The sequence below is a fragment of the Cupressus sempervirens genome, chromosome 10 (assembly GCF_028749045.1).
Source record: "Cupressus sempervirens isolate cs-2001-9-10 chromosome 10, ASM2874904v1, whole genome shotgun sequence".
Lineage (NCBI taxonomy): Eukaryota > Viridiplantae > Streptophyta > Pinopsida > Cupressales > Cupressaceae > Cupressus > Cupressus sempervirens.
The window spans coordinates 856,138,455-856,282,633 of NC_143127.1; the positions used below are offsets into that span (position 1 = coordinate 856,138,455).

Genomic DNA, 144,179 nt, shown 5'->3' on the forward strand with positions numbered 1-144,179 from the left:
TTGGATACATAGAAGAAGGAGAATCATCCAAGCAAGGAGCTCAATGGAATCAAAAACCTACTTGCAATCACTGTGGTAAGATAGGTCATATATCAAATAAATGTTGGAGCAATGGAAAAACAAAATTCAATAGAAAGTGCTACAATTGCAATCAGCATGTTCATAAGGCTAATGAATGCAAAGAGAAACCAATATGTGAAGGCAAATGCCACAATTGTAAGAAACATGGACACAAGTCATCATAATGCAAAACCAAGATATTGAATCTAGCTAAACAAATTGTGAAAACAATAATTGGTTGGGACTACAACACCTGGTATAGATGTCATTATTGTGGAGAATTTGGACACATTGAAATGAATTGTGTAAAACATCATATGAAGAAAATAGATACTACTAAAATATGTTTCATTTGTATAGAACTTGGTCATCTTGCCAAGAACTACATGAATACTAGTAGAATAGAAGATAAAAAGAAGGAAAAAGTTGATAACATCCGAAAATAGATGAGGCAGCAATGGGTTCCAAAGTCTACCAAGAATACAAGTCTAAGTAATGGTGATCATGTCACTTAAGAATTAGGTGACTCTACCATTTTTACTTAAGTTCTCAAAGGGAGAATTGGAACTAGGCTATCAAAGAAGACATCCAAAATAGTTCTAGATGGAAAGAGCAAAATGATCCATATCTCTATTCAAGATACTTAACCTCTCTACCAAGTGAGGTTTGATCACAAACCTTACCGAGTAAGGTTGGGAATAAGTAAATTCTATATGGTTACCAAATGATAGAAGACTCTACCGAGCGAGGTCAGGAGTAATAAAGAATCATATGGTTATTGACTCATGAAGACATCTCCGAGTGTTCAATGCAAAGAAGTGGATGATAGTCTATCAACATGGTTTCAATCAAACTACCTTTCACGCTAAGCATTTATGAAAAAACTTTGACAAAAAGGATGGAATTAAAGTCATTCTTACTGTGAAATTTTGAGAACTATTGTGAAGTGTGATCTTTAGAGCATCCAAGCAATTTGAGAAAAAATTTAGCAAAAAAATTGAATTTTCATAAAACCCTACCGAGTGAAGATGACATCCGATAGCAACAAGATATTTGAGGATCTAACAGGTTGGTTCATGGAATGGAATGGAAGGCACCTGATTTCAAGCTCACCCTGCAATCGTTGAAACCTTAGATCCGAGTGGAGCACAATTGCAAAGCCCTCCAAAGGTACTTTTGATCAATGATATTCACAATCATTTCAAATGTGTTATTCAAGAGATTGGTACATTAGAAATGGATGATGCCCTAGGCTAACTATGTGTAAATGGAGTTTTGAAACCCAAGCATCAACACCTGGAAACCAAAGGGTTAACTCACATCCCTTACATTCCCCATGAATTTCAAGTTAAATGGATTAGGTTTATCCTCAGTCAGGTGCATAATGGGCAGATGTGGTTGGAGCAACTAGTGTTGATCACAAAGAAGATGATTTATCGAATCACTAATCTCCCAATGCTAGCCAAAGCCAAAATGACAAAAATACTAGGTCGAGCTGAACTTGAAAAGAAAACCCTAGCAAAATGGGTTGACAGAGAAATAAAAATTAGTAGTGTTTCAAATATAGAGTTGAAGTTTGGTATTCACATCATTGTGCATAATATTTATAGCTCTAGTAGGTTGAATAGTGTTTCATGTGAAGTTGTGGACTTGGCATACAAGGTGGTAAAGAACAATTTATCTTTTGACCTTGCTGAGCTACTATTGAAATAGTTCAACAAGAATATGGAAAGCATAAGGACATCAAAGAATAACCCATGTAAGTTTGGTTCCTTGTTAACTTGTCTATTCTTTTATGTTCAGAAATTCTTCCCTTCAAAAGGCACTATTGTTTGCAGAAAAGATGTCCTTGTACTATATCAAATAAATGAATTTATTGTTGAAATGGGTGAAAACTACAATAGTATTATGGATAATTATTTTCATGTATTCAAGGAGAAAATGAATAATAGATACCGAATCTCCAAGAAATTTGTTGAAGATTATAAGGATGATGTATGTTTCATGGTGGATAGTGACAAAGTCTACATTCAAGTAGTTAAGCCTATAATAGCATGGGTGAAACTTGTAACACACCACAAACAAAAATAAAACTAAGCTATGAACAAACATAAAGAACCTTGGAATTTTTTTATATTTAATCATCAAATTGCAAGATCTAGTACAAAGATTGAATCATTCTGAGAAATGTAAACCTCAACACAAAAGAATATATCATCAAAATATATTTCCATAAAGATGTCTATACATAATGAGTTCAACATAATATTGATGAACAGTATCATTCAAAGATGCCTAGGTCCAACAAATGAAATTTTACAAGTATCAAATTCAGTTTCATGAAGTAACTTCAACAGTCTTCCTTCAAACTAGATATTCAACTTGAACACCTGAAAATAACACAAACATACAACACAACACATAGAGGGCTCAGTATACACTGAGTTAAAAAGATTAGTCCACCTGCATACATGTCAGAATTAACATATATATTTAAAACCTTAAAGCAAATATCCAACTACATAACATAGTGCAATTCTAATATTACTATGCAAGAAGTAACACCTTCTAAACAATGCAAAATTAAACTCGCACTAAGAATAACTAGTTAATGAACCATATATATACTGAGGTGTCATAACTATGGTGCTAAGATACCACATCCATATATGGTAAGCCCTTAGATAACACATAATGGGGTTCTCTATAATACTCGTGAAATGATGCGATAGAGACCTGCCTTGTTCTCCGTACTTAACCTTACTGGTTAAAGTCATAGGTAAGGCCAATTATCTTTTATTTATAATTAACCCTCCCAATTCATTTTAAAATTATCACTAAATTCAATTAACTGAATAGAATAAATCGATATTCAGCCACCTCGATATACGTTCACTATAGCTATCCTTAACATACACATCAAACAAATATTCTAAGAATGCACATGTAACTAATAACAAGTCAGTTTTCTCATGATATTACATTCTTCATCTTTTAAAACTTTCATCTTCTACTTCAATTTGAAAGTAAACTTAGGTTATTATAATAACAGAAGTAAATACTACAATATTACAATCTTGTAAATATCACTAAACTGCTATATCAGTTGAATGATATTTACCAGTCGCAGTATTGTACTACTTATCTCTACTATTATAAAAAAGCTAAGTGTATCCTTTGAATTGACCAAGATAATAAACAATACACCTATGATAATCTTACTTCAATTGACAAATCTTCAAACGTATATCATAAATTTGCTTCACAAAATGAAATAACTTACATTTCAATCACAAACTAAAATATATCAGTATGTAAAGAATTTTGTTTCAAACACTTAATCTCTAAACAATCCCTAAATTCTATAAGGTACTTCATAGCCTAAACTAAACACAATTGAATCCAAATGCAGCTAAAAAATTCCTTGCAATATCTTAGGATATTCAAATGTCTATATAAATTTCATCGCTATTTAATAATAAAATTCCACCTAGTTTTAATTACAATCAGCAATTATTAGAAAATAAAATATAATATCTGAGATTAATTCAAAATACACTTCAACAATATGCAAAGTAATTTACATCATACTAATAGCCAGAAGTAATTAGGATGTAAATCCCTAAGCTAATAGAAGCACACAATCTCTTCTCATAATGATCTCGTCGATATAACAACACCTATCTATATCTATGCTTTTGAAAAGAATGCCTTATTCATTTGCAACTAATTCCACAACAATAGATATTTAACACTCAATTTCCATTAAAAATTATGGAATAATTTATGCTATCACAGCATTTCCAGTTCGAAACAAGTTTCCTTTTTAAAACATTTGACAAAATGTCATTTCCAAAACCATTAACAAATGTTTTTGATAAGATAAACAAGTTTTAAGGGATCTTGAAACCCATAAGTTTTATAGAAACAAAGTTGATAATCAGCCAAAGAGGCCTAGCCAAAATAGAGGTCCAATAGCTGATAAAAAAGCTCAGAGGCCCAACCCAAAACAAAGGTCCACAGAACAGCTAGAAAACAAACAAACTAGAACAAACTAAAAAAAGCATGTCAAAAAGCCAAAAGCTAGGAAGACGAAAAGACAAAAGAAAAAAAAATTAGTCTTTAGTTATCTCCTCCATTTCTTGCATAGTCTGAGCTGCCTCGACTATCTTTTGGTGCTCCTTAGCCATTTGATCCTGGAACTTCTCCATGCTCTAATCCATACTAGTGAGAGTGCTAATTGTGGCCTTGTCATCATCTAGCTTGGCCTTATCCTTGTTCTGTCCTCCTCCTCCACCAGCAAGCCCCTTTCCTTAAGTTTTCTAGCAAGGGATTGGATGTTGTCATTAATCAAACTCGGGAGAGAAATCATCTGACTTGCTAGGTTGTGGTTGTAGTTTTCAAGATTTCTTAATCTCCTTTCATTTAAGCTTTCTTTGTTATCCTGGTCCTCCTGGCTGTCATTACCTGTCTTATTCTTTATACTCTCCATCTCGGATACCCTTTCTCTAACTTCCTCCAGCTCATGGAAGATCCATTTGATTGATCTGAAGTTGTCAATCATACTATTGCGAGCATTATTCAGAAGGTTCATTCCAGTCTCCCTTGCATTGTTTGAGATGGCTAGGATAGTTGGGTCTATAAGTTCATTGAGCCTAGGCTGCTGCAGGTTGTCCACCAGGATCTGAGGGTTCATAGCTTCCCTAAAAATCCCCATTATAGTAGTCCTCACATTGAATTTTTTCTAGGCCTTTATCCTATTTTTGACCTACACTTCCCCCTCGTTCTCACCAATGATGACATTCACTTTTTCCTCTGAAGGAGGCTGAGAGTGGACAGGGGAGAGGGGAAGAGGAATAGCATCCGTCCTTTGATTTCTAGTCTCCTCAACTCTCACTACCTCCCTCTTCAATTTTTTCCTATGTTTCTCCTCTTCCAACTCCTCCTCTGACACTTTGTCAAAATCTTCCGTGTCCATTTCCTCCTCCTCCTCCTCCTCCTTAGCATAACCCTCTTTTCCTTGGGCTTGGCCGTGATGCCTAGGAATTTTCCTGCTGGGAGTTGTAGCAGTTGACAGTTTCTTGGCTTGACCTTTTTTCTTCTTTCCTGAGGAAACATTCTCCTCCTTCGAGCTAACGCTCTCAATGTCATCAGAGTTAGAGGAAAAGCTAGAGCTACCTTCATCAACATCCTTAACTTGAGGAGGGTTCTTGCATATAGATTGAGCTTTGAAATGCTCATGGATGAGGAGCAATAAGCCCCCATGCAAAGTAGGGTTAGCGGTGGCTTTCTTCTTGAAGCTAGAAATTTTCTTGTTCATAGAAGTGAGAAGGTAAAAGGGAATGGAAATTCTTTTCTTATGGTGATATGCAAAAAATAATTTAAAATCACAAAATGGTGAGTTCTGACCCGATCAAACCTTGGGTCCAGGGTAACATAATCAATGAGGGCATATAAAACATACCTCCAGAACTTCTTTATAGTCTCCATCACATAGAAGGACTCTTTCTTTTCCAGCTTGTTCATCTCTGCAACATTTTTCATGAGCTCCTTGACTGCATTGGACGAGAGTTTCTTGTCCTTATAGAATTTGAAACCCTCCATAGGGATACCAGTGACCTCCACAACCACCTCCTCTATGATTTGGAAAGAAACCCCGTTCACCTTGAACTTGCCATTGTTCCATGAGTTCACCATGCTGTTGGTGACCCCAGGGTCAAAACCATGGAGTTTCTCAAAAAAATTCACAACCCCACCCTTTTCCAATTTTTTTCAGACTTTTCCTATATTCTTCAACTTCTCCACTTCACCCACCAGCTCCTTTTTGCTCCTTTCTCCAGTCATGGCATCCATTTTTTCTTCAACAATTCTCATGAGCCTCAATCTCTGTAAATTTTTTCCAGTCAAGATTTTGGCTCTATTTCTATTGTTGGGTTCATGATCATTTGTCTCTCTAGTGCAATAGCGGGTAAAAATAATGATGATCCTCCAAACGTGTCGAAAAGATGAAGAAAATCCCTTGAGATTACAAAAACCAAGAAACAAATTATTTCTCATACCAACCTTCATTCTTTCTTTATTAAACATAATTACAATTAGATTGACCTATACTTTCATGGATTTTCTCTAGTTTGATTAGTGACTTAGCTTCCATCAGAATATCTTTTCTAGAGTACCTGATCATCTCTTTGTCTGCTCCCACCCCTTGGTTAGCGAACCAGTCAGCAACTAGGTTTGCCTCTCTAAACGCATGAGTGACATGGACCTTCTCAAATTTTGTGAGGGCAGCACGTGTCTCATCGATTATATTTGCAATTGACCATGAGGGAGGGGAGATACCATTAATATTGTTAATTATGTTTTTGGAGTCCCCTTCAAGCCAAAGTTTGGTAACTCTAGCTTCAAAAGCTAGCTTTACCACACTACACGTGGCTCTAGCTTTGGCCAAATGGTTGGTTTGGGTTCCAAGCGAGAGAGAAAAAGCCGCAATCCCCTCCCTAAAACTATTTCTAATAATTCCACTGCTTCTAGAGGGGCTAGGGTTGCCCTTAGAAGCACCATCGAAGTTGCCTTTTGACCATCCTTCCGAGGGTAGAATCCATCTAGCATCCTATCTTTTGGGATCCTTGTCTTTTTCTTTAACTGTCTTCCTATCCCCTATATCAACTTCCCCCTCCACTTGGAGGTTTTCTTTTATGTTTTTCAAAATCTTCCTTCCCAAAATTATTATCAGCTCCTCTCTATCCCTAAAAATTCTATTGTTCCTTTCCTTCCAGATACTCCAGAAGAAGTGAGGCAAAAACTAGGCATAGTTATCCTGTCGGCCAGCAATTTTATAGAGGCTTTTCCAATGACTGGAAAAGTCAATAAGGTTATCCGGCCAGCACTAGAGAATCTCCATATCCTAATTAAGAGAATTCCACACCTCCCTAGCATAGCTACATTAAATGAAGATATGATTTCCTAACTTAGATTAGTTTTTACAGAGCAGGCATGTGCTGGGCATAACATGGCCTCTCTTCTTGAGGTTATCTTGTGTTAGGATTTTGTTCTAAAGGGCCAACCAATAAAATATGTTGATATTAGGAGTGAGGCCCATGAGCCAAGGATCTACCCAAGGGGATTTCTCCTTTAAACCCCAGAGAGAGTTGTAGCTAGAAGCAACAGAATAACTTCCATTGGGATTATCCCTCTAGACCAGCTCATCCTTATTATTACTAGGGATCAAAGCATTAAGCATAGTCATTATTTGTTTCAAGTCCTCGAAAATGAGGGAAAGGTCTCTCCATTCCTGACCAACCCAATAATTTCTTACTTTAGACCCATATAACTTCATGATTTCTTGCTCCCATCTCTCAAAAACTAGGTTGCTAGAAAGTGGGCCTTGACATAACCACCTGTCAGACCAAAACTAAATATCCTATCCATTTCCAAGTTTCTAAGAGACCCTTGCCTTAGCCAAGTCCCTGGCCTTCAGTATACCATTCCAAATTTTTGACCCTTTAGGGATGTCCTCACTAAATAAAGTAAAATGAAGAGAGGGACTTCTAAGGTATTTATTTTCCAGAATGTCTCTCCATTCACTAGTGTTATTGAAGATACACTAGATTTGTTTCGCAAGAAGTGCCTTATTGAGATGGGTAAGCTTTTTGATGCCCAAATCTCCATACCTCTTGGGGAGGCAGACCTTCTCCTAGGAAACAAGCGGGTACCTTTTCTTTCCTTCAAGTTTGGTCCATAAAAAGTCTCTTTGAATTTTCTCCATTTTCTCTGCAAATTTCACAGGAATTCCAAAAAGGCTCAGAGCATAGATGAGAAGGTTCTAAAGAGTGGATTTGACCAGCAGACATTTCCCAGCCTGGATGTGAGAGGCACCCTTCCATCCAACCATCTTCTTGTTGAATCTGTCTAGAATACCATTCTAGAAAAAGTCAGTGGGAGAAGAGCCAAAGGGGAGACCTAGATAGGATGAAGGGAGAGAGCCCACCCCACAACCAAGGATTCTGACAATTTTCCTTTGTCTTACTTCAGGGGTGTTAACAAAGAAGGTCGAGCTTTTGTTCCAGTTAATTAGCTAACCAGTCCCTCTGGAGTAAGTATCAAGAACCTCTTTCAATGTCTTAGCTTCTTTCACAGAAGCTTCCCCCCCATTATAGTGTCATCCACAAATTGTTGGTGAGTGAAGGGGTCATTTCTCAAAGAAGGCTTAATCCCAATAATACTTCCATCGAACTTTTTCCATTCAATAAGCCTCCCAATGCAGTCAGCTAAAATAATGAAGAGGATAGGTGATAGGGGGTCTCCCTACCTGAGACCTCTAGAAGGTTTAAAGAACTCAGAGGGGGCTCCATTAATTAAGATAGCAAGAGAGGAGGTAGACACCAATTGAGAAATGAGTTTACACGCTTTATTGTCAAAACCAAAGGTCTGAAGGACCTTTCTAAGAAAGGACCAGTCCACCCGATCATAGGCTTTTGAAAGATCTAGTTTGAGAAACATACCTTCCTGCTCGAAAGCTTCTAAAGAATGAATAACCTCATGAACCATCAGCACCAAGTCGAAGATTTGTCTCCCAAGAACAAAGTCCGATTATTGTTGCAAAATAATTAGATGCAGGATTTTAAGCATTTTGGAAGTGAGAACTTTAGAGATGATCTTGTAAAAAGAGTTGCACAAACTAATGGGCCTAAATTGGTCTAATGAGTCAACCCCTGGGGATTTAGGAATGAGAACCAAGAAGGTTGAATTAATCTCTTTAAGAATACTCCTAGCTCTAAAGAACTCCTGAACTGCCTTAACCACATCCCCCATGACCACCGACTAGTACATTTAGAAGAAAAAAGTGGGAAACCCATCCAAACTAGGTGATTTGTCACCAAGTAGGGAGAAAAGAGCCTCTCTAACTTCCAGAGCATTAGGAATAGCGTAGAGAGGTTTGTTATGGTGGGGTTGAATAATATGAGGAATACAAGAGATGATATCCTCTTGATCCACCTTAGAAAGTAGGGGGTCCATGGAGAGAAGATAAGAGAAGAAGGAAATTGCTTCAGCCAAGATAACTGGATCTTCAAACAACAACACCTTCCCCTTCCTAATTCCAAAGATCCTATTGTTAGCCCTATGTTTTAGGGTAGAGAGATGAAATAAATTTGTGTTTCGATCTCCATCCTTAAGCCAAGAGATTCAATATTTTTGCTTCTAGAATTTTTCCTCCCTATTGATGATGTTATGAAGATTAGACAGGATCAACAGCTCAGCCTCCCTATTACTCTCATTATATCCTTCCTTCTAAATACAATCTTGGATGATAGTTAGATTGTCTGACAACTCCTCCTTGTCATGGAAAATATGGCCAAAATCAAACTTGTTCCAAATTTTTACCATCCTCTTCACATTTCTTAGCTTTTTGGTGACTCTGAACATGGCTAAGCCATCAACACCAATCCCCCACCATCTTTTGACATTATCCAATAGGTCAAGGTGAGTGGTCCACATTTTCTCGAACCTAAAAGGGCAATTTCTCATGGGCTCAAGAGGGGAGACCAAAAGAGAAATGGGAGAGTGGTCAAAACCAACTCTAAGAAGCAGAGATAATCTACAGCTAAAAGAGTGTAAAAATTCCTAGGAGATTAAAGCTTTGTCCAATCTGACCTGAATGCAGTCCTGAAGCGCTCTCTTGTTAGACTAGGTAAAGGTACCCCCTAAGAGCTCCAAATCCATTAGGTCCAGGTCATTGATGAAATTGGAAAGATCCAGCTTGCTTTCCCAATCCGGGGGCAATCATACCATCTTCTCCTTGTCCTCCAGCGGAGAGTTGAAGTCTCCTAAGATAATGCCTTTTTTAATGTTATTGGCTTGCACCAACTTTCCAACTTTGACCCAGTAATTTTTTCTACCTCTCTTGTTGTTAGGAGCATAAATATTCACTAAAAACTAGCATTCATTAGTTTGCAAATGTTGTACACTACAAAAAATGATGTTATCCTCATCATACTCGGGCACAATATTGAAATGTCTATTATTGAATAATAGCAACACGCCTCCAGATGCTCCTTCTGAGTTTGAGGCAATTCCATTCATGTTTCTGTTGAATCTAATATTTTCCAGATTTTCTTTCTTCATTTTCATTTCCTGAATGAGAAATATATCGAGCCTATGATCCCTTATCATATTCCTTACAATTTCTTGCTTGTGGATTCCATTGAGTCCACGAATATTCCATGAGATGATCTTCATGCTTTAATTGATGAGCAGGCTTCCTGGATGGTGCACTGCATTCCATCCATGATGTTTCTTCTTGCTTCCTCCTTCCTGATTTCATTCTTGTTTTTCCTTCCCATTGGGTTGGTTTTATGACCAAGATCTGCCTTGGCCTTGCTTCTTGTTGAAGCAGGAGAGGCAAGAGAGATGTCTTGGCTATTCTTCTTCTTTCTTCTTCTAACTTCTATCCAGGGTGACTCTTCATCTTCTTTACATAAATCAAACAAAGCATCTAGCTTGGCCAGTTGTTTCAATGCTGAAGCAAATAGCTGTTCTAAGATTCTATTCACTATTAAAGGGGGGTCCCTATTCACTGGGTTTGTGGAGTTTTGAGATAATGGTTCCCCTTCCTTTTGTTCCTCCATAGAGTTCAGGATAGAGGAAAGTTTCGGATCAACCTCCTCAGAACTCTCAGGGATTTGAGATTCTAGAATACTTGCCTCTTCAAGATTATCCTTGGATCCCTTCATTTGGGAAGGGTTGGTATTGTCCTCAATTGTCTCATTCCCTTCTCCTTCCAGTGCTTCCACTACAGCCTGGAGGTCTCGAGGTTCAGCTTGGAGGTTAGGGACAGAATCATTAGCTTTTTCTTCAACCTCTCCATTTTTCTTGACTTGCGTTTCTTTCTTCTTCCAAGTCTTTTTGGGAACATGAGCAGCTTTCTTCCCACCATGAGGGTGGGCCTTTCCCCCCATTCCCTTTCCTTTAAAAAGAGGGTAGAATCTAGCCTTGTGGTCTGCCTTCTTACAATGGAAGCATGCAAAAGGCACACTTTCATAGTCAATCTTTTGGATTCTGCTTCCCAATCAAGATTGAAATTCAATAACTTGAGGAATATCCTATCCTTCAGTCACTCCTACACATATCCTTACATAGGTGAGTCTCTTCTTTGCTGTTGTAACAGGATCTATGGAAAGAATCTCTCCAAAATACCTGGCAATGCCATCAAAGATGTCCTCATGCCAGTATTCCATGGGCAATTCTGGGAGTCTAATCCATACTAAAGCCTGGGATAGGAAATCATTATTCAAGTCCAGATTGGAAGACCATTTTTGCAAGATTAAAATAGATCTCCCCAGAGACCAGTTCCCTGCGCACAAGATTCTGGAAAAGTCTTCCGAGCATGAAAACTCAAAATTCATGAAACCTTCTTCCATTGCTGTCACCTCTACATGCCCCTTTAAATCCCATTTGTTTCTGGTAAAAACCCTCACAACATCAATGTTGGGCCTTGGCCCTACAAATTTTTCCACCAGGGTATTCGCCATACTGAGGATATTGTGGTCTATAATTTCTTGAGGAACTTCCAGAGCAAAGATACCCTTCTCCTTGTCTGATTTATGAATGACTTCCAGGAATGTTGACTTACCTAATGGTTTGACTCCAAAAAGGTTCGACCAATGTCCCTAGGCCCTAGGCAGCCCACCACCCGAGTGAAGGGGAGGAATCTTCTCACCTGGGTGAGGAAGCAACTCTTGTGGGTCCCCATCCTTTGAGGCATCTACATCATTCACCTCCGATTCCTATCCTTAAAAAATGTTAACTAAGTTACTATTTTCAATATATAATTTAATCATATTATCAGATTCGACATTCTTCTAAAGAAAAATAATGACAAAACCCTCGAATTACTCATCAATATCATAATACAAGATAACTGTCATAAGAAATTCAAAATACAATGTTCAGAGTATATAATTGACCATGATTCATGAAGAAATTTCAAACATTTTGTTACCCATAAAATGTTATGCAAGTTAACAGAACAATTTTAACATTGCTATGGTTTCACGCAAACCATTTGACAAAATGTCTCTGCCCTCAACAGCAGACACGAGCCTGGTTTAAAAAATTCTCAAGTCTGAGGCTGAGCCTCTTGAATTTTTATTTATTTATTACCATGTAAGCTGGAGGTATGGGTTCTCACAAGCTCATACCAATGAAAGCACAAACTTGCTCACTATTACACAACAACCGACATGCTCACTGCCGCAACCATATGTTTCTCACAAAACTCAACTTGGTGGGAAACATATGCTTGGGGTAAATCTGTATAAACATTTATGAAGCAATTTCCAAACATATCTCACCACAACTTCCACATTCAAAGGTGAATACATGCAGAACTTTGCATAGCACGCAGTGAACATACTCATCTTTGAATGTAAAATTTCACAATATGCAAATCTGATAACTTTTACATTATGCAAAATGAAAGTAACATGGTATTCACAAACAAAATGAAAGAGTAGGGTAAGAAATTGCCCCCTACTTGAACAACTAAATATGGAAGATTGTTCCTCAAACCAACTTGATGCCAAAACCCCAAAAACTGAATCCAAAACTGGTGAGCAAACTCCACAATGTCAACACACACAATTCGCAGAAGACTTCACAATGGAGTGAAGCAGAAACTCCATAAACAACAATAGCCAAACTCTAAGAAATAACTCCATCGAGTTAAACCAAATATGGACATTAACCTTCCAACCAAAAAACTAAAAACTAGTTTTACCCTTTTGTTAACCAAGGGAAAAGGTGAGGATGAGGAAGCAGAGGATGAGGAAGTAGAGGATGAGGCAAAATCTAAGGAAGAAGAACCATTAAGGAAAAAGGGCAAGGTGATTATCACCAAGCCACAAAAGCCATCCATTGTAATTTTCACAAGAAGATCCTCCAAGAAAAAATCTGACAAGGAAGGAGGAGACATTATATTTAGAAAACCTCCACCCACCTTCCAAGATAGATTCAAAGATCTAGAAGTAGGATCTTGGAAGATAGATTCAAAGATAGAAGCAGATTGAAGATCTAGTGATGGATAAGATGGGTAAATGGAAGTACTCACATGATCAGATTGCCTCTTAGATTTCTAATGATTTGTTGGAGAAAATCAAGCCACGATGAGATTTTTCCATGCAAACTATGAAAGACATCTATGGGAAAACCTTGAGGTAGCTTATACCTAGCATATTAGATGTAGAGGTAAAAGATTCATTGAATAAAAATGAAGAAAATTCGACTCTAAAGTTCAATACTTGCTTGGACTTGATGAAAGGCATTGAACATGTTGTAAGGAATGCAAAAAATACTTGGAAAAATATTTATCTTTTACATAAACCAAGTGATTTTCTAGTTGATGTTAAAGATGATGATGATGATGAGGAATATAAGGAGAAATATGAAGAAGAAAACATTGAAGAAGGAACTCATTTTTGACAATAAAGAAGATGAAGAGGAAAAAGGACAAGAGGCTACCAAGGAAGAAAAGAAAGATGATGAGGAAACTAATCCAGTTAAGATAGTTGCAACAATTATTACCTCACTTCCTCACTCTCCAAGCCAACCAGTGACAACATAAAGTGTAGAGATAGCCCCAACAAGATTGATTGTGACCACCAATGACAACTCAAGTGTCCAATCACTCTTTTCTCCTACCCAACTCAACACATCACTAACTGAAGTGACCTCCACTTCATCTACCGAGCTGCAGACTATCACCTCTTCTGTCAAGTTGGCTACTTCAATATTGAGTACACCAATTTTGGATTCTTTAGGTATTTCTATTAATATTCCTTATATAAGTGCAGTATCAGTTTTTGCAACTAGTCCTAGTATATCTACAATTATTTCTTTTCTAGGTACACTAGCATTAAGTGTATGGATAGTTGAGCCCAAGGTTCCACCGAGCACAAAATTTTTGGGTAAAGGAAAAGAGATGGAGGAAGAAATTGATTTAGATGAAGAAATTTTTATCCTAAATTGGAACATTTCCAAGCTTACTCTAGACCAAATGTAGTCATTTGGTAAACTCTTTCAAAAGAAGGCTAAGCAACAAAGCCTAAGAGAGGAAATAGATAAGGAATTCAAGATTATTGAAGCTCGAAAGAACTTTTTGTTAGAGGCCATAGGTATTGAGGTTGAATCTTCAAAACCAATTTTGTACTAGCTAGTAGAGGTAGTACAGAAGTTTAATGAAGATACTGATGTGTAGAATAAGCTAGTACGGAAGGTAGAAAAGAAGTTTGATAATAAAGTGTTGGAGCATATTGCTCAATAGATAAATATTTATCAAGTAGAATTTTCTACAATTTTGGGATCTTTGGAAGCATCTTGTGCAAATGTGTCATCACTTTTTGGAAAGCTATGTAATATTTCTGAGTTTACCAAGGAAATAAAGGACAAATTGTGTAAAATTGGTGAAGATCTTAAAGCTAGTGCCTAGAAGTTGCAACTTGACCCTAGTTTAAGCTCTGCACATTTCTAGAAGATAAAAATTTTGATAGGTATACAAGCAGAATTGCTCAGAGAAGAAGCAAGGATCAGATCTACATTGGTAGATATACAAAATATGATTCTTCCCATCATGGATGCACTGTAGAAACACATTGTACATTCAAAAACTCTCAACCATGACAAGAAATTCTTAATTGTAGACCATATGATAGAATTGTTAGTAGAGTCCAAATTACACTTCACACATGTAAGGTCCTGCAAGATAATTGAGATAAAACTTTGGCAATCATTCTTAAGGTACATTTAGATTTTTTATCTCATTTTAGTGTTACTATGTAAATAGAATAAATCTTTGGCATTAATGTCAAAAAAAGGGGAGAAAGACATATGTTATGGAGGAGAAAATGTAATAAGTTGTAAAAAAAATGCGGGAGAAATGTACAGAAAGATATGTTGTATATAGCAGCAAGATGTATAGTATACTATATGAAAGAACTTTACCATGTATAGATATACATCCTACAAAATTAATTTTGAAAAATCTCAAAAGTAGAATACTCTATTGAGCTAGTATCACATCGTAATGGATAAAAGGTATTCATGAAACTTTTTGAATTTAGTTGTGGCTGATAAGTGTTTTTGTCACTAATGCCAAAGGGGGAGATTGTTGACATATCAGTCAAGTTTGTTATTAGTGAAACACAGTTACTCAAATTATATATAGATAGTAAGATTATTGTATAGTTCACGATGTTTTCTAAGCATTTTAGTTGTTTCCAAGTTCTACAGTTGCTACTGAGTCCTTTGGACAAATCCCAGTGGTTACCAAGTAGTTGTAGTTATAGTGAACATCAACATTGTAAACTGTCCATCTTAGTGTATGTTGAGTTTACCAATGCAAACCAAGCTATGCAGTGTTTATCGAGTTTGCAATTTATGTGATGAGAATCTAGTGTTAACCAAGCTACTTAGTGTTGACCAAGTGATATAGTTTATACTGAGCTTGAGGTGATAGTGTTTATCAAATCTTTCCATGGTAAATAAGTGATTTAGTTTATATGACAAGTTTCATAGTATCTACCAAGTCACCAATGCAAACCAAGTTCAAGACTACTTGGAAGTGATCAGTATGGACTAAGCTTTTATCTTTACTGAGTGCATGATGATGTTGAGCATTGACAGTGGATGTTGAGTATCAAAACTTCACTGAGTTAGTCTTTAGAACCTGAGTGCCTTCATTTGAGATAACTTTGTAATATTTGTGTAAACTTGTATTGTGGCTGACTTTATAATTTGTATAATTGTATTGATATATATATGTAATGTATTATATCATATCAAATGTGTATGAATGTGTGTAATATTAATGTAATCATCAGAGTAGAGCATGAAGAGTGAATTGCAAAGGCTACAACAGTATAAGGAGCAACAAAGACATATCTATCATAGTAAGGTGATCAGTACATAAGGGAATCTCATTCAACAAACCAAGTTGCAGATCATAGATTAGCTACTACTTCATCCTAATAGGTGGATCAGTCAAATCTTTTAAAAAGGTAGACCTAATAGTCATTTGTAAATCTCTTTACTGAGTGCATACTTCATTGTATGTTTGTAAACCCTTTCACAAGGTGGACCTAGCAGTCCTCATTGGTCCTAATAAGGTAGATCATTGAAAGTGCTCAATGTAAGCCTTAATAGGAAAACTTTATGTTGTAGTACTAAATCTTATGGGTATCATCCCCACCCCAGTTTTACTTTCTATTTGGAAGGTTTATGGGTCACCAAATCTTTGTGTCACAGTGTTTTGAATGCTTTCATGTTTTCAATTTCTTATGCATGCAATTAGATCATATTATATGTGATGGATTAAATGCTAGTTGGATTATTAGATTAAGAGTTGAAATTGTAAAAGTTTTAGAAGTTACTAATTCACCCCTCCCCTCTCAGTAACTTAGCATAATCTATAATATTTCCAACATATGCATCATTCTTATGATTATTATTATTATATTCTTAGTATTGATATCTAAAGTTTAGAAAAAAAGAAAAATAAAATTATTTTGTGTGCAAGAAAAAAATATTATTTTGTGTGCAAAATAAAAAAACTAAACTTCCAAACTCATGACTATAGCACACATAGGCCAATCAAATTGCATAAAAAAAGGTTTCACTAAATTTGCAAAAAATATAAAAAAGAAGATATGTCTATAGTGAAAAAAAGATGAAAAAAATAAATGCCCTTGATTGGACAAACTAAAAGATCATTCGCTTTTAAACAATAGATTTGGACAAGCTTCCATAAATAGATTTCACTTGTATAAATCAAATCTAAATAATAGATTTGGACAAGCTTCCATTAATAGATTTAATGTAAATATAATGATCACATAAAATAATACAACTACAACACAATATGTTGTAAACAATAGATTTGGACAAGATTCCATTAATAGATTCCATGTAAATATGATGATAAAAAAAAATAATACAACTAGAACAAAATATAATCTAAAAGAAAAAGAATAGAAAAATTCCAAACATAGCTTGTACTTTAGTAGGAAGAGACGAAAGCCTTTAGAAATGTAAATTAAAAACAATCAACCAATGCTATAAATAGGGAAAAAACAATTCTAGAGGATTCCATAATCAATGCTCACAAAGGACAAATGTTGACCTCAAAATAATTTATAAGCCACAACTATAAAGAGAAATATCCACTCATATCTATTCCAAGCAAACTTATACAACACAACAACCATAAAGGACAAGAAAGGTCATCTCTAATTGCTTATCATGTTGAGAGCAATGTTTCTGGATTAGATTGTGTGAGGTTTTTTTAGCATCAACATTTCAGATCATACTACATGATCCATCATCAGGATCAGAGAACATCAGAATATGAAATGTGCAAACTAGGAAACCACAAGCAGTCCTAAAGGAGAGGGAAGGAAGGGCACAAAAACCAAGAAGACCAAAAATAAAGACACAACCACAAAGAGAAAAGGTAAAGAATAAACAATAAGAAAATGGCAAAAGCAAAACCATTAAAATTAAGTTAAAGAGTAAAAAAGGTTCAATTGGAAACTAGAGAAGGTAAAGAATTATTAAAATATTAAAGATCAACGAGAAAAAGATTGAACCCACAAATAAGAAAATAAATATATAAATAGAAATATATATCAGAGTATATGTATATACATACATATAAATAAATAAACCAATGTACTTATATATATATATATATATAGATAGAGCGAGAGAGAGAGAGAGAGAGAGAGAGAGAGAGAGAGAGAGAGAGAGAGAGAGAGAGAGAGAGAGAGGAATGTATTAATAATAAAAATAAATAATTAAGGAACAGTGTGAAAAAGGAATGAACACACAATTATGAAAATAAATAAATATATAAATATATAAAAAAGAGGTTAAAAATCCACAAATATAAAAAATAAAAATAAAAATAATAAAAATAAAAATAAAAATTGAAATTAAAAAAATTAAAAAATAATAAAAATAATAATAAAAAAAAATAAAATAGACCTATGCACTTATATATATATAAATAAATAAATAAATAAATAAATAAATATATATATATATATATATATATATATATGTACAAAAAAATAAATAACCATATAGAAATATCAATATATATGTATGTATATACAACTATAAATATAAAATTGAAAAAATCAAAGGAAAATGACCCCAAGAGAAATTAAAAAAAAAAAAAAATAGAAGCAATAGAAATGACCCTAATACCAAAATGAAGAAGCCAAAAACAAAAATAAATCAAAAAAGAAAATAAGCTAAGGAGCAAAAAGCTCTAAATAAATAAATAGAACCTAAAAAATATAAAAGCTAATATAAGAAAATGCGTATATATGCCATATATCCGAAAAAGACACAAAACTAGATACCAACCACAAATAAAGAAAACAAGTACAAAGAGATAAAAAATTAAAAATAAAAATAAAAAACATGAAATCAAAAGGAAAACCCAAGGCTTAAACCAAAGGCACAGGAAAGAACTCGAGGGTTAGAGCGACACAAAGGGCTAAGAAGAAACGAAAAAAGAGAGAGAGACAACAAGAAACAAACTGAAAAAAGAACAAAGAGAACATGAGGAGGGAGGAGCTCAGAATGAGAACAAAAGGTGGGGCCAAGCGACTAAAGACGAAGGAGGGCTCCTCCAAAAACTGAAAAGGCCAAAATGGAAGAGGGACAAGGAAAGACCTGGGAACACACCAGGGGGGGCAGAAAAGCACGAGAAGCATCAAGGATGATGTTGGGTATTAAGCAAGCCTAGAAGAGGTTGCCAAGAAAAGCTAATGGACCATCCATCATCTCGATTGAGGTTGATGGGATGATAGTTGATTTCAATAGCTTCCTTAAGTTTTCTTTTGAAGAAGTTATCCTCCTTGGAAAGAATTTTGGTGTTCTCTAGACAAATGTGATGCTTAGTGGCTGAGGAATGCTCTGCAAGGGCAGATTTATGGACTTTGTCATGTCTAATATCCGCACCATGCTCACAAATTTTGGTACGAAAAGAATGGCCTGTTTCCCCTATGTAAGGGGCCCCATAAGAGCACTCAATCTTGTAGACTCCTAAGTCGAGGAAAGAGTCTTTGGTGTCTTTAAGGGGAGGAACTCGATGACGTAACTGCGAAAGGGATTTGAAAGCAGAATGAAGACCCTTTTTAGATAAGATCTTGGCCAACTTCTGAGAGATGCCATCGACAAAAGGAAGGGTGGCAAACTGGGGAGGCGAGTTGGGTGGAGGAATGAGGGTACACCTAGAAAGAAAGCGGGACTTTTCTTGGTGGATAGCCTTGGAGATTTGTTTGTGAGAATATCCATTTAACATGAATACATGACGAAGATGAGTGAGCTCTTCATGCAAGTTATTGTCATCATAGATTCTAAAAGCTCTAAGGATGAGGGTCTTAAGGAAGCCAACCTTTTGGTTGGGTGATGGTGGGAGGACGCATACAAGTACAAGTCAGTGTGGGTGGTCTTACGGTGAACCTTGCGATCGAATGACCCATCAACCTTTTGGATAAGAAGGACATCAAGGAAAGGCAACTGATGGTTTGACTTGAGATATTTGGTGAAGGAAATGTTGGTGACCAAACTATTGATTTGAGAGTGAAATAGTTCAAGGTTCTCATGCCCATGTGGCCAACAAACATTAGTGTCATCAATGTATCATTTCCACCATTTGGGTTTGAGGGGAAAGGAATGGATAGCCATCTCCTCAAAATGCTCCATGAAGAGGTTAGCAATGATAGGGGAGAGGGTTTAGGGGTGAACCCATGGCTACTCCATCAACTTTCTCATAGAAGAAATTTTGGAAAGAGAAGAAGGTCGATCTTAAACAAAGCTCAACCAACTCTACGATCTAATCCCTGACCTTGTGTTTGACAAGATGGATGGAATCAAGAATGAGGACCTTAGTGAAGAGGGAAACCACATCAAAACTAACCAAGATATCGCTAGGTTCCAACTTGGTGTCCTGAATGAATTGGACAAAATGGTTGGAGTCTTTGATGAAAGAGTCAGACTTTCCTAGCAGAGGTGAGATGATCATGGCAAGGTGGGAGGCCAACAAGTACGTGGGAGAGCCAATGGTATCAACAATAGGCTCTCCCACGTACTTGTTGGCCTCCCACCTTGCCAAGATCATCTTGCCTTTGCTAGGAAAGTCTGACTCTTTCATCAAAGACTCCAACCATTTTGTCCAATTCATTCAGGACACCAAGTTGGAACCTAGCAATATCTTGGTTAGTTTTGATGTGGTTTCCCTCTTCACCAAGGTCCCCATTCCTGATTCCATCCATCTTGTCAAATGCAAGGTCGAGGATAAGATCGCAGAGCTGGTTGAGCTTTGTTTAAGATTGACCTTCTTCTCTTTCCAAAATGTCTTCTATGAGCAAGTTGATGGAGTAGCCATGGGTTTTCCCCTCTCCCCTGTCATTGCTAACCTCTTCATGGAGCATTTTGAGGAGATGGCTATCCATTCCTTTCCCCTCAAACCCAAATGGTGGAAATGATATGTTGATGACACTAATGTTTGTTGGCCACATGGGCATGAGAACCTTGAACTATTTCACTCTCACGTCAACAGTTTGGTCACCAACATTTCCTTCACCAAAGAGCTCGAGTTAGACCATCAGTTGCCTTTCCTTGATTTCCTTCTTATCTGAAAGGTTGATGGGTCATTTGGTTGCAAGTTTCACTATAAGACCACCCACACTGACTTATACTTGCACGCATCCTCCCACCATCACCCCAGCCAAAAGGTTGGCATCCTTAAGACCCTCGCCCTTAAAGCTTTTAGAATCTGTGATGATGATAACTTGCATGAAGAGCTCACTTATCTTTGTCATGTATTCATGTTAAACGGATATTCTCACAAACAAATCTCCAAGGCTATCCACCAAGCCAAGTCCTTTCTTTCTAGGTGTACCCTCATTCCTCTAGCCAACCCACCTCCCCGGTTCGCCACCCTTCCTTTTGTCGATGACATCTCTCAAAAGTTGGCCAAGATCTTATCTAAAAAGGGTCTTTGTTCTGCTTTCAAACCCCTTTTGCAGTTACGTCATCAAGTTCCTCCCCTTAAAGACACCAAAGACTCTTTCCTTGACTTGGGAGTCTACAAGATTGAGTTCTCTTGTGGGGCCCCTTACATAGGGGAAACGGGCCGTTCTTTTCATACCAAAATTTGTGAGCATGGTGCAGATATTAGACATGATAGAGTCCATAAATTTGCCCTTGCAGAGCATTCCTCGGCCACTAAGCATCACATTTGTCTGGAGAACACCAAAATTCTTTCCAAGGAGGATAACTTCTTCAAAAGAAAACTTAAGGAAGCTATTGAAATCAACTATCATCCCATCAACCTCAATTGAGATGATGGATGGTCCATTAGCTTGTCTTGGCAACCTCTTCTAGGCTCGCTTAATACCCAACATCACCCTTGATGCTTCTCGTGCTTTTCTGCCCCCCCTAGTGTGTTTCCAGGTCTTTCCTTGTCCCTCCTCCATTTTGGCCTTTTTGGTTTTTGGGGGAGCCCTCCTTCGTCTTTTGTCTCTTGGCCCCACCTTTTGTTCTCATTTTGAGCTCCTCCCTCCTAATGTTCTCTGTGTACTTTTTTTAGTTTGTTTCTTGTTGTCTCTCTCTTTTTTTTTTGTTTCTTCTTAGCCCTCTGTGTCGCTCTAACCCTCGAGCTCTTTCCTGTGCCTTTGGTTTCAGCCTTGGGTTTTCCTTTTGATTTCATGATTTTTATTTTTATTATTATCATCTTCATTTATTTATTTATTATAAATATTTTTAAATTTTTTATCTCTTTGTACTTGTTTTCTTTATTTGTGGTTGGTATCTAGCTTTGTGTCTTTTTCGAATATATGGCATATATACGCATTTTCTTATATTAGCTTTTATATTTTTTAGGTTCTATTTATTTATTTAGAGCTTTTTGCTCCTTAGCTTATTTTCTTTTTTGATTTATTTTTGTTTTTGGCTTCTTCGTTTTGGTATTAGGGTCCTTTTTGTTGCTTCTATTTTATTTTTTTTAAATTTCTCTTGGGGTCATTTTCCTTTGATTTTTTCAATTTTATATTTATAGTTGTATATACATACATATATATTGATATTTCTATATGGTTATTTATTTTTTGTACACACACACACACACACACACACACACACACACACACACACACACACACATATATATAAGTGCATAGGTCTATTTTATTTTTTATTATTATTTTTTTTATTATTTTTATTTTTATTTTTTTATATTTGTGGATTTTTAACCTCTTTTTATATATTTATATATTTATTTATTTTCATAATTGTGTGTTCATTCCTTTTTCACACTGTTCCTTAATTATTTATTTTTATTATGAATACATTCTTCTCTCTCTCTCTCTCTCTCTATATATATATATATATATATATATATAAGTACATTGGTTTATTTATTTATATGTATGTATATACATATACTCTGATATATATTTCTATTTATATATTTATTTTCTTATTTGTGGGTTCAATCTTTTTCTCGTTGATCTTTAATATTTTAATAATTCTTCACCTTCTCTAGTTTCCAATTGAACCTTTTTTACTCTTTAACTTAATTTTAATGGTTTTGCTTTTGCCATTTTCTTATTGTTTATTCTTTACCTTTTCTCTTTGTGGTTGTGTCTTTATTTTTGGTCTTCTTGGTTTTTGTGCCCTTCCTTCCCTCTCCTTTTAGGACTGCTTGTGGTTTCCTGGTCTGCACATTTCATATTCTAATGTTCTCTCATCTTGATGATGGATCATGTAGTATGATCCGAAACGTTGATGCTAAAAAAACCTTACACAATCTAATCCAGAAATATTGCTCTCATTATTAATAGATTGTGGAAATTTGATAATGTTAATTGCTTATCATGTTGTCTTATTTTTTTTGTTTGTTAGAATCAATTTTGTTGTAAAATAATTGAGATTTTTTTTCAAAATTTGAGATTAATTTTTCAAAATTTGAGATCTGATCTATTGTATAGAATCGATCTTGTTGTAAAAGAATTGAGTTTTTTTTTTTTACAAGATCTCTTCATATATTTTAGATTACATTATTTTTGTGCATAGATAAAATTTAGAACAATATAATGTGCTTGATAGATGGCTTCTGATTATTATGGAAAACTATATTAGAAATTTGAGTATGATTTGTGATTTAGGGTTTTTGATGTTTAGTGTTGTTTGTGTAAATGTGTTGTCTTTGTGTTGTTTGTGTAAATGTGTCTCTAGGTGTTTAACTCCATTTATAGGATGTAGATCCAACATAACCCACTTCACCTTTGAATATGAGAGATTTTTCAAGATACAAGCCCATCCACCTTTGAGTCTTTCTCTGTAAAGTGAAGGAATCTTGTTCTCCCAGTGGTCTCAAAGCTTGTGAGCTCTTCTAAATATTGCTCCACAAGGTCTACATACTTGTGCAGAATATGTTCCCTCTCTTACGCAAGATTATTCACATTCCTCTTAACCTACATACCATATAATCATATAAGACACAACATTTGAATCCATCCCTGCATGTATATTCACTATACCTAAAGACTATCATCACAATTGAAAACAAACAAATCATCCAGTGTTTAATAGATAAATCCATTGTTGAACAACTACTACCGAGCTTGAAAAACACACAAGACAAATCAAAGTCCGTCTTTATCCTCTAAGATTTCACTATGAAAGGTTGGTTCACACTGAACCACAAAAATGCCATCAATCATGTCGTGAAAAATGGAGATTGAATAATTTCTCACAGCAAAAGGTATATATGACTAGTCACAAATTAGCAATTATTCAAAATATGACAATCAAGTTATTATGAGACATTATTACAATATACTAACATGCACAAAATAGAATTGCGGGTATCATGGATAGCTATAATGGCATATCAAGTTATAATTAATGCTAGTTACAAAAGATACCAATTAGTATAAAATAAGACATATAATCAAATAATGTATATGCATGAGTCTCATATCCAAGTACACTCTTTGTGTCATATATGTATAATGAAATAATGTATATGCATTGATATTCTATGAGACATACTCTTGCTCTATCAAGTTGTATAACATGATTGAGTAGATGCTTTGCTAATATAAATTATTATTGAAATACAATGGGAAATTGCATCACATGTTTTATCCTATTGCATACCCAATGTATAAAACACTATCTAAATTGCTACTTGTCATATGCAAAAACTATACTTAGGTAGGAAATTTGACACTTTGTGTCCTTGTTAAATAACAATGTCAATGAGACCCACTTTAAAGATAATATTCATAGTGGAGAATCCTACTTGATTATTAAATTTTTATTTAGGATTCCACTATGATTTAGAAATGAATATTTTGGATCCACCATGTTCCCACCTTGATTAAAGAATGATTTTAGAGATATTTGAATATAATATTGATTTATGAGGATAAATACCCATTTTAATTTCTTTAAAATTGATTTTCATGTGTAAATTTCAAATGTGTTCAAATAATTAATTTATTTGATTTAATTCAAATTTGATCAAGGAACAAATCAATGAGGATTAAGGTCAAAATAAGATGAATTTTGAAGAATTGAAGATAAATAATTAAAAATCAAAGATATTTGGATTCTTGTGTAATTGATTTTAAACAATTGATTACTTAGTTTCCAATATCTTTTTAAAAAAAAAATTTAAATTGAATTAAATCAAATAAATCACCTATTTGAACTCATTTGAAATTTACACATGAAATTCAATTTCAAAGAAAATAGAATAGGTATTTATCCACATAATCAATTTTATATTCAAATATCTCCGAAATCATTCTTTAATCAAGGTGAGATCATGAAGATCATATTTTAATAAAGGTGGATCCAAAATATTCATAGTCAATTAAGATTCTTGATATAAATATTTTATTCAAAGTGGGTCATGTGGATATTGTTATTTAACAAGGATGCAAAGTGTCAAAGTTCTTTCCTAAGTATAGTTTTTGCATATGACAAATAGCAATTTAGATAGTGCTTTATACATTGAATATGCAATAGGATAAAGCATGTGATGCAATTTTTCATTGTATTTCAATAATAGTTTACATTAGCAAAGCATTTACTCAATCATGTTATACAACTTGATAGAGAAAAATTATGTCTCATAGTATATCAATGCATATACATTATTTCATTACACGTCTTACTTTATACTATTTAGTATCATTTGTAACTAGCATTAATTATAGCTTGATATGCCATTATAGCTATCCATGATATCAACAAATTTCATTTTGTGCATGTTAGTATATTGTAATTATGTCTCATAATAACTTTCTTTTCATATTTTGAATAACAACTAATTTGTGACTAGCCATATTTACCTTTTGTTGTGAGTAATTGTTCAATCTCCATTTGTCATGACATGATTGATGGCATTGTTCTGGTTTAGTGTGAATTGACCTTTCACAGTGAAATCTTGGAGGATAAAAATGACCTTTGATTTGTCTTGTGTGTAGTCCTTAAATTTTATGTCTTTCAAGCTTGGTAGTAGTTGTTCAACAATGGACTTGTCTATTGAACACTGGATGATTTGTTTGTTTTCAGTTGTGATGATAGTATTTAGGTGTAGTGAATATACATATGCAACCTTTTGATTCCATCTATTGCAATGAGTTGTTTTGTCTTCTAGCATTCCATAATCCTCAAATTTTAAGTTACATTGGGAAAAAAATGCATGAAATAGATTTGAGAATGAGCTGGCTACTTTCAGAACCCCATCAACCTACAAGATATGTTTTGATATTAATGTAGCTTCTATATGAATTAATTAGTAGTTGGCATGTTGAATCATTTGATTTTGATTACCTTTAGTGCTGTTTGTAGCAATGCATTCAAGACATCCAATGTTCTCTTGTCTTTTAATGTACAGATGTATGTAGCAACCCCTGTGCAAAATGTTTTGTCCATGTCATTCTATCATAAAATGTTTCTAAAAAACATTGCAAGACTCTCACCTCTTTGCAATCAGATTGTTATTTTCACGGATTCTTCTTGGAATGCGAAGTTGATTTGGAGCTAGTCATTGATAAGAGATTTTTATTTTCTACTTTTAGAACTCTATAGTCAATAAAAATGTGACTACTATACATGTTTCATAGAAATAAGGGGTGTTTAGTGTACTTTTTACTTGTACTTTGTCATCAACATTGTTTTCATCTTTTATGTCAACAACATATTGGGAGTCTATTGTCCTACAACTACTAGTGCACCTATTGTACTAATGGAATATGTACTTATGCTTGTGGGTAGTTGTTTGATTGTGGTGCTTTGTATGTATTTATATTCTTGGCAAAGTCATGGTATAGTTTCAATTGTGTTTGAATCTTGGAGCATCAAGATGCAATTAGAATCTCTATGGTCATAGGTTATTTTGTGTCCTATTTGAAACCCTGATACTATAATGGATGTTCCCAAAACTATCTTGTTTTTTTACTCTTGTACAAGATTCCCTGTCACATTTAGAGTTATTTTCATTTCTCCTTTAAAGTCTATCAAGTCTACACATAGCACCTCTCGTGTTTTGTTGTCTCTATCCAATGTTGCTATATATTTGACAAGTATGTCTCCTTCAAAAGTGTTTCCTACTTTTCTTGCGTTCAAGTCCTCAATTGATATTGCATTGGGGTTTCCTAGTTTAGACCTACACAAAGTATTATGATGTTAGTTTAATATTGTAGTGGGTTGATATTTAACATTTCTTCAAATAATAGAAATGTTCATGTATTGGTTGATCATTTTTCATGTGAGAATTCATGTTATTGGAGATGAGAAAAGCTTGGTACCTTTTTTTTGTTTTCTCTTGCTTGACATGTGTTCCCTTTCCTATTCTTTTTCTTGCTTCCATTTTTACGTTGAAAAAAATGTAGAACATTGAAATATATACTATTGAATTAGAGTTATTGTTTTTTATACATAAAAACTCTTAGGTGTAAGATGTATTTACATTACTATATGTGTTGTTTTTATTTACATTTTGTTTTTGGTTGTCTATGTTTTAGCAATCTAGAGTGGAGTATGGAACCTTATGAATGTAGCAAGGTGGTTAATCTAATATGCTTCCACTTTGTAAAAACAACATATATTACTTGAGTTTGTTAGATGTGATCAATTGATGGGTTGTATAGATTTTGTGTTTTTTCTATGATGTAATTCATGTTGTGGTCTTGCATATACTTTTCAAGGTTTTCTTTCCATGCATTTATTTTTGACATATCAATGTTGAAATCACCTATAATGTATAGATTACTCATTGGTTTGGCATATGTAGTTACTTGTTGAACAATAGTGGCATATTCTTGAAAGGGTGTGTTAGGTCTTTCATAAAGATTACATATATTTAGTTCATTTCTTTTGATCAAAGTTATTATTGTAATAGATTCTATATCTATTGTGTTTTATTTCTTTATCTTTGAAATGACTAGGTTTTTGTTGGCTAGTGTCATTATACCATGTATGTAGTAGGCATTGAAGTTGTTGGAATGTTGGAATTTGGTCATTTATTTTAGGGATTTTTATGTGTACTTATTGAATGTAGATGATGCCAAATGACATTATATCATAGTCATTAGTTATGTCATTTATGTGAGGCTTTAAACTATGTGTGTTTAATGCACATAATAGCATGAATGGTGTGTTATGAAAACATGTATCATCATTCTTGAATTTCCATTTTTCACTTGATTATAGGCAAGACATTTCAAGATGTATTCTCTCTTTGATTTTAAAAATTTATTGGTGTTAGAGGTTTTAACAAGAATAATGAGTCAATTGTTTTAGTTCGTGAAAGTGTTGTGTATGTTAATCCATGTTGTCTCATGCCTATGGGATCAAAAGCCATTGCCTCCATTACAAGCCCTTGTGACCTGTGTATTGTTCTTGCACATGCTATCTGTATAGAGAATTGTCTCTGTACAATTATTTTATTTCTGACTAATTCTTTTTGGATAGGTTGAATAATACATAGTATCGATACCTAGTCATTTTCAATTTTTTCTGTATAGTAGTGTATGAGTTTCTTGCATTGTTGCTATCTAATTGCACTATAGTTAAATCTTATCCAAACTATACCAAACTCATTATATTTTGTGTATGTTTTGAATATGCCATATGATCCATTTACTAGACCATCTTTTGTGTTGTAGTTTCCTACATATAGTTATACCAGAATATTTGGTTTGAGATGTATTTGATATGGGAGTGAAATTGTTCATGTGTGTAGGCATAATGCACTATTATTTTTGCCATGTTTGTCAATGGCATTAAGGATAGTCATTTCACTAGGAACTATTTCAAGCATTTTTGTATTATAAGCATCGATATCAATTCTTCTATAGAAAAAGAATGGTAGTGTTGGGTCCAATGGTGGTTTCCTCACGCATTTTCTGTTGATATAGTGTAGATTTTTATTTGCTTGCATGCCTATTCATATTTTTTTGAGAACATTAATGAATTTTTCATCCTTTTTCCTTACTATGATAAGTTACATGTACTTATCATTGATGAGATATCATTAGTTGGTTCCACATTCCTACGTTACATTGACAAACGATTGTGTGAAATAATGAAAATACCCACTGTATTCTTTGGAAACATTGATATAATTTTCTACAGAGACTTGTACCAAGAACAAGCAATACTTGACACTATCATATTTGAAAATAAAGTGACTATTTCAAAATTGATGCCTTACAATTTCTAGAGAGACAATGTTAAAAGTTATTTGTTAACACACATAGTAAGGCAAAAGAATGAAACATTTGAATTTTTCATCCTTTTTCCTTACTATATGTGTTAATGAATAAATTTTAACATTGTCTATCTAGAAATCGTAAGGCATCAATTTTGACATAGTTGTATTATTTTCAAATACAACAACATCAAGTATTGGTTGTGCTTGGTACAAGTCTTCGCAGAAAATTATATCAACATTTCCAAAGTATACATTGGGCATTTACATTATTTCATGCAATTTTTTGTCAATGTAATGTAGGAATGTGGAGCCAACTAATGATATCTCATCAATGAGAAGTACACATAACTAATCATAGTGCTTTGACTTTGCATCTAGTATGTCGCTATTGAGTGGCAAGAAGTCAGATGTGATAAAAGCTATGTGGAATGTTTAATGTAATGTGACTCCACCTACATTGTATGCTTCTTTTCCTATGTAAGTAGTTATTAGGCCTTTTGGTTTGTTGGGATCACTATCAATATACTTATTGTAGATCCAAATGAGAGATTGGTATATAGCTTTTGCAGTGAAAGTCTTTCTAGTTCTTACTCCACCTATCAAGAACAGATGCAATGGGTTGTCATTGTTTTTAATATTTTTTTAACAATTTCTTTGACAATTGCTTGTTGTTCTCTATTTGGCATTTGCCTCAATTTTTAGTACTCATTGTTGTCCATAATTTTTGGATGGTGGCTGATTTCAAATGTGTTATAATGTATGTCGCTTTTATCTTGTGTACCTTGTGTTGGATGTCTTTTTATATGTCATATTGCTCAATTTGCTTGTGTTTTTTGACTATGAGGGTTTGGCCATCCATGCCATCATTTTCAGTATCTAGATCCTTGACTTATTTTCCCATGTCACCCAATGCAAGAGTTGTGTTATGATTAAACTATGATTGATTCATTATGATTGTTTGTTGATAGTATAAGTGTGCTTGTTCCCATTATGCAAAACATTATTTCAATGTGCTCTAATTGACTGTAAATGGTGCATAGAGTATGAGTTATTCTTTACAATAGTTTTCTAGGTCCATGTGTTTGTTGAAGTTGATAAATCTTATTATACCCGATTGTGATTTACATTTGTAATTTGTGACCTTTTTGTTATACTTAGAAACACATTTTGCAAGGTATATGTTTTGAAGGATTGGAGGTTGAGTTAAGTAGTAGTCCACTGAGGATTTAGAGAGGACTTTTTTGACTCATTAGGTTCTTTAAGTAATTATTTATTATGCTTGAATATAAATGTACAATTGTGATCATCTCTTGTGTCTATGAATATGCATATTCTTGAGCTATGATTTAGTGGTAGTGATAGAACTATGTATGTTGCTTGTTGTGATGACATTTTTTGTAAATTTAGTAGTACATTTCCTAGCTTTGTTATCATTCACATTACATCAATACTATCTTTTTGGTGGTCATTGAATATTATTTTAAATGTATTTGTCATTTTTTTGTCCACTTTTATCATGTATGAGCTACAATGCATTTCTACATCATATACATTCAGTACAAATTGTGCATCGGTATTAGGTTTACATAGTTATGGAATTTTCTTCACAAAGCTATTGTTCCAACTTTTGGATGGCTTTCATTGCAAGAAGAGGGTTGATCATTGTAGAGTTGATCTTAGATCCAAGATATATTCTTATTTACTAATTCCAACTTCATCTAAGAACATTTGAAATTTGTATGACAAGTCATAGTTTGCCTTTTCTAATTTTGCAAAGATACTTGTTGCTTTTGAACTTACTGCTTCATTCTTCTTAGACAATGGTTCAAGTATTATTGTCCTTTGGAGGGGTGAAAAGGGGAAATTGTATCTATAATCAATATTTCTTAGTCTTTTACATCACTTTGTGTTATTTACTGATTCCAACTTCATCTAAGAACATTTGAAATGTGTATGACAAGTCATAGTTTGCCTTTTCTAATTTTGCAAAGATACTTGTTGCTTTTGAACTTACTGCTTCATTCTTCTCAGATAATGGTTCAAGTATTATTGTCCTTTGGAGGGGTGAAAAGGGAAAATTGTATCTGTATGAAATATTTCTTAGTCTTTTACATCACTTTGTGTGGTGGTCCTTGTGAACTGTATGAAGACTAGGCTCTATATGTTTGGTTGTACAAGTAATGTACTTGTCAATAAAGTCTGTGATGGATGTATTACTACCCATTCCATATATTGGTGCATTTTTTTACCCTAATTAAGAAATGATCAAGTTCATTTCCTTGATTCTAGAATTTAGTTACTAAGAAGTAATCTACAACATTTCCAAAAAATGATTCATCAGTTAAAATTAATTTCTTCATTGCATCTATTTCATGTCTATAGTATTGTGCACAAGTGACTGGATCTTTCTTTATTAGATTGAATTTGTCATATTTTGTTTCATACCCTTGTGCTTGTTGAATTTTTGACTAATGCACATTGTGCAACTATTTGAGTGCACTTAATAGAGGATCCCAATTTTGTTCTGCATTAGTAAAAGTAATAAAAAAAGTTGCAAGCCCTAGTTGGTGTATCATCACAAAAACATTCTTCTTAAGTTGGTGTACATAGTCTCGAGATATTCTTATTCTTTTGAAGTCAACATATCCAATGTTTGATTTGAGAATTCTTTCCAAGTTGGGTTTTTTCTTAACATCTTTTGCTTGCAATTTGTGTCCTTTCAATTATCCCTTTCGTATTCTTATCCAAATTGTGGAAGGTATCTCTTGCACCAATATCTTGATAGTCTTGAAGAAGATATTTTTCGTATGGTATATAAAGTACCTTTTTGATTGCAAGAGTTCCCATCATGCAATCTTTTGGTAAGAAAATCTTTGAACAATGTCTTTGACACATGGTTTTCCAAAGAATAATGTGGGAAAATTCATTTCCTCAACATATTTATTTGTGAATATTCTAATTGGGTGGTGCTCTTGTGTAGGTTCAATGTCAATTATCTTGTCCTACATTTTATGTATGGATCTAGATTTAATGAATTCATGTACCAAAGTTTCTGAAGGTTCATTATATTCTTTGTCATCATCTAAATGTGTTGCATTTTGACTGACTAGAGAGGATGTTTCATCTTCACAATTTGCATATGTCATTTCATTATAAACATTAAACTCAAGAGCTTCTTTCCAATCATATTTTATTTTATCATTTTCCATTATTTATAGTGGTGTACTTATGAGTTTTGAGAGCACTTGCATCACTACATTTGGCTGCACCATTCCTATTTGAAATGCATTTTTGTATTCTAGGCACCTTTTGAGAGGAACAACAATAGTTGTTGTGCTATTGGTTGCTTGTGGTAGTGCATTTGTTATGATGTTCATGTTTATAGGAAAATTGATAATAGAGCTTGTCAGTCCCACCTGTGATCTTTTGTATCCCAGTTCCCATATTTGAGCAAATGTAATTCTCACTGAAAGTAGTCATTCTTCCAGTTGTGACATGATTTGTACATCTTTTATTGGTTCTTTAATTCTAATATTGTGTACTATATGTTGGGAGCTTGAATTTTTTCGATGCAAACAAGCATGTTTGACAGATGAAATTATTTTGTGCTTCATATTTTAGTTACATTAGAGTATAGTAGTTGTTCTTTTTATTTTGTTTCACTGGTTTAATGTCTTTCCTAAAACACAATAGTTGACAAATTGAGCATGTGTGTTTTGGTCTATCCTGGATTATTGTTTCAAATATCTCTATTGGTGATAGTCCATTTTTTTTTTTAGTAGACAATGTTGTCCCGCCTCTTTTTTTTGCTCTTTGGATTCCACATGTGCATGTTGACTTATTTTGAGTGTTTTTGCTTCTATTTGCATTAGTCATTGTATTATTTTTTGTATCTCTAATAAATTTTGTAAGATGACATAGTCGAAGTGCATTTGTTGTATTTGTTATATTAGTACTTGGAGAATCTCTAATAAATCTCTTGAGGTGACATAGTTGAAGTGCATGCTTTCTATTAGGGTTTTCTTGTTTGATATTTTTAATGTGCACCTTATCATGTCCTATATTATTTTTTTGTGCAACGTCTACATGTGTTGTGTGTTATGCTCTTTTATAAATCTCTTTAGTTTGTTGTATCGCATATGTGCTTGATGAATGACCTTTTTTTACTGTAATCTTAGTAGTGATTCAAAATGACCTGCAATATGATTTGTATCATGAAAGAGGATTGAGTATGCCTCTGCATGTATTGATTCATTGAAGTGCATATAATTTTTTCCTATTGTCATTGACCAAGGGAATATTTGTATATTTAACCACTTGGATAACCAATGAATGCAGAATATTTCTCCCCATTGTCTAACTTCTCCATTGTGTATGTTTTTTTTTGTAGAAAGTTACATTCTATGCAAATATGTTTCTGGATCATGTACTTAGTGTAGTTCATATAGAGTTTTTGGATGAAGTTTTGTACTATACAAATGCAATGCTTCTAATTCACCTTCTTTTTTGCATTGTAAGAAGTAATTAATGATCCCATTTGTTAGAAAAAATGATGTATATCTATAATTTAGTAGGAATTCTAGGGAGTCAAATAAGTAGTCTAACATATTGTACTTGAATGTTGGTAGTCTACACAGTCCTTGATTCTCTAGTACAATGTCAATACTGCAAGTTCTATCTTGACCTATTGGCGTGTAATGCTCAAGGTCTATGATTTCTATTTCATTTTGTGTCATTTTATGTTTCAAGAAGGACTAGTACTAGTACCACCTTATTATTCTTATCACTTGTATACTTGCGCAATGCTTCTTTTCTACATGCAGATATTTCTTTCCTGCATGACAAGATGCATATTTTCAAAATACTATTTTTAGTTATCTTGGATTATTTACTTTGATTTTTTGATTCTTTAAATTACACATGCCATAAGAAACTATACTATACATTGCAATATTTAGTCCCATTTATTCACAAGTATCTAGTATGACACAATTCAATTTTCATAGATGATTTAGATTCAAACTATGGTCATCATGAAAAGAAAAGTGTATTTCCACATTGATATTTTTATAGAGGAATAATTGCATACACTATTTCACAATGATAAATGTTAACCTGGAGACATGTAGGTAGTACAAAAACTTAAAATTCTTATCTCTTCTACTATCACATATTAGAAAAAGATAGATTATGATACTAGACTAAAAAATACATAACAAGTTGCATCATTAGAACTCATTGATTGAATATTCAATAGAAAACACAAGTACAGAATACAAAAATTTCTACTCCTCTTGTTCTTTGGTCATAACTCCATGCTATCTTTATGCTTTTTTCACCTTTCCTCTACACATCACCACCACAATGTTAAACTTTCATCGATGAAATATTCAAAAAAGAAAAATGCTAATACAAAACACAAGTAGTGAATACAAAAATTGCTACTATTCTTTTCTTTGATCATGTCTCCATGTTATCTTTATGCTTTTTTCACCTTTTCTCTTCACATCTCCACATCAAATATGATATGCTGACTATGTCATCAAGCAATAGAAATAATGTTGAGAATGCTCTATGTCTGTATAATTTGAATCAAAAATTCAATGGTGAAGCTCGATGACATTATTATCACTTAGACCATGACATTCAGGGCTTGTATATTCTAATGTCACATGGAAACTAGAGAAGTCAAATGTCTCATGGTTAACACCATAGATGTCTATATTGCTAGGATTGGTAGCAAGATTGTTTAGAAATGAAGGAACATTTTCATTGGGAACATTACTAGCATATTGTTCTATAATTCAATCTATGTTGAGAACTGTAGCATTCCATTTTTTGTGAGATAGGTGCATGGGAGAAACATCTTGTTGCAATAGTTGCAATGGGCATGAGTTTACCAAATTTGAGGGATGTATATTTTGATAACTTATTTTGAAATTGGTTAGTCTAGTTACACTAGGATAAGTTGATTTAGATAATGGATAGTGAAATTTTGTGTCACTTTTTGAAGAAATCATGTTATCTATGCTAGCAAGATATATGGAATTGATATGTTCTTTTGATGAAAGATCTTGTGCTAGATTTCTATGAAAACTTTCAAGGATGTTAGGTTTCATGTGCATCATAGTTAGAAAGTGTTGGTTCTTAGTGATTGGTATTGTATGACCAAAATGACCATTAATATAGACCATTGACAATGGAGAATTTCTTTATGTTTCTATTGGACATCGTTCAACTTGAAGGGTCAATCCAAGTTGATCTCTCTCTAACTGAGAGATACTTTTTGTTTCATGTATCTCTATATCTGGAAAAACAATATTTGTAATGGCTTTGTATCCTTTGAAGGAAATTACAGCCATACCATATGCAATATCAGCTTCCTCTTTGGTATCAAATGTTCCTATCCATTTTTTCTTTTGTTGTATAGGATTCCACACTTGTGCAACATAACAACCACTTGAATGTTTTCGAACACCTCGATGTGACTTTTCTTTTGGACAAATTTTAGATCCATTACAAAATGACATATATCCTTTTCTTTCTTCAACTTTTTAGTGCATTCTTGCAATTTAGACAACTTCATGAATTTAGTTTTCTTCTTATTTGATCTCATTACAGTTGAGATCTGGGTGCTTTGCACATTGCAAGGTTGATTATGAGGTGTATAGTTGACATGGAAAAAGTTGGCATATGCATTACTACCTCTCATTGACATGTTGGCCATGTCATATGCAAAGGTTGTTTGTTCTGTTGTGTCAAATGTTCCTATCCATTTTTGTCTTTGTAGCTTGGGGAATGTTATCTCTACTAAAAATTGTCTAGATGCTTTCTTGCGAACATCGCTATATGTCTTCTCCATTTCTTCTTTTGTGTTTCTATATCATAATTAAACTTTTTTTAAGACATGTTGAAATACACACATATTTACATTACATTACAAATGACCAATCCTCTCAAACAAAAATTTCAATTATAAATAAATGAAAACCATATGCAATTCTAGAAAATAGTAGCTAAAAAATGACTGTTGTCAGTCTTCATAATCATCTTTTTTCAATAGTTACTTGTAGCTTATCTCCAATATAAACAATATTTCCATACTATGATCTATTGCGACACTACTAGTTGATAAATACTAAGCATCGTAACTATTGTCATGACTAGTGACATTACTATCATTGTGCATTGCTCAGCTACATACCAAATGCATACAATATGACTACCATACTCACTAGAAATAATGTTAGAAACCATGAAGTATTCTCCATCATGAAGAATAGTGTATAATCTACCAATATTATCAAGATAAGTGTCATCCATGCCTTTGTTGTCATGCCTAACCACTACTTTGGTTTTTCTGCATATTAGGACTTTGTTGTTATAAGTTCCTTTCAGATGTTATGTTTTTATTTCTGTAGAATTTGGTTATATTATTTTCCTTTGGAACACGAGACTTATGCTGAACGTATTTTCTATTTAGAACTATTTTATTAGCATTGAAGGTTACTTAGGATTTTATGATTTGAAAACTGGCATATATATAATTGCATGTTGATTGGGTATTGATTATGTTTATTATGTTTCTAACTCATTGTAAACCACATTCTATGTTTGTATGTATAGGAAAGAAAGTTATATATTGTATGTTTAACTTGACATTGTAAATACATTTGTATGTTAATATGTTGTCTATATTTGGAACTTGTCATTATTTTCTTATGTGTGACTGAGAAGGGATTGAATTAATGCATTGGATTTGTTTTCAGTATATCTTATAGGAATTTGATGTTAAGGGTTTAGATTCTTCTAAATACATATAACCCTAAGATGGTTTTGATTACATGACTTATATTAACTTGTTATTATAAACCACAATTGGCCTTGTATTTATACTTGTTATTGAAAGGGTCTTAACACCCTAAGTTGAGATTGGCATAAACATTTCTATTTTTTTATTAAAAAAAAAAAGGCTTAATTACCTCTTATGTAATATGTAACCCTAAATGGGTCTTGAATGCTATGTAAAAGGTAATATATTCATTTTTTTTGAAAGCCAAACATGGTAGTGGCATTGAGACTGCCATATGCACGGCATTGTGAAGTGTCGCAGTTATGCACGACATTGTGAAGTGTCACAGTTGAATTAATGCAAGTTAATGAGGGTATTATTGCATTTTGGTTTTGGTTGGCCATTTCTTTTTGTAAGTTGGTTTCTTGCTGAGATCGGGCTAGAAACTTGGCCGCATTGCTCTATTTTGTTAAACACCTGTGATGCTTATTGCTAAGGAATTAGCATCATGGAGGAATTTGTTGAAAGAACATTCATTCTTATGAGGCCGAGCATTTTTGAGTTTCTCACTACCAATCATTCTCTTGCATTGCATTCGGTTTCTTTTGTTGAATACTTTATGCTCTGTTTCAAGCAAGCTTATTTATTTTGGCATTTTGGAAGTGTGGATTTGAGTTGGGTTTTTGGCTCTGACGGCGGGTTGCTGAAGTGTTTCGTGCTGAGCATTTACCCTCTACTAATTTCAAGTAGGGGCAATTTCTTACCCTATTCTATCTCTCTCTATTTATATTTGCATTTGTATTTTGATATGCACATATCAGTTTTAAATGATGAATATTTGACACTCAAGCATGGATATATGCAAATTTGGGCACTATGTATGGTGCAGGCCTGCACATATCCATACTTGAATGTGAAGTATTGTGAAATATTTTGGGATTTGTTGTATGTATATATTTTGGGCTTTGCCCCAAACATGTGGTTCCCATCGAGTTGAACCTAGTCAGAAACATATGCTTGCGATAGTAAGCATGCATGTGATTGTATACAACATATGGGTATTCGGCTTCCTCAGAGCCGAGCTTTGAGAGAACCCATATTTCAACGTCCATGGGTTTGCGTGGCTTGGCTACAAGACACGAGCTTGCATTGGATTGCAGACTCATGACTGATCAAGGGCACAGTAACTCTGTTAAACATTTCAAATGACCAAGGGTTAAGTCATTATATTGAATAGTGCATTTGAAAACTAAGGCTTAGTCATTATATTAAAAACACTTTGTTGAAACCTAGGGATTCAACTAAGGTACTAAACCGTTGTTAAATGAAGATGTAGATAACATAGTGAAAAGTATATGACAACTGATGGTAATGACATTATGCCAATCAGTTAAGAGGGAGCTTGAAACAAGTAGAAATATCATTGTGATAGCATAAATTACTTAATATGTTATGGAAATTGTAGAAAGGTATCAAGTTATATTAGCTGATGTTTTATTGAATTGTGCATGTGATTTGGTTTCATTCACAATTGTATAAGTATTATGTGATTGTTGAAAAATTAGATAGCTGATGATTACTTAATATCAATATGGACATTATGTTGAATAGTTTGTTTGCAACCTTAAACATAGTTGAATTTCTTTTTTGTCAACATAGTTTATTATAATTATCGACAGATTGAAAGATACCAGTGGAATAGCTGATAACTTGTGTGAACGGGTATGATGATTTGATTACATTTTGGAGTTTCATATGTTTTGAGATTTTAGTTATCTTATGCTATTTTGGAATTTGGAAATAAGATAAATGAATATTTAGCATTATTGATCAAGTTTTATTTGTATGAAAACATTTATAATGATTGAACAGTTGTTCAATCGAATGCTGTAAGAAACTGTTATATGGTACAGTAAGTGATATTTTAAATCATGAAATATAGTTAGCAGAGGTTGAAATGAATACCATTATATACTGGAACTAAATGGGATTGAGATATCAATCATATGGAAATCACATGTATGTGAATTGGAATTATTTTTCTAATGATGTTTTTTCTATCCATTATTGAATTGGAAATTTGTTTTCAATGGAAAAGATGGACTAATGATATATGTCTGATACGAATTTTATATTGAACAAGAATATCATATTTACTTTAATTCTATTATCTTAGTCATTTTGAAAGATTAATTTAGTTTATTACGACAGAAGGGTTCAATGGTATAGTATTAAGATTGGTAAATATCATTAAAGTGATATGTCAGTTTAACTATATTATGGAAATATCATTAAAGTGATATGTCATTTTAATTATATTTATGTGATTTTAATATCATAGTTTTGCTCTTTTTGTTATAATAACCTAAGTTACTTTCGAAATTGGTAGCAGAAGATAAGTTGCAAATAGATGAAGAATGTAGTATCACACTGTATACTGATTTTATATCTATTGCATGTACATTCTTTTGTAAATCTATTTTATGTGTATCTTGAGAATAATTGTGATGAACATATATCAGGGTGGCTGAATTTGGTTGATCCTATTCAATTATTTAATTCAGTGAAAATGTTCAAATGAATTGGGTGGGTTAATTACATACTAAAAGATAATTGGCTTTACCTATGACTTAAACCCAAAGGGTTAAGTATGGAGAACAAGGCAAACCTCTATTCTATCATTGACGAGTATAACAGAGAATTCTATTATGTGTTGACTATGATCATACCATACATGGATGTAGAATCTTAGTGCCATAACGATGACACCTCAGTATATATATGATTCATTTACTGAATATTCTTAGTGCAAGTTTAATTTTGCATTGTTAAGTAGATGTATACTTCTTGCATATTAATTTTAGAATTGCACTATATTAAGTGGATCAGATATCTGCATTATGAATATGTGTATGTTTATTCTAACATGTATGCAGGTGGATTATGCTTTTCAACTCAGTGTGTACTGAGCCCTCTTTGTGTTGTGTTGAATTTTTTGTGTGTTTTTAGGTGCTTCAAGTTGATTAACAAGTAGCTAAGGATGGCTGTTGAAGTTACTTCTAGAAACAGAATTTGTTACTTGTAGGATCCATAGGTTGGATATAGGCATTTAAGAATGATATCGTACTTCATTATTGTACTAAACTCAATATGTATTAGTATCTTAATGGAAATGTATTTGGATGATATCTTCTTTTATTTTGAGGTTTTCGGATTGAGAGTGGCTCAATCATTGTACTTGTACTTGTATTAAGTTGTATAAATAAATATATATATATATATATATATTATGTTCATTGTACTTGTTTCAAAATTATTGCTTATGCTTAGTGTAGCATTACATTTGTTACAAGATTCATCATAGGTAGGCACATGATCAGTTTTGTTCTCAACTAACTTAGTCATCATGTTCTATGGATATGATCCATTCACTATAAGGGGGTCACCAATCCAAACACACGGTTCAAAAAGTGGAAAATAAATTCTCAGATTGCGGGTGGTCTTAACCTAAAAATGTATATATGCATTCTAATCTATTCTATGATGTTCAAATTGTAGATTTTGTAAGCTTGTGAAGAAGACAATACAATAGTAAGTTTGCATCTCTCAGATCTATTCAATGACATCATTTCTTTGATTTTTTTGTTAGCAATCATTACTTCAAACACATAAACTTATACCAATAGAGATCTTATGAAAAGCTAACATGGATCTTAAGGAAATAATACAAAAGGAAACAAATAGATTTTGGACGCTTGTAACTTTGAAATTTTTGGGTTCTAATCAAATGTATAACTTTACTTACTATTTTGTTCTTTATTGAATTGTCAAGCTTGTGTATTTGATCCTTGTTGATGTTCCTGGTTTGCATTCAAATTATAGTATTAAGAAAAGAATAACCAAACCTTCACAACATTATATGTAATTAATTAGGTCACTAGTTCTTATTCTACACATGCCAAAATAATATATTGTGTAGCATAATCATTGTGCACACATTCAACGTAGTAGATCAAACTATTGCTAGTTCTTAGCAAAATTTTCAAAAACATGGTTAGCTAAACAATGTTATCTACAGATTTACAATAGTCCAAGTTAAAAACAACTTCTAATATATTATAAAGTAAGATGGAGATTGCTAGATACATACTGTAGTACATTTGTTGAAGCCTAAAGGGCTACTTCACTAAGAAACAAATGACATGGAAATGACCAGATACATATTATACTATGTCATAGTGGAAAATATTATAGCTTTTACATGCAAGTTGTGAACTCTCATTTCTAGTAAGCTTAAGCCTATACATCATCACTATATTTTTGTCGTGGTTGTCATCTTGTAATCATTAGTTCATTAGTAAAGAATGCACCATCTCCCAATATTCACTAAGAGATGAATGCCAAGTGGCATGAAATTATTCTCAAATACAAACAAAAAATGACATGAGTAATGGTGCCTTATGGTCTGAGTTGCCAAGGCTCTTGTATCATTATCATACCATTACCTAACAATCTTTGTGTTGTCATGTCTTATTATCCATACGAGTGAAAAGGTTGGATACATTACCAAAAGGTTTATTATGGATAAAAATGTTTCATCTTCAATAACTGTGCCTAATGGTGATAGTTCACAAAATAATGTCTTGCATGCTAGATTGAAAATGACTATCAATTCTTCTGTAGTGTGATTTCCAAGAGGGAAATTTATTATGAATCTTGACAATGAAATATGATATGAGCCTCCCTATATTCCTACACCAAATATTTTAGGTAAATGAATTCAAAATTTGTTATGAATGGAGATAGAACATGAATTTGATTGGTGTTTGGTATTGGTTGAATGTCTCCCCATCCATTATATTTGAACATGACAACATGCTTATCATAAAACTATTTTTTCAATATTTTTCTTTGGCATTCGTTTGGAAGTTCTAGAAGTTTTTCAAGAATACTAGATTCTATACTTTCAAAGATGTGATTTGTATCATGGTCTAACAAAAAAAATGCATCAAGAAAATCCATACTTGTGTAATGTGGAGATGAAAAACCTATTTGCAATGAGGAACATTTCTTAGAATTTACCGAGCATCAGTTAGTTCTAAGATATATCTTCAACTTAGTGTCATTCTTTCATCGATATACTTTTTATGGCAATAATAATACAAATATCATTAATATAATGATTCCATACATATTATTCAATAAATGTGCAATAGATGACTATCATTTACAATGTTGAATTTTGCATCAATGTGTTTCTTAAATAAATCTAACTAGGAAAATAACATTTAAGATGCAATACATATTATCATTAACATGAAAATATAGGCTTGTAGGTTTACTTAACATATAATGAAAAGAGATCAAACCAAGTGATAGTTTTAATAACATTGATAACTATAAATGAGCCCCCTACTATCTTATCCGATTCCATTTTATACAATATTGTAAACTCAAGAATAGAGCTTAACACTTTACATCCTTATTAGTTCTTGTTTTGAAACTTTTAGATACGAAACAATTTACATCCCCTTTATAGTCTTAGACCACCCATTCAACCCTTGATTTCCTATTATTTTCCTTAGATACTCATTCAAATTTTAATTCATACCCTCATGTAAAGTGGTATCCATTTGATGTCCAAGCATTTTTAGTAAGAATCATTTCTGTCAACCTATTAATAAAAGAACATTCCCTACTTAAGATCTTTCCATCATTAGAATATCTCATTGGTAAAACAAATATTTTATTTATTTATTAACACAAACTTTCACCAAATTTATTTTAAAAAATAATAATGAAAATTCCAATGTTGACTATTATTTTTTTGAAACTAAACCTACAAGCCCATATTTTCATGTTAATGATAATATGTATTGCATCCTAAATGTCATTTTCCATATTAGATTTATTGCTATAATAAATAAAACATAGAAAAACAACACAAAACTAAAGAATAATTTGTTTCACTAGTGTTACAGCATAGTAATCTCTGATTATCCCCAAGGAACGCTGATTTATTATTTATGTATACATTTATTTTCATTTGACTTTGTATTAAGTTTAGAATTTTCTTGTTTTTGTATAACGTTCTTCCTTTCAAAGTCAAAATTATTTTTTTCTACATTTATGAGATCATAATAGTGTATGTGGGACTGCAAAGATCAAATTACATAAGAAAATAAAACTAATTATAGCTAGATGCAAGAGGAGAAGATGAAGTTCCCAGTGTTTTGACTCCTTTAAAAGGTTTGACCTTCTCTTTCTAATTTTGGATGAAATTTGTTGTCTCTTCTTTAAGAAGGGCAAGCATAGAGTTAACTTTCATGATGTTAGAATATGTGGTTGGATAGTGAGGTGTCAATGCTTTGCACAAATCCAAGATTATAGTTTACAATTTCGAGGCTAAAAATTATTGTATTTTCTATGCAGTTTCATAGTTCATACAAATAAATTTGTTTTTGAGTATGCTATAAGTTGTCATTGTTATCAATAATCATCATAAGTTGAGAATTCCATGACGATCTGCATCTCTATCTCTATTGTCATGGTATACAAATATAAGCATATCATCTTCACTAGGCTCACAACCTTTCTGTATGCATCCACCTATCTCACACCCCTATAATTGGAAACTAATCCTCCTATAGGTGAAAATAGGAAAAAATTGCTTTAAATTTTTTAATTTTTTTTTGAGGAGTGGCTACACATATATCTATAATCCATATGCTTAGCTTAAATACTTTTGCATGATATTGATGTGGGTATTTGATTTCAATCTAGGTAGAAACTTATTGGAGATCTATTACACAAATGATGGAGTTTCCAAGGATGGCCAATATCGATGGTACTCTTGCAATCAACAGGCATCATCGTTGGGACGAGACACCCACACTAGGGAGGCTTGTCGATGCTACGAAACCCTATCGAATTTTGAAGCAAGAAAAAAACCCACAATTATATTTTAAGAATAAAATATATTTCATCCCTCAAATATGAATTTCAAACCAATTATCCATAATCTAAAATATATGCATAGATCTCAAATTTGACAGATTTAAAAAACATACTATAAATACTACAAAACCAAGCAAGAAACAAGCCCACAAATATATTTTAAGAATAAAATAGATTTTGACCCTCAGATTTGAATATCAAACCAATTAATCCATGCACAAACTTAATTTAATCTAAAATATATGCATAGATCTCAAATTTGACAAATTTGAAAAACATAATAGAAATACTATAAAACCCTATCAAATTTTAAAGCAATAAACAAACTAACAATTATATTTTAAGAATAAAATAGATTATGACCCTTAGATCTAAATTTCAAACCAATTATCCATGCACAAACTTATTTTAATCTAAAATATATTCATAGATCTCAAATTTTATAGATTTGAAAAATATAACAGAAATACTATGAAACCTTATCAAATTTTGAAACAAGAAATAAACCCACAATTATATTTTAAGAGTAAAATAGATTTACCAAACATAAATTTGAAAAGAAGCTTATGATTACAAAAAAAATGCAACAAAAAATGTGATAAAAATAAAAGTATTTAGTACTGACATACCTTCTAGTACTAAAAGCAGAGATGAAAGTGCTCAAGAGATGCAATTAGAAAGCAAGAAACAAACTAACAATTATATTTTAAGAATAAAATAGATTATGATCCTTAGATCTAAATTTCAAACCAATTATCCATGCACAAACTTATTTTAATCTAAAATATATGCATAGATCTCAAATTTGATAGATTTGAAAAATATAACAGAAATACTATGAAACCTTATCAAATTTTGAAACAAGAAATAAACCCACAATTATATTTTAAGAGTAAAATAGATTTCCCAAACATAAATTTGAAAAGAAGCTTATGATTACAAAAAAAATGCAACAAAAAATGTGATAAAAATAAAAGTATTTAGTACTAACATACCTTCTAGTACTAAAAGCAGAGATGAGAGCGCTCAAGAGATGCAATTAGAAAACTGTCACACAATGCTATAAATAGAAAATAGATAATAGATGTCTACAAGAATTGATAATTAATCCTTACATAGGAAAAATGTTGACCTAAATTTGTGCCACAATTATATCAACAAAAATCTCACTGCATCGAATTCCATGCAATAAGACACATAGAAATGACAAACCAAGTCCCCACATGCATTTTAATAATGTGAAATGATCAAGATATTTCTTTATTTTCTTGTCTTGTTCATTTTTATTATTTTTTCTTGTTATGGAAATATTTTTATATGCCTATAGTTTGGGGGAAAATAAATGTCTTTAAAAAAAAAAACATATCTCATTCAATCTGATTCCATGCAATAGGATAAACATATAAGACAAGCAAGATCATCACCTACACTCAATAATGTCTTGCTTTTTTTGCTTTTTTTTGTTGGTTATGGGAATATTTTTTATACCCCTATAGTTTGGGGGAATATAAATGACTACTTATTTTTATTTTTTATGTACAATACAACTTGAAGAATAAAATTAAATGAATTCATTTTGTACACAACAAAACAAAAATTGCCGAACTCATGACTGTAGCAACCAACCACCAATAAAATGTGAGAAAAATACTATATATGAAATTGGAGAAAAATGTCATCACAACTAATGACTATAATAGAAAAATTGTGCAAATAAATTAAAGCCTCTCATTGGACAAATAAATAAACTCATTCTCTTTTCACGAATGTGATAGTTTACGTCAATGGCAGAAACTAATAATCAAGTGGGGTTCTCCATTATGAATATTTTATTCAAATTAGATCTCATGGATATTGTTATTTAATAATCAAGTGAGATTTTCTATTATGAATATTTTATTCAACGTGGGTCTCATAGATATTATCATTTTATCATAAATAATAATTTAATAATCAAGTAAAATTCTCCATTATGAATATTTTATTCAAAGTGGGTCTCATGAAAATTATTATTTTATTCTAAATAATAATTTAATAATCAAGTGAGAATCTCCATTATGAATATTTTATTCAAACTGGGTCTCATAGAAATTATTATTCTATTCATTTAACCTTACCCTTCTAAAAGTATGGTAAAACCTAAACTCTACCCCAGCCCCCTTGAAAAAACTATAAATACAACATTTTTTTAGAGTTAAAGGACTGAAGTTTTTAAGCAATTTTATTGTAGGTATTTGTGAGAGATCCCAAATTTGAGTAAGTTATTATAGCCATTTGCATTATAATTATAGTCATTTTGAAGAGTATACACAAGCATTGTTACTATAGGCATTTCCATTAGCATCATGTAGGAACACCATTTGAGCATAGCATTAGTTTTCATTATACTTACTTAGTATTCATTATTATTAAAATTTTATTTAGGATTCTACTTTGATTTAGAAATGAATATTTTGGATCCACTTTGATTAAACTAACTAATTTTGATGATCCCACCTTGATTAAAGAGTGAATTTGGACGTATTGGAATATAAAATTGATTTATGAGGATAAATACCCATTTTATTTTCTTTGAAACTGAATTTCATGTGTAAAATCCAAATGGGTTCAAATAGTTGATTTATTGAATATCCCATGTTTACTAACTAAGGATTATCAAATAAATTACTATAAATCTCATGTCTCTCTAAATATAATTGCTAAAATTGTTGGAATTACAAATGGGAAACTGTTGGAAATAGAGATGGAGTAACTAAGAGGGGAGGGGTGAATTAGTTACCACAAAAATAAATCCACAGATCCTAAGATGTCTTAAAATATAGTTGTTGCTAATACTTGATAAACACACAAATGAATGCTAAAACTTGGTAGATGTTATGTTAACTTATTGAGCAATTAAAGTGATTAACATGCATGCATAAAGAAATAGCGTGAACACAAGAGACACCAGATTTAACGTGGAAACCCAAATTTGGAAAAAACCACCAAGTAACTAGTTACCAATTTTCACTCTTCTAAAGTGAGCACGTTAACTTTCTGCTACAAAATCCTTTGATGCCCGAGTAAGCTCGGTAAGAGCTAACTTTCCTTTGTGCTATTCAGGAACATTTGATAGACACTGTAAATTGCTTTGCTGACCATCTGAGCTTGATAGACTCTGTCTGATGAGTGATATGACATTTGTGTAACATTAAAGACAATACACAATTAACAATTCTATCCAACAATCTCCCTTATATGGCAACACAACATGTCAACATAACAATTCTCCCTCTAAGATAGAAAACTCTCCCTCTTATAGTAATCTCCCTCTGTGAAGGAATTACATAGAAAACTCTTTATATTTTGAACAAATTTCAGAGAGATATGACAGTAAAACTCCATCTCTTTGACAACACATGCCAAAGACAACTCAACTCAAATGGATTTCAGTGTACCTTTAGTACTGATTCATATGCAATATTTCTTGGTTATGCTACATCAACTGATAGATCTTCAATCTGGTATGAGTTGATGCATCACTAAAACTTTATTTTAGTAAACTTCAGATAGGGGAGTGACCCCTAACTTACCTCTTAGATATAGGAATGCATCCTTAGGTAATGGTTTTGTGAATATGTCAGCAATTTGTTCCTTTGTATGAACATATTCCAATCTGATCTCCTTATCTTGCACCAATTCTCTGACAAAATGATATTTTATTGCAATGTGCTTGGTTTTGGAATGCATCACTGGATTCTTAGATATGTTGATTGCACTTGTATTATCACAGAACATAACAACTGGTTCTTTGATTTCTATCTTCATGCCTTCCAACAACTATTTAAACCAAACAATATTAGAACAGTTTATTGCTGCAACAACATGCTCTACCTCTACTGTAGATTGAGATGTACAATTTTTCTTTTTGCTTGTCCAAGAAACCAACCTCTTTCCAAGAAAGAATGCACCTCCACTTGTACTTTTTCTATCATCAAGGTTTCCTGCCTAATCAGCATCAGTAAACACTTTCAAATCCAAATTTTCTCCAAACTTATACCATAAACGATACTCTTCAGTTCCTTTCAAATATCTCATTATTCTTTTGATTTCCATCATGTGATTTTCTCTTGGTTTTGCTGAAAATATTGCTACAATACCAACTGCAAGGGAAATATCTGGCCTAGTGTGAACTACATACTGCAACTTTCCAATCATAGATCTATACAATGTTTGATCTACTTCTTTTGATTCATCTTCCTTAGTAAGTTTTAATCTGGTACACATAGGATCCCAACTAGTTTACAATCCTCCATTCCAAACTTTTTCAATATCACCTTGATGTATTTTGATTGAGTGATGTAGATACCATTTTTATTCTGTTGAATTTGAAGACCAACAATGAATTTGATCTCACCAAACATAGACATTTCAAATTCCTTGTTCATTTGTTCTGAGAATTATTTGCACAGATCATCATTCCTTGTGAAAACAATATCATCTACAAATATTTCTACGAAGACAATTTTATTATCTGGTCCTTCCTTAATATACAAGCTACCGTTATCATTAGTTCTTTGAAAACCAATATGAATAAGATAGTTATGCAATCTTTCATACCATGCTCTAGGGGCTTGTTTTAGACCATACAATGCCTTGTGTAATTTTTAGACCATGTTCTTCTTATCTAGATCAACAAAACCTTCAAGTTGTTCAATGTAAACCTCTTCATCCAGTATACCATTGAGGAATTCTGACTTGACATCCATCTGATAAACTTTGAATCCTTTGTGAGTAGCATATGCTAGTAAGGTTCTGACTCATTCCAATCTTGCAACAGGAGCAAAAGTTTTTCCATAGTCTATTCCTTCTTCTTGAGCATATCCTTTGCATACTAGTCTAGCTTTGTTTCTTGATACCTTACCATCTTCATCCAACTTGTTTCTAAATACCCACTTGGTTCCAATCACATTTTTATCTTTAGGCCTGGGTACAAGAGTCCATGTCTTATTTTTTTCTATTTGCTTTATTTCTTCATTCACAACCTCAATCCAACTATCATTTTCAAAAGCATCTTTGATATTTCTAGGTTCAAAATTAGCAAGTAAACAAGTACCTTTAAACTTTCTTCTTGTCATGGCTCCTTTAAATTTGTCTCCAATATTTTGATCTACTGAATGATGTTTTCTAACATATTTAGCTAATACAAGTTCCTTTCCTTTTGAATGGATTTCATTATTATCCTCTTGCATTTCAACTTTAGGTTCTGTCTATTCTAGCTTAGTAGATGCTGGCTCGAGTGCTTTAGACTCGGTAGACACTTGCTCGGTATGTTGTGGCTCGGTTTGAACTTCTTGTAACTCGGTTACAAATGACTCGAGAGTAGAAGATTCTTGATTCTCTGATGTAACTAGTATCGTATCAGGTTCAATGAAGACAAACCTTTTATAATCTTCTAGTTCTCTTTTGCTTTCTTCTTCAGTCCTTTCTGCAAACTCATCAACTTTCACATGTACACTTTCTACGACTTTGTGAGTAGACAAGTTTAAACATCTATATGCCTTACTTTTGCATGAGTATCCAAAGAATATACCTTCATCACCTTTCACATCAAATTTACCTTTTTCTAGATTCTTTCAAAATGTAACATTTACTTCCAAATACTTTAAGGTAACTTACATTAGGTTTATAGCCATACCATAACTCATAGGGGGTTTTGAATGAGTCTTTCTTCAGCTGTACTCAGTTCAGGGTATAAACTACAGTACTGATAGCTTCCTTCCAATATTTGATAGCAATTCTCTTTTCAATCATTAAAGTTCTTGCACAATCCATGATGTATCTATTCCTTCTTTCAGCTATTCCATTTTGCTAGGGTGTTCCAGGGGCTGATACCTATCTTTTGATTCCTCTTTCAATGAAAAAGTTATTAAACTCATGTGAAATGAATGCTCCACCTCTGTCTGACCTCAAGAATTTTAATCTTTTCCCTGTTTCCTTTTCTACTCTAGCCAAATACCATTTTAACTTTTCAAATGCTTCTAATTTATTTCTTAGATACATGACTGTCATCATTCTTGAGTAATCATCAACAAAAAGAATGAAGAATTTTTCTCTAGTATAGCTTTCAATTCCAATGGGTCCACATAAATCAGTATGCACAATTTTTAATATATCTTCAGACTAATAGCTTTTACTTTTAAAACTATTCTTTTCCATCTTTCCAATCTAACAATTTTTGCGTAGACCGACCTCAGGTTTCTTTATGTTAGGAATGCCTCTTACTTTCTTGAATTTTCTTATTTTTACCAAATTATCAAAATTTACATGACACAACCTTTTATGCCATAACCAACTTTCTTCTACTTGAGCAATGAAACATGCACATTCACCTAGTCCAAGATAGAACAAATTACCTTTAGTTTGAGTACCTGATCCAATCATCTTTCATTTGCCATCCAACAGTCTTGCTTTACCATGCATGAATTCTACTTTGATTCCATTATTGAGTAGTTGTGCCACACTTAAAAAATTATGCTTTAGTCCTTCTACCCAATAGGCATTATCACATATAAGTTCCTGGGTTAGAGAGATTCTTCCTCTTCCTTTTATACATCAAGGTTCATTGTTACCAAATCTTACACTGCCACCATCATAATCATCAAAGTATTCAAACTTAGTTTTGTCACCAGTCATGTGATGAGAACAACCACTATCTATGATCCATGTATCATTTTTGCTCATATGAGAAATGAGTGCCATTTCCTCATCATTATCAGATTCATCTTTCATAGCAATGTAGACAATTTCATCTTCTTCTTCATCATTAGAATCTTTAGCCATAAAAAATGTTTTCTTACCTTTATCCTTGAATGATTTGAAATCTTTCTTGCCATTCCATTTGTGATCTTTCTTTTCATCTTTATTCTACTTTTTTGGACACCTAGTAGCAATATGACCAACTTCTTCACATGAAAAATAGATTAGGGGTACTTTACCTTTGTATTTTCCTCTGCCTCTAAAATATTTCCTTGCTAGAAGGGCTTCAATTACTTCAAGATCACTATCTAAACTTTGGTTTGATTCATCTTCACTTTCTGACTGAGATTTCTTTTTGCCTTTCTCCTTGAGTGAAATTTTGGCTTCAAATGTTGATTCAATGTTCTTGGAAGCTGGAACATAGTTATCAAAGTTGTCTAGTTCAAATGTAGTCAATCTTCCAACTATAGTCTCTAGATTTATCTTGTGATTTGCTTCACATCTTCTTTCTTGAATTGCAGAAACTTTGATTGCATAAATGGGAAGTAGAGTTTTGAGAACTTTACTTATAACTGTCTCTTCTCTGATATCTCCTCTAGAAGCTTTGATTGCACTGACACATGCTTTAACTCTTTCAATATATTTTGCAATGTTTTCATCCTCTCTCATCCTCATTTGATCAAATTGTCCTCTCAGACTTTCTGCTTTGGGTCTTCTAACATTATCATCTCCTCCATAGGTCTCTTTTAGCTTTTCCCACATTTTAAAGGCAGATTTGCAATCCTTGATATCATCAAATTCTTCATAACTCAAAGCAGATACTATATCTATCATCATAATGTTGTGAGTCTTCTTTTCAGCAATATCATTAATAGATAGTGTACCAGCTAGTTCTGCATATTTTTCATCAAGGTATTTTAGTCCTGTGTCTCCAATAGAAGCTAGATGAAGTCTCATCAACCCTTGCCATGCTGAAAAGTTATTCCTGTTAAGCCTTGAAATTTCCCTCTTGTAAGACATTCTAATCTTTAGCTTAGATCCTTGAAATCTTTCCTGCAAGCACCAAATGCTCTGATACCAATTGTTGGAAATAGAGATGGAGTAACTGAGAGGGGAGGGGTGAATCAGTTACCACAAAAATAAATCCATAGATCCTAAGATGTCTTAAAATATAGTTGCTACTGATACTCGGTAACCACACAAATGAATGCTAAAACTTGATAGATGTTTTGTTAACTTATTGAGCATTTAAAGTGATTAACATGCATGCATAAAGAAATAGCATGAACACAAGAGACACTAGATTGAACGTGGAAACCCAATTTTGGGAAAAACCACCAATTAACTAGTTACCAATTTTCACTCTTCTGAAGTGAGCCCTGTTAAAGGTTACAAAACACACTGTTAGGTGTGACCCTGTTAGAAGATTTAATCACCCTATTAGAAGTGGCCTTGTCAAAGGTCTTTAGAACAATTCAACTAAATTGTCACCTTGTTAGAGGATTTACAAAATGGCTGTCAAACCAACTCTATTAAGAGATTTTGAATCACTATTACAATGATTAGAAAGCAACAATGAAGTGATCTAAAATATATGCAACTTATCTTTGCTGAATATAGATCTCTGTTCTGCTTCACTAGATCCTCACTGATCGAATACAACTTTGCAGCTTCATAAGGATATCTAATCCTTCCTCAACATTCGCTCATATATTCAGTATTCACTCATTCATACATTCACACTCTTATGCATCCACACTCTTACATCTTATGAATTCACAACTTGATCTTTCATATATACCTTACAGATTGTCAAGTCTGCTCAATTACAAGTTACAACAACTAAAAAATATTAAATTAGTCGGCTGCACAAAATAATTAAACTTAATTCTTTAGAATAATATAGTTCTTTGTTGCCCAACCCAGCTCGGTCACCACTACTCCAGAATGATTTCCCTAGTGTTAACCAAGTGAAGCTTGGTAAACACTGAAAACCTTGCAACTTCCTTCAGAGCTTGAGTTAACTCAGTAAACACTGACCTTCCTTCACTTACTGAGTGAGCTCGGTAAAAGCTAACCTTCCTTTGCTTACCGAGTGAGCTTGGTAAAAGCTAACTTTCTCTTTGATGATCGAGTGAACTCCGTAGTTATTGACTTTCCCTTTGTTAACATTGGGAGCTTGGTCAATGTTAACTTTTTGCTACAAAATTCTTTGATGCCCGAGTGAGTTTGATAAGAGCTAACTTTCCTTTGTGTTGTTCAAGAACATTCGGTAGACACTGTAAATTGCTTTGCTCGTCGTCTGAGCTCAGTAGACTCTGTCTGATGAGTGATATGAAATTTTTGTAACATTAAAGGAAATACACAATTAACAATTGTATCCAACAGAATCATATACTTCTAAGAGTGGGAGGTGAGTCAGAAGTTCTAAACTTTAACCAATAAAACTTGTAATTTAAAACAATGCATGCATGAACATATTGAAATAACATGTAAAGTAAATGCATCCACATAAATACTTGACACCAAATATGATTACCTAGAAACTCTCAAAATGAGAAGGTAAAACAAGGGTGGGGATGACACCCACAATTCTTCATTGTTGCAACAATAAAGTATCACTTGTTAAGGTTACATAGTTTGACCATTTTCATGATCTATCCTATGAAAGGCCAATCCTATTAAAGGCTTACAAAAGATTGTTAGATCCTACCCTGTTAAAGGATTTTAACACCCTGTTAGAAGTGTGACTATTCAAAGGATTTTAGAACATTCACTTGGTATGACACCTTGTTAAAGGATTTCAAAATGACTATTAAATCAACCTTAATCCAAAGGATTTCACCCTACTGATACAATTGTTAGAAAGTAATAGTAGAATGTTTGATCTAACAACTTACAATCTTATATTGCTAATTTCAGATCTCATTTCAGTCCATCTTGATCCTCATGATCTATTACAACAATGTTGTATTGTTGATCCTTTGTTCTACAAACTAATTCTACTATTTATTGTTCTATTAAGTCACCTTGAATCAATTCACCCCTTTTCCCTTCACTTCATCACTTGCATCACTTCCTCATTCTCTTTGAATTATGGGGCTTCATCTTCCTTATAAAGACTTTTAGTCGCTTAAGGTTAGGTATGAATCTACGACTGAGATGCATCCTTTTAGCCGCTTAACCATTCCAATTTTTTGATTGGTTTCATTTTGATTGCATAGGGAATCCAAAAAAAGATTTTTCCTTATCTTCAAAGCTTTGAGATCTATCCATAAGTCTGAGAAAAAAGGGTTTGCATAGTTGTTTGTGCCATCACAAATAGCTAGGTCCATTATGTGTTACTTGACACTTGATAATACTAATGCTCAACACTTACTATAATTATGTCTGGCTCAGCACCTAAATTTTCTCAGCATCAACTATTCACTTGACACACAAGTGACTCAACACTCATTGAAACTCAACATGTGTTACTAGTTCAGTACAAACTTAGTAAATATCTTAAGTGTGTTGACACTCAATTGTCAAAACAAATCTAAGATCAACAATCTCTCCCTTTGACATGAGTGTCAAAAACACTTAACTGTATCTAACAAATCTAATTTCCTCAAGTATAATACAAAACTTCAAAATTTTCAAAATTATGTAATAGACTATAATAACTCAAAAATTTTCTCAAACTTTTGTAACTCCCCTTGAGTTAATGTGCCTAATGTGCTCAAAATATCTTCTCTTCTTTGAGTAGGTTTTCTTCATGCTAATACTCTTTGTCTTCAAAAAAATTGACACTATATTTCTATCTGATATACTTTTTTTGTTTCTAATCTTTTGCTCTCCCTTTTTCAGGTTATCTCCCTTTGTATGATGATATCCTTTACTTTATTATCTTCCCCTTGCATATTTGTCTCCCCCTTTTTAACATTGATGTCAAAGGGTCTATACACTAATTGTATATTTGTCCAAAAAATTCTTGTGGACTTCCATTATAATCTTCAGAGTAGCATCCCAGTTGTCTAAAGCAACATCTAAGGACTTTATTTGGATGGATGTCTCTACTGCAAGGTGAACTAGTCTATCCAAAGTTGAAATATTGGGATATTTCTTTAATACTATATCTTCATATGATAATTTCTTTTGGAGTATTTCAATATAAGGGGTAAGGGAGGCCAGTATATTAATCAACTTGGCTCTTATGGTAGCCTCTTCTACTATTAACATAATTAGTTGATTTTGTATATGAAGTACTGAATTAAAATGCTTCTCATTTTGAACTGGATTTTGGGGTAGTTGTATACCAAATATCTTCAAGTTTCTTTCTAGATTTAGAATTCTATGGCTCGTGTCTTGTGTGAAGAGTGTGGGATCACACAATTTTGTGTACAATGAGAATATGTTCTCAAGTACCTTATTCACTTTTTCAATTTTGGTAGCCAATTGTACTTGTGATAGCGCTATTTCACCAGATATTTTCTCATTGACTTTACCTTGAAATTTCTTTTCAAACCATTCTATAAGTTTAACATTAGTATCTTGCTCTTCATTAGTCATCTGCTCTACTATTTCTAATAGTTGTTCTAATATGGGCTTGGATTTATTAGGTGTTTGCAAGCTGAAGGCATCTAAAAAGATATCCTTAATATCATGTAATGCTTGCCTTTATTTATACTCTTTCCTAAGTATCTCTTGATTCTTCTTTCTCTCTAATGCTTCTTTCATTTCATTTATCTATTCTAATGTTATGGTTGCATAGTCATACTTTGGTATCACTATTTATTCATCTAAAAGTACATCACCATAGTGAAATACCTTTGCAACCTTTGTTGAGCTCAAGTCTGGTGCTAAAATCTACAATGGTATTGCATTAGTACTCAACCTCTGAAGGACTTTAGTAGGAGTGCCAGTTGTTGGTAAATTTATGAATGTTTGTGTGGCTTCTTGTTCCTTCTCCTTTGGTATGTCCTTGTTTTCATCAGTTTTTTCTTGATCAATCACAATTATTTGAATGGCACCTTGAGTTTGTGCCTTAAGTATAGAGACATTTGTTTGTCCTGCTTGTTCTGTTGTAGGCTCCTTTTCCTCTACAGTCTAAGTTGTATCAACTATATAAACTTTTGCACTAGTGTCAACCTTTGTAGATTTATCATCTGATGTTTGCATTGAAGGTTGACCACTAGTAGTTGAATGGATGGTATAAGGTGGTTGTTATGTGTTCACCTTATCCCTATTGATATTAGCTACTACTTTCTATAGTTCATCTACACTAACCAACACTGGGTTCTCACACAACCTTGCTTGTAGTGTGGTTTGGTCAAGGATCTTCTTTAGATCCTCTATATTTAATGGATTGATGTTTTGAGGTCATATCATAAACATATTTCACTTTTATGATTTCTATAGGTGTGGTTGTGTCATGTGGAGGGCTCATTGTTGGCATTTGTGTGTCTTCCACACTCTGTTCTATTTGCTACTCATTAGTTGTTGCCATCTCATCTTTCTTTTGTTGTGTCTCCTCCACAGTGATATCCTCTTTTTCTTTTTTTGTTTCTTCTTCCTTTTCCTCATCCTCTTCCTCATTATTTCTTCCCTCAAAGGGATCTTCTTCACCTTCTTTGACAGTTGTCAATCCATATATTAACTTCTACATTTGGGTGGATTTCTTGACAATATCTTCAATCTTGTTCTACAGGATGCTAAAAGCTCTATATTTGGGTGCAAATTTGCTACCATGTTTCTTATTTCCCTTAGAAATTTTCCCCTTTGTTAATTGTAGCACCACTTGTGCTAATGTTGATTTCCTTATTTCTTTTCCAAAATTTAGGCAATGATGCCACTTATTCTCAAAAATGGTATACAATTCCTTTGGCATTGTATTATCAAATTCAAGAGGAGTTCTTAAATTTTTCCATCATGGCATATACTGACTCTTCTAACATGTTTTGGTCTTCTCTACCAAGTTTTCCAAATTTAACTAATTTCAATCCTATTAAATCTGCATTATTTCTAATATTATCACAAATGTTTTTAAGATCAGATATGGGAGTATGACTTACTACTCTATACTGACTTGTGTCCTTAGACTCTATCTTATCATCATCTATCTCTAGTTGTGCTACATACTTTCTTCTTGGTTTCTTCTACATTGGACCAGTCTATTTAGTAGCCTTAGTTTTCTCTTTAGCTTGCTCCTTGGCCTTTTGAGTAGTTTCCCTTGTAGTGGCTCTTGTTGCTGGAGTAGTAGACTTTGTTGCACTTGGTTTTGTAGTCTTCTTTGCCTTTGGTTGTACAAAAAATTTTCTTTTCTTTTCTTTTCTTTGGTTGTGGTTTTGTTGGTGCTTCCTTAGCTTCTTCTTCCTCTACAGTTTCTTCTTCCTAATCTTTTCCCATGCCTTGAGTTAAAGCAAGAGGTCCTTGACCTTGCACCTCTTCTTCCTCCTCATCATCTTCATCATTATCACTTGCACCTTCTCCAAACTTAGCCTTTAGATTCCTCACCATTTTATATTTCTTTTTCAAATTTGAGTTTGTCTTCAGTTCCATCTCAACTTTACATTGCACAACATCATAGTTACCAATTTTTTTGGCAATCTTGTCAACTTCTTTAGCAAGTAGTGCTGTGATGGCAGCTGAGGCTTCGTCTATATTAATTTCATATCCTAAAGGCCTTAACCATCTAACTCTAGGTACTATAGCCTAGATGTAAGTATAGTCAATGTCTACAAGGAAACAAATATCATTGTAATGTTTCTCTACTAGGGAAACATGAATTCTCAACCTCTATTTCATGGACTTCTTGAAGTCTTCAAAGTAACTTGTCATTATTGACTCACAATTTTCTCCCATTTGTTCAATATACTCATTAATTTGCATAGCAACTGACCTATTGGTCTTCCATTCTACTTTTCCAAAATGTGGAACTCATTTTGCACATAGAAAAATATACGTATCAATAATGAACCAAACTTACATTGAGAACTTTTTGACTTCCTGATTGCTCCTAGGTTTTCAATTATCTACTGCAACTAGAGTTCTGCAAGATCATAGGTATGATATTTCTTGACAATCTTGTAGCCTACATCAATCGCTATATAGGGAACACTATTTAGTCTACTTGAATAATAGAATTAATGTGATATGACTCTGACAACAAAGTTAAGAAGTGGATCTATGATAGTGCCAATAGTCATTCCATGCTTGTTCCACTTAGCCCTTGTGTTTCTCTCGATTACCTCTTTAGAATCACTTCTCAATGTCTTGGGCCAATCTAGGGTTGGGTATCTAGTAACCCTATGTATAATTCTCTTTGAAATTTTAATGGGTCCAGCCTCTAACCATAGACAACCATCATGTATCCTACTCAGAACAATTTTGATCCATTTAGTTTTGAAAACTATTGGGAAAGCTAGGCACAGGTTAAGTCCTTTCTCTCTATGATTTTAAATTCTTCCTTCAACACCCCATTTTCAAATAATTTTTCATAAGCTAGAAATATTTCCATGTCTCCAATCCCTCCTACCCTATAGTTATAGCATTTCCATACATCTTGTACCATTACGACCTTAGGCAGAATCATAAATAATGCTCCTGTTGGGTCATTTTTATAAGCAACTTCTGGTATAGCCTTGAAATCAGGTTGTTTAGCCTCATTGTTAAATAATTCAACATCAAATGCCTCTTTTTCTTTCATATTTTTTAAACTTGATTCCATTTTTACAATCTAGGGTTTTACCAAAAATAAAACTATATAACTTGGTACATGAAGAATACCTTTAAGATCAATGAATTAATGCTTGATCTCAATTGGAATCCATACAAATGATTCAATCTAGTTTTTGAATTGCTTCTTTTCTTTGTTCACTCTTGCTCTAAATTTGTAATGAGGAAAAATGAACCTTATACCTTTCAAAATATAGCATTTACTACATGGTGCATATATAGCTGTAAACTCGGCTCCACTGTGATTTCTATTTTACTTGGCATCCATAGAGATTTCCCTTCACTCGACAACTATTAATATTTTATTACTCGAAAACTATTGCTAACTCTACTCCAACTGGCTTTGGCTGACAACTTGGCACATATTAGTATTTTACTCGACAACTGAAGAGGACTTTTCTCACTCTACAGTAATGTGAAAACTTAAAGATTTGACCTTGAAATTTCCTTATTATCTTGCATCTTTCTTAATGCTAATATATCATTTTTTTAGTACTAACTTATTTTGGAACTAATGTATGATGAAACATTTTAAATATCAGTCCCTCGTACCTTCTTTTGGCTTAGTTTGATGAGGTGCGATCACTTGACCTATTAGGTGAAGTGATCTCTTCATTTGATGTGTTGCATCCATCTTTCTTCTTCCATGTTTTGTTCATTTCTCCTCTGATGTGTTCAATGTCCACCTTGCCCTTTCCTTTGTTGATCTCTAAATTAGGTGCCTTTGACCTTGCTAGGCAATGCTTGCTAATATGACCAGTCTTCAAACAACTAAAGCATATAGTTTGGCTCAACCATCTATTGTAGTTACCACTAAAGTGTGTTCTTATGCAATTCTTAGGGATGTGTCCATACTCTTGACAATAATGATAGATATATCTTGTATTTTAATCCTATTTATAGGAGTTCTAATAGCTTTTTACCTTTGTTCACTTGTTTGATGACCATGTGGACTTGGATTTTCATTCAATGGCTTTATGTCCATACTTCTAACAATTGTAGCAATGTCCTTCAAATTTTGGTGCATGCATGGTTCTAGTTTTGCATTCATGTTGTTGATGACCTTTCTTTTTTCACTTATGATACTGACCCATATTTTTAGGCTTGTCATGATGATTTGCATTCTTGCTCCTACATATATTAGTTGCATGTCCCTTCTTACCACAAAAATGACAAGTGGGTCTGGAGTTCTTACCTTTTTCATTTATTTCTTCAGTAGTCCTAGATGATTCTCCTTCTTTAGTGCTAGTATAGCCTAGTCTTGATGTATCATTACTAGATCTAGGGGATTTCATTAGTTCTCAAAGTACTTGATGGCTTCATTTGGCTTGTTGAAGCTCTCAGCAAACTCCTTTTCTCTGTTTAGGTCATTTTGCAATTGTTTATTTTGCAACTTCAATGTAATTATCTCAATGTCCTTGACATTCAACTTATGATGAGCATTCATCATCTGACTTAGGGTGTCTAATTACATGTTGGATATTTTGGGAAGCTTAGTTGACTTCCCTTCTAGTCTATTGGCTAGGTTCTCTTGTCTTCTTCACTCATGACCTTGTCTTCAATGGTTTTTTTCTTTTGTTCAATTACCTCACATAGCACCATGGCTTGTGATTCTTGCTCAATCTTGAGGTTTCTAATTTCCTCAGCTTGTGCTATGTTCTTTTCCCTCAGATCTTCTATTGCTGCATCAAATTCATTTGATTCTCCAATTGAAAATAACTTTGTGGTGTCAATCTCTTTATATTGTGTATAATTTTTGGCAATGGTAAACTCTTTTCTTCTTTTCAAGGACTTCCTCAATTCCTCTCTGGCTTCATCCAATGAATGCAAAATGAGTTGGATCTTAATTACTTGGTTCTCTAAAATATTTCCTAGTTTGTAGACCTCCATCTCAAGATATTTTCTCTAAGCTATAAGGTTTCTCCTAATGAGAACTCTACTTTGATACCAATTATTAGAATTACAAATGGGAAACATATACTTTTGAGAGGGGGGCAGGGGGTGTGGTGTGAATCAGAAGTTCTAAACTTTAACCAATAAAACTTGTAATTTAAAACAATGCATGCATGAATATATTGAAATAACGTGTAAAGTAAATGCATACACATAAATATTTGACACCAGATATGATTACCAAGAAACCCTCCAAATGAGAAGGTAAAATTGGGGTGGGGATGACATCCACAATTCTTCACTACAGTGGCAATAAAATGTCACCTGTTAAGGTTACATAGTTTGACCATTTTCATGATCTACCCTATGAAAGACCTTCCCTATTAAAGGGTTACAAAGGATTGTTAGATCCTACCCTATTAAAGGATTTTAGAACATTCACTTGGAATGTCACCTATTAAAAGATTTCACAATGACTGTTAAATCAACCTTAATCCAAAGGATTTTACCCTGCTAATATAATTGTTGGAAAGTAATAGTAGAATGTTTGATTTGATAACTTACAATCTTGTATTGCTGATTTTAGATCTCATTTCAGTCCATCTTGATCCTCATGATCTGTTACAACAATGTTGTACTGTTGATCCTATGTTCTGCAAACTGATTCTACTATTCATTGTTTTGCTAAGTCACCTTGAATCAATTCATCCCTTTTCCCCTTCAATTCCTCACTTGCATCACTTCCTCATTCTCTTTGAATTATGGGGCTTCATATTCCTTATAAAGACTTTTGGTGGCTTAGGATTAGGTATGAATCTATGACTAAGATTCATCCCTTTAGCTGCTTAACCATTCCAATTTTCTAATTGGTTGCATGTTGATTTCATAGGGAATCAAAATAGATTCATCCTTATCTTCAAAGCTTCGAGATCTATCCATAAGACAACATAAAATGGTTTACATAGTTTTTTGTGTCATCACAGATAACTAGTTCCATTCTATGTTACTCAACACTTTGATAATACTGATGCTCAACACTTATTATAATTCTGTCTAGCTCGGCACTTGAACTTGCTTGGCATCAACTGTTCACTTGGCACTTAAGTGACTTAGCACATGAGTGACTCGGCACTCATTTCAAGTCAAAATCTATGCATATTATACTCGGCATGTGTTACTAGCTCGGCATGAACTTAGTAAATATCTTAAGTATATTGACACTCAATTGTCAAAACCAATCTAAGATCAACAAAAATGGCTCTTAGATCAAATATCTTAGTGATAATTCTAGAATGAGATATTGAATGCTATAATGAAGATGCAAATAAATGAAGCTAATTCTATGATAATGAATACTAAGTAATGATAATGAAAACTAATGCTATGCTCAAATGATGTTAACAAAAATGCCTATAGTAATGATGTTTGTGAACACTCTTCAAAATGGTTATAATTATTATGCAAATGGCTATAATAACTTGTTCATTTATAGATTTTTCAAAGGGGTTGGGGTAAAGTTTAGGTTTTACCATAGTTTTAGGAGGGTTATGTTTATGCTACCAACAAGTGTTGCTTGATCCATTGGCAGTGACATGTGTCATATGAACACTTCCTTATAGTTTTACTTTATGCACTTTGTATCTGAGTGATGATTTGGGGTTTTCTTTTTTGATTCTTTCCCCTTTAAGATCTTGAATCAAATTTTACTTTAATATAATTGTGGCCTACCAGATTCGCCTAAAAAAATGTTAAATGAATAAAATAACAATTTCCATGAGACCCACTTTGAATAAAATATTCATAATAGAGAATCTCACTTGATATTTAAATTATTATTTAGAATAAAATAAAAATTATCATGAAACCCACTTTGAATAAAATATTCATAATCGAGAATCCTGCATGATTATTAAATTTTTATTGAGGATAAAATTATAATATCCATGCGACCAACTTTGAATAATATATTCAAAATAGAGAATCCCACTTGATTACTAAATTATTATTTAGAATAAAATGACAATATCCATGAAACCCACTTTGAATAAATATTCATAATGGGGAACCTCGCTTGATTATTAAATAATAAGATCCACGAAACCCACTTTGAATAAAATTATCGTAATTCCACTTTATTATTAGTTCCTGCCATGGCAGGAAACTTATGTATTTGTTAAAAGTGAATGATCTTATTAGTTTGTCGAATCAGGGGCTTTAATTTTTTTAAATCTTTTTTCCACTATAGACATATCTTTTTTTTGACATTTTTTCAAATTTGGTGAAACTTATTTTTATGCAATTTGATTGGCCTATGTGTGCTACAGTCATGAGTTTGGAAGTTTTCCATTTTTTTACACAATTTTTTTTTCTCTTTTCCCAAACTTAAGATATCAATACTAAGAATAATAATAATAAGAATGATACATATTGTCAAACATGTATAGATTGTGGTTATAGTTGTATTCCATTATTAAAAAAATCAGCACAAACAAACAAAATAAGACAACAAGATAAGCAATTAGAAAGATGACCTTTTTTGTCCTTTATGATTGTTGTGTTGCATAAGTTTGCTTCGAATAGATCCTAGGGTTTTTTGTATTTATAGTTGTGGCTTATAAATTATTTTGAGGTCAACATTTGTCCTATGTGAGAAATGATTATGGAATCCTCTAGAATTATTTTTTTCCTATTTATAACATTAGTTGATTGTTTTTAATTCACATTTCTAAAGGCTTTCGTCTCTTCCTACTGAAGTACAAGGTATGTCTAAGATTTTTCTATTCTTTTTTTTTAAATTTATATTGCACGTTGTAGTTGTATTTTTTTTTGTGATCATCATATTTACATGGAATCTATTTATGGAAGCTTGTCCAAATCTATTATTTAGAACATATTGTGTTGTAGTTGTATTATTTTTATGATCATCATATTTATATGAAATCTATTTATGGAAGCTTGTCTAAATCTATTGTTTAGAATTGATTTTGTTGTAAAAGAATTGAGTTTTTTTTTTTCAAAATGTGAGATCAATTTTTCAAAATTTGAGATCTATGATCTATTGTGTAGAATCAATTTTCTTATAAAAGAATTGAAGTTTTTTTTGCCAAGATCTGTGTGTATAACTAAGATCACAATAATTGTGTGGATGGATATAATTTAGACCAATATATTGTGCTTGATATATGGCTTCTAATTATTGTGGAGAACTATATTGGGAATTTGAGTACAATTTGTGACTAAGGTTTTTTTAATGTTTACTATTGATTGTGTAAATGCATCTTTGGGTGTTTAACTGCATTTATAGGATGCAAATCTAACATAACCCACTTCACTTCTAAACATGAGAGATCTTTCAAGATACAAGCCCATACACCTTTTAGCCTTTCTCTACAAAGTGAAGGAAGTTTGTTCTCCCAATGGTCTTGAAGCTTGCGAGCTCTTCTAAATGTTTCTCCACAAGGTCTGCATACTTGTGTAGAATACATTCCCTCTCCTATACAAACTTATTCATATTCCTCTTAACCTACACACCATATATTCATACAAGACACAACATCTGAAACCTTCCTTGCACGAGGGATGAAGATAACATGATTATTTTTATTGAAATAATTTGTTGCTTACCCCTGCTTGATGTCTGTTCATAGACATATTTAGTTTCCAAAAGTTCTTTTGTCTAGATTCAATTTAAAGGTTTATAAATCAAGTTTGCAAACTATATTGTGCATGGCATTAATTTTATCAAAAACCCATGTTTTCATTCAAACTTTGTGATCTTGGTCCCTTGTAATGCATGTATTTAGTTATAGTCAAGCAGATTTACATTCGGACCATTCTATAATTACCCTCGTAATTTGTGTCAACTAAATATTATCTACCGCATAAAAAATAAATGCAAAAGACAAATGAAAATAATGGTTTCCAAAGACCCACTTAATTTTGCAATACTATATCAGAAAACCAGTGGAATACCCTACAACATTTCTTCTCCTCTATTAACCAAATAGGTGTATGATGTTGTAGGTAAGTTTTGATGCAATTTGAACCAAAGAGTACATTTGAATTTGTAATATTATTTGTAAATCCTACGGGTTGCTACCACAAATTATTGAACAACTGCTACCGAGCTTGAAAGACACAAAAGTTGAGGACTACAAAGTTAATCTTTATCCTCCGAGATTTCACTGTGAAAGGTCAATTCACACTGAACCATAACAATGTCATCAATCATGTCATGATGGATGGAGATTGAACAATTGCTCACACCAAAAGGTAAATATGACTAGTCACCAATTAGCAGTTATTCAAAATATGAAAAGCAAGTTATTATGAGACATAATTACAATATACTAACATGCACAAAACAGAATTTGTAGGTATCATGGATAGCTATAATGACATATCAAGCTATAATTAATGCTAGTTACACAAGATACCAGTCAGTATAGAATAAGATGTGTAATTAAATAATGTATATGCATGAGTCTCATATCCAAGTATACTCTCTATGTTATATATGTATAATGAAATACTGTAAATGCATTGATATGCTATAAGACATATTATTTCTCTATCAAGTTGCATAACATGATTGAGTAGATGCTTTGCTAATGTAAACTATTATTGAAATACAATGGGAAATTTCATCACATGCTTTATTCTATTGCATATCCAATGTATAAAACACTATCTAAATTGCTACTTGTCATATGCAAAAACTATACTTAGGTAGGAACTTTGATGCTTTGTGTTCTTGTTAAATAATAATATCAATGAGACTCACTTTAAAGAAAAAAATCATAATGGAGAATCCTTCTTGATTATTAACTTTTTCTTTTTATTTAGGATTCCACTTTGATTTAGAAATGAATATTTTGGATAAACCTTGATTAAAATATGATTTTCATGTTCCCACCTTGATTAAAGAATAATTTTGGAGATATTTGAATATAAGATTGACTTATGAGGATAAATACCCATTTTAATTTCTTTCAAATTAATTTTCATATGTAAATTCCAAATGTGTTCAAATAGTTAATTTATTTGATTTAATTTAAATTTGATTAAGGACCAAATCAATGAAGATTAAGGTCAAAATGAGTTAAATTTTAGAGAAATTGAAGATAAATAATTGAAAATCAAAGATATTTGGATTATTATGCAATTGATTTTAAATGATTGATTACTTAGTTTCCAATATCTTAAAAACAAATAAAATTTGGATTAAATCAAATAAATTAACTATTTGAACTCATTTGAAATTTACATATGAAATTCAATTTCAAAGAAAATAGAATAGGTATTTATCCTCATAAATCAATTTTATATTCAAATATCTCCAAAATCATTCTATAATCAAGGTGGGTTCATGAAAATTATATTTTAATCAAGGTTGATCCAAAATATTCTTAATCAATTAAGATTTTTCATTATGAATATTTTATTCAAAGTGGTTCTTGTGTAGATATTTTTATTTAATAATCAAGTGGGGTTTTCCATTATGAATATTTTATTCATAGTGGGTCTCGTGGATATTGTTATTTAATAATCAAGTGAGATTCTTCATTATGAATATTTTATTCAAAGTGGATCTCATAGATATTGTCATTTTATCCTAAATAATAATTTAATAATCAAGTAAAATTCTCCATTATGAATATTTTATTCAAAGTGGGTCTCATAGAAATTGTTATTTTATTTTAAATAATAATTCAATAATCAAGTGGGATTCTCCATTATAAATATTTTATCAAATTGAGTCTCATGGAAATGGTTATTTTATTCATTTAACCTTACCCTCCTAAAACTATGGTAAAACTAAACTTTACCCCAACCCCTTGAAAAATCTATAAATACAACATTTTTTTAGACTTAAAGGACCCAAGTTTTTTAGTAATTTTATTGTAGGTATCCATGGACCATGAGAGATCCCAAGTTTGAGCAAGTTATTATAGCTATTTGCATCATAATTATAGTCATTTTGAAGAGGATACACAAGCATCATTACTATAGGCATTTCCATTAGCATCATTTGAGCATAGCATTAGTTTTCATTATCCTTACTTAGTATTCATTATTATTAAATTTTTATTTAGGATTTCACTTTGATTTGGAAATGAATATTTTGGATCCATTTTGATTAAACTAACTAATTTTTTATGATCCCACATTGATTAAAGAATGGATTTGGACATATTTGAATATACAAATAATTTATGAGGATAAATACCCATTTTATTTTCTTTTAAATTGAATTTCATGTGTAAATTTCAAATGGGTAGTTGATTTATTGAATATCCCACGTGTACTAACTAAGAATTATCAAATAAACTACTACCAAGTAAATAAATCAAGAACATCTCATGTCTCCCTAACTACAATTGCTGGCTCTCAAATCAAACATCTTAGTGACGATTCTAGAATGAGATATTGAATGTTATAATGAAGATGCGAATAAATGAAACTAATGCTATGATAATGAATACTAAGTAATGATAATAAAAACTAATGCTATGCTCAAGTGATGCTAATGGAAATGCCTATAGTAATGATGCTTGTGAATACTCTTAAAAATTGCTATAATTATTATGCAAATGGCTATAATAACTTGTTCAAACTTGGATTCTCTCATAGATGCCTTTAATAAAAATGTTAAAAAACTTGGGTCCTTTAACTCTAAATAAGCTTTGTATTTATAGATTTTTCAAAGGGGTTGGGGTAAATTTTAGGTTTTATCATAGTTTCAAGAGGGCAAGGTTAAATGAATAAAATAAAAATATCCATAAGACCCACTTTGGATAAAATATTCATAGTGAAGAATCATACTTGATTATTAAATTATTATTTAGGATAAAATGACAATATCCATGAGACCCACTTTGAATAAAATATTCATGACGGAGAATCTCATTTGATTATTAAATAATAATATCCATGAGACCCACTTTGAATAAAATATTCATGATGGAGAATCTCACTTGATTATTAAATAACAATATCCACAAAACCCACTTTGAATAAAATATTCATGATGGAGAATCTTACTTGATTATTAAATTTTTATTTTGGATTCCACTTTGATTTAGAAATGAATATTTTTTATCAACCCTTATTAAAATATGATTTCCATGATCCCTTCTTGATTAAAGAATGATTTTGGAGATATTTGGATATAAAATTGATTTTTGAGGAGAAATATTCATTCTATTTTCTTTGAAATTGAATTTCATATGTAAATTCCAAATGGGTTCAAATAGTTAATTTATTTGATTTAATTCAAATTTGATTAAGGACCAAATCAATGAGGATTAAAGTCAAAATTAGATGAATTTTGGAGAATTTAAGATAAATAATTGAAAATTAAGATATTTCAATTATTATATAATTAATTTAAACGATTGATTACTTAGTTTTCAATATCTTAAAAATAAATCAAATTTGAATTAAATCAAATAAATCAACTATTTGAACCAATTTCAAAGAAAATAGAATGAGTATTTATCCTCATAAATCAATTTTATATTCAAACATATCCAAAATCATTGTTTAATCATGGAAAACATATTTTTCATCAAGGTAGATCCAAAATATTCATTTCTAAATCAAAGTGGAATCCAAAATAAAAATTTAATAATCAAGTAGGATTCTCCATTATGAATATTTTATTCAAAGTGGGTCTAATGGACATTGTTATTTAATAATCAACTGGGTTCTCCATTATGAATATTTTATTCAAAGTGGATCTCGTGGATATTGTTATTTATTAATTAAGTGAGATTCTCCATCATGAATATTTTATTCAAAGTGGGTCTCATGGATATTGTCATTTTATCCTAAATAATAATTTAATAATCAAATGGGATTCTCCATTATGAATATTTTATTCATAATAGGTCTCATGGAAATTGTTATTTTATTCTAAATAATAATTTAATTATCAAGTAAGATTCTCCATTATGAATATTTTATTCAAAGTGGGTCTCATAAAAAGTTTCATTTTATTCATTTAACCTTACCCTTAAACTTTACCCCAACCCATTTAAAAAATCCTTAAATACAAGGCTTTTAAGAGTTAAAGGACCCAAGTTTTTTAGTATTATCATTGTAGGCATCCATGAGAGATCTTAAGATTGAGCAAGTCATTGTAGTCATTTGCTTCATAATTATAGTCATTTTGAAGATTTTCCACAAGCATCATTACAATAGGCATTTCCATTAGCATCACATAGGAGCATCATTTGATCATAGCATTAATTTTCATTATCATTACTTAGTATTAATTATCATAGAATTACTTTCATTTATTTGCATCTTCATTATAGAATTCAATATCCCATTCTAGAATTGTCACTAAGATGCTTCATCTAAGAGTCATTTTAGTAATTGTAGTTAGGGAGACATGAGATGTTCTTGGTTTGTTTACTTGATAGTTGTTTATTTGATAATTCTTAGTTAGTTGTTATTTCCTAATTGATTTATCATTATATTCACTATCACTCACAAGTACTTCAAACTAAAGTCTCATGAATAAGTGTTTCACACAAGTACAAAATGATGCCCATTGTGGGGCCTAAAAGACTCATAGTGTTTCTTTTATATATATAGTTTTTGTCTATAATCTTTTTTGTAGGTTTAATTCATTATGGGCTCAAATACACTTTAGAAAGACACTAAACATCCATCAGAACTTTTTGAAGATGCTTTTGGAGTATTAGAAACTAAATCTGGTATTTACTCTGTCATTTCAACAATTTTGTCTCTATTTTAGCACATATACTAGTCTCTGAAAATCAGCAAGGTAGCAAACAGGCTATCAAAACCATGGAAACAAAGTGAAGAATCCTTAAAAATGCACCAAGCCTTCACTAGCTTCAAACAAGGTAAGCCTAAACCCATTGTTATTGCTTAAATTACAGTTATGCTCTCAACTCTTTGAATTGATTAGAACACCAAATGTGCCAAGAGTTTTAATAGAAAGCAATTTGGGAAATGAACAAAAACACTAGAATTCAGAGCCTATTTTTTCCATTTCTATTTTAAATGATATAAATAAACTCTATCTAGTGTGTTTGTGAAATTAATGTAGTAGGGATATGCTCTCATCCTTTTAGAGTGATCGTATTCCTAACCTACTTTTAATTTATATTTTCCTACTTTTTCATAGGTGTATTACAAATTTGTAGAAGGGCATACCTCTCAAGACTTTCCTTGAAAGGGCCAATGATAGGGAAATCCCTAAGACTTGCATTGTTAATGGGATGCAAGACAATAGTGTCCAAAAGATACCCTTCCTCAAATAGTCTCGCAAGAGATTGCACAAAACCTCCCCTGCATTGGTAGAATCTTCATAGAGAGGTAAATTTGAACATTATTTGACGAATCATCATTAAAAACTTGTAGTCACCAACTTGTTTAGAGCCATTGCTAGGAGGTTTTTTGCATTTTCTAGGCTTGTGTTTGGAATTTCACAGTTTTTCCAATTGTTGAGTTTGAATATGTTTTTTTTTTGCTATATAAATATTTTAAAATTTTAAAATTTCAATTAAAATAGGACATAAATCATAAGGGAAATAACATTCTAATTGAAATAGGGCTTTTACATCATTAGACAACATATTTGCATGATAAAATAATGCATATGCAGTGTATAACAAAGCATTTGAACATAGAAGAGCACATTTACCATGCAAAATAGTGCATGTACAATTTCCTGTAGCACATTTGAATAATTCTATAGCACATTTGTTTAAAAATTATAAAATAGGGGCTACTCGCACTTGAAATTTTTAAAATAAAAGAACAATTTTGGATACCCTTTTTCCTGATCTATATTCTACAACTAAAATGAATCATAAAGACCATAGTTCCTCAAAATTAAGAAAGAAATTTTTACATTATCTTTTTGGTTACAAATGACCAAATTCAAGTTCAACCAAACAAGCATCATCAATTCTACTTCTTGACAGTTAAACATTAGGATGTTTGCATCCTTTCACCCCAACTTTAAAGAGTTTGATTCCATTAACAAAGTTTGTTTAACCTTTTAATCCTATTTGAGCAACTTGAATTTTTTCTTAAATTTTTTGTTCCTATTTGGTCCAACAATTTTACTCACTTAGTAGAATGAAGAAACTTTAATAAGGGTATCCTTACTTCTCATGTCACCAAGGAAACTCGTCATTACTCCAAAAATGAAAGAAAAAATCCTATTATTCTAAGAACAAGATTAAGAATGGTTCCTATACATACAAGTGCAAGATTATCAAAGCAAGATACAACTGCAAAATCTTCACAGTCGTCAAATGTTGTTGATCCTAAAATTGTAATTGACTATTTATCAATGTTCCTTAATCAAGAACTAGAACCAAATCAATTAGAACACCTAAATCAATTAGAAAAACCAACAAAAAAAATGTCTTCTCTATTTCTATTAGGAAGTGATGAATAATATAACAAAAAAATCAATGAATTCTAGCAAGATCCCAACTTAGTTGACATAATGGACAAAATGTTAGAAAGAAAAAAAGAACATACCTTTTATTACTCACACAAAAAGGTGCAAAATTACCTTCTGATTTTCACATAACTAATCTAAAGAAAGACCATGATGATACATCCTTTGAAATTGTTACTAAATGATGCAAGAGCATCTAGTGGTGTAAGGGCAATCCTGTATCACCCAAAAATATGCTTAGTGTTAGTTTATGTTTAAAGTGTTTTCATTTCTCAATACCCATTTGGGTCAAATAAGGATTCCAACTCTCATAGTTCTAGTATTGGTTTTTTGGGTTAGAGTTTTTGAGCACCTTGGGATATGTGTCAATACAAAAAATTGGTTATTTTGTAATTGAGCCATAATTATGATGAGTTAGATGGTATAATTTTGAGGGATGATTCTATTTGTAATCTAAAACACTCTAAAAAAAGAATCAGGTCAAAAGGCTTTATAGTTTGAAAGTTATTGTAGTATTAAGTTTCCTGGAGACCTCCTAAGAGAGCTTCAAAGTCAGATTTGAGGCACTAAAGAACCTCGTATGGGTCCAAAAAATTGAGGACAAGAAAAGCTGGTCCATACATCTATAGAGCACTTTGAGATATTTTCATAAATGTAAACGGTTTGTCAATCGGAGTCCCAGATCAAAAGTTATGCCTCTTGAAAGTTGGACTACCATTTTAGGATTCTTCTAATTTTACACCAGCTTCTAACATCATTTATAGAACCTTTTTTTTTGGTAGTGGATGCCAAATGGCATATTCTAGAATGTATTCCTAACCCTACACCTAATTGGGGTTTATTTAAGAACATTTCTAGCATTGTAAAGGCAGTTCTTGGTGGAGTTCGAGAGAAGGTACTATGAGGAGGACTTTTCTCTAGGATCTAACCATTATAAGCCCATAGGGAATGTATTTGGGTCTATTTACATGTAATGAATGTAGTAGTAGATTTTATTGATAATAATAGTCCTCTTTTTTCCTATTGCATTGATTCTAGTTCTATTTTGTGCCATTATCAAGTGGTATTAGAGTAGGTTTTCCTAAGTGTATAGACAGAGTGCCGACTATGAGGCAGTTTGCACTAGGACTATGTGGTTGTGGTTTTGAGACAAGAAGATGCCTCCATGAAGGGAGTGTGGTGGAAGGGTTAGATTTGTTACTCATGAGGTTAGAGCCCTCTAGAGACAAGTCCAAGCATTGCAGGAGGAGATCCATAGAAGGATGAATGTTGTCATAGGTGATGAAAGTGAGGAAGAAAATGAAGAAGAAGGAAATATTGGGCTAGAAGGGGAAGGAGATGGAGAAGCCCTAAACTAGGAAGAGAAGAGGCTTTTTAGGGCCATTTCTAAGCTTGGAAAAAGACCTAAAATTGGCATGGGTATGTTTTCGAGAAGTCTAAACCTAGATGAGTTGATCAACTGGATCAATGAACTAGAGGAATATTTTGAGTATGAGGATATTGAGGACCCAGATAGGGTTAAGTTTATGAAGGCCAAAATGAAAGGCCATGCCAAAATCTAGTGGCAAGAGATTCAACTGGAAAGAAATAGAAGATGAAAGGAGAAAATCACAAGATGGGATCACATGGTGGACAAACTAAAGAAGTAGTTCATTCCTATTGATTACGAGCTTGATTTGTTCAAGAAAATGCAAGGGTTAAAGCAAGTAGAGATTTTTTTCCATGAATATATAGAGGAATTTATCGAGTTTTTATCAGGGTAGGGCATGCAGAACAAAACAAGGAGAAGGTTTCTCATTACCTTAGTGGGTTAAGATCTAGTATTCAAGAGGAGTTAAGTCTAGTTAGAATGACTAGCATTGAAGAGGCATACCGGTTTTCCCTATGAGTTGATGAGAAGCTAAACAAAAGGTTTGATGGAAGGCAAAGAGAGTGTAGTCAAGGAGGAAGGGGAAATGGTAGGTCATTCAGAGGCCAAAATGAGAACCAAAGGAAAAATGAAGATGTGGGTACTAGCTGAAACTAGGGGAATGAGGGTTTCAACCACTCCTATGATCAAAAATTTGGAGATTAGAGAGGAAGAGGTAGAGGACATGGAAAATTTTCAGGAAGAGGAGGCTTTTGTGGTACCTATTTTCATTGCAATGAAGAAGGTCATCATGCCTTTGAATGCCCTCAATGCCAAGGAAGGATAGATAGAAGAGTTGATGGTCAAGCAAGGGTTGCTGATGTGGATGAGGATGCATAGTCATCACATTTAGAGGATGCAAAAAGAGGAGATGTTCTTGTAAATGAAAGGTCTAACTAAGTAGTGAGACTGAACCTAGACAAAGGAGGAGTTTGTTTCATACTAGGTGCAAGTGTGAGAGTAAATGTTGTGATGTGATTGTAAGCACTGACAACTTGGTGTCAGAAGAGATGGTCTCAAAGCTAAAGCTCAAGAGGGAGAAACACCCCTAACCCTATCAGATTGCTTGGGTGAAGGATGATCATAAGCTCCTGGTTAGTGAACAATGTCTAGTGAAGTTCAAGATTGGGAGTTACCATGATGAGGTTCTTCGTGACATCATTTCAATGGATGTCTTCCATTTATTGTTGGGAAGGCCATGGCAATTTGATAGGCATATTTTACACGATGGTCACACAAATACATACTCTCTAACAAAGGATGGAGTTTGCCACAAACTGAAGCACTTGATAAAGGAAGGTGAAAAGGTATATAGTAGTGCTAGGGTATGTCTTATTGATGGAAGAAATTTTTTGGATGGTATGAAACATCAACGTATGTGTTATGCTTTGATTCCTAGAAAATATAAGGAAGGTAGTAGTGAAATTATTCTTGAAGTTTCAAGCCTATTAAGTGAGTATGGAGATGATAATATTCTAGAAGGGTTGCTACTAGTAAGGCAAATTAGTAATCAAATAGATTTAATCCTTGGAGCTAGTTTTCCTAACAAGGCTACTCATAACAAGGCTACTCATAGGATGACTCCTATTAAAAGTGAGGAGCTAAAAAAACAAGTTTAGGAGCCATTGAGGAAAGTTTTGATTTAAGAGAGCCTAAGTCCATGTGTAGTACTTGTAGTGCTGGCACCAAAGAAGGATGGAGAGTGGAGAATGTGTACATACTCTCAGGCTATAAATAGAATAACCATCAAGTATCAATTCCCTTTGCCAAGAATGGATGATCTTATGGACTATTTGAGTGGAGCTTAGTACTTCACAAAGATAGATCTCAAGAGTGGCTATCACCAGATATGGATATGAGAGGGAGATGAGTGGAAGATTGCATTAAAGACCATGGAGGGTCTATATGAGTGGTTAGTCATGCCCTTTGGACTGACCAATGTGCCAAGCACCTTCATGTAGCTTATGAATGAGGTACTAAAGAAATTCTTGGAAAAATTTGTTATTGTCTATCTGGATGATATTTTAATTTTTAGCAAGTCTTTGGATGAACATTTATTGCACATTCATAGTGTCCTTAAAAGGTTGAGGGAAGAGAAATTGTTGATTAATTTAAAGAAGTGTAACTTCATCAAAAAGGAGTTAGTCTATTTGGGGTTTTTTGTATTAGGCAAGGGTCTCAAAGTGGATCTAGAGAAGGTAAAGGCCATCTTGAAATGACCTACTCCAAGGTCTACTACTAAGGTGAGGTCATTCTATGGTTTGGTTAGTTTTTATAGGAGCTTCATTAGAAATTTCAACAGCATATGTGCACCCATGACTAAAACAATGAGGGGGGATAGAAAAGAGTTCAAGTGGACTATAGGAGCTGCAAGGAGTTTTGAATTGTTGAAGAAGAAGGTGATAGAGAAACCTGTGTTGGCACTTCCTAATTTCGATAAAGTTTTCTAGGTGGAATGCAATGCTAGTGGTAGTGCTACTAGGGCTCTATTGAGCCAAGAAGGTAAGCCTATTGCCTATTTTAGTGAAAAAATGAATGATGCAAAGAAGTATTATGTTTATGATCAGGAGTTCTATGCAATAGTTCAACCCTTAAAGAAATGGAGGAATTATTTATTGCCAAAAGAATTTGTCTTGTATACTAATCACCTGGCATTGCAGTACCTAAATAAACAAGGTAAGTTGAATCAGAGACATTTGAAATAGGTAGAGTTCATGCAAAGCTATACATTTGTGTTGAAACATAGAAGTGGAAGGTCTAGTAGGGTAGTAGATGCATTGAGTAGGAGACAATTATTGTTGATAGTAATGCAGGTTGAAGTGGTTGGGTTTGATGAACTCAAGAATTTGTACCCTAAGGATCCTAATTTTGTTGAAGCATGGAAGGCTTGTAAAGAACCTGTTACTCTAGATAGGACCAGGTGGCTAGATTATTTGATTCAAGATGGTATCTTGTTCAAGGGTAGTCAATTATGTATTCCAAGGAGTTTTATGAGGGAGAACTTGATCAAGGAGAAACACAGTGGAGGAATGGCAGGATACTTTAGTCAGGATAAGACTATTACCATTATTAGAGAACATTATTTTTGGCCTCAATTTTCATAGGATGTGAAGAAGTTTGTGTAGAGTTTTCAAGTATGTCAAGCAACCAAAGGATTTAGTCATAATACTGGACTCTATCAGCCATTGCTTGTTCCATCGAAGCCTTGGGAGGACATCAATATGGATTTTTTTCTTGGATTGTCGAGGACACAAAGGGGTAATGACTTATTATTTGTGGTGGTTGATAGGTTCTCCAAGATGGAAAATTTTATTCCATGCCAGAAGACTCATGATGTAGTACATATTACAGATTTGTTTTTCAGAGAAATGGTGAGACTACATGGTCTTCCAAAGAGTATTGTTTCTGACAGACATACTAAATTTGTGAGGTATTTTTGGAGGGCTTTGTGGAAGAACTTGAGGATGGAATCAAAGTTAGTTCTACACATCATCCATAGACTGACGGACAAACAAAAGTGGTTAATTGAAGTTTGGGCAATTTTTTGAGGTGTTTAGTGGGAGATAAGCCAAAGGGATGGGATTTGATTCTACCATAAGTAGAATTTTCTTACAATAATTTTTTAAATAGGAGTACTAGTAGATCACCATTCCAAATTGTGTATGGGAGTAGTCCAAGGATTGCACTAGAGCTGAGAAATATGGAGCAAGGGGAGAGGATGAGTGCTGAGGCAGAAGTATTTATTGAACATGTCAAGAATTTGCATGAGGAGGTACATGCACATATTACTAAGATGAACCAAAAATATAAGGCTAGGGTAGATCAAAAGAGGAGATGTAAAGAGTTCCAAGTAGGGGATCTAGTTATGGTATACTTGAGGAAGGAATGATTTCTAGTGGGTACCTACAACAAGCTAAAGACAAAGAAATTTGGTCCCTGCAAAATTTTGAAGAAACATGACTCAAGAAATGCATATGAGGTGGAGTTTCTAGATGGGATTCACATTTCTCCTATCTTCAATATTGCTAACTTTACAGAATATCATGATGATGGTGCAGATAAGGGGTTGATGTTGGAGCCATGTCCAATTCCTACTTCAATGAAGGAAGAGATTAAAGAAATTATGGATAGTCTTGTGGGTCAGAGTACCAAAAATAGTTAGTATGAAGAATACTTGGTGAAGTGGAAAGGATGACCAATAGAAGACTCAACTTAGATATTCACAATAGAGGTTTACCATTTGGGTTTCCCTCTACCAACTATAAAGTGACAGGGTCACTTTTCAATCTACCCTAGATGTTTGATGCAAGAGCATCCAGTGGTGTAAGGGGAAATCTATATCACCCAAAAATATGCTTAGTGTTAGTTTCTATTCAAAGTGTTTTCATTTCTAGATACCCATTTGGGTCAAATAAAGATTCCAACTCTCATAGTTCCACTATTGGTTTTCTAGGTTAGAGTTTTTGAGCACCTTGGGATACATGCCAATGTAAAAAAATGGATTATTTTGTGATTGAGCCATAATTATTATGAGTTAGAGGGTGTAATTTGGAGGGATGATTATATTTGTAATTTAAGACAATCCAAAAAAAGAATCATGTCAAAAGTCTTTATGGTTTGAAAGTTATTGTAGTATTAAGTTGCCTTGAGACCTCTTGAGAGCACTTCAAAGTCAGATTTGAGGCACTGAATGACCTTGTACAGGCCTAAAAAATGGGGGACAATAAAATTTGTCCATAGGACTATAGAGTTCTTTGAGAGCTTTTTGTAAATGTAAACGGTTCGTCAATCAAAGTCCCAGATCAAAAGTTATGCCTCCCGAAAGTTGGATTACCATTTCTAGATTCTTCTAATTTTACACCAGCTTCTAATGTGATTTTTAGAACCTTCTTTTTTGGTGGTGGATGCAAATGGAATATTCTAGAATGTATTCCTAACCCTAAACCTAATTGGGGTTTATTTAAGAACATTTTTGGCATTGCAAAGGTAATTCTTGGTGGAGTTTGAGAGAAGGTACTGTGAGGAGGACTTTTCTTAAGGATCTGACTATTGTAAGCCCATAGGGTATGTCTTTGGGTCTATTTACATGTACTAAATGTAGTAGCATATTTTACTAATAATAATATTCCTTTTTTTTCCTGTTTCATTCATTTTGGTTGTGGTTTGTGCCCTCATCACTAAAAAACTTCAAGCTATGGAATCACAACTTCACAAATTACAAAGAGAAAAGGTGCAACTAGTAGGCTTGGAGAAATTATTCCCTCTCCCCTTTTATAGAATGGTCATTTTGGTATCATTTCCCCAAAACATGAAAATTCCAAAATATGACAAGTATCATGGTACTTTTGATCCCCAAGACTATTTGTGACAATTCTATACTTTGAATATGGAATTTGTACATGAAGCCACTTATCTCATGCATTTATTTCCATGAATAATAGAAGGAAAAGCCATGGAATGGTTTTCAAAACTTCCATCAAATATCTAAACTTTTGATCAATTGGCTTCTTTATTTGTTATGCAGTATGCATATAGCATAGAGAAGGAAGTCACTATGATAGATCTTTGTAATATAAGACAACTCTTAGGGAAGTGTTTCCAACATTTCCCACAAAGATGGAGATGCATGTTCACAAAGTACAATCAATAAATCTCAAAAAAGGAGAAGACAATCATTTTCATCAATAACCTTACCAAAGCCATGAACTATTGGTTACAACTCCAATGTCCTAAAAATATTTAAATATTGCTTGAGAATTTGCAAAGGTAGAGGCAACCTTTCTTAATAATGATAGTCTTATAATGTCAAAAGATGGAAAAATGTTTTCCAATAACTATTCCAATTCTACTAGTTTTTCCAACAACTCCAATGACAAACACAAAGCTTTGTAGTGAAATAGTAATAAGAATATGCTTAAAAATAGAGTTGTGGATGCAAACAATGTTAAACCACAATCCTACTGCTTGTCAGACTCATCATTTCCCAACAAAAACTATGTTAGTACCTCTTCTAGCAAGAATGACCAGCACAATAGAAACACTCAACCAATTTATAGCTAGAAGAACACTCATTCATCTACACCAAACACTTCAAATCAACAAGTGTAATATAATCAGGTTCCTCCAGCAAAGGTATATACCTCACCAAGAGTATATACCCTGATAGGTGACACTTATGAGAATGCCTTAAAAATACTTTTGGATGAGATTATTATACTACCTAAGATTGGACCATATGAACCACAAGTCAAACCAAAGTGGTGGAGTGAAAATAATTATTGTGCATACCATTGAAACTGGGGGCACATTATTAATAACTACTATCATTAAAATTAATAGTTTCTAAACCAATAAATACCATACCATATTTAAGACTCCATTCATGAGTCATGAGAAGGGAGAGTCTTCAAATACCAACAAAAACAAAACTGCTAATGAAAAGGTCAACTACACTCAATACTATGACCATACCATCAGCATGTTATTAGGATTTGATGACATTGTGGACATTGTAACTATAAAAGACTAGTATAAGAAATAACTGGTAAATATCATTACTAGAGCTCAAGATTCTAAAGTGGTATTTCTAAGGGAAATAGTCAATCTAGAATAGACCACAACAAGCTCCACTACAACCAAATACAACTTGGTCAATCAATTACTTAAAACTCCTGCACATATCATAATTTTTGAATTGTTATAGATATCCCTAGAACACAAAGACATCTTGACCAAGGCCCTAGTATCCAACAATTTGGATTTCACTATATTTACAAACATGATGAGTAACCATGTTACACCCCACTGTGTATATTTTTTCTACACAAGATGATATGCCATTTTCTCAACCTCAAAATTTCCCCTTACACATAGAATTATTTATCCATAGGCACCGAGTGAAAAAGAGCACTAATTGATGAAGGTGTAGGATTGATATTTGCAGTTTGAGTCTTGTAAGAGAATTGGGATATTCAAAAGATTTCATTGATGAACCAACCAAAGAAAAAGATAACGGTCAAGGCATATGATGAACAAGAAAGATGCTCTAAGGGGATGGTTATCTTACCAATCAGGGTCGGCCTCGTACTCAAGGAAACTATTTGCCAAGTACTTAACCTTAAATTGACCTACAATATTTTGTTAAGAATACAAAGGATACATGATATTTGAATTGTTCCATCTACTTACCATTAATGTTTGAAGTTTCCATGGGGCAAGAAATAACTATAGTAGGAGATCAAAATTGTCTTCAGTATTGCAACTCCTTTGTTCCTCACAATATGGAAGAAACCTCCTCTAACTTGGGTGGAAAAAAAGAACCTACATCTCCCATAGTTTTAAGCTCATCTCTTGTTCCTAATAATAAGAAAAATATTTCCTCTTATATAAATAGGAACAAAGACACTACCTCTTTAGTAGTCTCAAGTTCACAAAGCATAGGAAACAATCACCTTACAACAACAACTAAGGGAAATGAGAAGGTTGATTGTTCCAATTCTATATACCCCTTGTTTCTATCTAAATCAAACCCAAAACAACTACAATATGCAAAAATGGAAAAAGTGGTGAATAATTTGAGAAAATTTTCAAAATTTAACATAATTGTGTGGGAGAATAGTTTGTTTCTCTATTTGACTTGCCTAGATCTCCTAAATGACATGGAAAACCATCTTAAACTATAGTCCCTTGTGTGTATAATTAATACTTTGTCTAAGGTGAAAATTCATCATCAAATACACTAGAAGATTATAGCAAATGGGTTCAAAATGTTAATATTTCCCATCATCTTTTTGGTAAAGGTTATGACTTCATGAAAAAGATGGAGTACACTGAGACATGTCCACTAGGAAATAGTAAGGCATAGAGAAACCTCTATAAATAAATTTTAGATCTAATAAACTTAAGACAAATGTGGGTTACCTATATCACCAACCTGAGGGATTACTAGTTTATTCCAAATCGCATCATATTCATGATCAATAACCAAAGCACAAGGGTTCTTTCTCTAAGAAAATTTGGGTACCTAAAGACAAAGAATTTACTAATGAATCCACAACTAATTTGGATGCCATAAATCAATCCTTCTCTAGTCTTCCTATTTTGGATGAGCCTCTCTTAACTACCAACAATAGTGAGAATAATAATGACTTAGCTCTATGGGAATTTGATTCTTTATCTAAGGAATCTACCAATGATAAAGAATGCATTGTCATTCATGTTTCTCTTCCAAAAATTGCAAGCAAAAAAGAGTCTCCTTTTGATGTGGACTTCAACCCAACTCCAAGGATCACTTCCTATCATGAGAACTTAGAAACACTTTTGGTACAAATGAATATTCTCACACAAAAAAATTCAACATATTACCCATAGAGTTAGTGGTTGAATGATTTAATATCATCTAAAGGAAGAGAAGATAATGATGCATTTCACTTTTAGGTCTTGTTCCCAAACTTCTTTCTACAAAAAATTGAAGATCAACATAGTGAGTGGTTTCATAACCCTAGTTCTTTAGACAACCTTGAGGAAGCACATGTCATTGACCTAAATGATACAATGTATGAGCCATCAAATGTGGTCATTTCTTTAAATCCAACCAAACCAAATTATCTCTTCAAACCATTATCCTTAATCTATCTCGAGCTTATCAATTGGGATATGATTGAACCTAGCATTGTACTTACTTTTGGGATGGAGCATGACATAATCATATACCTAAATGTGGTTGAACCATCTATGAAGCCTAAATCAAGTAGTGAGTTAATGGATAGAGAATGTATCAATTATCCCAATCATAAGAAAATATTGGAAAGATCTAGTAGTTTTAACCACCTTGTGTTAAGACTAGATGCAAAAACAAAGAATGTAAGAGATGATGTATCTAATGGTGAAAACTCAATTGTGGCATATGATTATGGGATACTTGATGTATTACCTAACCATTTTGAAGAAAGATCTTCCATTTTGATCGAGCCCACAAAAAAGGTGAACATTGGGCCAAAGACAAACCTTAACAAAATTCATATAGTTGTAACACTTACACCTAAAGAAAGAGAAGAATTCATCAAAATTTACAAGGTGAGACAAATAAAATTTGCATGGTCATATGCAAATATGTTAGGATTATATCTAGAGTTAATATTACAACACCTGAATATATGCTGCCTAAGGCCAAACCAGTCAAGAAAAAGCTTCAAAAAATGCATCCTCACATAGCACTGCTAGTAGAAGCAAAACTAGAAAAGCTTCTAAAAATTAGAATCATCAAACCATTTGCATATGCCTCGTGGATCTCAAACATTGTGTCAATCTCCAAAAATTATTATAGTATCCAAATTTGCATTGATTTCTATGATTTCAATAAGGCATGTCCCAAAGACAATTTTCCATTACTAATAATTGATGTCATCATTTATCTAACAACAAGAAATTCCATATTATCTCTCATGGATGGATTCTTTGGTTATAACCAAATACAAATAGCACCTAAAGATCAAGATAAGACAACCTTCACCTATGCATGGGGAACATTATGTTGGAATGTTATGCCCTTTTTTCTCAAGAATGTAAGTGTCACATATTAAAGAGTTATGACCACCATATTTCATGACATGGTGCATAAATTTATGGAGGATTACGTAGATGATATTCTAGAAAAAATTCCATACCCTCCAAGACCATATTCCAATTCTGGACAAAATATTTACCTATTTTGAAGCTTTTAAAATTAGGCTAAATCCTAAAAAGAGTGTCATTGGGGTACAATCTAGAAAACTTTTTGGCTATATTGTATCTTCCAAAGGCATAAAAGTAGACCTAGAGAAGGTTCAAACTATTTTAGACATGAAACCACCTAAAAATTTGAACCAACTACAATCTCTCCAAGGAAGACTCCATTCATTGAGAAGGTTTATCTCTCAATTGGCTGAGAAATGTGATCTTTTACTCATCTCCTCCATAAAGATGTAGTGTTCAAATGGGATAGCCAATGTTGGGTAGCTTTTGATCTGGTCAAAGACTATTTGATTAATCCACTAGTTTTAATGTCTCCTATTCGACATAAGCCATTATTACTATATGTATCAACCAATGATAGGTCATTGGGGGAACTTTTTGCACAAGAAAATGACCAAGGAAAGGAGAAGGAAATTTTCAATATTAATAGAACCTTGGTAAACTATGAGCTTAATAATACCTTCATTGAAAAAGCATGTTTAGTGGTAGTTTTCACTTCCCAAAAACTATGTCATTATCTATTAATGCATAAAGTGAAGCTCATACCCAAGATAGACCCTTTAATGTATCTTCTTAGTAAAATAACATTTGATGGAAAGATAATCATGTCAGTGATGATTTTGAAATATTTTTCATTGAATATGTCGACTAAGAGAGTATCAAAGGACAAGCTAAAATAGATCAGTTAGCGGACTGACTTTTAGAAGACTCGAATCCTATTGTAGAAAATTTTATGAATGCCCATATTTTTCACATAGAGCCAATCCCATGGAATCTCTATTTTGATGGTTCTTAAAATCACCATGGATTAGGTTTAGGAATTCTATGTTGAAGTTGATGAAAGATCAACCCCACAACTCCCAAGAATCACTTGCATGCAAACACCTATCACAGAAGAGTGAAGCAAAAACCTATGGAGGTTGGAATTGTCAGATCCATAGATGAGACATTATTGATGAGCAAGAAGAGAGATTTTTATTATCAAAATTCAATTAATAAATTACAAAGAGATCGATCCGTATAAAAGGAGATCAAAACCCTAATAGGTAACTAACCTAGGTTGTATTATAATAATTAATAAAAGAATTAATTATTATATATGCCTAAAGCTTAGCTCAAGTAAATAAGAGATAATAAGTGACTTAATAATTAAATCAATATGATTTAATTAATAAGAAAATGTTTTATTACTCTAACACCCCCCTTAAGATAAACTTAGGGAGTAGCTAAAAACTTAGAAACTACTATTGAAAGTAGAATTGGGTCCTAGCAAAAAAAGGCTTGATTAGGTACCCAAGCACAACCAGTTCTCTAAAAAGAGGAGAAATGGAGAAAACCACATGAAAAAAAACCTACTCAAAAAAAAGATGGAAAGAATGTTGAAAATAACTAGTGAAGGAATGAAGAAGATTCCAAACTAGGGAATGTCCCAGAAGATAGGAACAAAAGATGATCATGAAGAACACCACTGAAGCATGAAGCTACAAACACTATCAAACTATTGATTTGAAGAACCTCCATTGTATGCAACATGACCAGGTAGGGAAGACTAATTCTAAAGAGTTGATCAATTGAAGATGGAAGGTATATTCATGGCCTTAGAAAAAAGATTTTTTGTTGGAATTCTTTAGAAAAAATTGAGGGGGGGAGTGGGAGGTGAATCAGTTATCCAAGGTTCAGATGTACAAATAAATTTTTTTAGTGCTAATCAAATCCATATCCATAAAATCTTAACATGCATGCATCCATTAGATCATACAATACCTTAACTTAGTAGGTTACTATCCTAGGTCAAAAAAACTTTGAAGAAATTTAAACATGAAATACCATATGAACATTCACACAATTTGACACAAGGATTTTATGTGGAAACCCAATTTGGAAAAACCCACCAGTAACATGCTGCCAATTCTCACTCTTTTAAAGTGATGTCCTGTAAAAGGCCAACCCTATTAAAGGTTACAATACACACTTTTAAATGTAACTTGTTTAAAGGATTTCAATCACCCTATTAGGAGTGAACCTTCTTAGAGGACTTTGGAACATTCTATTAGAATGTCACTTGGTTGAAAAAATTATAAATGACTGTTAGGTCAACCTTAATCGAAAGGATTTTATCCACACTAATGCAATTGTTAGAAAGCAATAGTAGGACTTCATCTAATAAAAACTTACAACTCACTTGCACATTCTAGATCTTTGTTCCCATCCTCCATTCTACTTGGCATTCATACTTTTCAGCTCTAAAATCTTGTTCACCCTTCAAGCATTCATCCTTGAAATCTTGTTCACCCTTCTTGCTTTGTATGCCAACTGCAGTCTATTCTGTTCAACCACTAGATGAAGCAATACCCTAGACTTCTTGTCTTCCTTAGGTTCTTGCACATGACAACCTTTTCATCTGACCACCTATCTCTATAAATAGAGAATTTAGATCTTTTATCACTTAACCACAATCATCTATTTTAGGATTAGGTAGGATTTAATGAATCTACCCACTTTTCCATTTTGGTTCCTCTAGAAACTTCCTCTATAGTCTTCCTTGAATTCTATGCCACTAGCTCATCATAGTCATCTTCCACATGCTTCACATTATTCAAGAAATCAAATTAGTCAGCTCAAATTCATCAAATCTATGATTCAACACTATTTTTTGTCACTCGACATCTATATGTTTTGTCACTTAGCCAATACTAGTTCACTCAGAAAACACTAAAGTTTATAGATGCTCATCACCAACTAAAATTTACTTGGCATATACTAACATTCACTTGGATTTCACTATTTGTCATCTTTTCTTGACACCTATTGAGTTTCACTTAGCTTCTACTAGTTTCTTCTTGGCTTGCATTAATTGCTTGACAAGGCTTGGCAGACACTTTTCTTACTTGATCATCTTCTAGTCTTAGCTTGAGTAATCTTTAATTTTAGACTTTAAGTAGATAAAAAATACACTATAGTATTAATTTCTTTCTTGGTCTTAGTTCTTCTTTCATACACCAAATTACTCAACCTTTCTCTAGGTTCTTATTGTGGTTCCACAATGCATGCCCCATTTTGATCAGAAATGGGGACCCCCTACTTCTATTTTTTTGGCTTTTTAGATCCCTTGTCTGAGCTTTGAGTCCTTTTGAAGTTTTACCTAATGTCCTAGTTCATGCCCAGGTCCTGATTGGGAAACCCATTTGACAAAAATCAGAATTCTGATGAGGGACAAGTCAATTTGCAAAATCAAAAGGTGCACCAACACACTTCATTAGGTGCACTAGTGCACCAAAATCCTAAAAATGTGGCATCATGCATATAACTATGCATAGCTATGTAGTTGCACACCTATACAGTTGCACAACACTAAGGAGACCCTAGGCTATATTAGCCAGGGGGCTCCCCCCTTCTCTTCACTCAAACTCTTTCCCTCTGCATTTCCATTACTACAACTATGCAATCTCCTAGGTGCACTTCGTCACCATCTTTTCTTGTGAAGACACATAAAACACAAACATTAAAAAACCTAAAGGTGCATAGTAGTACACCTAATTAGGTGTGCTACTGCACACCTTTGCAAACAATAAAACATTCTTAAAAAATATATATGAAACACATTCAAAGTAAAACATTGCTTGAAGGTGCACACTAGCACACCTAACTAGGTACACTAGTGCACACCTTCAACACAAAAAGAAATTACCTAAGTCTGAAATAAGGTGTGCATCAGTGCATGCCATGAGGTGTTCTAATGCACACCTCATTATAATAAAATCTTTGCAAAATAAAGGTGCACCAGGCACACCTATCAGGTGCGCCCTAATTTATAAAATAGTTTTTAGTTTTTTTTTGTGTTTTTTCAGAAAATTAGGTTTCTAGTTCTTGTTAGAGTCAATACTATGGTGTAATTAGTCCATTTTTCTTCAATTCTAAGCTAATGGATGTTCTTTTTGTATAGAATCGATGGCATCTTCACCATCCCCCCTTGTTGAAAAGATGACACCAAAACTAGTGGTATTCAAGTTTCAGGGCATTCCTACAAAATCACAGTTTTAGGATGAGAACTTAGAGATCTGGGACACATATTTGGGAAAGTTCCTAAAACTATGCAAAAAACCAACTAAGAGGTCCCAAATGATATATGTATTGATCTGATTAGGGCTTGTTAGTGCAGCATCACACCCGGTGTCAATGCAATCTTTAGAACTAATTATGACACTTACAGAGCATTTTGTTCCTAAAGAAAGGGTAATCAAGAGCATTATGAGAGAGATCATCCTCTATCTATGACCCAAGAACATTGAGAAAGTATTCCATCTCTCAAGGATGGATCAATTCATTAGACTAACCTATGAGTAGGCAGAGAGAGGGTATTGGGAACATATTGACGAGGCTTCTGATATCATCCAATCTTCATTCCTTATAGAGAAGACTCATCTGGGAAAGAAAATGGGAAAAGTAGACATGAAAGGATGATACATGCTGGAGGATATTGGATACTCAATCATACTCTTGAGTAGAGTTATGGGTTTTCCAGCATCCAGACACTTAATATTTTTATGTTACATTTTATTGAGACAATAAAGAAAGCAGAGATGCCACTAGATTGGGCTTCTACTCTCAATCAAAATTTGGGTGAGTAGTTGGTGGTAGTTAAGAACAACATGAATCTTATATGACTTCATATTTCGTATACCTACTAGCTACGAGAGCACTAGATTATCTAGACCTCTATAAGAGAGGCAACATGTAGGATGCAAATGCATGGCCATATATTTAATATCCTTAGTTGGTGAAGAAGAGTCTTTTAGAGCAAAGAAAAGAATAAAAAATTGTAAACGATGCTTTCATCTTCACAATAATATGGTTCATAGAAGGGGATTATGGAAAGAGAATATCAGAAGAGGTAGCTACATAGATATCATTAGTTGAAGCTTATTATATCTAGTTTTGGTAGGTAAGAATAAGCAATATTTAGTAGGTAAAACATTACATCATGAAGAACCCATTGAAGATCACTAGATGAATGCAACAAATGACTATGGTGTCCACATAAGGGATCATTGTAGGATGACTTTGTATATGGCAAAGTAGACCTCGAAGATAAATATTACATTGAAGATAGTGCAATAGGACATAGAGGAGTTGCTTGATCCATTATTCGATAATGATAAGATTAGTGAGCAACCTATTATGAATGTCGAGATAGATAGAGAAGAAAACTCAGACATCAACCATAAGGCAAGGTATGTCTTAAATTGGCATAGGATTGGATCAAGAAACCATTCAAACTTGATCCAATTCTTAGGATAGTGATCATCCATGTGAAAGCTTGTCCAACTAGAGGTAGAGGAGCAAAGGTTATCATGCCTACATTTATAGCTTAGTCACCAATAAGAATAGAAATAGTGCACCAACTTGATAGGCTAGTTGGTTATTATTAGGCTAAAAAGGGTAAAGGTAAGGGAAAGAGGAAGAATAATTCTCCTCAACAAGTTGAACTAGAAGAGGGAGAAATTTTAGCACCTCTGCAGTAGGAAGGGGAAAATATACAAGGGCTAGAAAATGTGGAAGCCGCACAAGCCCAAGGTGATCCACAAGTGCCACCAACAACACCAAGCCAAGGGAAAATAGAAATAGAAGTATGAGAGGTTTCCCCACCTTGATAAATAGAGCAAGCCTACCCCTCTACACCTAAAGGGAGAAAGATTAAGACTCTAGTAAAGAGAAGACGAAAGGTGATCAAGAAAGTAATTCCTTTCCCATCAATCCCTGAAACTATTCTAGAAGAGGTAGAAAAAGAGGATGATGAGGACACAAAGGATAATCTACCTTTGAGTTAGAGAACTTTGCTAGCTAGAGCCATAGAGGAGGAATGGAGGATAAGTTCCATAATCACACCACCATCTATCCCTAAAGAATACATTCAAACTACTACATCAAAAGATGAAATGCAACAATAGATAGATGAGCAAGATGTGACAAGCATTTATGTCTTTAAGATGTCAAATTTTGACTTTATGCTTGTGGGTACTGAGTTGGTTGGGGATAAGATTAGAGAAATACCAACCAATCAACCTCAATAAGAGGATTAGAGTCAAATGCCCCCCAAATTACAAGGACCTGAGGTAGTTCTATCATCCCAATTATAGGTCAGATTTTGTGTAGACACGGGATCAGCTACCCCTCTGCCTCCTAATATAGAAACCAAATAGGTCCAAGTGGAACATGAAGAGGAGCTAGAAAAAGTACCCACTAAGGAAGTGTTGGAAGAAGGAAAAATAAGTGAACAACCATAGAAAACTTCCCAAGACATTGAGGTGAGAACTATTAGCTCCATAGATACAAAGACTCCTAATGTAGATCTCTCACAGAAGGAAAAGACTCTAGAGAGGAGTGATAAGGGTAGAGCATTGCATAACAAACCCCTTCTTCTTCAAAAAACAAATCTCCATTAGAACACATTCCAAGGTGATTGAGGAAAGAGGTAATAAGAAACAAGAAACAAAAATTCACTATTGAGGAGGAGGATAGAATGGAATTGATAGAAGTTCTAAGGAAACCTAATTCACCTCTAAGGGATGCATGAGCATTAGCCTTCATCATGATTGATTAGAGCCAAGACTTGTTTTCCCACATAGCTATCCCTCCTCTATAATCAAACATTGAAGAATTGACTCCAATGGATTATCAGATCCATGAGGTTATGCTTAGGTAGACAACTTTGGAAACTATGAAGCTGATGGTAACAACAAGGATGAAGGAAGTGTTCAGAATTTTAGAGCAAGATGGGGCATAATTCATAACACTTCAGTGTCAAAATGAAATCCTAAAGGGATATTTGAGTGAAGTTGTTGGTCCCTTAGATCCCACAAACCCTGAAGATACTTTGAATATAGCAATCAAGATAAGAGATAGGGGTGTGGTGCAGTTGGACCCATTTTTGAGAGCTTGTCAGCAATGGGGAGAAAGTTTTGAGGAGAAAGGCATATTGATCATTCAAAGGAATCTTAAATTATCACATGTTATGTAGGAGAATGTAGACAAGTTAGTGGTGTTGGAAATGATTGAAAAGATCATGAATGAAGAATAATGTAACTAGTAAAGAATGCTTTCAATCATTGTTTTATCATTGATGTCAAACTTGCTACTTGTAGGAATGACAATTTCTTTAGTGATCCAAGTACTATCAATTGGTTGATTGGAAAGGAGGAGGAAATAAATAAGATGTAACTAGAGCACCAAGAGAAAGGTTGAAGTTATGATGTTGTAAAGAAGTATAAGGATCAGCTACGCCATTGATGAAATAGTATATTGATGATATACTCTAAGACATAGAGAATCGACACACTAAGACACATCAAAGATGTAAGGTTTAACTAAGTTCATTTGTGAGAGCTGATAAATGTTTTAGTTGAAGCGGAGCACGTTCAACTTCAGTGTGTTCCAAGAAATCCTTTAGGTGTCGAGTAACACAAGAATGTTTAGGTACCTAGTAATTGTTCAGGTGTTAAGTAATTGTTCAGGTGTCGAGCATTAGTAAACCAATGATGCCGAGTTGCTGCATTATTTGTAAAGTCAAAAGATTCACCAGATCAGTAACAATAAGTTTGTTACATTGAATTTTTTGCATTAGTTGGATGATAATGATGGTGAGTAGATGTCATAGAATTTTATGTAAACCATGCAAACCAATTCAAGGTGAATGCTGATGGATTTATCATGAAGTTTCTGGAAGAAACAATTTAGAGGGAAAACAATATCATTTTCTCAAGATTAAATCAAATTAATGAGCAAGAAGATTTGAGTGGGAAATAAAGAACATAACTTCTTTATAAGGAGTTACAAGTCAGAGATCAAGTGCATGTGAGAGGGAGTCGGTCATAAGTGTAATCGTGTGAAGAAGCCAAGAGAAGGCTAGTGTGAAGTGTTAAGAAGAGGACACAATGAGGAATAATCACAGAGCATCAAGACTTTGAGTTGATCAAGTGACCATAGAGTGCATTGGCATAACGATTGGAAGAACTCAAGGAGATAGATCTTGAAGGGTGGACAAGCTATCAGTACTACAAGGAAGAAAAGCCAAGTAAAGAAAAGAACTAAAGAGTGATCTGAAATATGCAAGGTGAAAGTTGCAATCTTTATTAGGTCAAAACCTTTCTAATGCTTTCTTACCATTTTATTAGACATTGAAATCCTACATTGCTAGGTTAGCTTAACAGCTAAGTGGATAAGCCTTAGGAAAAGGATAGAAGATCCCTAGGAGAATGATAAGAGATCCTCAAGAGAAGGATAAGAGATCCTTAGAGAGGGATAAAAGATTCTTTTGAGAAGGTGACTATAAATCCTATGGACTTGGGTGGGCCTAACAGCTCTATGTAAATCCTTTAACAGGGTGACATTCTAAGTTGAATGTTCTTAAGTCCTCTAATAGGGCACACTCCTAACAGGGTGTAGAAATCCTTTAATAGGGTCACATCTGATAGTGTGTAAAGCCTTTAATAGGGAAAACCATTAGAAGTGGTTGAAATCAATTGCACAGTTATTTTGTGAGTGTCATCCCCACCCCAGTTTTACCTTCTTATTCTTGGAGGGTTTCTGGGTCACCAAAATCCTTTGTGTTATGGTCTGATGCATGTTTACTTTTCATGATTGTTTAATGTTTAATTGCATGCATGATAAGAAAGTAAAAATGATAGTACTTCTAATTCACCTCTATTTTATTAAAAAAATTGGATTGGACATTATTGGACCTTGAATAACTAATTCACCCCCCCTCTTAGTTATTCTAAAGAATTCTAACAAGTGGTAATCTTGAATCAAGATTTTGGTTTAATGGTTGAATTGCATACCTGGGTGAAGAATTATAGGCATTACAGGCAATCAAAGGCCAAAGGTGTCAAATTTTAATGGATGTATATATAGCTAAGAAGCTAGATAAAATATATGATTGGATAGAGAAGATTGCAAATAGTAATTGAGAAAAGCTAATACCAGTAGAGGTAGTAGTTGAGAAATTTCAAAAAACTTTTGATGAAGTTTCTAATGATGAGGATATCCCACAAGCATTCAAAATAGAAGAAGCTTTATTAGAGCTTGATGTAAAAATTAGAGATTTTGTAGAAACTTGTATAAAAGTAGATAACTATAGGAAGAAAGTAAAGGATAAATATAATGCTTTAGATTTATTGGATGCAGCTTAAGTCACTGAGATAATTGAGAAATTCAAGGGAAAATACCTAGACATAGCTTTGGTATAAAGGGGGAACAAAACCTAGATGCCAGAATTTCAATTTTGACACTCAATGAAATTTTTCATTATTTTTGCTTTCAAGGTGTGCTAATACACCAGGTGCACTAGGTGCGCTGGTGCATTGGTACGTTGATGCACTTTTTGAAATAGTGTCTTAGCATATTTTGAAGAAGCTAGAGGTGCACTGACAGTTAATTGCCGACTCCAAATTAGAGCTTTCCATGCATTGAAAATGCATTCTTATAGTAGTTCAACTCCTATGGATGCTTAGTGAAGATGGAGCTTCTATTCTTGGAACTTCCAAACACTTCTACATCAACTAAACTCTCTCTTCTTCTTATTTTCTCATGTTTTCTTTGTTTTATTACATGTAAAGGCTCATGCATCCAATTAAAGATATAAAATGGATGGAGTCCTACTTAGCACCAGGTAGATAGATAGTTTGTACATAAATAGATTTATTTTATTAATTTAAATCATATGATTTCATAAAGATATCTCTCACTCTCAACACAAATTGAGGAGAATATTTCTTATAAATTTTGGATAGTAATATGTAATTAGGGCTGCTATTATTTTGCAATAATATATGCTTTTGGTGCTTGCATTTAGAGTGTAGTGGATCTTGCTTAAATGTGTTATATTTTGTGAACATATGTTCATGGAATGTAATTGATCTAAAAGTTTATTGCATTAGTTTTTGTTGTGCGATCTTTTAATTCTGGTGTTTTCTATGTGTTTACGAATTCTACCAATGTACTTAGTTCAAGAAGAGATTATCATATTGTTCCTACATAGCTTTTCATCTCACATGAGTGCACTCTCTATGGCCTTGTGATTTGATGAAAAGTGAAACATCTTACAGTTATTGAATTCCCATTGATGATTTCATCAGTGGAATTAAGGAAGCATTGCTCTTATTTTCATTGGTTACCTACCAATACTTTTGAAAGCTTGACTCACAAACATGTTGTTTCTGTAGCTTATGTCCATTAGGATTTACTTTTCATGTTATTTGCTTAAATTTCTTGTCACCTCATTCTCTTTTATTTACTTTACTAAGCCCTTGGTTAAATTAGGAATTCATATAGTTGCATTGTTAGACTACATTCATCTTTAAAACAAAAAATACAAAAATATACTCCATTTTGTGTGGTTATTCTTTGGAAGCAACAAATAGATTCTACATCTTATCCAAAGTTATTAGAACTAGAAAAGGCCTCCTCATGAACATTCACATTTATCTTCAACTAAGCGGATTCTAGTAGGTCACAAGATTGCCCAAAACTTTGGAGTTGATCCTCGTATTAGCTTTTCAAGAGAGGAGTTTGAAAGGATTCCTACCGTTAAGCATCATGCAAAATGACAGCTCAACAATTCTCTTGTTATTTCCTCATTTGAAATCCTCTTTATCAATCAACCATGTGATAGAATTCAAGCCAAAATTTTTTTTTTTATCTCACTAGTAGGTAGTAGTTTTGGCATCATTGAGAAAATAATGATTGTTCCATTACAGGTTGTACACTTCAAAACATCTCTTTTCAACAATCTGCCTCTTTGGCATTGATGGAAAACCAAAACCACAACAATACCAAAAAGAAAATAATATCTTTTAAATATATTCCTCTATCAATATATGTCCTTCCTCTATATAGGATAATGTGAGATTCATCAATCTCCTTCAACGTATCTCTCTTATATATCCCTTATCAGATACTTTCTCCCTTTGTAGGTTATTTTTCTCTTTCTCTATCTCCCTCTTTAACAACAATTACAAAGACTTTTCATTCAGATATAATCTATTTAGATTATCCCTCTATCACCTTGCATGTGATTATAATCTTCTGATTTAGCTCCATCATTACTTTAGGCAACTCCTAAAGTAAGATCCACTGCATCAAGCTATAAGATACAACATTCAACTCAGTTAATGCAGGGCACTACTCATACTTCTTAAGTAGATTGGGATAGGGGTATCACCCCTAGTTTACCTTTAATATATTCATGTACATCCTTAGGTAAATATTTTGTGAATATATAAACTATCTGTTCTTTGGTATTCACATTTTTCATTCTCACTTCTTTGTCTTGAACCAAATCTCTCAAGTAATGATACTTGATTGAAATGTGCTTAGTCTTTGTGTACATCACATGATTCTTTGATATGTTTATAACACTTGTATTATCACAATAAAGTACCATAGGTTTAGTAATTTATGCCTTCATCCCTTTGAGTAGTTGTTTGATCCATACCACATTTGTAAAATTTACTACAACAACCACATATTCAACTTCAGTAGTAGATTGAGATATACAATTTTGTTTCTTGCTATTCTAGGTGAAAAATCTCTTTCCTAAGGAAAAAGTGTTGAAAAAAATTGTTCAATTGTATATTGTCTTTGATGTTACAAAAAATTTCAAGTCTTTACCAGTTAGTTTCTTCTAAACTCACTCAGGTGATAAAGATAGTTTCTAGTGTCTGCTAAGCATTCCAAAGTAAACCAAGTTCAGAGATAGTATGTGCCAAGTTCACTCGAGCACCGAAGAAATTTTGTAGAAAGACAATGTCTACTGATTTCACTCAAGCACCAAAGAGAAGTTGGCATGGAACTAGTGTTAACTGAGCTCACTTGGTTACTAAAGGGATTCAATTTAGGATGCAATGTTAACCGATTTCATGTGGTTAACAATGAAAGTTTGAAGAAATTCTTTTCTGAATTAGTGTTGAATGAGATGAGTTGGCTAATGAAGGATTTTCTTAAATCAACATATTTAGCTTGATGAATTTATTTGTTAAGTCTAGCCAACTTAAGGGATGAATATTAAATATTTGCAAGTGTATTCAAGCTGACTTGACATGGCAAAAGATACAAGTATAAGGTCGAGTTGTAGGATTGAAAAGATAAACCAAGTAAGTGAATTGGAAGGATAGCAAAATATCTTGAGCTAATTGAGTTGAAAAGTTTTATCTAGTCAAGGAGGATCAAATATTCAAGCCATAATAGAGATCTAAAATCAGCAATATAGTTGCATCAACAATCAGGTCATGTCATTGTTACTCTCTAATAATTGTAGCACTATATCAAATCTCTTAACAGAGTTAGCTTAAAAACTATTTTCCAAATCCTCTAACAAGGTAGCATTTCTAGATTAAAGTGTCTAAAGACTCCTAAAAAGGCCACTCCTAACAAGGTGATCAAATCCTTTAATAGGGTCACACTGAATAGTGTATTTTGTAACCTTTAGTAGGTTTGGATCCTAATAAGGCTCACTTTAGAAGAGTGAAAAATATAACTAGTTGTAATTGGTGGTTTTTCCCGAATTGAATTTCCATGTTAAATCCTAATTTCATATTTGTTCATGTTATTTTCTTTCTGCTCTACAACTAAGCTAATTATTGTTAATCATATTAAACATCTAAAGAAGTAATATTTTAGTGCTTATCGAGTTACAGTAATTCTTAGTGTTTACTTAGTGATTCAGTGCTAACCCAATTACAATAATTCTTAATGTTTGCTAAGTGATTCAGTACTAACTGAGTTATAACAGTATTTTCAATTTTAGAAGGGTCTGGTTTTGATTTTATTTGACATCTAAGGGAACTAGGATTCATTTTTGTGGTAACTAATTCACCCCTCCCCTCTCAATTACTCCTCTTATATTTCCAACAATTGGTATTAGAGCATTTGGTTCTTGCAAGGAAGGTTTCAAGGACCTAAGATCAAAATCAGGTTCTCTTATAGAAGGGAGATCCCTAAGTTGAATAGAGATAACTTCAAGGCATGGTAGGAACTCATGAGATTTCATTTCATAACCATTGGAGACTCAGGCCTAAAGTACCTAGATGTCAAGTATGTGGCACCTACTAGAACTATGACTATTGAAGAAATTATAGAAAAGAAGAATCATAAAATTATGATGATTGATGATGCAGGAGCATCCAGAGGTATAAGGGCAATCTTGTGTCACCCAAAAAAAAAATGTAATTAGACTTAGTTTCTGTTTCATGTCTTTACATTTTTGGATACCCATTTGGCTCAAATAAAGGTTCCAACTCTCATAGATCAACTATCAGTGCATTTTAAAATCCTAAAAAAATAGGAGCATGCAATTTGGCCATCATTTTGGTGACCTAGAAGGTGTGACTTGGCCAGATGGATGTAATTGATATTTAGAGCATTCTAGAAAAAGAATTAGGTCAAAAGGCCCCACAGTTTGAAAGTTATTACAGTTTTTTGGGTTTTGGAGACCTCCTAAGAATGCTTCAAAGTCAGGTTTGGGGCATTAAATGACCTCAAAAAGGGTCGAAAAATGGGGGATGAGCAAAGCTCCTCAATAGGGCTATAGAGCACTTTGAGAGCTTTCTGAAAATGTAAACGGTTCATCAATCGGAGCTACGGTTCAAAAGTTATGCCTCCCGAAAGTTCGGCTACCGTTTCTAGATTCTTCTAGATTTGCACCGACTTCTAACGCGGCTTCTGGAACCTTCTATTTTGTCGGTGGATGCCTACTAGAAATTTCTAGAATTTAATCCTAGTCCTTAACCCTTCGGGGTCTATTTAAGGAGATTTTTGGCATTGTAAAAGGCAGTTCGGATTGGAGCTTGAGAGGAGGTGCTAAAAGGAGAAATATTCTCCAGATTTATGCCATTGTAAGCCCGTAGGGCATGTTTTGAAGTTTATTTTCTCTGCACTATTTGTACTAGCTTATTTTCTCAGTTAATATAATTCCCCTTTTCTATTGTGTCTATTTTGTTGTTGGGTTGTGTCCCCATCAAGTGGTATCAAAGCGGGTTTTCCTAAGTGTGTAGACAGAGCGCCGACTGTGAGGCAGTTTGCACCAAGACTGTGTGGTTGTGGGTTCAAGTTAGAAGATGCCTCCATGAAGAGAGCATGGAAGAAGGGCTAGAGCTATTGATCTTGAGGAGGTTAGAGCCCTCCAGAGACAGGTACAAGCATTGCAAGAGGAGCTTCGTAGAGGAGCAAATATTGCCGAAGATGACACTAGTGAGGATGACAATGAAGAGGAAGTAATGGAAGTTGATGGGGAAGTTCTGAATCCTGTAGAGGAAAGGCTTTTTAGGGCCATTACTAGGTTTGGGAAAAGACCTACAATTGAAGTGGGTATATTTTTGGGAAATTTGAAACCAGATGAGTTGATCGATTGGATCAATGAACTGGAAGAATACTTTGAGTATGAGGATATAAGGGACCTAGATAGGGTTAAGTTTGCAAAGGCCAAACTGAAAGGCCATGCCAAAATCTGGTGGCAAGAGGTTCAACTGGAAAGACTTAGAAGAGGAAAGGAGAAGATCACAAGATGGGATCGCATGGTGGACAAATTGAAGAAGCAGTTCATTCCTATGGACTACGAGCTTGATCTGTTTAAGAAGATGCATGGGTTAAAGCAAGCAGGAAGATCAATCCAAGAATATACAGAGGAGTTTTACCGACTCCTGATTAGAGTGGGTCGTGCAGAAGCAAATAAGGAGAAGGTTTCTCGTTATATCAGTGGGTTGCGACCTAGCATCCAGGAGGAATTAAGTCTGGTAAGAATGACCAGCGTTGAAGAAGCATACCAGTTTGCCCTACGAGTTGAAGAGAAGCTGAGTAAAAGGTTTGAAGGAAGACAAAGAGGGCACGGTCAAGGAGGAAGGGGAAGCGGTAGATCATCTAGAGGCCGCAATGAAACTCAAAAGAAAAATGAAGATGAGGGTACTAGCAGGGACCAGAGGAATGAGGGTTTCAACCGATCCCTTGATCAAGACTTTGGAAATCAAAGAGGAAGAGGTAGAGGACATGGACAAGGAAGAGGAGGCTTCCGTGGTACCTATTTCCATTGCAATGAAGAAGGTCATCGTGCCTTTGAATGCCCTCAATGACAAGGAAGGACAGATAGGAGAGCTGAGGGCCAAGCTAGGGTTGCTCATGTGGATAAGGATGCACAATCATCACATTCAGAGGATGCAGAAAGAGGAGAGACCTTGGTAAATGAAAGAGTCCTACTAAGTGGTGAGAATGAACCAGGACAATGGAGGAGTTTGTTCCGTACCAGATGCAAGTGTGAGGATAAATGTTGTGATGTGATCATTGATGGTGGTAGCACTAATAACCTGGTATCAGAAGAGATGGTCTCTAAGCTAAAGCTCAAGAGGGAGAAACATCCCTAGCCCTATCGAATTTCTTGGGTAAAAGATGATCATAAGGTCCTGGTAAGTGAACAATGTTTAGTAAAATTCAAAATTGGGAGTTACCATGATGAAGTTCTCTGTGATGTTATTTCGATGGATGTTTTCCATCTATTGTTGGGTAGACCATGACAGTTTGATAGACATGCAATACATGATGGACATGCAAACACATACTCTCTGACAAAGGATGGAGTTCACCACAAATTGAAGCCCATGAAAAAGGAAGGTGAAAAGGTATGTACCAGTGCTAAGATTTGTCTTGTTGATGGAAGGAAGTTTTTAGATGGCATGAAACATCAGCGTACGTGCTATGCTTTGATTCCTAGGAAAGATAAAGAAGGTAGTAGTGAAATACCATTTGAAGTTTCAGATTTACTAGGGGAATTTGGAGATATTATCTTTGATAATGTTCCAGATGGATTGCCACCAGTAAGGAAAATCAGTCATCAAATAGATCTGATTCCAGGAGCTAGTTTGCCTAACAAGGCTGTTCACAGGATGACTCCTACTGAAACAGAGGAGCTAAATAGACAGGTTCAGGAGCTGTTGAGGAAGGGCTTGATTTGAGAGAGCCTGAGTCCATGTGCAGTACCTACAGTACTTGCACCAAAGAAGGATGGAGAGTGGAGGATGTGTACAGATTCTCGAGCTATAAATAGGATAACCATCAAGTACTGATTTCCTTTACCAAGGATGGATGATCTTATGGACTGCTTGAGCAAAGCTTAGTACTTCACAAAGATAGATCTAAAGAGTGGCTATCATCAGATATGGATTCGAGAAGGAGATGAGTGGAAAACAACCTTCAAGACCAAGGAGGGTCTTTATGAGTGGTTATTCATGCCCTTTGGATTGATGAACGCCCCAAGCACCTTCATGCGACTCATGAATGAGGTACTTAAGAAGTTCTTGGGAAAATTTGTTATTGTCTATTTGGATGATATTTTAATTTTCAGCAAGACTTTGGAAGAACATTTACTGCATATCCGTAGTGTCCTTGAAAGGCTAAGGGAAGAGAAACTGTTAATTAATCTAAAGAAGTGTGTCTTTGCAAAAAGGGAGTTAGTTTATTTGGGATTTGTTATATCACCTGAAGGTCTCAAAATGGATCCAGAGAAGGTAAAAGCCATCTTGGAATGGCCTACTCCAAGGTCTGCTACTGAGGTAAGATCATTTCATGGTCTGCTTAGTTTTTACAGGAAGTTTATTAAGAATTTCAGTGGCATATGTGCACCTCTAACTGATACAATAAGAGGGGATAGAAAAGAGTTCAAATGGACTGCAGCAGCTGCGAGAAGTTTTGAATTGCTGAAGAAGAAGGTGACTGAACAGCCTATGTTGGCACTTCCAAATTTTAGAAAAGTGTTCCAGGTGGATTGTGATGCTAGTGGTAGCGCTATTGGGGTTGTATTAAGCCAAGAAGGTAAGCCTATTGCATATTTTAGTGAAAAATTGAATGATGCAAAAGAGGAAGTATTCTGTTTATGATCAAGAGTTCTATGCATTAAGTAGGAGACAGTTGTTGCTTACAACAATGTAGGTTGAAGTAGTTGGGTTTGATGAACTCTAGAATTTGTACCCCGAGGGTCCTGATTTTGCTGAAGCATGGAAAGCTTGTAAAGAACCTGTTGCTGTAGATAGAACCAAGTGGTTAGACTATTTGATTCAGGATGGCATGTTGTTCAAAGGTAGTCAATTGTGCATTCCAAGGAGTTCCATGAGGGAAAGTCTGATCAAGGAGAAACACAGTGGAGGGATGGCAGGACATTTTGGTCGGGATAAGACCATTGCCATTCTTAGAGAACATTATTTTTGGCCTCAAATTACACAGGATGTGAAGAAGTTTGTACAGAGTTGCCAGGTTTGTCAAGTTGCCAAGGGGTTTAGTCAAAATACTGGCCTATATCATCCATTGCCTGTTCCATCAAGGCCATGGGAGGACATAAGTATGGATTTTGTTCTTGGATTTCCAAGGACGCAAAGGGGTAATGACTCAGTATTCATGGTGGTTGATAGGTTCTCCAAAATGGCACATTTCATTCCATGCCACAAAACTCATGATGCTGTCCATATTGCAGACTTGTTTTTCAAAGAGGTGGTAAGACTACATGGTCTTCCAAGGAGTATAGTTTTTGACAGAGATACTAAATTTGTGGGGTATTTCTGGAGGACATTGTGGAAGAAGTTAAGAACAGACTTGAAATTCAGTTCCACGCATCACCCACAGACTGATGGCCAAATAGAAGTGGTAAATAGAAGTCTGGGCAATTTGTTGAGATGTTTAGTTGGAGATAAGCTCAAGGGATGGGATTTGATTCTACCATAGGCAGAGTTTGCTTATAATAACTCTGTAAATAAGAGTACTAGAAAATCACCATTTCAAATTGTATATGGGAATAGTCCAAGGACTGCACCAGAATTGAGGAAGATAGAACAAGGGGAGAGGACAAGTGCTGAAGCTGAGGAATTTGCTGAACACATCAAGCATCTACATGAGGAGGTTCAAGCACACATTATCAAGATGAATCAAGAGTATAAAGCTAGGGCTGATCAAAGGAGAAGACATAAGGAATTCCAAGTAGGGGATCTAGTCATGGTGCACTTACGAAAAGAAAGATTTCCAGTTGGTACTTACAACAAGCTGAAAATGAAGAAATTTGGCCCCTGCAAAGTTTTGAAGAAACATAACTTAGGAAATGCATATGAGGTGGAGCTGCCAGATGGTATTCACATTTCTCCCATTTTCAACATTGCAGATTTAACAGAGTATCATGATGATGGTGCAGATGAGGAGCTGGTTTTAGAGCCATGTCTAATTCCTGCTTCTAAGAAGGAGGAGATAGAAGACATTCTAGATCATCGTGTGGGTAGGAGTACCAGAAACAAGCAGTATGAAGAGAATTTGGTCAAATGGAAAGGACGACCGATTGAGGACTCAACTTGGATTTTAGCAGCTGAGGTTTCCCATTTGGGATTTCCTCTACCATCCATAAAGTGACAGGGTCACTTTTCAATATACCCTAGGTGTCTAATGCAGGAGCATCCAGAGGTATAAGGGCAATCCTGTGTCACCCAAAAAAAAAAGTACTTAGACTTAGTTTCTGTTTCATGTCTTTACATTTTTGGATACCCATTTGGCTCAAATAAAGGTTCCAACTCTCATAGTTCAACTATCAATGCATTTGAAAATCCTGAAAAAATAAGAGCATGCAATTTGGCCATCATTTTGGTGACCTAGAAGGTGTGATTTGGCCAGATGGATGTAATTGAGATTTAGAGCATTCCAAAAAAAGAATCAGGTCAAAAGGCCCCACAGTTTGAAAGTTATTGCAATTTTTTGAGTTTTGGAGACCTCCTAAGAATGCTTCAAAGTCAGGTTTGGGGCATTAAATGACCTCGAAAAGGGTCAAAAAATGAGGGACAAGAAAAGCATGTCTATAGGGCTATAGAGCACTTTGAGAGCTTTCCGAAAATGTAAACGGTTCATCAATCAGAGCTACGATTCAAAGTTATGCCTCTCGGAAGTTTGGCTACCATTTCTGGATTCTTCTAGATTTGCACCGACTTCTAACGCAGCTTCTGGAACCTTCTATTTTGTCGATGGATGCCTACTAGCAATTTCTAGAATGTACTCCTAGTTCTTAACCCTCCGGGGTCTATTTAAGGAGATTTTTGGCATTGTAAAAGGCAGTTCGGATTGGAGCTTGAGAGGAGGTGCTAAAAGGAGAAATATTCTCCAGATTTATGCCATTGTAAGCCCGTAGGGCATGTTTTGAAGTTTATTTTCTCTGCACTATTTGTACTAGCTTATTTTTTCAGTTAGTATAATTCCCCCTTTCTATTGTGTCTATTCTATTGTTGGGTTGTGTCCCCATCAATTGATATTGCTTGAACTCTTGGCTATATTGAATTTGATGAATTCAAAGACTTTGGTACTACTTATGAGATGTGGAACAAGCTAAAAGCCATCTATGGAGGAGATGATAATGTGAGAAGAGCCAAGGCATAAAGCCTCAGAGGTTAACTTTATCAAATGAAGATGAGAGAAGATGAGAATATTGCAAAATATACTCAAAGAATAAAGGCAAGTATGTGTGCAATCATAGCTTTAGGAGGAAAAATTGAAGATGAGAAAGTGGTAAGAAAGGTTCTTAGAAAAATTCTTCCTATATATGCAATTAGAGTATCAACAATTCAAGAGATGAGATGCAATCCCAAGAATGATATAACATTAGATGCAATAGTGGGAAGATTGACAATATTTGAGTTAGATAACTATGACTATTATGTTCCTAACACTAGCAACCTTGAGTATACATTTTAAGCCAAGCTATCACTCAAGAAGAAAGATGAAAAATCTAAAAGGAAATATTAAAGTGAGGATGAAGATGGTTTTGATGAATATCTTGAAGTCATTGAAGCATTACTTGAAAGAATATTTCCCAAGGGCAAAGGGAAGTACAAAGGAAAAATTCATTTCATCTGCTTTTCTTGTGAAGAGGTTGGTCACATTGTTGCAAAGTGTCCAAATAGAGAAGGAAAAGAAGAAAAAAAGAATGAAAAGTACAAGGGCAAGAAGGACTTAAAAAGCTATAGATACTACAAGGACAAAGGTAAGAAATCTTGTCACATTGCTAAAGATTTTTAAAGTAGTGAAGAAGAAGATGAAATGGTCTACATTGTTCTTAAGGATGAATCAGATGGTGAGAATGATAAAATGAAAAATATCTCATATATTAGTAAGAACGATACATGGATTATTGACAGTTTTTTCTCTCACCATATGACTAGTGACAAATCTAAATTTGAGAACTTATTACAATATGATGGTGGAAGTGTTAGATTTGGCAATGATGAACCACGATATGTGAAAGAAAAAGGTTGTATTGCACTAACCAATGATCTCAAATGTGATAATGCTTATTGGGTTAAAGGGCCAAAGCATAATCTACTTAGTGTGGCTCAATTGAATAACATTGGATTCAAGGTAGAATTCATGAATGGAAAAGCCAATTTGTTGGATCAGAAAGGAAATATGTTTGGGACTAGAAAGCAAGCAAACAAAAGGTAATCTATTCTACCTAGATCTTAGTAAAATTCCATGTTTCATTGTTCAAGTAGAAGAAAGATGGTTATGTCATGTATATTTTGATAACATAATAAACATAAGCAAGAAATAAAGGGTTAGAGGCATTCCAAGCCTAAAGAAACCTAACATGGCCATGTGCAAGAATTTTCAAATTGGCACAATGGGTAAGACAATTTTTAAAAGAAAAAACTATCATTCTCAAAAAGTGGTGGAGCTGGTCCATATAGACCTTTGTGCACCTATTGGCACAGAAAGCTACGTAGGAGATAACTACTATATTTTATTTGTTGATGATTATTCAAGAATGATGATTGCTATGTATTTGAAGGATAAATCAAAAGATTTTCAAAAGTTTGAATGGTATTTGGCTAGAGTAGAGAAAGAAATAGGAAAGAAACTAAAAATTTTAAGATCAAATAGAGGAGGAGAATTTATTTCTAATGAATTCAATGAATTTTGTAATGAGAAAGGAATCAAAAGACAATAGTTTGCACTTGGCACACCTCAGTAGAATGGCATTACTAAAAGAAGGAATAGGTCAATAATGGATTGTGCAAGGACCCTTATGATAGAAAAGAATGTTGATATTAAATATTGGAAGGAAGTAGTCAACACTGCAATTCATACCTTGAACTGAGTTCAATTGACGAATGATTCAAATCAAACACCTTTGAATTATGGTTTGGCTATATGTGTTACTTCAAAGTATTTGGCAGTAAATGTTATATTTTGAAGGAATCTAGAAAAGGAAAATTTGATGTCAAAAGTGATGAAGGAATATTACTGGGATATTCCAATAAGAGAAAAGCATATAATTGTCTGGGTCTATCTACTCATAAATTTATAGAAAGTGAACATGTGAAGATTGATGAGTTTGCAAAAAAGAGAAAAGAATGAAGTAGTAAGGAACCTAAAGACTATAGAAATTTTGTCTACTATGAGCTGGATACTATTCCTAATATTCAAGAAAGTCAAAATGAGTAGCCTTCACCACCTGAGTCCCCAAAATCTCTAGTTCAACCCGAGTTGTAGCAAGTGCAACCCGAGTCATCAAAAGGACCTAAGTTTAAACAAGGGGAAACTAAGTCACAGTCTAATGAACTCAAGTCATACATAGTGGAACCCAAGCATGAAATAGAAGATTATGGTGAACCTAGTGTGTTTAGAAAGAAGGAGCCCAAACTTGCTAGATATGTCAGAAGGCATCATGCACCCGAGAAAATCATTAGAGATCAATTAGTTGGTACAATGACAAGGAACAAGTTAAAAGTTACATGTTTGTGTACTAAATTTGAACCTAGATCTATAAAAGATGCATTAGAGACTGAAAGTTGGATTGAAACTATGAATGAAGAAATTGATCAGATTGAAAGGAATAAGACTTGGACTCTCATTCCTAGACCTAAGGATAAAAATATAATTGACACAAAATGGGTATTAAAAAATAATTTGAATGAGAATGGAGAAGTTTCAAGAAACAAGGCAAGGCTAGTTGGCAAGGGCTATGCTCAAGAGGAAGGTATTGACTATGGAGAAATTTTTTCTCTTATTGCAAGAATTGAAGGTGCTAGAACACTCCTTGCATATGTAGCTCACAAAGGATTCAAATTGTATTAGATGGATGTGAAATTAGTATTCCTAAATGAAATCTTAGAAGAGGAAGTCTATATAGAGCAACCTAAAGGTTTCATTGATCCTAGCAAAAATGACATGGTTTGCAAACTACATAAAGATTTGTATGGTATCAAAAAAGCCCCCAGAGCCTAGTATGAGAGAATAGACAAGTATCTCATAAAGATTGGTTTTCAAAGAATCGATGATAACAATAGCCTATACATCAAAGAAGGACTAGATAAGAAGATTGTGTTGGCATAAATATTTGTGGATGATACATTGTTTACTAGAAATAATGATTTGTGGAAATATTTTTCAAAGGAAATGAGTAAGGGATTTGAAATGTCAATGATTGGAGAGATCAAATTCCTTTTTTGCCTACAAATTCAACAAAAGAAGGATAGTATATATATTAATCAATCAAAATACACCAAAGAGACATTAAAGAAGTTTGGAATGGATGATTTTAAACCAGTTCGAACACCTATGTCTATTGGATATAAGATTTCCAAAGATGATGATTCAAAAGAAGTAGATCAAACTACATATAGATCAATGATTGGAAAACTTCAATATGTGGTGCATACAAGACCTAATATAGGATTAGCAATTGGAATGGTGGCAAGATTCTTTGCTAATTCAAAAGAAAATTATATAATCTCAATCAAAAGATGTTGAAATTAAGGTCAATTTATCTATCAGTGATTCAACACTTAGTCTAATGGTTGCATTGCTATCGAGCTCTACAGTTACTACCAAGATTATCATTTAGTTTGTAGTGTTAACCAAGTTTTTTAGTTTCTCCCAACCTAAGTAGTTAGAATTCAGTATTTCTTGAGCACCTAACTCAGTTTGTAGTGTTTTCCAAGCCAAACAGTGATTATCGAGCTTCAAAGACTACATATAGTGCAAACTAAGTGTAGCAAAGGCTACTAAGCTATTCAGTGAAAGTGATGAAGACTCTAGTGTTAACCAAGCTCTTTAGTGTTAACCAAGTCCTACAATGTCTAATGAGCTTACAATGTTAACAATGTGAATCTAGTGTTGACTGAGTCATATATTGTCAATTGAATGATTTAGTAGCTAATGAGTTTCTTAGTGTTCACCGAGTTACATAGTGTTGACCAAGTTTGAGCTACTTGGAAATGATCAGTATGGACTAAGCTTCAAGTTCAACTAAGTTCCAAATATTGCCAAGTGTTAACAATGTTGTTGTATATTAGAACATCACTAATTTTGCCTTCAAAACCCGAGTTACATTAGTTGGGCTGACTTTGGGAATTATGATGAAATTGGGATTGTAGCCAACTGCAAAAGGTAATGATTTGGATTAGTATATATGTAATGCATTATATCATATCAAAGTTTATCAATTTGAAAAAGAATATGATGAGAATGAGTGAAAATTAAAGAAGGCTACAAGTAGTATAAGGGACAACAGAGATTTATCTATCATAGCCAAGTGATTGTTGTAATACAAGGAATCTCATTTAGCAAAAAGAGTTCCAAATCATAAACTAGCCACTAATCCATCTTAAGAGGTGCATTAGTCAAATCCTTTAACAGGGTAGAACTTACATCCTTTTTCTAAATCTCCTAACCAAGTGCATACTTCATTTTATGTTTTTAAATCCTTTAATGAGGTGGACCTCACAATCCTTATTGCTTCTAATAGGGAAGATCACTAGAAGTGGTCAATTGTAAGCCTTAATTGATTAACTTTATACTACAGTACTAAAGCTTGTGGGTATCATCCCCGCCCCTAGTTTTACTTTCTATTTGGAAGTTTTCTTGGTCATCATATCTTGTGTCAAAGTGTTATGAATGTTTTATTTCTTTCATTCTTTCATGCACACAATTAGATTAGAATAATATATGAAGGATTAATTGGTGAAATAAGATAAAGTTTTATTGGTTCCCGATTCACCCCTCCCCTCTTAGTAACCTTGCCTACCTTATATTTCCAATAGTTGGTATCAGAGAATTTGGTTCTCACATAAGAAGTTTAACATCTTGAGATAAGATCAAAGGCAATGGAGGTATATAGGCTAGATAAGGCTATTGACAATGAAAATTTGGATCTAGAATTGGCCATTGGACAACTCAAGAAAGCAAAGAAGCAAATCTCTCAATCATTGAAAAGAAGGAAAGTTCTCATAGTAAAAATGAATGATAATCTCTACATTGAAGAAATAATTGAAGACATATGTCCAAGAATAAATTCAAATGAAGTTGATGCATCAATCAAAGACCTATTAGAAAAGAATTCCAATCTTCAAGAAGAAGTCAAAAAGATGAAAAGAGAGCAAGAAATCCAATCAGTCAAATTATGTGAAGTCATGGAAGAGAAAGACAAGGCTAAAGAAGTGATAGAAGAGAAGGAAAATGATATTTATCAACTATCCCTTTAGAAATAAAACTTTATTGATCAACTTACTAGTGCAAATGAGGAGCTTATGAACCTAAGCATAGAAAATGAAAGACTATAGAATGATCTCAGCATTGAAAAGTAAACTAATGAAAGAATAATGAAATATTAGGAAAGCATGAATCAATTGAATAAACAAAGGAACTATAGACACAAAGGCAAAAAGATGGAATGGGATATACAAAAGAAGGTGAATCATCTCAGCAAGGATCTCAAAAGAACAAAAGGCCTACTTGAAATCATTGTGGTAAGATAGGTCATACATCAAACAAATGTTGGCACAATGGTAAAGAAAAATTTGATGGAAAGTGTTACAATTGCAATAAGCATGGTCATAGAGAAATTGAATGTAAAGAGAAACCTAAGTTTGAAGCAAAATGTCACAATTGCAAGAAACAAGGACACAAATCTTTAGAGTGCAAAACCAAGAAGTGGAACCTAGTAGAACAAATTGTGAAAGCAATAAATGGATGGGATTACAACACATGGTGTAGATGTCACTACTGTGATGAGTTTGGGCACATTGGAGGAAATTGTGGAAACATCACCTGAGGAAAAGAGATACTACAAAAAGATGTTTTATTTGTATAGAACTTGGACATCTTGCTAAGATCTATATGAACACAAGAAGAATTGAAGATAAAAAGAAAGCCAAAGCTTACAATATCATAAAAAAATGACTCAAATATGGATACCAAAATCTCTAGAGAATGCAAACCAAAATCATGAAGCGAATGACACCCACGTCAATGAGTTGGGTGACTCAATCATTTCAACTCAGTTCCCTATGGAGATCACTAGAGCTATGATTCAGAAGAATTCATCTAACATAAGTTCCAGCCAATAAGAAGAAAGTTCCATATCAACATTCAAGATGAAAAGGGATCACTAAGCATGATTGAAATGAAAGACCTTACTGAGCAAGGTTGGGTTGCAAGACCTTAACGAGAGAGGTTAGGATACACTAGAACATTGGATATAGATACCAAGTGATGGTGACTCTACCAAGCTGTGAATGTCTCATGAGCATTAAAACTAAAACTAAATGGAGAACAAGTTGTTGCCGAGTGAGTATGAAGTACAAAGCATTAATGGCGATCGAAAGGGAGAAATCAATTAACTATTTCACCATGAATCTTATAGAGCACAAAGCATAGAATTATTTTAGAGCCCCCAAGAAATTTGAGTATTTTTTGTTGAAGATTTCTCACATTTTCAAAAACCCTATTGAGCATGGTATCATCAAGCAACAAAGTCAAGAAAGGTTCAAAAATGTTGGTACATGGAGTTGACTGAAAGGAACCTACTTTCAAATTGAGTATGGTGATTGCAGAGATGTTTGACCCAACTGGTTCACAATCTCAAATTCCACCCAAGGTATTACTCATCCATGATATCCATTCATTCTTCCATTGTTCTATTCAAGAACTTGGAACCATGGAAATGAATAAGGCATTCAATGAATTATGTGTGGATGGTGTATTGAAACCTGAGCATCAACAATTTGAAACTAAGGCTTTGATCCATATTTTACATATACCAAGGGATTTTCAAGTCAAACAGATAAGACTTATCCCAAGTCATGTACACAATGGGCAATTATGTTTGGACCAACCCATTCAAATTACAAAGAAAATGAATCAGAGAATCACTAGACTACCAATGCTAAACAAAACAAAGACAACCAAAACCTTAGGTTAGGCTAAACTACCAAGAGAAATCTTGTTGTGTGGGACATAAGAGGAATGAATCTTAATGGTGTCATAGACATGGAGCTAAAGTTTGGCATACATGTAATTTCTCGTAAAATTTACATCTCTAGTTGATCAAACAATGTGTCATGAGAAGTTGTTGACATTACATACAAGGTGGTAAAGAATAATCTATCCTTTGACCTTGCCAAGGTCTTGTTGAACCAATTCAACAAGAACATGGAGAGCATGGGAGTGTCAAAGAAAAACCCATGTAAGTTTGGTTCTCTTTTGACGTGTCTATTCTTCTTTATTCAGAAGTTCTTCCCTTCCAAAGGTTCTATAATATGGAGGAAGGATGTTCCAATTTTATATCAAATCAATAAATATATAGTAGAAATGGGTGATAATTGTGATAGTATCATGGATAATTATTTTGAAACATTCAAAGAAAAGATGAAAAATAGATTTAGGATACCCAAGAATCTTCTAGAAGACTATAAGCAAGTTATCTATTTCACGGTTGACTATGACAAAGTCTATATTTAGGCAGTCAGACTTAGAGTGGCATGGGTTAAACCTCTAGATTATAAAGTTAATGTTGTAGTTCTACAATGCATGCCACATTTATTGATTAGGAAATGGGGACCCCCTACTTTTGGCTAGGTTTTTGGACTCCTAGAATCAGGATCCTAGTCATCTTGAAGTCCCCCACAAACCCCTAGTTCATGTCTAAGTCCTACCAAAAAGCTCAAAGATCAAAATCAATCAAAAATTCAATAAAAAGGATAAGTATTGAAGGTTTTGGCACACTAAGAACACCACATGAGGTGCGCTAGTGTGCCCAAAAAGGAGGATATTATTCAAAATGCATAGCTGCATACTTGTGCAGTTGTGCCAAAGGTTTGCATAATCTATTTAAGGGGGGATACCCCTCCCCTTCTCACCTTCTCTTGGATTTCATTTCACATTTTGTGATCACTTTGTGTTTTGTGCACCTGTCTTTGTCCTTATTTTCACACTCGACTAGGTGCACTTGCTTGTCAACGCACCCTCCTTTTTGCAACTCCACACTCAGTCAGGTGCAAACTTCTTGTCTCCCCCTACTTCACTTCCACTATAACCTACAAATAGAGTTAGGTGCATAATAGTGCACCTAATCAAGTGCACTCTTGCACACCTCTCAATTTGAAAAACTCACCTCCCCTTTGCAAGAATACATAAAAAACTTAAAAATAAATTAAAACAAAAAAAAGTTGGGTGTGCACTAGTGCACCTACCTTGGTGTGCTAGTGTGCACCCTGAATGTCTAAAACAATAGAAACCCAAAAAAAAGAAAAGAACATTTAAACATTTAAATAAACCCAAAATTGGGTGCACATCAGTGTACCTGTTTAGGTGTGTTGATGTGCACCTAATTTTTTTTTTGGGAATAATCAAAACTTAAAACTAAAGTGCCAAAGTCAGAAATGAGGTGTGCATTAGTGCATCCCATGAGATGCACTGATGCACACCCCACTAATGGAAATTTCCAAAGAAAGAGTGCACACCAGGTGCACCAATTTTATTTTTTTTGCATCTCAGGACTTTTAAGCTATTTTTTTTTGTGTTTTTGGATAATTTAATATTCTAGGTTTTGTAGGAGATAGTTTCTAGGGTTTAGTTAACTCAGTTTTTTTAACTCCAAAATAATGGTTGTCTTTTCTTGCAGATAACAATATAATGGCATCTTCATTAGGCGACAAAATGGCACGAAAATTTTTCATCTTCAAGTTCCAAGGCCTTCCTCCAAAAATATCAAGGTTTCACGATGACAACTCTAAAATTAGAGATACAAAGTTAGGACACAGATTTGGGAGAATGCTTGAAGATATGTAGCAAACCCACTAAGAGATCTACTATGGTTTTCAATTTGATTCATTCAGGTTTAGTGAATGCAGCATCTCACCTAGTGTTAGTGAAATCTTCAAAGCTCATTATGAGACTTGCACAACACTTTGTCCCTGAAGAGAGCATTGTTAAGAGTGTTACAAGAGAGATTATTATTGATCAATGACCCAACAACATTGAGAAAGTATTCCATCTCCTAAGGGTGGATCAATTTATCAGGTTAACCTATGAGGCAATATAGAGATGGTATAGAGAGCACTTAGAAGAGGCTTCTGAGATTATCCAATCCTCTTATCTTATAGAGAAGACTCATCTAAGGAAGACAACTAGTAAAGTAAACATGACAAGGGGATATATGAAGGAAGATATTGGGTACTCAATCATAATTTTGAGTAGAGTAATGGGTCTATCGGCAGCCAGAAACTTAAATATCTTCATGGTACATTTTATCAAGACTATCAAGATGATGAAGATGCCACTTGATAGGGATACTACTTTGAGTGAAAATTTATGTGAATAGTTGGAGATGACAAAGACCAAAAGAAAATTCTACATGAAGTCCTACCTAGTGTACTTATTAGTCGCAAGGGCAACAAACTATCCAGGGCTATATGAAAGAGGTAGCATGCAAGATCCTAATGCTTGGCCATATATTGCATGTCCACAATTGGTGAAGAAGAGACTCCTGGAGTATACTAAGGAATAAAAAATTGTTAATTATGCCTTCATATTCACCATAATCAAATTCATAGAAGAAGATTATGTGAAGAGGTTATCAAAGGATGTAGTGGCATAGATAAAGACACTTGGAGCATATTACATTCATTTCAGAATATTCACATATCTAATAGTAGCCAGTACCATAGTCAACCCAAAGAAGCTTCCAAGGTATCCTAGTGACAGACTTGTTCTCTTAGAGATCGTGCAACAACTCTCATCTGCATACAACCTAGTTAGAAAACAACATAAATAGTGTCAGGAATGACCTCTAACCATAGGACCCTTTCAAGTGAAACAAAAGCAAGATATTCCTTCTTTTGAGTGTGAATGGGATCAGTATCCCTTGGAAGAGTACAATTCTCCATGACCATGTTTTGATAATATCAAGAGAGTACAATATCTAGTAGGAAAAGCATTCACATATGAAGAAGCTATTGAAGAGCATTGGATGAATGTGAAAAATGATTACAATGTCTGTATGAGGGATTATTGTAGGATGACTTTGTATTTAGTAGAAAAGGCTTTAAAAATAAAGATTCAATCATAGATATTGCAATAAGACTCAAGGGAGTTTCTTCACCCTTTGTTCAATGAAGATAAAATTGGGAACATCCCATTATGAATGATGAGGTTGACAGGGAAGAGAATGATGATATTAACCATCGGGAAAGACACATCATCAAAATGACACAAGATTGGATCAAGAAACCATTTAAACTTGATCAAATACCTGAGATAGTAATTTTCCATGCATAGGCCTACCCAACCAAAGGTAGAGGGAAGAAAGTCACCATCCCTACCTTTACAGCTCAGCCACCAATAAGGCCTAAAATGGTATACCAACTTGACTGACTAGTTGGATAGTATCATCCTTAGGAGAGAAAAGGAAAGGGTAAAAGAAAGAGGATTTCTCCTTAAGAGTTGAGCTAGAGGAAGGTGAAATCTTGGCACCCCCACAGCAAGAAGAAGAAAAAGTACAAGTGTCCAATGATATTAGGGCACCACAGGTTCAGATTGACCTACAACTTCCACCAACTACTACACCAAGCCAAATGAAGGCATAAGTTGAAATTCAAGAGGTTTCTCCACCTTAGCAGACAAAAAAAGCATCCTCTTCTGCCACCAAGAAAGGAAGAAAGATTAAGACTCTAGTCAAGAAAAGGCAAAGGGTGATTAGGAGGATAGTTCCTATCCCATTAATCCCTGAACCTAACCCTGAAGATGACAAAGAGGAGGATGATGAGGATGATGTACCTTTAAATAAAAGAACCCAGATAGCCAAAGCCACAGAGCAAGAAAGAAGGAGAAGTTCCATTATTACACCACCATCAATCCCAGAAGAACCTTTGTAGACAACTACATCAAAGGATGAAATGCAGCAATGGATTGATGACTAGGATGTAGAGGACATTGACATATTTAAGATGCCAGATTTTGATTTCATGCCCATAGGCATTGAATTGGTGGGAGACAAGATCCAGGATACACCTACCAATGAGGCCTAGTAAGAATATTGGACCCAAATGCCCTTGAAATCACAAGGTCCTGAGCTTCCTCCTCCATCCCCATTGCAAGTTTTAGTTCTGGATAAAGGCTCTACTACTCCCCTACCTCCAAGTACTGAAGAAGAATAAATTCAAAAGGTGCAGGAGGAAGAACTGCAGTAAATATCAACTGATGAAGTGTCTTGGGAAGGATAAATGGTTGAATATCCTCAGCAAGTTCCCCAGGACATCGAAGTAAGAACTATGGGCTCTATTAAAATAGAGACTATAGAGTAAGAGAATTCACAGAGGGAGAAGACCCTAGAGAGGAGTGATAAGGGAAAGGGGGTAGTAGAACAAGCTCCTTCATCCTCAAGAGGTAGGCCTTTAGTGGAATGGGTCCCAAGGTGGTTGGATAGAGAAGTGATAAGAAGTATAAGGCCACAATTCAACACTGATGAAGAGGATATGATTGAGTTGATTGAGGTTCTAAGAAAGCTTGAGTCCCCATCAAAAGAGGCTAGAGCATTAACATTCATCAACAATGATCAAAATCAAGATTTATTTGCACAAGTGGCTATTTCTCCTCCCGATGTTGATGTAGAATATTTAGGTCTACAAAATTATTAGATAAAATAGGTTATTCTCAGGAAGCCCACATTGGATACTACCAAGTTGATGGTCACAATGGGGATGAAGTAGCTATTTAGGAGCTTGGATTAGGAAGGGGTATAACTAAGGATGCATCAAAGGAAAAATGAAATCCTAAAAGTATATTTAGCCAAAGTTGTTAGTCCCTTGGATCTTGAGCACCTTGAATATTTTTTAATTGCAACACCGAAAAGGAGAGATAAGGGAGGAGTGCATTTGGATCCATTTTTGAATCCCTGTCAGCAATGGCAGGAAATTTTTGAGGAAAAAGTTGTGTTTATCATCCAAATAAATCTAAAGCTACTTCATGCTATGCAATAAAATGTAGACAAAATGGTAGCAATTTCGAAGCAGGATTTCAATATTATGGATGAGGTACATGCATGGGATAAGGATTTACAGGTACTACAAGCCATAAAGGAGAAGAGGTATAGAATGCTTATTGATGTATATATAGTAGAGGAGTTATATTTAATTGATGATTTGATTGAAAAGATAGAAAATAGTAATAAAGTAATGGAAACATTACATGCAAAGATCCATCAGCTCAAGGACCAAGTCTGAGAGTAGATTTTGCAGGCAGAGAAACATTATAGTGATGGATGTCTCGATATATTCAAACATGATGTGTAGGAGAAATTGATGCCAGTAGAGGTAGTATTATAGAAATTGAGGAATATTTTTGAAGAAGCTACTAGTGATGAGGATATTCAACAAGCATTTAGAACAGAAGAAGCCTTGCTAGAGTTGGATACCAAACTCTAGGATTTTGTTGGGACCCATATTGAAGTAGACAACTTTAGACAAAAGGTCAAGGATAATTATGATGCTTTAGATTTACTATATGTAGATAAAATCATTGATATTATTGATAAATTCAAGGGCAAGCATCTAGAAATAGCTCTAGTATGAAGGGCAACAAAACCCATAAGCCAAAATTTTAATTTTGACACTCAGTGAAATTTTATAAATTTGGACCTTTTGATTTACGTTGTTGTGCTAGTGTGTTGGTGCACTTTTTGGAAATAAAGTGTTGGAAGAATTTTGGAGAAGTTAGAGGTGTGCTGGTGTTCTTCTTCCGAGGTGTGCTTTTCTACAAGTGCACTGAAAATTAACTACTAGTTCCAAAATTAGAGCTTTCCATGCATCAGAAATGCATTCTGATAGCAGTGTAACTCTGACAGACGCCCAGTGAAGGATTAGCTTCTATTTTTGACACTTCCACATTAACTAAAGCCTTTCTTAGTCTTTTTCACTTATAAATTCTTTGTTTTATGACATATAAAGGCTCATGCATCCAATTAATGAATATAAAATGGATGGAGTCCTACTAAGCACAAGTTAGATTGTTAGTTTGTATATAATTAGTTTTCTTTATTAAATTAAAAATATATTATTACATGAAGATATCTCTCACTCAAAACAAAAATTGAGGATATGATTTCTTATAAATACAAGATTGTAATATGTAATCAAGGTCACTATTATTTTGCAATAATATTATGCTTTTGGCACTCACATTTGGAGTGTAGTGATTCTTGCTTAAATGTGTCATTGTTTTGTATATTTTTTTTCGTGGAATTGTGATTGAGCCAAAAGTTTATTGCTTTGTTTTTAGTTGTGTGATCTTTTAATTCCAATGTTTGCTATGTTTTTATGAATTTCGTTGACATATCTAGCTTGAGAAGAAATCACCAAATTGTTCTTGCATAACTCTTTGTCTCGCATGTGTGCACTTTATGTGGCCTTGTGATTTGATGAAGAGTGAAACATCATATGATTATTAAGTTTCCCATTGATGATTGCATCAACGGAATCAAGGAAGTGTTTCTCCTATTTTCATTGGTTACCCACTGATTTCTTCAAAAGCTTAACTCACAAACGTGTTGTTTCCATAGCTTATGTCCATTAGGATTTTACTTTCACATTATTATTTTTAAGGTACTTGTTAATTTATTTTCTAACCCCTTGTTAAATTAGGAATTCATATTAGTTTCTTTCATTGGTAAACATTAAAAATACAAAAATATGGTTCTTTTTTGCATGTTTTATTTTGAAGTAGTGAACAGATTCTACATCTCATATGATATCAAATGAACTAGAAAAGGCCTCCTTGTGAAAAAAAAAATTTATCTTCAACTAAGTGGATTCCAGTAGGTCTCAAGATCACCTGGAACCATGGAGTTGATTCAAAAGATTCACTTTTCAAGAGAGGAGTTTGAAAGAAATCCTACCATTTAGTATCATACATAATGACAACTCAACGGAAGTGGCACTAGAAGTAGGGCCTAATTTTTATTTTTGGAATAGAAGAAAATTTGTCAAAGTTTTTAAATTCTACACTTTTTACAAAGTTCAAAAAAAAATTGAGTTTTTGAGAAATTCAGGTGCGCTACTACACTGGTGCATTGTTGCGCTAAATTCTATGGTGTGCCTCATTTTGTGAGAAAGTGTACTTCTAAAAAGGTGTGCTTTTCCTAGAGTTGATGCAAACTAGAGGATTTTGATCTAGAATCCCCATTTCAATGAGCTTTAATGTCTCCACTAAGTGAACACAAGTTTCTTGAGCTTACCCATTTTCATAAACCACATAGTGACAAAGGAATATCTCGAATTCAACCACTTCCATTCAACATTTAATCATCATTTTCAACTCCCCCTCCACTTCAACCACCTAGGGGACCACCAAATATTACAATAGTTCCACCTCTGCAACAACCACCCTTAGGTCTACCAAATCCTCCAATGGCCTTTTTTGCAAATGTTGTAGATTCACCAATAAACTTGAGAAGTGCACTCCACAACCTTCCCAAGAATCTTGAGAAGTTTTTCCCAAGGTTCATTTATGGAGAAACATGAACTGCCAATAATCACATCAAGGTATTTAAAGAATTTTGAAACTAAAAATAGATTGCTAATGAGGATGTGGTTCTTCATTTATTCCCCTACTCTTTGAGAGAAATTGTCTTTGATTGGTACGCTAATTTTCCACCTAGATGTATTGGAGATTGGGATACTTTCAAAAAATTGTTCCTAGAACAATTCAAAACTTTCATCAACCCATCCATGATACATCAAGAATTCATATCAATCAAATGGGACCCATCTGAGATAGTTTCACACTTCAACCATCACTTTCATATGGCATATTGCAAGCTAGAAGTGTCATACACTATACTAGTTAAAGCTGCTATTCAGATTTATGTGAATGCTATAGACCATCTTGCTACTATTTTTCTAAGAAGACTTCTTGCATAAAATATCAACACATTGGATAAAGTCTTTGCAGAAGCAATTATCTTCACTAAGAAAGCTAATCCTAATGGAGGAGGATTAATGCTTCCAATTCAAGCTATCACAACAATGCCAACATACCCTATCAGAGTACCCATGATGCCTAGTCAATTTGTACCTATGAATCCAATTCCATTACAATAGGAACTTGCTCTAAAAAACCCCACTCTAACATATCTAGGGTATGAACCTCTCAAAGCTACCTTCTTTGAGTAGAAGGCAACAGTTCCCACAGAAGTAGATAATAATTTTGTTTTAGGATTTGGTCAGATGGAAAAGAATATGTCACAAATGAACAATGAACTGACTCATCTAAGATTGTCACAAGGACAAAATAACAACTTCTAAAGGAACAACATTGGTCCTTACAAAAATAATTATGGCCAAAATTATAACAGGAACTTCAGTGGAAATAATAAAAATAGTGGGAGTTCAACAATGTAGGCAACAACAATGGAGGGAACAATTTCAATCCTCATGATGATAATAGTGGCTTCCAAAGATAGAACCAATAGTAGAACACCCATCCAAATAATGGAAGCATTCTTATAGACAATAAAAATATCAATGTTCAGTATGTAGATATTAATCAGTATGACAATGGTCAAAATGAATCTAACAATGATGGTTCGTATTATAATGGAAATCAAGAGATGGCTCAAATTTCACAAGTAAATGGTAAGGCTCCTCTTGTACAATTTAGTGCTATGCTATTACAATCTTATGATTCTGCATAGAATGAATAAGTAGAATAGCCAACCAATGAAGAGTTCTCATTCTCATTTAGCTAGGAACCTAACCTTCAACCTGAAGAGATGTTCACTTTTCACAATGACAATCAAAATACATACAATCTGAGAAGTAGAAAAGAATCCATGCCAAATGAAATTCCTCTAGCTTTACAACCAACTCCTCCTGATCCGAGAGCGAGTAACAATCAAGCACCAATTAGACCACCATATGGAGGACAACAGAATTAGAAATGCACCAACAATATTAAAAATTTCTACTTGGTCTACTAAAGAGTACAATGTGGTAGAGGACTTGAAACAAATTAAGGCCAATATATCCATGTTCGACATATTGTAAAATTGTCCACAACAATGAGAAGCACTCTTGAAGACTCTGGATCCTACGAAAACACCCCATAATATGAAAACTGTCCCTCAAAAGATAGTATCTCAATAGGTTAATGTTGTAGAAGCAATTCCCACTATGTTTAAAGACAAGGTGGAGGTGTCCCTATTTTTGCTTAGCATCAAAATATATGGGAAGAATCTTCACAATTTCTTGATTGATTTGAGAGCCTCATGTAATGTCATGCCACTATCAATAGCACAAAGGTTAGGGGTTAGTCCTCAACCTTCCAATCGAATAGTGATATAGTTGGACACAATGGAGGTGAAAATCATCGGCATATTGAAAGATGTTTAGATATAGTTGACAGTTGATCCACAGATTCAAGATGTTATTGATATACATGTGGTTGATATTCCAAAGACATATGGGTTACTCTTGAGTAGAGGATGGACAAAATGCCTAAGAGGATGGTTCTCTGTGAATTTCACCCAATTATGGTTACCATGGAAGGGATTGAACAATCAAATCAAGATAGATGCAAAACCCAAATTAACAATAATGGTTACAGAATACGACACTCTAAATGAGGTGGCATTCCTACAATTGGATTTGGGCTCATACAAAGTGATGGAATTTGATACGATTCCCATCGAAATATCAAGTAATCCAGATGAAGAGCTCAAGATACTGATCCCAAAGGATGAGATTGTGACACAATTCATAGATAGTATGATGGCTAATCTATAGTGTTTAGGAGAGGAATCTAACCCTTATATCCTACTTCTTCCAAGATTTTTTCGATTACATAAAGTTAGCCACTCTAAATTTGAATGCTCATCGTGTTAAGAAGCATTCACAAAGGTATTAACACACATGATGCAAGAAAAGGATAATAAAATTCTAGAAGATGAACCCATGGAGAATCAAAGTCATATAAACTCATCAAAACCTATGGAAAAGATTGAAGATCTAAATTTTTCATATAGTGATACCTCTTCAAATGGTGGAGGTTTTTCTTCTCCTCCCCTAGGAATGATCAAGGTTTAGAGAAGAAGATGGTAAATGAAAGGTCAATGGTAGACTTTAGTATTTGTTCATCCTAAACCTAAAGTCAATGAAATCAAAGAACTAATAGGGGAAATTTTGAGAAAAACAAGAAAAACATATGCTTCCTCTATCAAGAAGATATAAAAGAGAATTTTCATGTCCACCCTGCGAGAAGTTACAATGGGTCCCCAAAAAATAGTCATTTCAAGCTCAAGTGAAAGAGGAGCTAAGGAAAAAAAAACATGAGGTTAGAAAACCCAAGGAGGACCTAATTTGGACACTTCATTTTGATGGTTCTAGATGCAAATTAGGGGCTGACACAGGTATTGAATTGGTCAATCCAAAAGGTAAGTCTTTTTATGTAGCATATAGATTACAGTTTAGATGTACTAATAATGTTGTAGAATATTAAGTGTTGATCTAAGGACTTCTGTTTGCACTAGAGAAAGGAATTATAGATCTCATAATTGAGGGATATTCTTAGTTGGTTATATGGCAAGTGAAATAGCTATACACTTGCAATGAAAAAAGGTTACTTGCTTATAGGAAAAGAGTATGGGATTTACTGGATGATTTTAAAGCTTCAAACATAAGGTCCATTCCAAGGAGGAAAAACATGGTAGTAGATGCTCTTTCTATTTCAGCAAGTGCATTACAACCAGTTGAAAGAATGAAATTGAAAATATTTTCAGTAGAGTTGGTTGCAACTCCATCTATTCAAACAATATTACAAAATTTCAATTCTTTTAAGACAATCAACACATACTTGAGTTTATCATGTGCAACAACCACTTTAAAGGGCAAGAAATTAATGACACTCTAGATGAAAAACATGAGGATGATGAACTTGAAGATGAAGATGGGATCCTAAATCTAAAGACCATCACTATTCCTAAGGGTATGGTTGAGTTGGAATGCATTTTTTATCATGATGAATTGGCACTTAATAAAAGAATGACCCAAGAAAAGGGGATCAAGGAGTGTGATGCATACAACTTAGGTACTAACAAAGATCTGAGAATGGTTTAAATAGGGAAAGCATGCAATGCACAAGAAAGGGAAGATATGCTCAAACTACTTACTAAGTATAAAGATGTTATTTCTTGGAGCTACAAAGAGCTAAAGATGTATGACCCTGAGATTATTACCTATGATATCCCATTGAAACTAGATGCCAAACCTTTTTGGCAAAGACAAAGACCTATTAATGCTATCATTGAACCTTTGATAATGAAAGAAGTTAAGAAGTTATTGGATGCCAAGTTCATCTTCCCCATTCTCATTCCACATGGGTGGCCAATTTGGTTCCTGTATGGAAGAAGACTAGAGAGATTCATCTTTGTGTTGATTTTCATAACTTGAACCTGACATCTCAAAAGGAAAATTATCCTTTACCCTCACTAGACAAGGTTCTACAAGTTGTGAATGGTTCAAAGATGATGTCTTTCTTAGATGGATATTTAGGATATAATCAAGTGATGGTCGATGAAGAAGATTGACTAAAGATTTTTTTTACAACTAAATGGGGAACTTTCGCCTATAGAAGAATGCTTTTTGGACTCATTAATGTAGATGCTACATTTCAGTGAGCCATGGATGAAGCTTTTAAGGGATTGGTCAATAAGTGTATAGTTATCTATATGCATGATTTAACTATCTTTTCAAAGGATTGAAGCACTCACATTGCTGATTTAAGGTGGGTATTCAATAGATGTAATAGATATGACATATCCCTCAATCCCAAGAAATGTTCATTTGGAGTCACTAAAGGAAACCTCTTGGGTCATATCATTTCTGAAGCCAAAATCTCCATTGATCCTAATAGAGTTGAGGCCATTTTGAAGTTATCACCTCACCATAGCCAAAAGGAACTCAAGTCTTTCTTCAAGAAGATAAATTTTGTGCAAAATTTCATAAGTGGATTTGCATAAATAGTTTGTCCCCTTAATGATTTACTCGAAAAGGGAGCTAAGACAAAATGGGTTGTAGAAATTTAAAAATCATTTGAGGATATCAAAGTGGCCATTTCCATGGCCCTACTATTGGTAAGTCCTAATTATGAGCTACCTCTCAAGATATATTCTTTTTCTTTAGAGTATTCATGCACTGGAATCCTAATGTAGAAGAAAGAAAAGGAAGATGAAAGACCTATTGCTTTTATGAGTTTTCCCTTGACAAATGTCGAGTTGAATTATTCCAACCTCAAAAAATTGTCTTTTTCTTTGATCAAGGCAGTAAATAAATTCCATCATTACATACTAAGAAGTAAGGTGTATGTGATCATGCCTAACCTAGTAGTAACAACATTATTGATGCAAAATTATCTTGGTGAAAGACAAGGGAAATGGATGACAATACTTCAAGAATTTGATTTAGAGATTCAACCCATGTAGCTAGTTAGAGGTCAAGGGTTATCAAAAATGATAGCTAATAACTAGGCTGGGGATGAAAAGGAATTCAAATTTGACAATGAGACCGATATGGAAGATCACAAGAAAATGATCGTATCTCAAGTTGATATTGGTCAAGGTGTGATAACAGATGTCTAGTATTAGGATACTGTTTACTACCTTCTACAAAATCAATGCCCCAGTTGGATGAATAGTTCACAATGTAGGGGACTCAAAATGAAGTGTGAGTCTTATATGTTACATGACAGAAAGTTGTACAAAAGGAATTATGAAGAAATCTACCTAAAATGCTTGGGATGTAAGGAAGTTTTAGAACAATTTTACAATAAGTATGGTATAGGGCATGGTTTTGTAGAAGTGAATGCTTATATGATTTTAATATTGGGTTATTTTTGGTCCACAATATTCAAGGACATCTTTGAGCACATATGTTCCTATCATATTTTTCAAACTATTGCCAATAGAGAAAGACACATAGCATGCCATTACAACTAGTGTACAAGGTGCACCCCTTTGCAAAGTGGGGGTTGGATTTCATTAGTCCAGTTAATCTACCATCATCTACTGGATATACTTATATTCTTACAGCCATATATTATTGTACGAGATGGATAGAAGCAAGAAAACTTTAGAAATTGCACTACTAAGCTAGTAACAAACTTCTTGGAGGAACACATTGTTACTAGATTTGGGATGCCATTTGCTTTAGTGTGTGATAAAAGATAAATTTTTGCATCAATATTCTTGATGCAATGGGAACTTGAAAATTAGGTTATTGTCAAGTTCTTTTCAAATTATTACCTACAAGGAAATGGGGTAGCAAAATCTACAAAGAAAAACTTGACCACAGTAATAAGACAATTATTGAAGGAGAATCCTAAAGATTGGCATATGCAACTCAAATATGCTTTATGGATAGATTGAGTTAGGGTCAAGAATGCTTTGGGGACTTCTCCATTTTTTTTGTCTATGGACAAGAGCCAGTATTCCTACTTAATCTCAAAATTTCTATTTTGAAATTCATGAGTGGGTATGTTGAAGATGTTGACAAAGTACAGATCAGATTGATGAATCTTTTAGAGATGGATGAGAAACAGACAACTACATTGGATCACATGGCTAAACATAAAACTATCATGAAGAGATGGTTTGAAAAGAGGGCCACAAAAAATCCTTCATGATTTCTGACCTTGTTCTGTTGGAAATATTCAAGATATGACAAGTTACTGAGAGGGGAGGGGTGAATCAGTAACTTCTAAAATTTCAAACAATAAAACTGTATACTGATATATTCATCATTCATCCAAGTAACCTATTGTAAGCATGAAACAAAATCATTTGCAACACTTGAAAACACAGATTTGGTGACCCAGAAACCTTCCAAATAGAAAGTAAAACTGGGGTTGGGATGAAACCCACAAGCTTCGTTACTACAGTATGAAGTTGGTCGGTTAAGGCTTACAATGACCACTTCTAGTGATCTGCCCTTTTAGGAGCACAAAGGATTGCTAGATCCACCTTGTTAGAGGATTTCCAAACATACAATAAAGTATGCACTCTGTTAGGAGATTTACAAAAGACTGTTAAGTCTACCTTGTTAAAGGATTTGCAAAAACTGATTCACCTGTTAGAATGAAACAGTGGATCTGATTACAACTAATTACTGATAAGATCTGCTATGCTCTGATTCACCTTGATGTGATAGATAAAAACTTTTCTGCTTCAAAACTAGACCTGCTGAATATCTTCACAATTCAGCCCACATACTTTTGCATGCATGTATTTCTTTTGCACTTTCACACTTTCACACTTTCACATTTCCACTCATTACCATTGCCATAACTGTTGTTTGAATGATACAATACATTACATATATATACCATCCATATAAACAATACATGCAAGGTCGGCTAAACAATACATGCAAGGTCGGCTAAAACAACAAGTGCAAATCTCTATACAAAGTCGGCCCAAGGTAAAAACTCAGGTTCACTGAACTGACTCGGTGTCCTTCTGATACTCGGCGTCCACTGCGTTACTCGGCATCGTCATGCACTCGGTAGAAGTGAAGGCACAGTTCATACTAAACACTTTGAGTAGTTCTGAACTCGGTAACCACTAGAGACTCGGTAGAAGAGATGTCACTCGGTGAATACTTCTATCTGAACTGTTGCTCGATGATCAAAGGAAATACTTGATAGAACCTTGTGACTCGATGATAGTTAGTTTCCTTGATATCCGTCTGAGCTTGGTAAAAATTAATTTCCTTGATAACCTCAGGAGCTCGGTTATCATGAAGTTCTCGGTTACATCTTAGTACATCTTTACTTGGTCAAAAATGATTCCTTTCTTTACCTTGAACACTCGGTAAACACTGACTTCTTTGTTCACCTTGATTACTCAGTAAATACTGACTTCTTTGTTCACCTTGATTACTCGGTAAACACTGAGAACTAGGTAAATCTTGGCTTTCGGTGAGAGCTCGGTAAGCATTCAGAATCCAATAAGTGTTGTAACTAATGACAAAAATGTATCATAATGCCAACAATCTCCCCCTTTGGCATTAGTGACAAAAAACACTTATGAGACAAAATTTATCTGACATGCTGATGACTGATTCTGAATATACATAGCTTCATTATATACAACTCCCCCATAGAATAGCTTTGTTATATACAACTCCCCCATAGAATGTACATACATTATTTACATGAGCTGTATATCTCTTCCTTTGTAAAATTTTTGAAAACACTTATTCACCCATAGTATACATATCCAACAATAATCTCCCCCTTTTTGACAATAATGCCAAAGAATAAAGAATATATATACTTATATGGAAACACCAAAATGAGAGATGAACTTTGAATGTACCTGGAGAATAAGATGGAGAGTCTTATCCCAATTCTCTTGCAAAATTTTGCAGGTAGAAAGAGCTATTTGAACTTCAGCCGAAAGTTCAATCACATGATCTGCAATAGAGAAGTTATTATCATGGATTAATGTCTTTGAATGTGCAATATGCTTCTGCATTGAATCCATGATGGGAAGGATCATGTTTTGGATATCTACCAATGTAGATCGGATCCTTGCCTCTTCCCTCAATAGCTCTGCCTGCTTCTCTGACAAAAATTTGATTCTGAGGTGATGAGATGAGCTTGAATTGGGGTCAAGCTTCAAGTTCTGTGCACTTACCTTTAGATCTTCATCAATTTTATTTAGTTTTTCTCTTATTCCTTTAGTGTATTCGGTAACATCACAAAGTTTAGCAAAAAGAGATGTTACATTATTAAAATAATTTTCCATATCTGCCAAAACTGAGGTTAATGCAACCTGATTTATTGCAATGTTCTGGGCAATGTGCCCTAATACCTTATTATCAAATTTCTTTTCTGCACGCTCGATTAGCTTCTCTTGTCCGGAGGCATCTTCATTGAATTTATTAACTGCCTCTTCCAGTTGAATCAAAATGTGTTGAGAGGTATCAACATCAACACCTATAGCCTCAATAATTATGTTCTGGGCTTCCTCAATTATCCTATATTCCTTATCCCTTTCTGATCTTAACTGCATCTGAGTAGCCTTTTTCTCAATAAGTTGACTAGCATACCTCATTTCTTCAATGGTAGCATTATCAAAGTCAATCTTTGGAATTACTATCTCTGTGTCCAAGTCAATGTCTTCAGGAATTTCCTTTCCAGTGATCATAAGTCTTAATGGTTGCTTTTGTTTGACTTCTGGGATGACTGGTTTGACCTTTGGAATAGACACAATAGTAGAGATAGAAGGACTAGCAGTAAAAACTGGGATGTTTGAGGTTTGAGTGCCAATAGAAGTATGTACAGGGTCAAAAATTTGAGTGCTGGCCAAAAATGGTGATACACTCGGTAATATAGTATCTGAGCTCACTGTGCCTGAAGTAGATGGCGACAAAATTGTAGAACAAATTTGAGTTGTCAAAATTTGAGAACTTACAGCAATACCAACTGAAGATGATGGAGTCGAGGAGGCTAACTCGGTAGATGAAAAGGGGTGCAGCTCGGTAGTCGAAGAGGGATGCAGCTTGGTAGATGAAGTGGTAGTCACTTCTACTGATGATACCTGGAGCTGAGATATGGCAGGTGTAGATGGTAAAATTGGTGTAGATGAACCTGCTGAAGCTGACTCCAACCTTGATGATGTCACAAGTTTGTCTGGGGAGTGAGGAATGGATGCAATAACTGCTGCTGCAATTTTTACCGTATCATCCTCCTTATCTTCCTCTTCAGCTTCTTCCTCTTTGTCTTCTTCCTCCTTTTCTTCCATCATTGCATGCAACTCTCCTGGTGTAACTGTGATGGATGGAGTGCTATCTGATTAATCACTGCTACTGCTGCTGTCATCATCCTTTATTTCTACTGGGTCTACACTGAGCTTATGTAGATGATAGATGTTTTTCCACATGTTTGTAGCATCATTTACAACATGCTCTATATCTTTGATCAAAACCAAACAAGTGTGGAATCTGATCATCATCTTACCTTCATAGGTTTTCAATTCAGATTTTACCTCTGCTCCAGTGAGACTAGGCCGAAGATTCTTCAAGGATTGCTCATATATATCTTTTACCGTCTTGGTCGCTAACTCCCATCTTGGCTGTACTCTCTCCAGTAGTTCTTTAGAGATATGAGGAGCAATCTGGTCTGGGGAGTATTTCCATTTTCCCATTTTGTTAAGTACCAGTTCCTCAATTTTCATTTTCTCTGCATCAGTCCTTGTCTCAAATCTCAATGCCTTGAAATTTGCAATGCCAGCTCCTTCTTCCAATGTTTTGAGCCTTTTGCTTGAATGTAGGTGCGGGTTTGACCAATACAGGTTCCTGAATACCTTTTCTCGTTCTCTGAGTGAATACTGCAGTAGGCTGCTTCTTGGGCTTGGTAATGATTACCTTGCCTTTCTTCTTTGCCGGTTGCTCTTTTTCTGATTCTTTTTCTCCTTCTTTTTCTTCTTCACTTTCTTTATCTTCACCTTTTCCCTCGGTGACCATAAGAGAACTCATTTCAGTTTTTAGTTTGGCCATTTTCCTTTTACCTTTGCTGATGGCCTGTGGAATTTTGATTTCTAGTTCAATTCTGGCCTTTGCTTCATCATAAGTACCAAAAATTCGTTGCCTTGGGTCTACTGGCTCATTTACCAGTGCTTCAATGATATCTCTGGTTTCATCAATATTTACCTCATATGGAAGAGGTTTCACCCATGCAACTCGGGGTCTAACTGCCTGTATGTATACCTTGTCACAGTCAACCATGAAACAGACATCATCCTTATACTCTTCAACAAGTTTTGGAGGTATTCTGAATCTGTTGTTCATCCTTTCCTTGAAATCTTCAAAATAATTGTCCATTACTTTTTCAAAATTCATACCCATATCTACTATGAATTTATTTATTTGATACAAAATTGGAGTATCTTTCCTCCATACAACTGTACCTTTGGATGGAAAGAATTTCTGTACATAGAAAAATAAACAAACTAGCAAAGAACCAAATTTACAAGGGTTTGTCTTTGCAGTCCTTATGCTTTCCATGTTTTTATTGAATTGTTTTAATAGTACATCAGCTAGGTCAAACTCCATATTTTTCTTTACAATTTTATATGCCAAATCTATAGCTTCGCAAGGTACACTATTCAGCTTGCTGGAACTATACAGTTTGTATGCAATAACATAAATACCAAATTTCAGTTCTATATCTGAAACATTGTTGAGTTTTAAACCTCTGCCATCCCATTCGGCTTGGGTTTTCTTTTGTAACTCATCCCGTCCTAGGGTTTTGGTGGTTTTGGCTTTGCTGAGCATTGGGAGACCCGTGATTTTGTGAATCATCTTCTTGGTTATCAAAACTGGTTGTTCCAACCACAACTGACCATTATGTACTCAGTTCAAGATATACCTCACCCATTTCACTTGAAAACTTCTTGGCAGATGCGGGATATGGGTTAAGCCTTTGGTTTCTAAATATTTGAACTCAGGTTTTAGGGTTCCATCCACTCATAACTCGGCTAGGGTGCTATCCATATCTAGTGTCCCTATTTCTTGCATAGTACACTTGAAATGAGTACGAATATCATTGATTAGAAGTACCTTTGGAGGAATCTGTGATTGAGCTCCATGCGGGTCGAGTGATTCAGCGATGGCAGGAACAAGCTTGAACGTCGGTGCCTTCCATTCCATTCCCTTCACAAGCATTTCAGATCCTTTCTTCACCTTGCTGCTGCTGGTGCTTGCGGAAGCCATTGTTGCTCGGTGAGTAAGAAGATTTCGTAGGAATACTTCGCTGGAAAATTTCTTCAACTCTCTTGAATTCGCTTGAAAGCCCTCTTTTTGTAAATCTCGAATTTGCGGTGAAAAATGAGGTTGAAATCTGTCCTTTTGATGAAAAATTTGTCATTAATGTTCAGCACGGAAGTAGCTGCGATCGACAGGCTGTCATCCACTAGCTTGGCTTAAACTTCGCAACTCGGTGACCAAAAGAAAATAGGTTAATCTGCCCTTAACTTGGTAAGAGAAGAACCAACCATGCTCGGTAAGTGCAACTTGGTGAAAGAAGCCTTATTGCACCCGACTGAGCTCGGTAAGGTCATGTACCGACCATGATCCTGATGTATCTGAAATACTGATTTGATCATATTTTCATTCTAGGACTGCTTAGGATATTGCTTGTAGATACAGTCCTGGTCTTATCCTGATGAGTCTTAATTCGAAATGGGAGAGTCACTCACTTCTTGAGTGACCATTCCATTACTTGAATTATCTGGCTTGGTAGACTTTGGAATCCATTGCTGCTTCATTTGTTTTTGAATATTGTCTACTTTGATTTTCTTCTCATCCTCGACTTTCTTTATGTTCATGCAGTTTTTAGATATATGACCAAGTTCTGTACATGTATAACATCTTACAGTGGTATCCCTTTTTCTTAGGTGATGCCTTGCACAGTTTATGCCAGTATGACCATATTCTCCACAATAATGACATCTGCACCAAGTGTTGTAGTCCCAACCAAATATTTCTTTGACAAGTTGTTCAGCTGGATTAAAAGATTTGAATTTGCATTGTGATGCCTTATGACCTTGCTTTTGGCATTTGTGACATTTACCTTCAAATTTTGGTTTCCTTTTACATTCATTGGCTTTGTGTCCATGCTGATTGCAATTGTAGCACTTTCCATTAAATTTGCCTTTTCCATTGCTCCAACATCTGTTAGATGTATGACCTAACTTACCACAGTGGCTGCAAGTAGGTTTTTGATTCTTTTGAGTACCCTGTTTGGAGGATTCACCTTCTTCCTTGTATCCAAGGCCTGCTTTACCTTTTTGTTTATGAAAGTTTTCTTCATTTTGCAGATTCAATTGATCCATGTCTTTTTGAGATTTTACCATTCTCTCATTGACTTGTTTTTCAGAGATTAGATCACTTTGTAAGCTTGCATTGATTTGTCTTTCAGTAATTAAGTCATTTCTCAAAATCTCATTCTCAGATCTTAGATTCATAATTTCTTCATTTGCATTAGATAATTGAGTTACAAGATTTTCAAGCTGAGAGGATTGATTATTCCTTACCTCTAAGTCTTCAGCTGCCTTGTTCCTTTGCTCCAAGATTTCGCATAGCCTGATGGACTGGATTCCTTGTTTCCTTTTGAGCTTTCTTACTTCTTCCTGCAGAGATCCATTCTTTTCTAAGAGTTCTTTGATTTCTTTTTCAGCTTCATCTGAACTATTTGATGGTGAGAGATCTTCAATCTTTTCTTCAACATACTAATGGTCATTCATTTTCTTTGCAAGTTCTTTTCTTCTTTTCAAGGATTGTAAAAGATGCTCTTTTGCTTCATTGAGTTGAGCCATGGCCATTTTCAGATCTAGCTTTTCATTCTCAATAGTTTTTTCAAGTCTGAATATCTCCATTGTCCTTGATCTTTTCTCAAGCTGTGAAGCTTTTATCTTGAGAACCTTATAGCTCTGATACCAATTGTTGGAAATATTCAAGATATGACAAGTTACTGAGAGGGGAGGGGTGAATCAGTAACTTCTAAAATTTCAAACAATAAAACTGTATACTGATATATTCATCATTCATCCAAGTAACCTATTGTAAGCATGAAACAAAATCATTTGCAACACTTGAACACACAGATTTGGTGACCCAGAAACCTTCCAAATAGAAAGTAAAACTGGGGTGGGGATGAAACCCACAAGCTTCGTTACTGCAGTATGAAGTTGGCCGGTTAAGGCTTACAATGACCACTTCTGGTGATCTGCCCTGTTAGGAGCACAAAGGATTGCTAGATCCACCTTGTTAGAGGATTTCCAAACATACAATAAAGTATGCACTTTGTTAGGAGATTTACAAAAGACTGTTAAGTCTACCTTGTTAAAGGATTTGCAAAAATTGATTCACTTGTTAGAATGAAACAGTGGATCTGATTACAACTGATTGCTGATAAGATCTGCTATGATCTGATTCACCTTGATGTGATAGATAAAAACTTTTCTGCTTCAAAACTAGACCTGCTGAATATCTTCACAATTCAGCCCACATACTTTCACACGCATGTATTTCTTTCGCACTTTCACACTTTCACATTTCCACTCATTACCATTGCCATAACTGTTGTTTGAATGATACAATACATTGCATATATATACCATCCATATAAACAATACATGCAAGGTCGGCTAAACAATACATGCAAGGTCGACTAAAACAACAAGTGAAAATCTCTATACAAAGTTGGCCCAAGGTAAAAACTCGGGTTCACTGAACTGACTCGGTGTCCTTCTAATACTCGGCGTCCACTGCGTTACTCGGCATCGTCATGCACTCGGTAGAAGTGAAGGCACGGTTCATACTAAACACTTCGAGTAGTTTTGAACTCGATAACCACTGGAGACTCGGTAGAAGAGATGTCACTCGGTGAATACTTCTATCTGAACTGTTGCTCAGTGATCAAAGGAAATACTTGATAGAACCTTGTGACTCGGTGATAGTTAGTTTCCTTGATATCCGTCTGAGCTCGATAAAAATTAATTTCCTTGATAACCTTAGGAGCTCGGTTATCATGAAGTTCTCGGTTACATCTTAGTACATCTTTACTCGGTCAAAACTGATTCCTTTCTTTACCTTGAACACTCGGTAAACACTGACTTCTTTGTTCACCTTGATTACTCGGTAAATACTGACTTCTTTGTTCACCTTGATTACTCGGTAAACACTAAGAACTAGGTAAAGCTTGGCTTTCGGTGAGAGCTCGGTAAGCATTCAGAATCCAATAAGTGTTGTAACTAATGACAAAAATGTATCATAATGCCAACAGTTCTACTTTGGGATAAGGTGAGAGAAAAGTCAAGCAACCACAACAAGTTTCAATGCTTGTGGATTGGTCCTTATCAGATAGTGGAAATTCTCAAAGAAAATACTTTTAGGCTCAGTTCCTTATAGAGGGAATTAGTTCCATTTCTAGTCAATGGACAATTTCTAAAACATTATTTTGAAGCCTAGAAGACCAGAAAAACAAAAAAAAGAGTTAGCTTCTATTTCTGCAAGTGTGTTTATTCTCTTTAAGTGTGTTTACTTTCAGTTGTGTGTTTTCTTTCAGTCACATGTTTGTTTTCAAAGTTGTGTCAATCTAAGGGGTAAGGTGCACTTGAGATTTTATCTTGACATATCTTACTAACTACTCTTTTGGTTCTAATTTTAGGAAGAAGTATTTCTTTGTCAAAACATTTGGACGATTGTGTGTCTTATACCAACTGAGGAATGGATGTTGCAGTAATAAGGACTTTCATTCTTGAGTTCAAAATTCTACACCAACAAGTTCTCAATACTTTACAAATTTAAATATCGATCATCTTAGGTATTGTCAAACCAATGTTGAAAGTAGTAAGGGATGGTCCAAACCCCTATTGGTTCAAACGGAGGGGCCTTCTCAAAGGATTGCTAAGATCATTGTTTGGCATGAGAGTTTCTAAAAAAGTTCTAAAAGAGAAACACAATGAATGTTCACAAAAGGATCAAATCCAAGAAATGAAACCAATGTCTTGGATAAATAGTCTAAGTGTAGTCAAGATATAGAAAAAAAAAAAAAAAAAAAGAGAGAAAAAATGGTGTTAAGACTTAAGGATTCTAAAAGATCTAAAAGGGTAATCCAATAAAAAGATAGTATCAAAACATTGCTTCATCCAAGAATCAAATGGTGACATTATGAATTACATGGATAAATTACCCAAAGGATTACCAAGCAATTTAAAAGAAAAGTGGCATCCTACTAAGAGCCCTCAAATTGATTATCTCATCTTGTCAAGCAAAGGATCGAAAAATGACCTTTGTAGAGATTCTTGATGGATGTGGCAAGAGGGGTGGAAGATTGTTTCCAAGTTGTTAGAATATTTTGATAGACCATACCCTAAGATGTTGAAGGGAATGAATACATGAAGCACACACTGATCTTGAAGGTTTTGGATCCTGAAGTTTTGACTGTGAAGTCATTCAAAATTTTCTTGGAATGTTTAGGATTCAATTGGTGTTTCATACACACATTAAAAGAATGTTTATTGATTAAGAAATGCCTTTATCATTTCTTCCTTTTGTTAGGGCTATTTTTTGTAGTTCTATAATGCATGCCCCATTTCTTAATCAAGAAATGGGGACCCCCTACTTTTGGCTAGGGTTTTAAACTCCTAGAATCAGGATCCTAGTCATCTTGAAATCCCCCACAAACCCCTACTTCATGTTTGGGTCCTTATAAAAAGCTCAAAGATCAAAATAAATCAAAAATTCAATAAAAAGGTTAAGTATTGAAGGTTTTGGTGCACTAAGTGCACCACATGAGGTGTGCTAGTCTACCCAAAAAAGAGGAAATTGTTCAAAATGCACAGCTGCATTGTTGCATAGCTATGCCAAAGGTTTGAATAATCTATTTAAGGGGGGTACCCCTCTCCTTCTCACCTTCTCTTGGCTTTAATTTTTCATTTTTTGATTACTTTGTGTTTTGCACACCTGTCTTTGTCCTCATTTCTGCACCCGGCTAGGTGTGCTCACTCACCAGCACACCCTCCTTTTGGCAACTCCACACTTGTTTAGGTGAAAAATTCTTGTCTCCCCCCTACTCCACTTCTACTCTGACCTATAGACAGAGTGAGATGTGCATAGTGCACCTAACTAGGTGTGGTCTTATGTGCCTCCCCCTTCAAAAAACTCACCTCCCCTTCGCAAGAATACATAAAAACTTAAAAATAAATTAAAACAAAACAAAGTTGGGTACACACTAGCACACCTACCTTGGTGCACTAATGTACACCTCAAATGTATAAAACACCACAAAACACAAAAAGGAATCGAGCATTTAAACATTTAAATTAACCCAAATTTAGGTGCTCATTAGAGCACCTATTCGGGTACACTAATGTGCATCCAATTATATTTTTTGGGAATAATCAAAACTTAAAACTAAGGCACCAAAGTCAATAATGAGGTGTGCATCAGTGCACTCCATGAGGTGCACTAATATGCACCCCACTAATGGAAATTTCCAAAGAAAGAGGGTACCTCGGGTGTACCAAGTGTGCAAATTTTATTTTTTTTGAATTTCAGGACTTTTAATCCAATTTTTTTCGTGTTTTTAGATAATTTAACATTCTGGGTTTTGTGTGAGATAGTTTCTAGGGTTTAATTAACTCATTTTTTAACTCCAAACTAATGGTTGTATTTTTATGTAGATAATGATATAATGGAATCTTCATCAGGAAAGAAAATGGCACCAAAACTCATCATCTTCAAGTTCCAAGGCATTCCTCCAGTGAAATCAAGGTTTCACGATGACAACTCTGAAATTAGAGATACAAAGTTAGAACACATAGATTTGGGAGAATTATTGAAGATATTTAACAAACCCACTGAGAGATGTACTATAGTTTCTGCTTTGATCCATTTAGATTTAGTGAATATAGCATCTCACCTAGTGTTAGTACAATCTTCAGAGCTTTTTATGAACTTGCACAACACTTTGTCCCTAAAGAGAGGGTTGTTAAGAGTGTTATAGGAGAGATTTTTCTTGATCTATGACCCAACAATATTGAGAAAGTATATCATCTCCTAAGGGAAGATCTTATCAGGTTAACCTATGAGGTAGCAAAGAGATGGTATAGAGAGCACTTAGAAGAGGCTTCTGAGATTATCCAATCCTCTTATCTTATAGAGAAGACTCCTTTGGGAAAGAAAACTAGTAAAGTGGACATGACAGGGGGATATATGAAGGAAGATATTGGGTACTTAATCATACTTTTGAGTAGAGCAATGGGTCTAACGATAGCTAGATGCTTAAATATCTTCATGGTACATTTTATTGAGACTATCAAGATGGCAAAGATGCCACTTGATTGGGCCACTACTTTGAGTGAAAATTTGTGTGAATAGTTGGAGATGAAAAAGAACAAAAGGAAGTTCTACATGACATCCTACCTAGTGTACTTATTAGCTCCAAGGTCAACAAACTATCCATGGCTATACAAAAGAGGCAGCATATATGATCCTAATGCTTGGACATATATTGTTTATACATAATTGGTGAAGAAGAGACTCTCAGGGTCGAGCAAGGAATACATAATTGTTAATGATGCCTTCATATTCACCATAATTAGATTCATAGAAGGATATTATGTAAAGATGTTATCAGAGGATGCAGTGGCACAGATAATGACACTTGGAGCATACTACATTCATTTCAAAGTATTCACATATCTAAGGGTAGATAGTACCACAATCAACCCAAAGAAGCTTCCATGGTATCCTAGTGACAGACTTTTTCTCTTAGAGATTGCCTAACAACTCTCATCTGCATATCACCTAGTTAGAAAACAACATAAATAATGTTGGGAATGGCATCTAACCATAGGACCTTTTCAAGTGAAATGAAAGCAAGATATTCCTTCTTTTGAGTGTGAATGGGATTAGTATCCCTTGGAAGAGTAAAATTCTCCATGACCATGTTTTGATAATATTGGGAGAGTACACTATCTAGTAGGAAAAGCATTTAAATATGAAGAAGCTATTGAAGACCATTGGATGAATGTGACAAATGACTACAATGTTCATATTAGGGATTATTGTAGGATGACTTTGTATTTGGCAGAAAAGGCTTCAAAATATTTCATTGTAGATATTACAACAAGACTTAGGGGAGATGCTTGACCCTTTGTTCAATGAAGATAAAATTGGGGAACAACCCATTATGAATGTTGAGGTTGACAGGGAAGAGAATGATGATATTAACCATTAGGCAAGGCACATCATCAAAATAACATAGGATTGGATCAAGAAACCATTTAAACTTGATCCAATACTTGAGATAGTAATTTTCCATGCACAGGCCCACCTAGCCAAAGGTAGAGGGAAGAAAGTCACCATCCCTACTTTTGCAATTCAATCACCAATAAGCCCTGAAATGGTATACCAACTTGACCGACTAGTTGGATACTATTATCCTCAAGAGAGAAAAGGAAAGGTTAAAAGAAAGAGGAGTTCTCCTCAAAGAGATGAGCCAGAGGAAGGTGAAATCCTGGCACTCCAATAGCAAGAAGAAAATGTACAAGGGTCCAAGGATATTGGGGCACCATAGGTTCAGATTGACCCACAACTTCCACTAGTTGTTGTACCAAGCCAAAAAAAGATGGAATTTGAGATTCAAGAGGTTTCTCCACCTTGTCAGATAGAACAAGCATCCCCTTCTATCCCCAAGAAAGGAAGAAAGATTAACACTCTGGTCAAGAAAAGGAAAAGGGTGATTAGGAGGATGGTTCCTATCCCATCAATCCCTGAACCTATCCCTAGAGATGACAAAGAGGAGGGTGATGAGGATGATGTGCCTTTAAATAGAAGAACCTAGATAGCTAGAGCCATAGATCAAGAAAGAAGGAGAATTTCCACTGTTACATCACTATCAATCCTAGAAGAACCTCTAGAGATGACTACATCAGAGGAAGAAATGTAGCAATGGATTGATGAGTAGGGTGTAGAGGGTACTAACATATTTAAGATGTCAGATTTTGATTTCATGCCTGTAGGCACTGAATTAGTGGGAGACAAGATCTAGGATATGCCTACCAATAAGCCCCAGTAAGAAGATTGGACCCAAATGCCCCTAGAATTAGAAGGTCCTAAGCTTCCTCCTCCATCCCCATTACAAGTTTCACTTGTGGATAAAGGCTCTACTACTCCCCTACCTCCAATTACCAAAGAAGAAAAAATTCAAAAGGAGTAGGAGGAAGAACCATACTAAATATCAACTGATGAAGTGTCTAGGGAAGGACAAATGGTCAAATATCCTTGGCAAGCTCCCCAAGACATCGAGGTAAGAACTATGGGCTCCACTAAAATAAAGACTATAGAGGAAGATCCTTCACAGTGGGAGAAGACCCCAAAAAGGAGTGATAAGGGAAAGAGGGTAGTAGAACAAACTCCTTAATCATCAAGAGATAGGCAAGAATTGAGCTTAATATCAAGCAGTGAACAAAGGAAGGAAGAGGATAGAAAAGTTAATGAAAAAAAAAAGCAAGAAAGTTATCATCTCATGCTGACAAAAGAAAAAGGAAATGATGATGAAGAGGATGAAGTATAGAACTCTAAATCTAAGAAGGAAGAGCCTCCCAAGAAGAAGGGGAAGGTCATTATAACCAAATCTACCAAATCCTCCCCTGATGTATTTACAAGAAGGGCAACCAAATCTAAAAAGAAGTTGAAGTTAGGTGAAGATGAAGTTGAAAAAATTATCTTCAAAAGATCTACACCTACACTCTACAAAAGATTGAAGAAAATGGATGGCATATTTTAAATTTCTCAAGTATGAGACAAGGAATGAAGAAGAGAAAAGGCAGATTGAGGATACTCTTGTGACTAAATTGGGAAAATGTAAGTACTCACTAGATGAGCTTGCACAACAAATTCCTAATGAACTTGTGAAGGAAGTAAAACCTAGATGGGAAAATGCAAAGACTATCAAGGACATCCTTGAACAAACTTTGAAGTAACTCATGTTGAGTCTCAGTGAGAAGGAAGTAAAGGAATCTCTGAAGAAAAATGAGAAGAAGTTCACTCTCAAGTTAAACACATGTATGATATTGCTAAAGGATATTGAATATGTGGTGAAGTAAGCTACTACTACATGAAAAAACATCTATCAGTTGCATCAACCCGGTGACTTTTTTGTGCATGTTGATGACAAGGATGATGAAATTGAGGATGGAAAAGAAGTAGAGATAAAAGATGAAGAGATAGATTATCCACCACTTGTACTCTTTTCTTCATCAATGTTGCTAGCCCAATCAACATCTATATAGGCTCTTAACTCAAATTTATCAAATTTCTTGTACTATCGATCAAAATCTTATGTTCCTTTTAGATATCTCATAATTCTCTTAACAACCATCAAATGATTCTCCTTAGGATTTGTATTAAATCTTGCAACAATCCCAACAAATAATGCAATGTCAAGTCTACTATGTATTACATATTGCAACTTGTTAATCAAATACTTGTACAATGTTTGATTCACTTTAGCGAAACCATCATGCTTTGAAAGTTTATGTATTGTCACCATAGGAGTGCTAACTAGTTTTGAATCCTCTAAACTACAAGTTTTCAATATTTCCTTCACATACTTAGACTGAGTGATGTATATACCATATTTCATCTAATATACTTGCAAACCAACAAAGAACTTGATCTCTCTTAATTTCATTTGCAAATGCTTTACATAATGCATTTTGACCTCCAAATATGATATCATCAACAAAAATTTCAGCTATTAAAATACCTTTACCTCATTTTGTCTTCAAGTATAGATTGTTATTATCATCAATCTTCTCAAAACCAATCTTCACAAGATAATAATGGAGCCTTTCATACCATGCTCTCGGGGCTTGCTTTAAGCAATATAAAGCTTTGTATAGTCTATATACTATGTTCTTATTGTTTGGATCAAAAAATCCTTCAGGTTGTTCTATGTAAACTTCTTATTTCAGTATACCATTCAGAAATGTTGACTTCAAATCCATCTAATAAACTTTGAAATCTTTATATGTAGAGTAAGCAAGTAGAGTTCTTACTCCTTCCAATCTTGCAACTAGCGAAAATGTTTCTCCATAGTCAATTCCTTCTTCTTATGCATACCCCTTTGCAAACTAATGTTTCCTTATTCCGTGTGACTTCACCATTCTCATATAACTTGTTTATGTACACCCACTTGGTTCCGATCACATTTTTGTTCTTTGGTCTGGGTACTAGAGTCCATGTTTTGTTCTTCTTAATCTAATCAATCCCTTCTTTTATGGCTTTACTCTAGTCTTCATTCTCTAATGCATCTTTTACTAAGTTAGGCTCATGCCTACTTAACAAACATGTATCACTTCTCAACATATTCTTTGTCATTTCTCTAGCTTCTTTATCTCCAGTTCATCAAGTTGATGTCTTCTGACATACTTTGAAAATCTTGGTTCTACTTTTCTTTCTTCAATGGGTTTGTCAGCTTCAAAATCACTATTTACTCCTCTATCAAGTAGATCAGTGTTCCTTTCATGTGCACTTATGTCAAAATTAGAATGTACCTCAACTTCTATCTGCAACTCAACATTCATTGTATGTGGCTTGACAACCACTAATACTTGTTGTTGATTTACAACTTGGTTTACAACACCTTCATCAATAGGCATTCTTTCATAAAAGTATACAAAATATTTTTACTCTTCAAATTCCTTCATAGGTTCAACTTCATGTACCTCTATATATTCATCAAACTTCACATTTACACTTTCCACAACTTTGTTAGTGTTAGTATTGAAACACTTATAAGCTTTATTTCTTGTGGAATATCCTAGAAATATACCTTCTTCACTTTTAGAATCAAATTTACCATAGTTCAAAAGGTGTTGAATGAGTACCTTTCTTGACTTGTACTTTGTTTAGGGTATAGACAGTTGTACTTACAACATTCTTCTAGTGGAAGCATGAATGTTGTTGATATTCCTATGGGGGATTATTGTAGATGCATGGCTAGATAATTATCATGATGATATGTTATATTTATGACTATGTTTTTCATTGATGTAAACATAGAAAGTTTCTGTGGTATTTGACAGAGGAACAAAAGAAAGATCAAGTTGGTATGGATGATTATTTGAGTATACTCACTATCTAAGGTTATGGGAGATACTATTAAGTATCTAGTATATGCAGTTAATGTCAAGTGAAGAAATGTTAATTCTGGAAGAAGTTATGTAGGTTTTGGTGATGTATGTTCTGAGATAGAGTTTATAGAAGCATGTTCTAGTAAACTTGTTATATCTCTTAGTAGAATTGTTATTTTGAGAATCGAGGTTGAGGATATGAAGAAGAAATTTTGATGATAATGTGACTAATATTTCTTGTTATAATGTTGCATGTATAGAAAGCTATTCAATTTGCAAGGTAGAAGATTAATGTTATCGCTAAGTGTAACATATTCTTAATGGGGTCCTATAATAATTAATTGAGAAGGTGTAACAACTAACTTGGGGAAATTTTTGATGGATTTGACATAAAGGAAGGACATTCTCCTTTATCTTAGAAGGAGGATATGAGATCATTGTAAGCAACACAAAGTGTAGAATGTGAAGTTGAGCAAAGTAGAGCAGAAATAAAGGAAACTTCATTACTAAGGTTTTATTGTGTGTTCCAAAGTTGGATACTTAGATCTAAGGTTTGTAACATGGTCTAAAAGGTTTGATAGTGATTCATTCAATTGATAGAATAGAGGAAAGAATAACTTAATATTAAATTACTTGTTTTGGCAGTAAGCTCTTCTTGTAATTGAAATTGCATGTTTGGGCAGCGGGCTCATCTTGCATAAATTGTACTACAACTCCTAATAAGGTTGGAATGTCCTAACATGGATTCAAAGTCTCCTAACAAGGACTCTATGTACTAAATTTTGTAGTAGACTCCTAACTGGGTTCATCCTCTAATAAGGAATATTTATATTAGTACATCATCTTGTGAGCATCATTCCCACTAGGGTTTTTCCTCTGATCAAGGGTTTCCCTAGTTAACATATCTAGTGTAATTGTCTATGTGCATCTTGTTATGGTTACTATTACTTTGGTTGAATGGATAAGATTTCTTAAGGTTAATAAATGTTTTAATTATTGGATAATTTTTTCACCCCCCCCCCCCCCCCCCCCCCCCTTCATTATCTTGGTGGGCTATTGTTTCTAACATCTTCTCCATTATGAGTGTTCTAGCACAGCCCATTATAGATTTGTTCCTCCTTTCAAAAATTCCATTTTGTGGAGGGGTCCTAGGTGTATAAGTTTTTCTCTTGATTCCTCTATCATTACATTATATCTCAAACTGATTTTATGTAAATTCTCTACCTCTGTCATATCTTAGACATTTCAATCTTTTGCTAGTCTCCTTTTCAATTGTAGCCAAGTACCACTTAAATATTCAGAAAGCATCATATTTTTGTTTTAGAAACATAATTGTCATCATCCTAGAACAATAATCAAAAAATAAGATAATGTACTTGTCACCTTTGTAGATTTTCACATAAATTGGTCCACACAAATAAGTATGAACTAATTCTAGAATTTCTTTAAAGGAGTGAGTCTTACTTTTAAAACTAAATTTTGTCATTTTTCCTAACTAACATTTTTTGCAAACCATATTTTTAGGTTTCTTTAGTTTAGCCAAAACCTCTGACTCTTTTCATGTTACTAATACTGACTAAGTTGTCAAATTTAACATGACATAGCCTCTTGTGCCATAGCAACACATCATCAAATTCTACAACAAGATAAGTAGCATAATTCATGTCAAGATTAAATAGATTACCTCTAGTCTAATCACATTTTCCAATTAGTTTCCCATCAGTGTCATAGATCTTTATTTTCTTTTCCTCAAACTCAACTTTGCAACCTAAACTATTTAGTTGTGACACACTCAACAAGTTATAGTGAAGTCCTTCTACATAATAAGCATTTCCGCACATGATATTTCTTGTTAGTTTGATTGATTCATTACCTTTTATCAGACATGATGCATCATTACCAAATATTACACTATTTCCATTGTAATAATCAAGGGTAATGAACTTAATTTTATCTCCAATCATATGATGTGAACACCCACTATCAATGATCTATCTATCACTCTTGTTCACATTAGATACCAGTGCAGTTGCCTCATCCTCATTAGAATAATCCTTCATTACAACATATAGGACTTCATCATCATGGTTATTAGATTCATCTTTTGTTTCCTCTTCAACAATATAGAACGACTTCTTTCTTTTGTCTTTATAATCTTTGTTGTCCTCATCTCTTTTACTTCTGTATTTTTCTCCACTTCTATTGTTCTTCTACTCTAGACATTTAGAAAAAATATGACAAACCTCATTACAATTAAAGCACATGACAGGTAGCTTACCTTTTTTAGAGAACTTTAGAACATTCCATTAGAATGTGACATGGTTAAAGCATTTATAAATGATTTTTAGGTCAACCCTAATCCAAAGGATTTTATCCATACCGATACAATTGTTAGAAAGCAATAGTAGGACTTGATTTGATGAAAAAATATAGCTCACTTATAGATTATAGATATCTATTTTAGTCCATTTTTCTTGGCATTCATACTCTTTAGCTCTGATAGCTTGTTCACCCTTCAATCATTCACCCCCTTAAGCCTTCTTTCTTTGTATGCCAAATTTAGTCTCTTATGTTTAGCCACTAGATGAAGCAATAACCTAGACTTATTTTCTTCCTTAGGTTCTCACACATTACAACCTTTGCTTCTAACTAGCTATCTCTATAAATAGATAATTTATATCTTTTTCCACTTAACCACAATTGTCTATTTTAGGGTTAGGTAGGATTCAATTAATCTACCCACTTTTCCATTTTGGTTACTCTAGAAACTTCTTCTACAATCTTCCTTGAATTTTGTGCCACCATCTCATCATAGTCATCTTCCACATGCTTTACATAATTAAAGAAATCAAATTAGTTAGCTCAGATTTGTCAAATCTTTGATTTAACATTGTTTGTTGTCACTTGGCATCTATATTATTTTGTCACTCAGCCAACACTAGTTAACTCATAAAACACTAAATTTTATTGATTGTTGGAACCAACTAAAATTTACTTGGCATTTCACTATTTGTCTTCTTTCCTCAACACCTATTGAGTTTTACTCAGCTTCTACCAATTTCTACTTGGCTTGCACTAATTTCTCGGCAAGGTTTGATAAACACTTTTCTTACTTGATTTTCTTCTAGTCTTAGCTTGAGTAATCTTTCATTTTAGACTTTAAGTAGATAAACAATATACTATAGTATCAATGTATTTCTTGGTCTTAATGCTTCTTTTATACACCAAATAAATCAACCTTTCTCTAGATTCTCTTATTTTTTCCTCATTTCAAATCCTCTTTATCAATCAACCACATGATAGCATTTAGACCAAAAAAGAAATTGTCTCACTAGCAGGTAGTAGGTTTGACGTCATTGAAAAAATAATGATTTTTCCATTATAGGTTCTCTACTTCAAAAAAAAATCTTTTCAACAATGTCTATATGGTAAATGACCCATCTCACGAAAATGCATAAGTATCTAGCCACTGCAACTGCCTAGTACATAGGACCAAATACTGAATGTATAGCTCACTCCATTAAACCAAGAAAATAATAGAAGCAACATAAACCCCCTCTAATGCTAAGAGGTAAGATGTAAATATTGAAATTTAATGCAATATCTCCTCTAGGTAGAAGAAGTAGGAACATTGAGAGTGGAAAAGAAGTACAAACACCTATAATGACACATGTCATCAACACATCATGAGGCCAATGTCATGGAAGGAACACTCACTTGACAAAGGAAGATGGTGTATATGGCCAACATGAAACCCCACAAGGCACTTCATAATGTAGTGCAAGTACAAAAAAATACAAAGATGTGAAAGATCATGAAATGCAATAGAGTGGCACTTTATCTCCATGTGTTTGCAAAATACTACAAATAGATATCAACAAAGATCAAAAGAGACATAAAGCTTATACAAAATATAGTACAACCCATGAAAAATATCTAAAGAAACATAATTGATCCTTAGACTTGAAACAACAAAGATATCCACCAGAATGAAAAAAGAAAAAAATTTAATGGGATGTTCCTGAAGAAGAATTTGGAAAATAGAATGTCTCAAAATATGTCTCCTAGAGTGCAAAATAGAACCTCTAATTTGACTGCATAAACAAGAAACCAAACAACATCAAAATTCCAAATAAACTACACCATCATGACGAGGTTAGAACCAACTTTCGACGATATCTCATTTGCAAAAAATGGAGTCTGAATGAGCAAGTTATGGCCAAAAAACCACATGTAGGTCAAAAGAGCATTAGAAAGGGAAAAAATTTACCACCTTCGGATCCATGCCAAATTCCATAGGAAATGTGTCATCCAGCACCAAAAACTACTTCAGGAAGCGTGTTAGGTCTGTACCATAAATTTTCCATGATTTTTGTGCCAAAAATCTTGATTTGTATGCTTAAAAAATCTCAATTTGCATGCCAAACAATCTTAATTTTTGTGTCAAAATTCTTGATTTTTTTACAAAAAATCTTCAAATCACCACATCAGGAAATGTGCCCAATCTAGGAGCAATATTTTTTTCGTTAGATTCTAACTATGTCCAAATTGGACAAATTTTGTATGAAAATAGGGGGTTTTGAGCACTTCAAGCTCAACAGTGATGTCTGTTTGGGCTCAAAGTGACCCAAAAATCAATGACCCCCTAGATTCAATACAAAATAACTCTAAAAAATGAAACCCTTTAAAAGAAAAAGTACAAATCTGAAAGACAAGTCAGACCTCTAATAAATAGAACAAGGGCTTAAATATTTGTAGCTTTGATACCATGTTGAAGTTGATGAAAGATCAAGCCCACAACTTCCAAGAATCACTTGCATGCAAACCCCTATCAAAGAAGAGGGAAGCAAAAAGCTATAGAGGCTAAAATTTCCTGATCCATAGATGAGACATTCTTGATGAGAAAAAAGAATGACTTCTATTATCAAAAGTGAATTAATAAATTACAAAGAGATCTATCCTTATAAAAGGAGATCAAAGCCCTAATAGGTGACTAACCTAAGTTGTATTATAATAATTAATTATTATATATGCCTAAAGTTTAGCTTCAGTAAACTAGAGATAATAAGTGACTTAATAATTGAATCAATATGATTTAAGAAGAAAATACTTTATTACTCTAACATTATATTCATCGTGCCTTAAGGCATCACCATATGGAAATCATACAAGCTCCTATTCCCTTGCACCAACAATATGGCACAAAATGAAGCTTTAGTCCTTAGCATCAAGTTAGCTTTGGAGTGGAAATTGACAACAATATAAACTTGAAGAGACTCTTGGTTATTGACCAAGTTAATGATGTTTACCAGACCAAAGATGATAAACTACTTCCTTATAAATATGGTGGATGCACTTAAAGGATATTTGTCACTATCATTTTTAATTAAATTCCCAAAGAAAAAAAAAGTTACAGATGCCATGGCTACTTTGGATTCTTTTCTCCAATTACCATATCAAAATTAATGCTATGAGTTCTTGGTCGAGGAGGGGGTTCAGCCCATATTTTCCCAACCCTAATCTCATGTTGTTTTCCTCCTAGATGTTCTAGAAACACCTTGGTATGGTCCCATTTATACCTACCTCAAGGACAACCCTTTACCTAATCACCAATCCTGAAATAAAAAGAGAAAATTTATAAGACAAACCTCTTATTATACTCTAATAAATGAAACATTATATTGCAAGGGTTTTGACAAAACATTGTTTAGATGTATAGAAAATGAAGAGTATGTTGGTATCTCTAACCACTATTGTTTATTAGTGCTAATCACTTAGTCATTTAAGGGGAAAAGTTAGATAGTCATCATTGCAATCGAGATACTCTACATAGGCCACGTCATGTTCATAAGATAGTATGTACTAAGTAATTCTATAGAAGTCGAGTAAGTATGGTCATAGAGAAATTTTCAATATGAACCGAGCTCATTCAGTGACCGAGTGAAATTCCAAGTATATAAGTATCAAGTGATATAGTATGTGCTAAGCACAATATATGTTGAGCATCAAGAAGTCAACAAAGGTTGAGAAACAACAGTGTTGAGCACCAATAATAGTAGAGGCTGAGAAATGTAGAGTTTACATAAAAGTTAGGAATGGAACAAAGTTTTAGGAAAAATGATTATCAAGCCGACTTGGAAGGATTAATTAAGTTTTGAAGAGGTTGTTATAGAACATTTAATACTTGTATAGATTGTTGTAGAACATTTACATGATGTGGATCACATATCCCAATGTGTATATTCAATGATTGTGATGAAGAGGAAAAACATGGAACCATCTAGAAGAATCTTCATGGAATCTTTATATAGTAGTGATCTTAAACTAGATCATGGATAAAGTGTGAAAGTGATCATGTGCATACATGTGAAGATTAGAGAGGAGAAGATCAGTAGTCATTCAAGGGTTCTATTATCATCTAACAGAACAAGTGACCTATTTATAAGAAATGACAATAGAAGGGAAAGATAAGAGAGTTATCCGATCAAAGGAAGAGCATCAGTTAGAAAGGAGAAGACTCAAAATCAGCTTGTAGAGAAAGTTGAGAGTCAGATACTAAGTCAGTTTTAACATACTTGAATTAGGGTAAATCTCTTA

General features: G+C 34.0%; 1 protein-coding gene across 1 annotated transcript; it reads right to left on the bottom strand.

Annotated features, from left to right (window-relative positions):
- Nucleotides 1-11,159: 11,159 nt before the first annotated feature.
- Nucleotides 11,160-11,477, bottom strand: LOC149536706 (uncharacterized). Its single transcript, XM_089806330.1, has one exon. It carries the CDS (start codon nucleotides 11,475-11,477, stop codon nucleotides 11,160-11,162), a length of 318 nt encoding a protein of 105 aa, XP_089662456.1.
- Between the last annotated feature and the right edge of the window lie 132,702 nt (nucleotides 11,478-144,179).

Excerpts from the sequence above, each read along its gene's own strand:
- LOC149536706 (XM_089806330.1), bottom strand. The coding sequence starts at position 11,477 with ATGGAAGAAGGTTTCATGAATTTTGAGTTTTCATGCTCGGAAGACTTT.